This window comes from Hirundo rustica, chromosome Z, assembly GCF_015227805.2.
Source record: "Hirundo rustica isolate bHirRus1 chromosome Z, bHirRus1.pri.v3, whole genome shotgun sequence".
Taxonomy (NCBI): Eukaryota; Metazoa; Chordata; class Aves; order Passeriformes; family Hirundinidae; genus Hirundo; species Hirundo rustica.
In genome coordinates, this window is record NC_053488.1 from 81,527,021 (window position 1) to 81,671,199 (window position 144,179).

Below are 144,179 nucleotides of genomic sequence, written 5' to 3' on the forward strand. Positions count from 1 at the left end.
TAAACTTAGAGGTGTCTCTGGGACAAGCACGGAGTTGGAATGCTAGAATCGTGACCACGGGGAAAAAAATAACTGAGACAACCTGTGTGAAAGTGAATGGGAGAGACTGGACTTGGATTAATCAAACACTGGACCCAGTGCTGGACAAGCTGGGACTGTTGGTGACAATGGCTCAAACAATTAGTGCAGAGCCTGGGGCTGCAGACTGGGTTCCCAGGTAAGGGAAGAGGCTGATAAGACTCGAGATAGGCTGATCTTATCATGCCAAAGTCCTCCCTCACATTCTGGCTCAGCTGCAGAATCTCCCCTCTGAAGCACGGGGCCATTCACAGGTAGGATGAAGGGGCTTCACCTCTGATTGGCCATGATGGATTCAGGTACACTTGAACCTGGCCTAAGAGACAGCTGCAACATCTTAGAAGGTGTAAGGGCTCATGAGCTGTCCTGATCCACCATCACATCACCCAGGCTTCCTGTGGCCCACGCCATCTGTGTCCAGTTTGAAACTCCCTGGCCTGGGGGAGGTTCCTGGGCATTCCTCCCTGAACCTGGGTGAGCAAAACACAGCAGAGGTTGTGTTCCCTGGATTCTTCCCTACACCACTCAATGGATGTAGTCTGCAGCCACCAAGAAGACTAGAGGAAGAGGATCAACAGGACTTCATCAGAATCTACAGAGTGGTGATATTTTATCTACTTAGTCTGTTTCTCTGTCATGTTCTTTCTTTTCCAGCCCACCACCATCCCCCCCACACACACACCCCTTTTTCTTATCTCCCTCTCAACTTCACATTTACTGTTAAATAATAATCCGTATCATTGATTTCAACATATGGTCTTGTTTGCACCTTAATTGGGGCAGAAGCATCTCTCTAATAATTTAAATAGCCAGATCTTAACAATGAAGGACCAGGTAAAATGCCCAGCAGAAGATTTAGCAGCAGGGAAGTCCCACAGAGGAGGGGAGGTATTTTCTCTGTTACTTTTCAAGCCACCCCGAACTCAGAAGATCCAAGAACCCCTTCCCTATGCTGATTCAGCCTGACAGTCATTTCATCCCAGCATCATCTCCTCATCACCAAAATCACACTTGGGGCTCCAGGCAGGTGTTGACACTTGCTCTGTCACATAAATAGCTCAGGTTAAACAATATTGATGGATTTTGAGTATTTTCCATTAGCACAAGCTGCTGCTGGGGAATACTATCATTTTTTCACAGGAGAAAAAAATAAATTTTTGCAGGACAATAATGGTTGTGTACGATTTATTAATATTGCACTGTCATTTATGTGCTTTAGAAACAAAAGCAGCCCGCTGTAATCTCCCACCAGCTGATCATCCCAGGCACAAATCAGGCTCTGCCCCCTGATGCTAAATCTATCCAAAGCACAGTGACTCTGCAGGTATTTGCCATGGAGAATCTCATTTGTGTAGTGAACAATTAAGTCATCATTTTGAATTTCTTCCCTATCTATTCCTCTTTACAAAAGAAAGCAACTCCTGTCATGCCTGCTTGATTAGGAAACTGAAATCATTCAAATTTTACAAAATTTAAATTCTTCACATTTTCAGATGTTTCTGAGACATGGCAAAAGCTGTGCAAAGAATTAATTAGGAGGGGGGAAGAAACAAACAAACAAACCCCAACAAACAAGTCAAAAGGCTGATCTCTCTGGGGTTTGGGGTTTTTTTGGAAATACATGCTTCCATATTTATAGAGGCACAGAATCATCAAGGCTGGAAGAGACCTTCAGAATCATCCAATCCCTCTGTCAGCCCAGCACCACCATAACCACCCCTAATCCATGTCCCCAAGTGCCACATCTGGATACCTCTTCAGACAATGACTCCACCACCTCCCTGGGCAACTTATTCCAATGCCTGATCACTCTCTCAGCAAAACAAACCAAGTTCCTAATATCTAATCTGAACCTCCCCTGGGGAATCTGAACCTCACCTGACTAAAGAGGAACGTCCTCATGGAATTCTGTAGCCCTGGTCCTGCGGGATGTCAGCTCCTGAGCAAGAGACCAAATGCTCACAGCCAACAGATCCAAAGGGGTAAAATGAACTTCAGCTGTGGCCTCTCTGTGTGTCCAGAGGATGGGAAAACCCTGGGACTTCTGAATTAATATCCAGTGGTTGGTCCTTGAAATAATAATGATTTCCTCTTGTTAGCAGGTACTAAATTAAAAGGCAATAATCAGATAAAGAAAGCAACACTGGGGAGATGATTTCTCTCTCTAGATATAAAGAAATCTTCTGTTTCAGGAAAAAAATCTAAAATCTTACAACAAAGCAGAATAAACAAACCTTCCCTCACTTCTGCACACCACACGCAGGTGTAACTTCAGGGCTTTCTGGAGACGGTCATGGTGTCCACCTGCTAATGGGTAACAGCACAACACACTGAGAAGTGAACCTGGCACAACACCAGCAAGTGTTGAATGCGTTTCAGCTCAGGTTCCTAAGCTCCTTGGTAGACCTGCATCTTGGGACCAACCAGAAGCACCATTTGGGGGCAGAGGAGGAGAGGAGGTGGCTGTGCCACCGTTGTGAGCAATCCTTCAGCACGGCGGCCCAAGCACATCCCCAGTGTGCACCATGGGCTGTGAACACCCACCCAAACCATGCTCGGCTTCAGTGGCAGGAGAAAAAAGCTTCTTGTGGCAAATCCTAGGTGGCCATAGTTATTCTGTTGGAGATATGCACTTAGTTAAAGGCTCAGTGAGGAAACAGCCACGTTTGCCACACTGTCCCCTGTACAGCTTGGTCTTGGAAAGCGTTTATGTCTTAAAACCCAAAAATAGTTTCAGCTCAATGATTCCTTTGTACCTTGTGAAGTTAATAACTGCAAGTTAATAAAGACTAACTCAATTTTCCTTCAAACGAGAGCGTCAGGTCTGGTTTTAATCATGACTGCAGTCTAGACCAGGAATATTGTCTAATTAGAACCCGGATTCAGACTGCGCCGGGGTCGTGCTCGCAGGTGAACTTGGAACCACAATTTCCGCTCCTCTCCCTCCCCCAGTTTTTAACCAGCCTGAGATGAAGGTTTCATTGCAAAATTATAAATCCTTCAGCCATCCCATGCCAAAATGAAGCCAATAAGAATGGTTTACAGCTTTCTGATCACAATCTTTTTCATTTGACCATACAGCCATGCACCAGTGAGGGAGCTGCATTTGCCATGTTTTTGATTGTGAGCCAGTGACCAACGCTTGTTTTCACTGAGTTTCCCTGGATCAAACACTCGAAGCCATTTTTTAGAAAGACAGAACTACCCAGAATGGAGAGAAGGAAGGTATGATCTTGGAGGTCTCTTCCAGCCTAGTCATTCTGTCTGTGTATATTCTGTGACCAACCTTTGTTCTCTATTGGACACAGGAAGGGACTTAGTACCTGCAGATGGGGAGAAGGCAGAGGTGCTTAACACCTTCTTTGCCTCAGTCTTTAGTAGGAAGATGGCTTGTCCTCAGGACAACTGCCCTCCTGGGCTGGTAGGTGGTGTCAGGGAACAGAATGGTCCATTATCCCCATTATCCAAGAGGAAGCTGTCAGAGAGCTGCTGAGCCGCTTGGATACTCATAAATCTATGGGCCCAGATGGGATCCATCCCAGGGTGATGAGGGAGCTGGCAGATGAGCTTGTGAAGCTGCTCTCCAGCATTTAACAACAGTCCTGGCTCACTGGCGAGGTTCCAGAGGACTGGAAGCTGGCCAATGTGACACCCATTCACAAAAAGGGTGGGAGGGAGGATCCTGGTAATTGTAGGCCAGTCAGCCTGACCTCAGCACCTGGCAAGGTCATGGAGCAGTTTATACTGACTGTCATGCCACAGAATTTACAGGATGGCCAGGGTGTCAGGCCCAGCCAGCACAAATTTCGGAGAGGTAGGTCATGTTTGAGCAACCTGGTCTCCTTTTATGACCAGGTGACCTGCCTGGTGGATGCAGGAAGGGCTGTGGATGTTGTCTCTTTGGACTTCAGCAAGGCTTTTGGCACTGTCTCCCACAGCACACTCCAGGATAAGCTGGCAGCCCCGTGGCTCGGACGGGAGCTCTCTTTGCTGGGTTGGGAACTGGCTGGATGGCCGGGCCCAGAGAGTGGCGGTGAACGGTGCTGCATCCAGCTGGCAGCCAGTCACCAGTGGTGTCCCTCAGGGGTCTGTGCTGGGCACAGTTCTGTTCAATAACTTTACTGATGACATGGATGAGGGTATCGAATCTCTGATTAGTAAATTGCAGATGACACTAAGCTGGGAGCGTGTGTCGATCTCCTGGAAGGTAGGATGGCCCTGCAGAGAGACCTGGAATGGTTGGATGGATGGCAGAGTCTAACAAGATGAAGTTTAACAATTCCGAGGGCTGAGTCCTGCATTTTGGCCACAATAACCCTCTGCAATGCTATAGGCTGGGGAAGGTGTGGCTGGATAGTGCCCAAGAGGAAAGGGACCAGGGGGTGCTGGTGCCAGTGGCAGGACATGAGCCGGCAGTGTGCCCAGGTGGCCAAGAGGGCCAGTGGCATCCTGGCCTGGATCAGGAATGGTGTGGCCAGCAGGAGCAGGGAGGTCATTCTTCCCCTGTACCTGGCACTGGTGAGGCCACACCTCGAGTGCTGTGTCCAGCTCTGGGCCCCTCAGTTTAGGAAGGACGTTGTGATGCTTGAGCACATCCAGAAGAGGGCAACGAGGCTGGTGAGGGGCTTGGAGCACAAACCCTGTGAGAAACAGCTGAGGGAGCTGGGGTTGTTTAGCCTGGAGAAAAGGAGACTCAGAGGTCACCTTATCACTCTCTACAATTTCCTGAAGGGTGGCTGTGGTCAGCTGGGGGTTGGTCTCTTTCTCCAGGCAGCAACTGACAGAACGACAATGTCTCAGGCTGTGTCATGGGAAACAGAGATTGGATATTAGGAAAAAGTTTTTCACAGAAAGAGTGAAAAAGTACTGGAATGGTCTGCCTGGGGAGGTGGTGGAGTCACCATCCCTGGATGTGTTTAAAGAAGACTGGATGTGGCACTCGATGCCATGGTTTAGTTGAGGTGTTAGGGCATGGGTTGGACTCGATGATCTTGAAGATCTCTTCCAACCCAGTGATTCTCTGTGTATGATTCTGTGTATTAACAACATGGGTGTACATAATTGGTTTATAAAAATGTGTTGCTTTCACCCAGCCCAGCACAACATCTGGAACACACACCTACCTTTAACTTAAGTGGGGTTCAACTAAGTGCAGATTCAAACCCAAAAATCATACAGGTTTTTAGCCCACCACCATTTCTGCTTCATAAAATTACCAGTGATAGAAGAGTCACCTGTTCACTCCTTCACAGAAACAAATGTGTGAAATCATAAATAATTTGCCCACCTTTTTCTTCTTTTAATAGAAGAAAATTCAATTATACATCTGTAATTACATATGTCAGAAAGGAAATTTTTTTGTAACTATGAGCAAATGAAGAAGACCTCGTGTTTTGCTGGGTATTTTTTTCCAAAGCAAATTAGTACTTTACCAATGGTCATCAGACATTCCTAATTTAAAAGAAAGGAAAAGGAAAAGGAAAAAAAAAGGAAAAGGAGCTGTAAGTAGAGCTAGCATTAAATTGAAAGCATGACTAAGAAGAACTCAGAAGAGGTAATGTGTGCTGCTTGACCTGGTTCACTTGTCAGACCTTATCCTTCATCAAAAGTGATTTTCATGCAGGCTTTGCCTAGAATCCTTTCTCCTTTTTTTGGCTGATTTTTTGGGGGGTTCATTTTGGTTTTTTTCTGGGGGGAGGCAAGAGGAAATTGGCTTTTTGGGGGTGTTTCTTTTGGTTTTTTTTGTTGTGGGGGCATTTGCTTGGTTTTGTGGTAGTGGTGTTGGTGTTGTTGTTGAATAAATAAAATGCAGCATTCTTAGCTTGAGAAAAATACTAATTATAACTTTTTTTTTTTTCTTCTTCCCTATACACATACAACAACAGTCTTCATCTCTAAGAGAACATAAAATAAATACTTCTGTTGATGTGGTAGTACCAGAACCCAGAATTGGGAAATATTTATGTTTTTATCAATGCAGTGATGTCACTGGGGGGGGAAAAAAAAATAAAAAAAATAAAAAAATAAAAAAAGGTGAATCTGCTGATAAATCTGCCCAAAATTTTCCCTCATCAGCTGCACAAATAACACAGACAAAATCAAGCAAGCAAACCACACCTGTGGCTGGAACCAGGTAAAGCATTCAGGGTATTCAAGAGTGAAGTGAAAAATATGATACTGAGTTTGCATGTTGAATTATGTATATTTCTGCCAAATATTCTCCTCTCATAGATCCTTCAGGCTTTGAATCTCCTTGTGCAACTCCTTGACACCAAGGTGCAACTGGATTTTGAAACTGGTGCAATTGATGATGAAATATAATGATTTAAGGTCTGAGTTTATGTTTCTGTGAAATTACATCTGTCAATTTAAAATGTCTGAAATTTCTTTGGGCATGGATGTTCCTGAAGAAGGGAGAAAAAGCAGAAATGGGGAAAGGGGAAAAGGAGGAAAGGAAAAGAGGAGAGGGGGGGAAAGAAGAAAAAAAGGAAAAGGGGAAAAGGGCAAAAATTGAGAAATAAAAGGGGGAAAGAGGGAAAAAAAGGAAAAGGAAAAGAAAGGAAAAGGAAAAAAGGAAAAGGGAAAAAAAAAAGAAAAAAAGAAAAAAATTTAAAAAAAGAAAAACAAAAAAGAAAAAGGACTCTTCTAGAGAAAAATAAGAGTGACAATCTTTTCAGTGTAAAGAAGAATCCCTGTTGATTCAGATTTCAGCACCTGTGTGTTGTTCAAAGGTGGGAACCTTCATTCTTCTCCTGCCTTGGCTGCTGTGCTGTGCTTTGTCACCTTCCCTCAGCTCTGACAATAAGTGGTTCCACCTGTGGCCACATCTAATTAATCCTTAAATGCACCACACAAAATTCTCCCCTTGCACTTGTCCCACTCTTTTTCTTCTCATTTTTGGTTTCTATAGCTTAAGGACAGAGGTCTCATTTCTGCCAAGTCTAGCACCACCCTGGTTTAATAAATACTGACACTACCCATTCATTTAGACTTAAAATTATTGCAGACTCTTTAATTCCCCATTAACCTCTGCTTTCCCTGCATTTCTTAATGAACAACGGGCTTATCCAAGCAGATCTCAACCTTTTCCTTGCAAGGACTTACCCTTTGCAGAGATGGGAGCTCTGCACTGGGCATCAGCTTGTGTTTAAATCTCCAGAATTTTGTCTCTTCACATTCTCCTCCGCATCCCCTCCCCTCTGAGTACCTTACAGTTCCCAGTGCTTGAAACTCCAAATGTTCAGCACCAATTTTTTGTCAATGGGACAGTCACATCCAGTCCCAGGCACTGGAAAAATTTATCCACCTCCCACAGGACCTGAACTACACCCCCCAAATAATTATTTGGGCAACCTCATCTGCACAGGCTGTCCTCTGCAGCGGCCAGCTCCTCATGTGCTCTGCTAACCCTGGTTAGATACGGGTGTTCCTGCCCCTTTTACCCTCAAAAGTCTCTCTAGTCCTTATTTTCCACCCCAAATGCCACCAGTTATGCGGATGGTGTGGCTCCCATCACACTCCACCACCATCCACCAGCACGGACCAAAGCCCACATGCGCGACCTGTGGTGCTCAGGAGACTCTGAACGGCTCCACCCCAGAATGCCAAGACTGCCACACGGATTTGCACATTCCACACCAAAGTTTTCAATAAAAGTGTGCAGCCTGAGTGGCGATGGAGCCGAGCAAGCACCAGCTGGGGGTCACTTGCTCAGGTGTGTTTGCCTGTTGCACTGATGAGCACATCAGACCCTCTTCACCATCAAAGCCAGGGAAATGCATCCTCCGGCTTTTTGGGCAAGGGATCCAGGAGACAGGTAAGCCATTAATGCTCTTGCATTAGACAGGGATGAACCCTCATCTGGAACAGCCTTTTCTGCTGAGCCATCTGTGTTCGCAGAGGAGCTGGGGCTGGAAGTGGAGCCGGCCCGATTGCTTGGACAACTGGGGAGGAGCCAGGGCCAGCGCAGAGGATATGGGAAAGGCTTTCTTAGCATATCAAAGCGAGGGAGCGTGATTGATCTCTAAAAATACACCAGCCAGTAAACCCTGAGGAGGAAGAACGGCCTTCAGGCTAAATAACAGCACTGGCACAGCAACAAAAGGGTGTAAACCTCGTGGTGTTGTACAGCTTCCTCCCGGGGGGCAGCGCAGGGGCGGCTCTGATCTCTGCTCCCTGTGACAGGGCCCAGGGAAGGGCTGGAGCTGTGTCAGGGCAGGGTCAGGCTGGAGATCAGGGAAAGGTTCTTCCCCAGAGGGTGCTGGGCACTGCCCAGGCTCCCCAGGGAATGGGCACAGCCCTGAGGCTGCCAGAGCTCCAGAGGTGTTTGGACACTGCTCCCAGGGATGCACAGAGGGGATTGTTGGGGTGTCTGTGCAGGGACAGGGGTGGGACTGGAAGAACTGTGGGTCCCTTCCAGCTCAGGATATTCTCCTTCTATTCTATTTTATTCTATTCCGTTCCATTCCGTTCCACTAAAAAGCTGATGGCTTATACACCAGAACCGACCAAGGCAGTGAGAGGCAGAAATTAGTTACTTTTAAATAAGCATTTGACAAGTGATTCTTAATTAGACCATAATGCTCTAATGATGATGATGGTCTGACCTTGACAGGGTAGTCCATCATTTCCTCTGGTTTTACCTTACTATTGACTCTCACTAACCATGTCATGTTATTTCTAAATCTTTCATTTGTTCAGGACCTGTTCAGACTAAGGCCATATGGATTTACCTGACTGGTAATATGGGATATTATTTTATAATAATTCTCTAAGTTCCTACATATCAGTCAGCAGCCTTACACCCCATATAAAACTGGGAAGGCTGAGAAGCAAATTTTGCAAAGCAAAAGTGTACAAAGTATCATTCTTCTTAAAAAGCAAAAGTAAAAAAAAAAAAAAAAAAGTAATGATTTTGCACCTCAGCTTATTGAACACAGTACCACAAATATCTTTATGATTTAGGAAATCCTTAATTTCTTTTGAATAGCATTTTGTTACCAGAGTATTGCTTGACACAAACTTTCAGTGTTCCAGTCTGAAAAAACGTAATTATTTCTTTTGGAATTTTAAAATTTGCCTGAACCTAAGCTCACTGTTGAATTAATCATAAGTTCACAAAGTCTTTGGGTCAAGAGAAAATTTTAATTGTCAAATAGTTATGCAAAACTTTTTAGTCAATCTAACAGGGCAATGATATACAAGGACTTTTACATGACATAGAGCACTCTAATGAAAAAAAACAAACAAAAAAAGAAAATAGCCCACACATGGCATACATTAAATGGCAGTTTTCTAAATGTCATTGTAAACGGAAAACCAAAAAACAAGATGAGCTTTTACTGCAATTATAGAAATTAGTTATTGTGTCTATAACATACAACATTTTGTGGGTGATCCAGGGTAAAATTTAGAACTGTTAGTGCTTAACTTGGCAGATGACAGGAAGACTGGGGCAGTAATAAACAATGAGGCAAGAACAGGGCATAACCATAAAGACCCCTAATGTTGAATGAAGAATAGGGAAATCTTTGTGGTCCCTTCTAACCCAAACCATTCTGTGATTCTGTGGTGGTTTTATGGGGATTTTGTGGGGATTCTGCATTACCATCAGCCCCACCTGAGGCTCGTGTCCCGTGGCTGGAGGGTCTCTGCTCCCCAGACACCAATTTCCACTGCAGAGAGCCAAACCCTCTCCCCTCAGCACCCACCCTCACCCCATCTCAGCAGCCCCTGAGCTCTCACTGTGTTCCTGGGAGAGGAAAAAGGGACATGACAGGGTGAGAAACATTCCGTGATCTTCGACCAAGCTAGCAGTCTGCTTCTGACAGTACTTGTTTATTTGACCATTCCCAGAATTTTCCCAAAAAATACCTTCAAAAATTTCTATTTATGATGGTAAGAAATTCATAGAAATAAACTTTTTTTTTATTATTTTCATGTTTATTCCTTTTCAGATGAAGCAGACAGCATTGTCCGTAAGACTCCTCCCTTCTAGTATCCCCATTCCATATCTTCTCTTCCTCTTTTCCCACAGCATCCACAGGCACAAAGCAACAGTCTGCGCACAGAAGCGCTGTCATATTGAAGGAACAGCTTTTAACCTCAGAAAACTTTCAAAAAACCTTCAGAAAACCAAAACCATTTTCCCCTGTATGCATCTTTTTAAAGATAAGAGTATAAGAGGTTAAATCACAGAATCCCAGGATATCTAGGGTTGGAGAGTTCCTCTGGAGCTCACCCAGCCCAAGCCCTGCCCAGGCAGGGTCCCCTGTGACAGTGACACAGGAACGTGTCCAGCTGGGGTTGGGATGTCTCCGCACAGGGACACTCCAGGCCCTCCCTGGGCAGCCGTTCCAGGGCTCTGCCCCTCCACACAGAGAAGTTCCTCCTCCTGCTGGGGTGGAACTCGCTGTGGTTTCTTTGATGGCCACTGCTCCTCATCCTGGCCCTGGCACCACTGAACAGAGCCTGGCCCCATCCTCTGGCACCAGGGGACAAACTGCTCTCTGTGGATTTCCAACAGATCATTCAAAGCCCGAAACCCCTGCCCTCAATACAAGGACTGCTGACCTGGCTTTTCAACACGGACCACAGGAAAAGCCCATATTCTGCAAAGGAAGCCTGTTTTAAAGGGGAGAAATGTTGTGAATAACGTGGGAGAAGCTGCAACTTTCTGCCAGGAACACAGAGGTGTGAGGGGTGAGCAACATCCCTGCTGTGTTTTGAGCACACCACAGGTCCTGCTGGCACTCCAGGAATAATTGCATTTGCAAAGTGGAAGCAAAAGACAGTCTGACAGTCATAGGGGTTTAATCATGCAGCAGTTGGGATGTATTTTAGACAAGCTTCTTGTCATGCTGAATTCACATGTCCTGCAGGTTTTAACCAAAAACTCCCCGAATCCAGGTGCTTCAGATATCTGCAGTGAATTTTGACCTGCGCTGCATGAGATACAGGGAAAGTCCTGCCATTCAGGAAAAAGCATCTGCTCCCCATCTATCCACATGCTGTGGAAATAATCTTGCATCCCTCCCTATGGCTGAACAATCCCTTCTGAATGTAGTCCTAAAACAAAAAATAATTTTAAAAGAAGTATTATGAATTACTGAGAATTTGTAGTTTAAAATGATCCGATCGTGCAGCTGCTGGTACTTTTTATCTAATTGAAGAAGATACAGCTGCTTAAACACTGTAATTGGTTAAAAAAAGTCTGCTCCAACATTATGTTTGATCTGATCCAAACAGAAGCTGCCTTGAAGAGCAAAGCTTTCCCTGAATCCACAGAAAAATATAGAAGCCTCTGCAGCTTGTGGCAGGGAGGAAGTTGGATTAAATGGAAATGGCCTTGACACAAAATTTGACCTCACTTCTTTACATCTGCAGCTGAACCTGCTCACCTCTAAAAAAAAGTCTTGCTCCACAGCCCTGGCACATCACTATTTAAACCTGATTTATTTAGATAAAGGTAAAGTTACCTACGTAAAAATGAATATAACTAAAAAATAATGTAACTAAAAATTAAACATGCTCTATAGCAAAACTTTCATTCAGAGGACTGCAGAAACACGGTTACTTTGGTTCTACTAAGCCCATGCAAACAAGTTTGCCCCCACAGACCTAACACTGGCTAATTTAGATTCAAGCAAAGTCCATGAATAAACCAGAAAAATCAATCTTCTGATGTCTAAATTTACCCTGAGATCAGCAAGCGCCAAAATCATCTGGGCAGTGAGGTGTTAATTAGTGACCTCTTGAGAAATTTAAGAAACAGTGATTTGTACCAAAAAGGGAGCAGAAAGAGAACACAAATTAAGCTGTTGCTTTTCAGTGTTACTGTTCTTTCAGCACTGATGCTGCAATGTTTTAATTCCAAGTAAGTTGCTTCCAACAGGAGCTCCAGTTTGTCAAAAGAACAAACAGTTTTTTATTTGCTTTGATGTAGAGGCAGCACAAGACTTCTCAGCTGCCTAAAGGGGTCAAAATAAAAATTCTTTAATAATTTAGATTTTATTTATTTTTTGGTTCCTGTTTCTCTCCGGACTAAATGAAAAATTAAAAGTTATCTGGCAGGTGCCTGCAGTTTGCTGGAGTTCTTGGTTTCTTGATGCAGACAAAGCTAGCACTAAATTTCTGTGCACCTACCTTCTGGAAAGAGCTTCTGTGCACTCAGTTTTCCATAAATCCTGTGTGGAATTGCTGTACTCCACAGTACTTCACAATAATAAAGACATTAAAATGACATTTTGACAAGGGATGCTGCAATTAGTCCACTCTGGAGGGAGATACCTGCTTAATTCTGGGGCGCTCTTCACTCTGCAGAGCTGGGTGGTGGGTGCAGGGTCAGTCATGGAAATCTTAACCAGCCCTTCTCTCCTCAATCTTCCCTGGAGTCCCAGAAAATATCACAGGGGAATATCATTAACACAGAGAGAGGGAAATTTATGCAAAATATGGCAGATGATCCTGATGCAGTACAGTCTGAATTCCAGCTCCTTGTGTCAGCAAGGCTAAGGCTGGTCCACAGCTGCAAAATAAAATTACATTAATTGGACCAGGGATGATCCATCTCCTGCTAAACACATTGCCTGCCTCCCACCAATCAGGAGTGGAATCAGACCTGCAGTTTTCAGAATCCTCCATAAAACATTGCACAGAGCAAAACAGGTTCAGTGTCAGACAGACCTGAAGGAAGGATCCATCTTCACAGTGCTCCTAGATGGAAAATGCAGCAACATCTCCTGGGATCCTTCTGATCACTCTCTGGAGAAATGGTCTGCTCTCAAGGTTTGTCTTCCCATCCTGTCTGTGCTCTCCCTCCTGATCCCACATCCCTAGAGGACACCTGGCTGTCCCTGTCTCCAGACCCAGCACATGCAGGTGACAGAATCATCCATCCTGGCGCCACAACCTGGAGCTGAGGACTCCTGAACGTTCAGCAGCTGTGGTACTCCACGAAGGGTGTCAAGAGTCATTGTCTGGGTTGACAGAGGCTGCCTTTGATATGTCATAAAACTGCTGGTAAAGGAATCCCACAGAGGGTTGTTTCCCGGGCAGTTTGTGAATCGATCTCTGTTAACAAATAATGGTTTTCTCGTGTTGCATCCTGAAGGAATGTGATTCGGCAGATCCTAAGGTTTCTGGGTGGTTACCAAAGCTCAGACAAGGTGCCTCTGCAGACAAGCTGGGCCCCGGGGCAGTGTGTGTTTGCTCAGGATCTGGCAGCAGGGGGAAGGTGCAGGGGTGTGGGTTTGCAGGGACGGTGGAAGAGTCTGTGAGACAACTGCTCACAGGGCTTTTCTTCCAGTAGCAAAGTCCCCATCCCTGCATCCCTGCAGGTGTCCAAGGAATTCCTGGATATGGCACTCAGTGCTCTGGGCTGGGGACAAGGTGGAGATCAGGCACAGCTGATCTGTGGTGGTCTGGGAGGGATTTTCCAACCTCAGGGATTCTGTGAGTCTGTGATTTGCGCAGCTGCCATCTGCCAGAGGGAGCTTTCACCATGGAGCCTCTTGGAACCTGTCACAGGACCCAATCCAGATATTTGCAGTTGTAGAAGTAAAACTCAGAAACAGAATCTCCTTACTCTGGGGCAACGATATCCTCCAGCTGCCTAAGCAAAGCAAGGAGGTCACTGCGCGGAGAACCAAACCCAGGGGCGGGCAGGGGAGAAAAGGCCCCTTCCAGGTGGTGCATCCCCACCTGCAGAGACACAGATCCCCTCTCCTGCTCCACCGGCCCTCAGAGGCTGCTCCCATCCAGGGAAGGGAGGAGAGCACAGTGTTCCTGTGCTGCACATGAGCTCAGTCCACCAGGAGCTGAACTCCAGGGCGGCTGGAGGATCCCAGTTCCTGCAGCTGGAGGATCCCAGTTCCTGCAGGTGAGGCCAGGCAGAGCAGCCCCATTCTTCTGCACCCAGGACTTCCTTGTGCCATCCTGAAGCTCTCATGTGCGTGGCACAAATAAATTCAGCTGACTCATCTGAGAGATGCAACCCTGCAAAGTGACCCCATCTCTTTAGATTGGAGGGTTTATGTGAGAAAATAACACTCGTTTAGCTGTTTTTGCGTCTTTGAATAAAATTCCTTGTGCTCCTGTGTTTCCTGCTCCTGTTCAGATTTCCATGGTAAATAGTTTTGGTGTATTTAAACTTCTCCTCATGTGGTCGGCCCTCCCCAGGTGGTGGGCAGTTTCCACTGCCACACTCCAGACTCTTTCTGCCACACAACAGAGGCACAATCTGCCTCCTTTAATCTCTTCCCCGGGGAAACACAGTCATCTGCCACAAGGTTTTCAGGATGTGCGAAGGGAAAAAAAAATTCCACATCTTTAATTGGGATCAAGTTGGGACTGTAGGAGGGCTGCCTTCTCCCAAGCAGCAGCATTCCCTTTTTAAAAATATTGCCTTCCCCAGACTGGCAAGGCTCATCACAGCCAGCCGCGACCTGACCCTCTCCTGGAAGAGGAAGAAGTGCCCGAGGCTGGTGGCTGCCCCTCTGCTTCACATCACCCGTGTGCAGGGCCACGGGAAATCACATCTGACAGCCACAAGGAGCGAGCAGGGGAAGCACAGACCCCAAGGAATAAATCTGCAGGAGGCGAGTCTTCAGCACTGCTCGGGCTTGTCAAGGATAAAACCGCTCGGAGTTCAAAAGAGGTTGGGAGGAAAACAAGGGGAGGGAAGACAGCAAGAGGAGGAGGGGGGAGGATTCCTCGCTGTCCTGTCAGGTGGTGCCCCAAAGCAGATACTGGTGTGTAACTGGTGAGCAGCCATGGAGAAGGCCGGGCAGGAGTGGTGTGACAAGGGCACAAGCAGACACCAGCAGAGGCAAGGGTGTCACCAGCCCTGTGTGGCAGCAGCGGCACGGGGAGGGGGGACAAGGCCACAGGCAGGATGCTCCCAGGCTAATTAGGGCAGGTGCCAATCTTCATGAGTGATGGCCAGAGGAGACGATCACAGCACGGGAAACCAAGCTGAGACAGCAAAGAGACGGGTGAGATGGGCAGAGAGAGCAAAAATGAAGCTTCCCAGCAAACACGGGGCCAGAGGCTCCCCTTGCTGCTGGAGGGGCCCCTGGAAGGTGCCACATGGCACAGAGTGCTGGGGTCACCACAGCTCCCACCTGATCCCAGACACCCATGACATCCCCACTGGGAGGGAGGACACAGAGCTCTGCTCTGACCCACCCATGCCAACTCCAAAGCCCACTGGAGACATCTCCACTGGCTTTCCCAGCATTTCTGTCAGGTTCCTGTATTTTAAATGTGGCCAGAAGTGGTAGGAATAAATAAGGCAAAGCAGCATTTACAGCATCTAAAATGGTTTACACACATGCTGAGGACCTGAGCCAGGAGACCAAGGAGATAATCACAAACTCTTTGCAAAGATTATCTGTAAGACTGAGTATGTTCTGCTTATGAGAGGTTTCATTCTCCATAATTCACCTTTCAGTTAACACCTGCATTTCCTTCAAAATTCCCAGCTGTTCTTCCTCATCTGTCCTGGAAAAAATGAGATTTTACTAATTCAGAAATCAGACATTATTAGAGTAATTCAAGCCTCTTAAAGGACCGCCAAAAAAACCCCAACAAACTTCTAATAATTGCAACCATTTACTCACTTCAGAGTTTGGAAGGATAAAAGAGAAATTAGTGAGATCCCAGTGTCAAGCCCAGACCCTGCACATCTTGCATATAAAGTAACACTTCCCCCTAAAATTAGTTCTGTAGAACAAGAACAACAAAAAGAAAATATTATAACATGGTCTAGAAATGTCTTCCTAGCAGTTAGCCAAAGGAACAGAACCAAACATATTCAGGTACTACCGGAGAATCATGCTCCAGCTACTTCCACACCAATTGCTACCAGGGATTTATGTAATCCACTAAGCAGATTTGCAGGAGAACTGAAGATCTCCTGATCACTTTAATGACATGGAGAATCTGCTTTGGAGAGGTTTACACTACTATTTCTCCTCTGTTGGTAACCCTCTACTGATGGATTAATATTCCCAATGCTGCAGCAAGATTATATGTGTAATTTTGTGCCTTTTTGATTTTCTCTGTGGTTTTGTGAAATTCCAGGGCTGTATGGCATATCCTGAGGACACAACAATCCCAAGGGACTGTGGCAGACCATGAGTTTTACTGTTACTGTGTTTATGCAAACCATTTCAACCCTTAAAAACTCCCATGTGCCACCACAGGCAACAGCCCTGATACAAAAGGGATTAAAGATTCTTTCTTGTGTTGTACGAGAAGCCAAGTCACCTCAAGCCAATTGAAACAGATCCTAAAAGGAAGAACATTAATACTGAGGATATGCTTATTTGGAACAGGTTTAAGGGTTTCCACCAAATTCATTTTGCTGATTAGGGGCAGGATTTGTCATGACCCCACACTCCATTTTACAGGCTGTGTTTGCAGAGTGGTTGAATGTGGGGTTTTTCAAGAAGTGTAGTTAAAACTGTCCTTTTCTTTGAGGCTTCACATCTGTGTAGTTATGGGTATAACAGGAACAGGGCTTTTCAGTCTCTTGAAGAGTCTTGACTGATATTTTGTGACAGCAAACAGCAGCTAGGAGTGGAACCCCTGCTCATTGTTGATAAGACAAAATGCTGAAAATTCCCTTTTCACTGGAAAGACCAGCTCTAGCTGAAGAAAACAATGGGAAATTATGTCCAGAGCTGAAAACTCTGACTTTTTTGTGTGCGTGATTTTGGTTTGGGAGAGGGGTTTTTTAATGGAGGTTTATGATGGGGGGGTTTTGTTTGTTTTGGGTTTTGGGGGTTTTGTTGTTGTTGTTGATGTTGTTGTTTGGTTTGGGGGTTTTTTGTGGTGGTGTTTGTTTGTTTGTTTGTCTGTTGTGGTTTGTTGTTGTTGTTGTTGTTGTTTTTAATGAGAGAAGACTGATAATTAATTTTTTCCGCTGCAGACATATAGAAATGGCAGAAAAGCTGTAGACTGGCTCCAGGACACCTGAGAGGCTGCTCAATGCTGTAAGGGCCATCATATGGCCAAACTAAAAATGTTGCTTCATTTACTTGGAAGACCTCCTTTTCAGCTTCCATCCCAAGTGAATATTCCTTCATCTTCCCAAGCAGCAGCCCTTACCTATAAACAGGCCAGGAAATTATTTGCAATAACCTCTTGGGTTTTTTGTTCCATGATTCAGGTGGTTTCAGAGTCTTTTTGCTTTTTGCAAAGCTCTGAGCCAGATGCAAGAAAGAGACGGAGTCTTCAGGTTCTGATTTTTCAAGGTTGCACGCTTTGTTTATTGTTTCTTATCTTACAATTTTCTCAGTGCCCAACTGAGATCTGTGCAGCTGCTCGGGCATCTGGTGACTCCTTGACTCCTCCCGGACTGGGCAGTCGTTATCTTTTATACTAATTGCTACGTGTTCTTTATTTATCATTACTTGCCAATACCTATCACTTATACTAAACAGGTCATCTTTGCTTTAACCCAATCTCTTTAAACTACTTTGTGCCACTGTCACTGCTGAAATGGAGTGAGGGAAGAAGAAAGAAGAAGCAGGAGACAACGCCCCAAATCCTCCATCTTGCTCCCATTCACTTCAATACTAAAAACCCAAACCTACTGTTTTCTCACCCTGTGATAAGCTAAACTACTATCTTTCACACTCTTGTGGCTTGCAATCCTTCCCACAGTGCAGGAAGCCTTTCCCATGGACTGAGATCAAATCCAGTGTCTCTCTGAGCTCTGGGCTCTGGGCTGGGGTCCCAGACCCCCCTGCCCAGGTCTCTGACCCTCCAGGGCAGCCAAAGGAATGCCCTGGACTCCAACAATAACCAATTCAGGTACTTAGGCAGCCAACAGAGAGCACGCTGATGTACCAGAACCAAAAGCTCAACCGGAAAATGCATTCAGAGGTAGCTGCAAAACGTTCAGGAAGGCTGTTCCAAAATTTGCAGAACTGAAACTCTTTGTTAGGCTTTAAACTTAATGTGAGTCATGAGTAAATTTACACTGCTGCCTCAGGAGAAACAAGTTGCAATTTCTGATTTATGATAAGTTATCAGCTTGAAGGAAAAAAAAAAGGCAAATATATATATATAAGATTAAGCACTTTCTTCTGATTTCATACAGGTTTTGCCCTGCCCTGCAATCAAATTTTGTATTGATTTACTGTATTGTTACAGCGAACAAATTAAGAGGTGACCTAGGAACCATTAAATCAGGTTCCAGGCTTATCACACATCAGTTAAATGCCATGTCACAAGGCTTACTGGAGATGGAGAACACCTCAGGAGCTGTTCAATAATGATAAAGAACAGATCCACCCTGAAAATGCCTTCTGAGCTCCTGGAGAAAGTTTCTGAAATGAGAGGTTGCACCCTGCTTTTTGGAAATCCTTGATTTAAAAGAAAAACAGCAGAAATAGCAAAGCTGCTGTGGCAGGAATCAGTGTTTTAGGGATGGGAGTTAAATGTCACCATTTCAAAATCTTGAAGGAAAGAAATAAATCTATTTCTTCTGGCTCTCTGGAACTCAGTGTTACTTGCCAGCTAGTGGGCTCATGGTTTGTCTCCCTGCCTTTACAGTGACAATGGCTCTGATTATTCTTTGTGCATTTTTAATTAATACTAAGCCAAAACGCCACCACTTCAGTTCAAACAAGAGTGCTTATTGTGCTGTCTGAAAATCTAGTTTCCTGCCGATGTAAAATTGCCAAATATTGGGATGACGGGCAATTATACAACATTTTAACTACTGCAGATGAAATGTATGAGGAATGAATGTATTCATTTTTTGATTCAGCATTACCACAGTCTGTGAAATTTATCCTGTTTGAGTTAAAGGAAGTGAGACTCCTCCTTTTAGCTCTGAGTGGGAGTGGATGGGACCATGAATTTGAAACACTGAATGGCTTTTGAAAAGATGCTGTAAGGTTTTTGTTTGGGTGAACACATACACATTGCAAAGCCTGGGGTGTCCTCATGCAAGAAATGAAACTGTGCATGTGAAAAAAAAAGCTTGCATTTTATAAATTATTCTGTTAGTGCCACTGCATCTTATTTCTGTAGCACACAAGTCATTTTAACTTGAATTTTCCTGTATCAGGACCATGGCAGTGGAATGTTTCTGTTGTTCCAAAATGTGCATTTGATAAGGATTGTTTGGCTCACATATGACTGGGAAAGTAAGAATACACATTTTTGTGTTTTTCAGCCATGGGTGTTTGTTTGTATACATGGCACCAGGAGACAGAAACTGCAGTTAAGATGATTTTTTTTTTTTCCTTCTGGTGCATTTTCCACCAAAGCATAATTAACTCTTTACAAATATATGGCTCATCCTTCCAGTCCTATGATGAACAATATATTTCCTGCCTAATTCAATTAGTGCATTTATCCTTTCTAAATCCTTCTGTCATCTGAGTAGAATTGTGATGACACAAGAGCTCCCGGGAAGAGGAGGATTACCTGACACTGACAGGCAGATTTGCACCACACAAAGTCACAGCAGAGATAACTACTGTGTGTACTACTTTCCCCAGGACATCCCAGTCATGCCATGTTTAGAAAAGGCTGATAAACTGAAAGAAATTTTTTCTTCTTTTGTTGTTGTTGTTGTTTTGTTTTGTTTTGTTGGTTGTTTTTTGTTTTGTTTTTGGTTTTGTTTTTGCTTTGTTTTATCTGCATTCTCTTTTACTTGCGAAGTTTTCCTTGTAAGTTATCATGTACTAATTACTGTCTCTTGTTCAGGTGGGGCTGGGAAGGGCACACACACAAGTCTTGAAATTCTGCACCAAAAGATCTGGACTGGCACATGCTGGAGATTTGCAGTGCTGAGCATCTCGTACAATAAGCCTGGAGATATGCACCCTGAAAACCAAGGAAAAACAAAGGAAACATAGCTGGGTTGGAAAAGGGTGTGAGGAGTGGGGGAGAGGACCAGAGGGAAATTCCCTTATTCCCAGTCTCAATTTTGTAGAACCTCTCAAAGCAATGGTGTTGATTTGCCCATTTAAACCATGCAAGGAAATGAATTATCAGGTCAGAATTATCCTGGCAGCACCATCAGACACCAGCCAGGAGGAGAAACTCCTCTGTGGGAGGAAGAGGTTCCCTTGTGTCTCAGGAACCAGGGATTTGGGACACACAGCTCAGTCGGGTGAGGATTTCTCGTCAGGGACTCACAGTCAATTTGACAGTCAGGCTGCCACTGAGCAGCGCCAGGTTTTTATTTCCTCTGCCCTAGGCAGGACAGCCTGGCTCTCCAGACCACAAGGAAGGTCTCCTATGTGGCACTGGCACCCTGAGCTCTGTCCAGCATCAGCCTCCTCTGTGTGCAGGACAGGGGACCAGCCCAGGCAATGTTTATTTCTCACCTTCTCATGCCAGCCCCACTCAGGTTCCCAGGCATTCATGCTTTTGTTTGCTCCCTTTGTGGAACAGCCAAAAGTTCGGCAGCAATTGGCAAGTCTTCAAAAGCTTGTGTATTACACCTGGTTATGTGTCAAAGATATTTTTTTCCTCTGAAGTGCCTTCCTATATGAACTAATCTCTTAGGACTCCACGTCTAGTCTGTGTCATCCGTACTAATAAATGGGATATATGTGAACATTTCTCAATGTGTTTAAAAACCACTGCAGTACCATTTGCAAAGGCTACAAACAACTAATTAATTCTGTAATCTAAAATAAAAAGGGATTTGCTTGCAAATCTGGTCTTGACTGATTTACTATCATGCTGGGGTTTCCATTATTTGCAACATAAAAGCACTACAGTGCTAAGAACTACACTGCGTTCTTACTTGCTAGAAATCACGGCCAAATTATAGCTAATTTGGAGTTCCCAAACTTTGCCTCTAACAGAGGAAAGGATGAGTGGGATGGCAGTATCCTAAACCTCCAGAAGCAGCAGGGAAATCATATCATGGTAGCCTTTTCACTGCTGGTAGCTTCCACCTCTCTATTTATATATATTTTCCATCTGGCAATCTCCATTCAGGTAGAAGTCCTGAGAGAGACTGATGGGATTTGGTAGAAAAGAAATTAACCTGGAATTACAAGATATAATGCTCATAATCCATCTCCTGGCACAGAGCTGAGCCGGGGAGTTGAGGATAAGCCTTTGCAAACAGATGTCTGGTGTTTTCCCACCAGATCCTCAGGATAAACCTCCAGCTTAGACACAGGAAAGCACCAGGATGCTGCTGTCCTGCAGCCACTATTTCATCTGTGTAATGGATAAAAAACACACCTTATCTGGCCCTGAAGATTCCAGAGTAGGAAAACTGAGTTTACGGGGGGAAAAGAAGGAGGGGATGTGACTTGGGAAATAAAAGGAAAACATATTCTGAGGAAGAAACTGATGCTGTTTTGTGAGGAAACAGAACAAATATAAAATGAGGGAAAATCTTGCCTTCTGAAAGAATAGGCAAAGAGTTTGGTTTGGGGGTTCTTTAAATCTTTATTTAATTACAAAGTGTCCATTACAGATTCTCTCTTCAAGACCTAGTAAGCTGGATGAAGAGCTGTGCATTTTGGCTTTTTGTTACAGCAATCGAGTCCCACAATATGCATATCTCTTAATATTTTTTTTTTCTTGCCTTCTTTCCCAAGGCATCTTTGAGATTATTATCAGTGAATAACTGGCTAAATAATGTTACCTACTTTTCCTTTCATCAGCTGGTAAAAAAATCTGCACAAACTACATACAACAGTGCCAGCAGAATAAAACACCTCTTGTTTCACTGAGACTGATACACACTGCTAGATATAGATTTTACCAAACTGTTGGTTCCTGAGTTCATAGGACTCATTTCCACTGTTTCTGAGTGGCTCCTTCTCATCTCCCATGTCACTGTCTTTCATCTGTGCAAAATAGGCAGGAGAAGCTTTGCATTCATAGTGCCTGTCAAGAGATTTCAGGTGGATGAGCATGTGCAGAGCATAGGCCAGGACCAGCAGCAGAATCAGGGACATCACCAGCCCCATCAGGATTGCTGGGGAGAAGAAGGATGCACAGTCTCTAGCATAGGCAAAATGTCCTTCTTGAACATTAAAACCTTGAATCTACAGAGAGAACAAAAGGGATCATGTTAAATAAAGTACTGGTGTTTCATTAATTTGCTCCTCATGGCAGTAAGAATTTCTGATTTAACACCTGCACATAGCAAATTTGTGTCTCCCACTGATGGCTGGAACTAATGCTCAGAGGTTATCCAGGTCAGTCTTCTGAAACTGCCAGCTATTCTAATCCCCTCCACACTGCTGTCCAAAGGATCTGCAGCTGTGTTTCAAACAAAACCTTCCACGCTCATTCTTGAGGGCCCAGCAGTATTTAATTGCAGGTGTGGTACCTTTCAGATTAACTGTGCATCTCCAGCATCACTTGCCGAGACTCTTCAGAGTCTCTGCTTCAGACTGCATAAACTTTACCATGACAAGCCAGCAAATATTCTCAAGTGCCTGCTCTAGGACAAGATTTTTCTCACCAGTTCCACATGTGTGGTTATGTGGCAGCAAACCAGCTAAACTACAGGAAGCCGCATCCAGCTATGGAAAACATCAACAAGTTTTACTCATGGCTTCAGTTATAATATGGATTTTAGCACTCTGGCATGCAGGGAATTGACTGCTCCACTAAATCAGTCCATGGACATTTTTCACACGGTGACAAAAGGGGATCAGTTTTTTCCATTCCTTGTTCAGCTCCTCATGCCCTCTGACTCAGGTCTCTAAATGCAAGACACTCTAGTCCTGCCATCTTAGGCTCCCTCATTGTCAAATGCAGAAGAATTGGCACCTTCAGAAGATTATTAATCTCATCCTAAAATAAGGACTTAAGATGGGTTAGGGGAATTATCCAGTGGCTTTAGAGGCAGTCTGGGGTAACTATGATCAGGGCACACGGTTAAAATTCCTAGGCATCAAAAGCAAAGTGAGATGGATCCCATGGTAGCCTGTGTTGTGGTGCTGTTGTTGGTACCGAGTGTGAGAGCTCAGCTCAGAACGATGTAACAACAGTAAATTCACTCGCCACTAGAGGGAACACAAGCAGAAAAAGTACAAAAAGCAGCCCTTAATTTCCTTGGACAGGAAAAAAAACTTAGCTTCTATTTCATGCTCCACGTGATGCCTTAGGATTTTTTAGCTTTTAGGTTTTTCGTATATTTATAACCCTGCAATTCTTTGGCGTATAACTCTAAACTCCATGTCAGCGACTGCTTTCCTGTTTTGGTCAAACAGGACAAACCCCCTCTAGGCCTGGGAATCCAGGACACCTCACTGTCTCAGGCCTGGAGAAATGTAAACAAAAGTGAGTTGGGGGGGTCAAACCTGGGGTAAATGACTTCATTACCTGAAGCTGTAATCGGAACATTAACCCCCAGTATGCAAATGGACCAAACTTACAAAAGTGTGAAAACCTGTGACCCATGGTCCATTTTTGGGTAGGCCCTGGAAGGGCCCTGAATGTGCCTGAAGGCCCTTCAATAAATATAATTTTTTTTTATTTCCTTAATTTTGTCTGGCCTCTGTTTTCAGGTAGTCCCAAAAAGGCATCACATGTAAGGCACAAGTGTAAATTGGAAGGTGACAGTGCTTCCTTGGCACAGAAGACAAACCCTCCCCTCAATCTATCCATGGGATCCATCTGGTTGAAATCCATGGCATCACCTGGAAGTCAATGAAAGTGACCTCCCAGAGCTGGGAGAGGTCGTTTGCAGAGCTGGGGACGAGGAGAGCATCGTATCTCTGCAGGCTGCTGACATGCTCGCAGTGGAAGGAGTAAGTGGCCGGCGCGTGGATCCCCGTGGCGTTGAACGTCGCCTGCACAGAGTGGTTGTACAGCAGCTGCAGCCTGTGCAAGCTGAACCAGTTCTGCACAGACAGCTGGTAGTAGCTGGTGGTTAACAAGAGCCTGGGAATGCCGTGTTGGAGCAGAGATGAGTAAGAAAATGAGTCAGAGGATTGCAGCTGTTAAGCTCATGCACTGAACAACTTCATAAGACTCATCGGCATGAGTAGTTTATATATCAGAATGAGCTCCTTCCATGGAGTCTGGAAAGAGACAGAGGGCAGCAGAGCCCTGGAACGGCTGCCCAGGGAGGGCCTGGAGTGTCCCTGTGCGGAGACATCCCAACCCCAGCTGGACACGTTCCTGTGTCACTGTCACAGGGGACCCTGCCTGGGCAGGGCTTGGGCTGGGTGAGCTGCAGACATCCCTTCCAACCCCAGATATCCTGGGATCCTGTGATTTGAAGTTGTTCGCTGTGGCAGCTGAAGGAGTTTGGTTTCTCCCACAAAGCAAGAATATGAGGGGATTTTGCCTAATTACTTGGAAAAATATGAATGCAACACTGGTATTTTACCTCTACCCAGTGTATGGAAAGTCACTTATCAAGAAATGCTGTTCTATCACCAAGAAGCAAACATAAAGTAGGTCACAGCCTGATGCTCAGTCTGTAGTGAATTAGCAAGGTTTAGCTAAAGTGTCAGACATGGGAAGATTCTACACAAAAGAGACAACCCAAACTTTTCCACGAGTAGAAAAGTCAAAGAAACAATGCCTTAATGAAACAAGGCAGGTGACAAACAGACATGCTGAATGCAAGTGTTTCAGTTATACAGGAGTTTCTCTCACATTATTTTTTCTTAAACAAATTCTCATTAATTCCCCAAGCAACTGCATAACAATGTGTGTTAACATATTATTATCTGTTAAGGATTTTATTATATAAACTTACCTGATAACAAATCCCTTTAGATTGCCAATGTCACCAAACTTCAAGGAAAGCCTAGGTCAAAAAGCAAGTAACATCAGGCTAGGGAAAAAAATCAGAAACCTTCAGAAAAAAAAAAAAGCAGCACAAAAGATTAAGCTCAGTTATACCTGGAATTTTGCACTCAGTCTACCCTTAAAGTCAGTGGGGAAGAAACCTGAAGGGATTAAATCTTCCTCCAGTAAAATATACCCATTCACCTGTTAATTGGAATGAGGCTCAGACTACCCAGGAAGAACAGAAATTCATGTTTAACTTCTAACGCAACTCAATCCCACTGCTTCCCACCTTAGCTAATAATTAGGCTCAGGGGATGTCTGTTCTCCTCCTCAAGCCACAACATCTCTGTCATTAGAAAGTGTAAACAGACACCTTGTTCTCATATTTTTAAATATCAGAGCATGACAGAAAGCAGAGGTAAGAGTTCAGATTTCTACATTCCTTCTTTACAACCTCACAAGTGCCCTGGCTGTGAAGCAGCTCTGCAATGCTCACCTACAGCAGCCTTGGGCACCAGAAGTTCAATGAAGTGAAAGCCCCTATCAGGTTAATGAATGCAATACATAATTAGGCTGAATGTAATTCTTCTCACTTAAAAGTACTATTTTGCCTCTTAAAACCTGCATGGAGATACTCATTGTTCAAGTAAGACAAAAACAAAACATAGTGAAAGCATGCAGGTTCTGAAAGCCCTCCAAAATTAAAGTTGAAGAATACAAAAACAAAACAAAAGAGACAACAACAGAAACAGATTAAAAAACAAACAAAAAACCAATCAATGAAAAAGACAGCTAGGCCCAGAATTTCATAGGTGATCTAGACTTCTTGGGTAACAGTGGTCCCTAAGACAGGACACTCTGAATACAGACCATCCCTTGCTTTATTACAAAGGGAAGTCAGAGACAGTTGATGATTAGACACAGGCAAATGTGCCTTTCAACTAAAAAAAAAAAAAAAGTAGCTTGGATTATTGTATTTGATACCATTCTCTGTGTTTTGAAACCCTTACTTTTGCCTTAGTTTATTTTCTGTTAAGTTAAAATACTTACTAATCAGACAAAAATTATTTTCAAATTGCAGGCCAGAAGAGAGAGAGGAATGTTTGCTATAATTTTTCTATTTTCAACATTAGTTTATTCCATTCTCTACCTCTGCCTGTCAAAAAAGTGCTGGATGATACAATATTCAAACTGCTTTGTTGAATATTGTAAGGCTGGGTTCTTTTTCAATTTCACTTTTAGCTTTCTGGTAACCTCACCAAAAAGTCTGTGCACCTTGTGCTGTACAATCAGAAAGAGGTAGCACCTACTTTTCAATGAAAACATATTTAGATGTACAGATGAAATGCTGCATAGGAGATAAATTAAACTGCTGGGTTTTGTCATGTTATTTTTATTGCTCTGTGTGTCATTACAGATTTAAACTGCCTTTTATGGGGTGGAATTAGTACTGATTTCAATTAGGAATCTACCTCCTGATTTTTAGGCCTCCCAGAGCGGAATCTGGTGTGAGCCATGAGGGGGAGAGAAGCAATCAGATACACGGGAAAGGAAATGAAAAAATACCACCTGCTTTCCTACAACAGCCAAGGCAAGGAGGATTTTGGATGCAGTGGGGTACATGTTTAGCTCTCACTCAGGGTGAGAAGCATAAAATGCAAACTTTAGCTGAATGCTTTTCACTCAGGGTCAGAAACACTAAGCAAAACTGCTAAATGCTGTTGATACAGAAGAAATTAATGACAGGCTGGTATGCAGAGCTCAGGTTTTCAGACATTCTTGTGCCACATGCACAAGAATGTGATGAACCCACTCTCTGTCTCCGGCAGCTCATGGGCCACAGCCTGGGATTTGGGGTGACCATCCAAACACAGACCTGCATCCTGTGCAGCACTGCTGGTGATGCCTTAGGGTTTCAGCTCTTGTATTTTTCATGTATTTTTAATCCTGCAATTCTTTGGTGTATAACTCTAACTCCGTACACAGTGTCAGTGACTGCTTTCTCATTTTGGTCAGACACAACAACTCCTCTCCAGGCCTGGGAATCCAGGACACCTCACTGTCTCAGGCCTGGAGAAATGTAAACAAAAGTGAGTTGGGGGGAACAAACCTGGGGTAAATGACTTCATTACCTGAAGCTGTAACTGGAACATCAAACCCCAATATGCAAATGGACCAAACTTATAAAAGTGTGAAAACCTGTGACCCATGGTCCATTTTTGGGTGTAGCTCCTGGAGGGGCTTTGTCTGCCCAAAATGTACCTGAAGGCCCTACAATAAATGTAACTGCTTTTTATTCTCTTAATTTTGTCTGGCTTTTGTTTTTAGGTAGTCCCATAAAGGCATCACTGGAACACACCCCATGAAGGGATAATCAGTCGAGCACAGCACCTAAGCCCCACATTCAGCACAGGATCCCCTCTCCAACCCCACAAGCAGCTGTGTAAAACAGCTGGAGGTGAAACAGACCAACAGCTTCAGCCCCACAGGCACTAAGAGCAAAGCTGGCCCCAAGGAGGGATTACACCACTCTATGTGTGTCCACAAAATGCTGGGTTTAAACTACATAACCCCTGCTGCCTGCAATGGCAGAACATCATCAGTAAAAGCCTGGGGCTCTGCAAGGGCTGTTCTCCCGATGCCTTGGAGTGGCTACCTAGAACAGAGGCTAGACAAGACTGATAGAATAAAATGGGTATTTATTAAAGGCTTTCAGTAGAGACACCTTGGGCAGTGCAAAGCCTCCCAGAGGCTACACCCAAGGTGGATGATGGTCACGCGTTTTTTAGACAGTTATAAATTTGGTGCATTTACATATCAGGGGTTAATCCTCCAATTACAGCTTCAGTTAATGAAGTTATTCACTCCCAGTTTGCTCTCTCCCAATCCACTTTTGTTTATACTTCTCAGGACCTGAGGCTGTAGGGTATCCTTGGACCACAGGCCCAGTGGGATTGTTTTGTGTGACCAAAATGTGAAGAGAGTTAACTAACACTTTATATGGAGTTTAGAATTATGCACTAATGCAATACAGGATGTGAAAAATATAAAAAGCTAAAATCTTAATGCATCACTCCCAGAGTGGTTATCTGGCCCCAGTTCCACCAGCAGAGTAGAATTCCCCTTACATGGCACTGTCCTCGCTGCAGTTTGAGTCCCCAACGTCCACGGTGGCATGGACACCAAAGGTCCTCTCTGTCAAATCCAGCTGGGTGTGGTTCTCAAACCTGATCATGATCCTCTTGGCCCAGAACAGGATGCAGGGGGTGCCGTTGACGGTGACGTTCAGGGGGCTGTAGTGGTTGTGGGGGAATGGCCTCCAGGGTGCCCCTTTCCACTGTCCTCCCCTGCTCAAGTTGTGCCTGACAACCTGAGGGAGCACACAAGAGATTTCTATCAGAAGATGTGGTTTCAGAAGTTACCACCTCACCAGAATAGATGACCCAGCCCTGGACTGAGGAAGCAGAGGGATACCAGGCTGTATTTCCTTCCCACCACAGGGATAGCACCTCACAGAACTTCCAGCCCCAGCACAGAAGGTGCTCCCCTCAGCTGAAGGCTCTCTAGAACACCTCTAAGAATTGCTTCAGCCCACTGGAAAGGCCTCAGATTGTGCCAAGGACACAGGCCACCATGGTGGAAGCACACTGGGCAGTTGTTCAGGTGAGAGAAATATCTGAGTTTATACCTACTTGCAGGCAGTTTAGCTCACCATGGCTCCAAATCAGGGAAATACCAGCTGCAGAATGGGATGGATCAAGTAGAGATTGCTGCTTTTACAAAATCAGCTGCAGGACTAAAACCCAGGCACTGCAGCTTCCATGTCATCTGCAGACTCCAGGAAACTTCCATCCCTTATAAGCCAAATTTCATAGCAAAAAGACAATTTGGTTGTCAGGCAAGACAATTTGACTTAGTCCTCAGACAGAATTAAAGAATTTACCTGCTGTTCTCAGATTTCACGCTCAGATTTCCAGTCACCATCTCCATCCTATCCAAACAGGATAACACACACAATATCTCCATGACTGTTTTTAACACGTCATATGATTGCAAGTTCACATTAAAACAAGAGAGGTTTTCTCAGTCCCAGTTATACACAGCATCTCACCAGGCTCCAGAAGGGACACAGTTAAGCCCCAAGGTTTTGTCTTGGCTTAAAGAGAGACTGTGTGTGTGTGTGTGTGTGTGTGTGTGTGTGTGCGCGCTGTTTAGATTAGCAAATCATAACTCCCAGCTCAGACACTGAAAGATTCCTTTTGATACTGGACCTTACATATGGCACAAGGATGTTTTAGGATTAAAATTAGTAAACACTGACAGCAAAAAGCTGAAAGCAAGGCAAGATCACGGTCAGGAAATGTGCTGAGTGACTGTATGTGTATTTATATAAATGAAGATGCTGTCTCCCCAGAAGTCCATATGAGAGAGATTTATTCAACAAGTTGCTAATATTGGAATGCATCACTTTTAGTAAGGAAGCCTTTTATGTTCAGTTTTTGACAAGACCTACAGCCTGGTCTCGGGAAAAAAACCTCCCACTAAAAACCTGAAGTTTTGCTTCAGCTCTTCCTTCAGTACCAACTGATATGAGAACAAGACTGGTTACAGCAGTCAAATCCCATTGTAACAAATGTGTATATAAGGATTGTGTCCTTCCAGAAAGATGCTGTGCCCAAACCCATGGCCAGCCAGCAACAGTACCTGAGGCGTCACCTCAGTCCTCAGAAAAGCAGAGCATATTTGTACAAGTGCTAAGGCAGAACTGTATCACAATATTTTAGATGGTTTTGTTGGCTGTTTCTTGTAAGCAAAGTAAAACCAATTTAATTCAGCAATGTAAGTTGGAAGATCTAAGTGTGCTGTGGAAAGGCTTCACAGATCCAGTCCTCCAGACATTACCTGTGCAATTGCCACTTGACTGACATTAAACTTTGGCGTCACATGACCATTGTAACGCTGACCTGCAGAAGGAGTGTTATTTCATTATTAGCATATTATAAACATCCATTTATAAACAGATTTATAAAAACACACATTTATAAAAATGTTCATGTTCTTATGCAAACAATAATTATCTCTGCACAAAATGCGTATGTCAGAATTACTGATTTGCCTTGGAAAATACTTGACTTGCAGCAAATACTGCCTACACTGCATGTACTTTCTAATTTACCTTTCTTGTGTACCAAAGTCCCTCTTGTTTTCATTTCACCTTGTCACCCTCACTAGGAGGAATTCCAGTGCCCCAAAATTACAGGATTCAGTGTATATCTGTATTGATTCATCTCAAATGCAACACAAGATGCTTTTTTGTTCATACAGAAATACATCAAAGGGTATGTGCTGAATTGCCTGGCAGAAGTGTGATAAATGTGCCAGGAACCTTCTCCCTGCACTGCCAGAGACAGGAAGCTGTGACAAATGCCCTAACATCCCAACTCTTCTTTGCCAGGAGTGTGAAGTTTCACACACACAGATGGGCACTCTCACAGCTCTGTCCTTCAAACACTTAAGTCTCTTTTCATTTGGTTAAAAAAAAGGTGAAGGCTTTTTCCTTCCACATCCTCACCGCATCTCTGAGTTGGACAGCAAATTATTATTTTAACAGGCAAATCCTCTAAAGGGTATTTTTAAAGGGCTGTGCTTTAACAAAACATGTGACAGAAGAGTCTCCAATGCCATGTGTAGCAACATCTGGGAGTGAAATCTTCTACAGCCACACTAACAGAACCAGCAGCCAGGGATTCAGCCCGCTGAAAGCCTTACCATTTCTCTGGAGAGAATCTTGATCTGAAAATTCATGTGAACTAGGAGAGAGGAGAAGAGTATTTATTGTGCAGCATCTGAATTCAAAGTCTGCAGCAAGTTTAGTGGGCAAAGGTCCTGTTGCTGCTTAACTCCACAAAACATTCCAAGGGCAACTCAAGTCCTTGGCTGGTGAAGGCCACAGGAACAGGGGAAATTATCCTAAAGCTGCTGTACCCTGACAAAAAATGTCTCATTTTCAGAGATCACGCAGCTGGACCAGCCCTGATAGGCACTCCCATGTCCTTACCACGCTGACAAAAGGCATCATTACCCCTCTAGTCCCATCCCATGGGATGTCAGTTTTGGGTTGGGGACAGAGCCAGTTCCAGTGTACAAGCAGGGGAACCAAGGAGGGCTCAGCACCATGCTCATTTCCCAGGGAAGATCAGAAGCAACACGTTGGATTTAGAGCAAAAACAGGGGCTTGGAATGTCTTAGGCACAGATTTACACGACAAAGACAGCTCTTGGATGATTCTAGGCAAAAACAAATCCCAAGTCACCGCAAGACAGGGCTCGGGTGAAGCACATTTCAAGTGACAATTACCAGGCTCATGCAGTTTGCAGCATCTGATTTTCTTCTTAGAAATCAGTCTTTAGCTGGTGTCAGCACAATCAGCTTTCCTGAGCTAGAGACTCAAGCCCAGTGGATTCACAAACACCTAAAGATCAAAGTCCAAGGAACCAGGACTCACTCAGGACCAGGCTCCTCTGCCTGAGTCCATGAACACTTTCCACATTAGAGCAGCTTCCTTGGGACCCGCATCCCCCTTCAGCGGATTGATTTGCTCCTGTGATGGCCCATCTTCTTCCCTTGCCCCGTTTCTTACCATCTTTCCAAACTACGACAGCAGAAAAATTTGTGGGAATATTTACACAGAAGCTGGCATATAAATATTAGGAATTAGAGCAGTTTTCAATGTTTATGTGCAAATTTCACCCTAGGCTGTTGGAAATACAAAGTCTGGGCTTGGCGCTCCTGGGGAGTGCTTGGACAGCAGGGTGAACCCTCCCCTGGTGGGTTATGGGCAGGGGGATCTGTGTGACCCCCTGGCACACACAGGAGTGATCCCAACCTAATTTCCATCACAGCACCCTCAAGGGCAGATAAATATGAGTCCAAGCAGCAGTGGGGCAGCCTAGAGCCCACCCTGCTTGCTGCCAGGATGAAAGAACTTTATAAAGATCTTACATTCAGAAAAGTTCAACTCTGTTCAAAATTTATCTGGCAATTTTATTTACATATGGAGAGGCTAACTTTGTCCTCAGTTGCAGATCTGAAACCCCAGTGGCTTCAAGAAGCACTTTCAGAGTGGGTCCTTTCCCCCACTGCTTTTTGAGTGCCAGGGTTAGGGCTGGCCTGGGGCCTCCAGGGAGCTTGAGGCTGCCCATGCTAACAGCAAACAGCCTTCAGAGATGGGTGGAAATATTCAGATTTTGACACACAGGTAGCAAAAGACAGGGCTACAATGGACCGAAACTTATTTTCTCACTTAAACAAAACACTCTCTCAGGCTCTTTTACAGTTAGGAACGTGGGTCTTGTAATTTGATGCAGCTTTTTTTTATCTTTCCCAGTCTTTCTTCATGACAGAAGCCTTCAGGCTGAAAAAGGCAGTTAGTTTTTTCATTGTGATAGCTACAAAACCAGGGCAAGCCAAAAAGACATGAATGTACATTATTTAGTTATTCTGACTTTAGTTGTACTTAGCTGCAGATAGAGAGAGAGAGAGAGAGAGAGAGAGAGAGAGAGAGATAGATAGATAGATAGACAGATAGATAGATATGCTTAGTTATACTTTTAGCTCCTCTCCATATGCATAATTAAGCACACAAAGCCATTTATTCCAGCTCGGAAATCACCATGTTGTGGTAGCTGGACTAAAATATTGGGGTTGGAAGAAGAATTGTGTAAAACTGTGCAATTCATTCCATTCTCTGACAGGTGTTTTTGCTGTTTATGGAAGAGGAAAGGTTAATCCTGTTTTTGTGACTGCCCATTAAGAAATATGAATTCTGGCTCCTCCACACCCCATATAGGCGCAGCCACCCTGGGAGAGATGTCACATCTCTGCTTTCAGCATGAAGACACTCAAACAGAGATGAATGTGCACAGCTGATGAAATATACATGTTTTCATGAGGACTGCAGAGCAGAGAGTGACCCAGGAGCCACCATGGCACCGCGAACACACTCAGCCCCATGCCAGGCACATGAGGGAGGGCCTGCAGCCAGGCCCTCCTGCTAATTACTCTGTTAATTAGCAGTGCTGGCTGCCTGCTCTCCTCCTGGAGAAAACATGGAGTGCCATTAGGAAGGGAAATCCATCACCCCACATCAGCACAGCACAGCCAGGCTATCGCTGGTGCATGGGGATGATCCCGTCCCAGTTTTGGTGTAGGCACAAGTAGACATTGGTGTTATTAGCCCTGTCACCTGCCGCTGACACTCAGTCCTGAGGGGTCACCAGGGTGTCATCCGTCGGCTGTCCACAGCCACCCTGATGCCAAAACAGCAGCTTTTCTATCCAAAAGGTGAGATGGGGGAATCCACAAGGAACCAGCGCCCTGTCATCCTCAGCTGGAGCGTGTCCCATGGAAACAAAAGTATTGAAATCGAGAAAAGTGAAAATAGCTACACACTAAAAAATATGTATTCACTTTTTATTATAAAAATGGTAATTACATGTGTAGAAGAAAAGAAACTAGCCAACACTAGAGCCCTCTCCACAGCAAATAATTTCTAGCACATTGAGTTCGACACCCTTTTATCAGCCTCTCTTACCCTGAAATTTCAAATGCATTTGATCACAAGTGGTGTTATGTTTTCATAAGCCATATTTTTTCCTTACCAGCTGGCAAACAGCTCTCCCAGATCCACTCAGGCACGTATGTCATACGTTGAATTTACCAAATCAAGCATGTTAGGAATCCACACAAAATTGGATTAGCCCTAATACAAAGCACTAGAAGGACTAATCACTATGTAAAACCCAATTAAATAAGATTATAAGTATAAAGATGTGTAAATTTCCTCTTATCGGATGAAATTATCCATTATATAAGATAACTGAGTCTGATTTGTCTGCAAAAGTTGATAAACACTCCAGCTCTGGAGGACTTCCATATAAACAGCGTTTTCTCCACTCAAGTAACCACATGAATAACCTTGGCACTCAGCAGGGGTTGAGTGGGGAGGCCACAGGCAGTTTTTACGCTATGTCCACATTTCTACTCTTCATATTGCTGCTCTGATAAACTGCACCAGATGGGAAAATGCACTCTACATCTACAGAAACAGTACTTCTGTATTTCCAATAGTTCAGAGTCATCTCCCTAAGACTGATAATCTCCAGCTGCAGAATTCCTCACTGGCTGGTGAACTGGTTACAGCTAATTTAGAAGACAGCCAACGGGAAAATAAAATGTGACTTCTCAAATGCACTGAAAATAAAATTATGAAAGGTGAGGAGCACCTGGGGGCAATGCACTGTTTGTAGTCCTAAGGACACTTGACATAAGGAATTTCAGTGAAGTTAATAATGCTATAAATGTGTAAGCTTGGAGAGACCGGATTCAAGGAAAGAGCTGGTGCATTCTCAGAAACATCCTGACAAAAAACACCACTGACTTTGAAATGCCTCTATGTAAGCTCTATCACTAAGAAATATCTACAAACCCCACAACACTTCTCATTTTTTAAATGTGTAATTTGACACAGGGCAACAGATTTCCATAAATATTTTACAAAGCACTGATTACTGGGGCTGATTTGCAATTTCATGGGTGACCAACAAGGTCTGGATCAGAACAAGATTCCTTGTACAAGGACTCAAGCTTCCCTTTTAATACAAAAGGAGAAACTGAGCTCATTGAATTTCTAGCAAATTAACACTGTGCAGGCACAATCCCACTCCCAATGAAGCAAAATTCCAATTTGATTCACTGGCATCAAGATCACAACTTAATCTGTTAATATTTATTGCAATCAAGTTCAGGTAATGCTCCACTGCTCACTCTCTGTCAGATTTTTTTTTTTTTAATTAAATTATACTAAGAAGAGCAGTAAGAAATCTGAGAACTGGCAGAGGAGAGCAGCAAGTAAGCTATTTAATGAAAACATATTGTATTTATCAGTAACTGACTACCAGATCTCTTAATACAAGCTTAGGCAAATCACCACATGTCATTCTTGCCTCAAATGCACAGATTTTACTGACAGCTGCGACCTTCATCAGCATGTTCGTTCTGTGTGTTTTTGGTAACTTTGGGCATCATTCGACTCATACAGCTCAGGCTTTCCTAATGCTTGGCTCTACAAAGTCCCCTCTTCCCCCTGCTATGATCTGGGCTCACTGTTTGTGTTTCATTAGAGAGTGAAACAGCACTACTAAAAATAAACCTAAATCTACAGTAATTTTGTAAGTTTAATACTCACTTGCAATATTGGATTCACACTTCAAATATTTTACACAAGCAGAATATTTTCGTGCCTGTGTTTCTTGGAGTAGTTTTCACACCCTTGCTGTTATACTATTTATAACTCCCTTTTCCCAGGGACCAGGGAAAGTCAGTGTGGGAGTCATTAAAACGTAATGAAACGTAGGGCAGATGCACAGAGAACACCCGATTTTAAACAACCTTCACAAAATTGTTTCAAAGATGCATCAACGCACCGCCTGCCTCAAAATTATTCATTTCTGCGTTAGCCCGGGGTATTTTCAAACCTGAAAAGGAAACCACAGCCACTTCCTCGCATTCTGAACGCGGCACGAACGACAGCGTTTAAAACCTGCGCTCACCCAGCTCCACCACGGTTTCGGGGTACCGACCTGTTCCCCCCGGGGCTTTTCTCCTCGGACCCGCCGAGCCCGGCGCAGGCGAGCAGCAGCAGGAGCCGCAGGGCAGCGCTCCCATCCATGGGCAGGCGAGGAGCCCCTGCACACCCGGCACATCAGCGCCGAGCTCCGGGGGCAGGACCGCAGCGAGGGCGGCGGCTGCGGGCGGAGCCGCCGCTCCATCACGGCTCCATCCCCACCCCGTCCCGGCTCTATCCCGGCTCCATCCCCATCCCGTCCCGGCTCCGTCCCGGCTCCATCCCGGCTCCATCCCCACCCCGTCCCCGCTCCATCCCGGCCCCATCCCCACCCCATCCCGGCTCCATCCCGCCTCCATCCCCACCCCGTCCCCGCTCCATCCCGGCCCCATCCCCGCTCCATCCCGGCTCCATCCCCGCCCCATCCCGGCTCCATCCCGGCTCCATCCCCGCTCCATCCCGGCCTCATCCCGGCTCCATCCCCGCCCCATCCCGGCCCCATCCCGGCTCCATCCCGGCTCCATCCCCACCCCGTCCCGGCTCCATCCCGCCTCCATCCCCACCCCGTCCCCGCTCCATCCCGGCCCCATCCCCGCTCCATCCCGGCTCCATCCCCGCCCCATCCCCGCTCCATCCCGGCTCCATCCCCGCCCCATCCCCGCCCCATCCCGGCTCCATCCCGGCTCCATCCCGCTCCGTCCCCGCTCCATCCCCACTAACACCGCCCTACGTGTGGCACTCGCACCTCCGAGATACCTCCTGAAGCGATGATCACTCGGTCTGGGGAAACTGTACCCGCGTGAGAGCTGCTTGCTAAGGGGTAAAAAGGAATAGGATCAGAGGGGCTCTAAAATCACATCGAGGTTCACTTCTCATCTGTACTTAACCCTAGCCTTAAAGGGAGGTGAGGGTGATGTTTACAAGTAGTTCTGGAATTTCTCCCTCTGTTCACAGAAAGAATTGCATGTATTCTGAAGTCCCATAATATCTTATGTCATCTATATATTATATAGATATATATATATAAAATATATTATATAGATGAGATTAGATAGATAGATAGATAGATAGATAGATAGATAGATAGATAGATAGATAGATGTTAAATATCTCGACTTAAACTGATGTGAAAGTAAAACATTTGGAGCCAAATATTTGGAAGAAGTTTCCTTCAGCACTAATTCAGTTTGTGTGCATACAGCTTTCGGATCAGTTGTTCTGGTACTTTGAATTCTAAAATTACTGAGTGGTTTGGGTTGGAAGGGACCTGAAAGCCCATTCAGCCCCACCCCCTGCCATGACAGGAACATTTTCCACTGTCCCAGGCTGCTCCAAGCCCCAGTGTCCAACCTGGCCTTGGACACTGCCAGGGATCCAGGGGCAGCCACAGCTTCTCTGGGCACCCTGTGCCAGGGCCTGCCCACCCTCACAGAGAGAAATTCCCTGTGTCCCATCTCTCCCTGCTCTCTGGCACTGGGAAGCTCTAGGCGAGGCCACAGCTGTGAAATGCCCACAGAATTGCAGTGTTTGTGTTTCTCGGCTGCCAGATCAAGACACCGAAGCCCCCTTACATCACAGTTACTACAGGGGGTTGGACCTGGGTCATCCTCAAGAGATTTGTGGGCCAGACACACTGGTACTCCTACGAATCACAGAGTCATAAAATGGTTTGGGCTAGAAGGGACCTGAGATCATCTAGTTCCAAAACCCTTAAATATCAGGCAGGACACGGCCATACACCAATCTGCAGGCATCAGACACCCAGTTCTGTCCTGCTACCTACTGATGGCACCATCAGTGAAGCTTCACTTTGCTGATTAGGAGCTCCTGTCTGTTGTATTCCAGATATTGGAGAAAGACTGGGGCTTTAGCACTGTAATCATTAAAAAGGATTTGCCATCCTAATTCATTTCTCCTTCTGAGATGCAGGGGGTATCTGCTCATCTGAGAAATCCCCCAACAGCTTGTCCTCAGTCAAGTGGCTTCTATCCAATTTAAGGAGGAGTAAAGATATTTATGTGAGAATCCCAGATTGAAAAATGAGATGAGGGAACACAGGATTAAGCAAAACCCACTTGAAGATAACCCCTAAATTTTCTAAGAAGCACCAGCAATGCATAATGCTAAAGTTAGAACAATTACACCAGAACGGACACATAGTTAAAAAAAAAAAATTAAGCAGCCCTGGGAAGGGTCAGAACACTTTTCTGGGCATCACACACTTTTCTAAACACTGTGAGGTCACTAATGTCACAGTTCAATGCCTCAGCACTGCTGCTCCTAAATAAATGGAGGGGAAGGCACAGAGAGGCTTTCTGGTGGTGCTTTGAGATTTGATCCACATGCATCCATTTCCCAAGCATTCCTCATCTACTTGGGAGTAAAATCTAAGAAACAAAAACTCTGAAATACAAACCAGTAGTGCCCAAAAGAAGAAAATGTGTCCTTTGAGGGCAGAGAAAGGGAAAGAAAGTAGCATAAACAACACATGCAGGCCACAGGTAAAGTCAGCACAGGCTGAACCCCAGATGATGCCATTGACAACTGAATGCACCTTTAGCTGCACTTCCACTACAACAAATGGAAATGTGTTTCCATTTATCCGTTTATCAAGACCTGCTTTCTTGGACCACCATTTCACAGAAAAAATATTGCCAACTTGATCCAAAAAAATGGGAGGTTTGCAGACAACCCAGAAAACACCTGACACCAAACTGCCAGCATAGGTTAAACCAGAACAAATCAGTGAAAACATCCTGACTATCTCACTATATATTAATGCTAGGGATACTGATAAGAAATCACTAATCAGCAATCAACTGAAATATTAATGAAGCAAAGAGGAAGAACAAAAGCCTTTCCTTGCTCCTTGACTCTTGCTGATAATAATTCAACATTTCTTAAAAATGCTGCTTTTTTATGAGCTTCAAGCACAAATAAATGCACATGGTACCTGAAAAGAAATTAGATCCTCATTCTGGTGAAGAATGATGACAAAAATCAGCCCCTCTGAATTACTGGGCTTTGTAAGAAATTCTGAATGGACCCTTGCATGCAGCAGTCCTGATAAGGGTGTGGTTAGGGGAGCTCTTGTGATTCCTTTTTTGAATTGCTGTTGTACTTTTGTCTGGTTTATGTTGAAATCAACCAGAAAAAGTTTAGTCCTTGAATTTCTGTGGCACTAAAGGCCACAAATTAACCACCTGTAGGGTAAAGTCAGTGGGAAGTCAGCAGAATCCCATAATCACTGAGGCTGGAAAAGCCCTCTCAGCCCATCAAATCCAAGTTGTGCCTGATCCCCACCTTGTCCCTAGCCCAGAGCACTGAGTGCCACATCCAGCCCCTCCTTGAACACCTCCAGGGATGGGGAGTCCAAACCTCCCTGGGCAGCCCCTGCCAATTCCTGACCACCCTGTCCACAGAGAAATTCCTCCTGGTGTCCAACCTGAGCCTCCCCTGGCACAGCCTGAGGCTGGTCCTGTTATTTGCAGCCAGTAAGATGGGCCATGCTAGACTGAAAGTGTCCAGTATTCCAAATAAAAGGGTTAAAACTTCGTATTCGAAATAAAAGGGTTAAAACTTCCATTCATCATCTTTTCCCCTGCTCCCATTTTGAGATGAGGTGTTGGTTGTGGTTACTCTTGATGCAGAGCTCCTCCTCTGATGATCAGGTAGCAAGGTGCCACTTGTCTGTTCTCCGTCTCCTACCGAGGCAGCCCAGACATTCCCACCCCGAGGAAGGAGGCACTACATCTCTTATTGTACTTTAAACAATGCTCTTTTTTTTTTTTTTTTTTTTTTTTTTTTTTTTTTTTTTTTTTTTTAAATCTACCTCACATGAAAGGTAGTCATATTCAGTTCAAGTCAGTGTGAAGGCTCACAGCTCTGTCAGAGAGTGACAGGTTAGACGTGGCACCCTGCCCATCCCCAGTGTGTCACCACTGTCCAGCCACCCCCTGTCACACAGAGTGACCAGATGGACACTCATGGAGACCCTGGGATGGCAGCTGTGCTGCAGCAGTTGTGCACAGGCTGGATTTGCATGCCACAAAGATGGGCAATTTATCCCCGTGGCTGCGTCTCCCCAGGCACACACAGCACAAATCATTTCCGGCTGTTTGCAGTCACCTCCCAGTGCCATATCAGGTCACCACGAAGCTTCCTAAATCATCAAAGTGTGAGGTGTCAGCCACTTTACAGGTATCAGCACTGAACACATCACCTTACTAATCTAATATATCACTGTTGCTCTGATTCACAGTGTAATGATAATGGTATGGAAGCATGGACAGAAAACTAGCCCCAAATATACAAAAATCTTGTCTCAGTTCCAACACAAACCTATCTCTGGGAAACTAACCAGGCAAAAAAGCCCTTCTGCATCCTTCTGGAATAAGATGCAAAAATTAATTCTTTACAACTCTTTTCTGCTTCCCTGTGAGGGTGGGCAGGCCCTGGCACAGGGTGCCCAGAGAAGCTGTGACTGCCCCTGGATCCCTGGCAGTGTCCAAGGCCAGGCTGGACACTGGGGCTTGGAGCAGGCTGGGACAGTGGAAGGTGTCCCTGCCCATGGCAGGGGGTGACTGGATGGGCTTTAGGGTTCCATTCAACCCAAAATAGTTTGGGATTCCAGGATTATCTTTTTGGGTCCCACATCCCCAAAGGATCCTACCTCTGAGAAATCCCCATGCAGACTCCAGGCCTTCCTCCACCTTCAGGGAAGGGTTGGCAGGGAAACTATGCAAAAAAAACCCCACAAAAATCCCAGTGTGTGTCACAACCCAGCTGGCCCTGGCTGTGCAGCGCCACAGGATGCCAGGCATCAGAGATCAGATTATACCAGGAGTTTCAGGATAAGTGGTGGGATTTTGGGTGGATTTGTCTGCTTGGCCAACCAAGATTTAATTTTAGAAGCGCTTATCTGGTAGCACTCTCCAAAGAGAACAGCTGCCCACAGAGCCTTGAGGGCTGTGCCCAGGAGGGGGGCTGTGCAAAAATGACGGAGTCTCAGACTCTCCGCAGGTCCTAGAATCACAGCATGGTTTGGGTTGGACACTGATGGTCATTTGCTCCAACCCCCTGCCATGGGGTATCTTCCAGGGACACACCTTGAGGCCACCTGTGCCTGCACACCTGTCACTCATTAGCCTTAATTGACTTTATTCTTATTTGTTGTCTCAATTAAATCAGACATATGTTTTTAACTATTATTACTGACTCTATTTCAGTTATTAAACTATTCTTATCTGAATTCCCCTCCAGGAGAGAGACAGGAATGAGGTAGATGCTGTGTGGTGTTTAGCTGCAATCTGGGATTAAAACATGACATATTGGATTAAAACAAACAAACAAACAAACAAAAAACAACCTATTTTTGAAGAATGTGGTGAAAAGAAGAAAATCTGTCTTAACAGAAGCATCCCAAAGTCCTGGTGTAGCATAAAAAGAAAGCACAAACACCATGGTAGCTTCATGGCAAACCATCTTTCCCATATCTTGATCTCTTAATGAATATTTGTCCAATAAATGCCAGTTTGTTTTGGTATATTTATGTTATATTCACCAATTGTCTTCCTGACTAGGAAGACAATTCGTGAATTTTAAGTATTCCTAATATTCCTAACTTTGTAAAGCAAAGCTGCAGCATTTTCACAAAGACAAAAGAATTTTGAAATTACTAAATGACAGCTTCATTCCAACGTTGGAACTGCATCTTCAATAGCTGTCTTTTATAACAGTCATGTTTTCTCCTGAAAGTGTTGATGGGGTTTAAGGTTTTGTTTGGGATTGCTTGGTATTTCTTTAGCAGGAGGAGGTTGCATTTTTTTAATATTTAAACATTTTTATTAGTTATTCTATAAAGATTGAATGTAAAACCAGCCCTACGTAAACTCACAAAATTTTCGACTGTATTTTCCACTTAAGCCATGAGTACAGGCTGTGTTAAAAAAAAATGTGTTTATATCTAATTACTGCTTCTTCAAAGTCACTCCCAAAAGGGAACACAACACTCATGATTTGGATGGATGCAGTTTGGCAGTGTGGACTGAAGCAGCTTTCAAATATGAGAAGTACAAGCTTGTCTCTGTTACAGGGCTTTGCTCTGGGCAGATCTGCTTGGGGGCGGTGCAGAAATTAAAAGTCACAATGCCCCTGGATCCCTGGCAGTGTCCAAGGCCAGGTTGGATATTGGGCCTTGAAGCAGCCTGGGAGAGTGGAAGGTGTCCCAGCCCATGGCAGGGGCGGCACTGGATGAGATTCAAGGTCCCTCCCAATTCAAACCATCCCATGATTCCATGAAAAGCTGCAAGTAAGAATCACAGAGCCACTGAGGTTGGAAAAGATCCATAAAACCAGTCAGTCCAACCATTTCCCTGTATGGCCAAGGCCACTCCCACCCATGTTCCCAACATGGCCTATGTATCCCCCCAGGGATGGGGACCCTATCCCTGTCCTGGGTACCTGTTCCAGGACTGGACAGCCCTTTCCAGGAGGGAGTTACCCTGATATCCAACCTGAACCTCTCCTGGTGCAACTTTAGGCCATTTTCTCTCATCCTGTTGCTTCTTCCCTGGGGGAAGAGCCAAATCCCAGCTCAGTACAGGCTCTTTCCAGGCAGAAGTCCTGTTTCAAGTCCCACCAGGCTCTGGGCATGGTCCCCACCCAGCCCAAAATAGCCCACAGGATTTGAACCCACAGTCTCTGGGACTTCAACCCTCCACTCCAGGGATGCCAAAAAGGCCTCCGTGGAAATAAGGGCCCACACAAAAAAACCCCACAAAACCTGCGGTTTTACCTGTCAGTAATAATAATCGAGTGATTTTTCTATTTCTATTGCTGGTTCTGCACACCAGCAATAACCGGGAGTTCCTCTGGGTGGGCTGGCAGTGGGGTTTGGTGGCAAAGGTCACCAGGCACAGCCACGCCAGACATCACCTCGTCCCTGTGGCCAGGTGAGGGTGAAAAGGATGGGTCACCTCTGTGCATGTGTAGTAAGAGCTGTGACATTGATTACCGCGTGTAAAAGGCTTTTTGGAAAGAGGCGCAAAGTTTGTGGAATGTAAGTACACCCTCGTGTAACAAACTGTATATAATCTACGAAAGTGAGCACCTCGGGGTGACAAGGAAGAGAGACACACCCACGGCACAGTAAAAAATCCATGTCGGTTTGCTATGTCTAGCTCTGGTTCCAAAATTTTCTTTCCCAATTTTCTGTGAGGACAGAAGGAACCCGACTCCCCGAGGACACGAACGCGCGGCACCGGGACTCGAACCCCATCCCTACCGAGCAGGGGTCCTCGCTGCAGCGCCCTGCCGGGACTAAACCAGAGAGGCCTCTCTGCTCGCCGGGCCGCCCCTCGCGGTGCCTGTCGGTATTTGGGTCAGGCGCTACGCGGGCAGCCCGCGAGGGTCCTGGCGGGCGCGGCTATAGGCGGCGGGCGCGGTCGATCCTCCCTCCTTTCTCGCTCGGCAGCCGCGCGGAGAAGATGGGTGAGCGCCGCGCCGGGCCGGGGCCGGGAGTGGGGCCAGGGCTGGAGCTGCGCGGTCTAAGGCGGCGCCCGCGGCGCTCCGCAGGCGCTCCGCAGGCGCTGCCCGCCCGCTTGCAGCCGGCTCGATGCGGTGCGGGCAGCGCTGCAGGCCGTGAGGCCGCGTCCGCCATTACCCGCCGCATGCCCGCCATGGCCTCACGCCGCCTTCCCCTCATGGCTCTTTCCCTTTCTCACGCCGGCCCTGTCTCGCCCTGCAGGGAAGTGCCGAGGCCTCCGCACCGCTCGGAAGCTGCGCAGCCACCGCCGGGACCAGAAGTGGCACGACAAGCAGTACAAGAAGGCGCATCTGGGCACGGCGCTGAAGGCCAACCCCTTCGGGGGCGCTTCCCACGCCAAGGGCATCGTCCTGGAGAAAGTGTGGGTGCTCCTCCCGGTTGGAATGGGCGTCCCAGGGATGCAGCTCCCACTAGGGATGGGGAAAAATAGGAATTCGGGGTGATTTTTTCCCTCTCCTAGGAATTGGAGGGGGAAAAAAAAGGGCTGAAAATAAAGACTTTGGGCAAACGTTAGTTTAACAAAAGTAAGAGGTTTGGCACAAATTATAGCAAAATGAGAAACGTGTGGGTTTTTTTCAAAAATTAGGGGAAACGGGATTTTGGGCAAGAACTAAATAAATTTAAGAAGAAATAGGGAACTTCAGTTAATAATAAGGGAAATGGAAGGTTTTTGGGGTTTTTTTTTCATAGGGAATAATCAGGGTTTCGGGCTCAAATGGAAAGAAAATTGTGTTTGTCATACATTCAACCTATTTCTGCCTTTTATCCCCCTCTTTAAAAATTTATCAATTTCATTGGAATGCTGCCAAGGCACTAGTTTGGGGGCACTTCCTGTGATTTCAGTTGTTTCGGGGTTGTTTTAGAATTCTGCTGAATCCGTCTGGAGGTCATTTTAAGTTTGTTTGGCTTAGGAAGTAATATTTTATGGGATTCATACATAAATCTAGATTAATACATATTATGTCATACGAATTCAGTATTAATTCAGTACTTCTAAATAGCTCACTAAATAGCTCACAGGTGCTGAAATACAGATACAATTTCCACTGAATACAAGGTACAAAATTTAATTCTGTGTTAATTAATGCCTGTTCTGGTCCACCACACTGATCTCTTTGCTGGTTGGTTTCCCTTGCAGGGGGGTAGAAGCCAAGCAGCCCAACTCTGCTATCAGGAAGTGTGTCAGGGTCCAGCTCATTAAGAATGGCAAAAAAATCACAGCTTTTGTCCCCAACGATGGCTGCTTGAACTTCATCGAGGTAATTGCCAAGAAGCCTAAAATGTTGTACAGAAAAGTGCAAATAACAGATTTATTGCATTAGTGCTGAACAAATCTGTTAGTGGGTTGGGTTTTGTGGATTTTGGTCACACACCCCCTGTGCTCCCAGCCTGTGCTGGGGCAGGGCGGTGCAGCTCCCATGGGAGGTGCTCAGTGCTGGATTTGGTGCTCACACCCTGTCCCTGTCACAGGAGAACGACGAGGTGCTGGTGGCCGGGTTTGGGCGCAAGGGCCATGCCGTAGGGGACATCCCGGGTGTGCGCTTCAAGGTGGTCAAGGTGGCCAACGTGTCCCTGCTGGCCCTCTACAAGGGCAAGAAGGAGAGACCCAGGTCGTAAATCCTCACCAGTCTGACAAGAACGCCAATAAAATCTTTGGTTTAAAAGGAGTTCTGTGCTTCTTATTCTGGGGGTGCTGAAGGAGGAGATGACAAAAATCTTCCCATAGAAACTGAAATTAAATTTCTCCCAAAGTCTGGCCAAAAAGAAACCCTAAACCCTAATACTCCTTTGGAACTACTAAGCAGGAATCAAAATACCCCCTCAGGGAATGAGAAATGGCATGAGTTTTAATGCATAATTGTGAAAAAGATCTTTCCTCACATCAAAAATGGTCACTGGAAATGCTGGGAATGGTGTTAGTGGCAGCACTTCTGGTCTCACCTGTGAGCACAGGTTAGGGCCCTGAAGAGGTGATTAAACGATTACCCATTACTGTGTTGAGTACAAATTAACTCTGGTTATTTTGGGGTAGGCCACCCAACTTGAAGACACCTGTTGAACACCGGCCCTGTGTGCTGACTTGGGTGTCTGAATTTTTACCTACTTAGGCAGACAAAAATGCATAGTTAGGAGTTAATGCAGTAAAACCTCAAAATATGTGGCTGAAGTCAGAATGAACAATTCTGTTATAACTGCAGGTGGTCTTTGTGGTGACAGCCTCTGATTCAAACAATTCATTTATTTATGTAGGAATTCATGTGAGAATTCAACAATCTATGTGTATATGGGGAAGGAAGCAAAGAATACGTAGAGGATCTCTCCTGCGGTTATGCTCGAACTCCTTTTGGCAAAGGCAGAAGTGCTCATGCTTCTGACTCTCAATTCCAGAGGAGGAGCATTCAGCGGGCACTGGAGCAGCTCCCGCGGCTGGGCGCCGTCGTGAGGCCGAGTCGCCACCAGATGTCGCGTCAGGAGCGGGGAGGGGGACAGCTGACGGAAATGCTCCAGCAAAGAACTTGAGAGTGTTCGGAAAAAGGGAACAGGGCAAATGAGGGCTTCAGAGAGGCAGGAGAGCAGCCCCAGGCTGGGGCTGAGCAAATGGAGCAGCCCTGGGGTGCTGTAGGGCAGAGCTGGGACCCCAAACCAGAACCCCCCCTGTGCTGGGCTGAGCCCCAGCGTGGGCAGCAGGGGAGGAGGGATTCTGCCCCTCTGCCCCTCAGCTGAGACCCCACCTGCAGAGCTGCCCCAGCCCTGGGCCCAGCACAGGAAGGAGCTGGAGCTGCTGCAGCCAGGCCAGGGGAGGCTCCAGGATGGGCAGAGGGATGGAGCAGCTCTGCTGGGAGGAAAGGCTGCGAGAGCTGGCATTGTTCAGCCTGGACAGGAGAAGCTTTGGGGTGACCTCAGTGTGGCCTTGCAGTGCCTGAAGGGGCTGCAGGAAAGATGGAGAGAGACAACTGCCAAGGGCTGGAGGGACAGGACACGGGGAATGGCTTCCCAGTGCCAGAGGGCAGGGATGGATAGGATATGGGCAAGGAATTGTTCCCTGTGAGGGTGGGCAGGCCCTGGCACAGGGTGCCCAGAGAAGCTGTGGCTGCCCCTGGATCCCTGGCAGTGTCCAAGGCCAGGCTGGACACTGGGGCTTGGAGCAGCCTGGGACAGTGGAAGGTGTCCCTGCCCATGGCAGGGGTGTTACTGGATGGGCTCTTCGTACCTTCCCAGTCCAGCTGCCCTGTGATTGTGCCAGTGCCCAGGAATAGTTTGTGTTACCTGCACACTGCAAGAAGAACTCAGCCAAACATCACTAGAGGGGTTTTAAGCCTAATAAAGATGTGTTATATAACCCCAAATCCTACAAAACAGGAGAATCCACAGCTGGCCATGTTTTCCACTTCATCACCAAAATTATTAATATTTTCACTTATTAAAGCAGTTGGCCAACCATCTGACACCAGCAATACCTGACTGAATAACACTGCTACGAGAGAAGATGCTGTTTTGTAACACAATTGAGGAAGGTGTTAAGAGGGTGCTCTGTAATTCCATTCTATGTTCAAACACAGCAATGAAATTCCCTCTTGCATTAAGGTGAATTTGTCTCCAGGAGGTGACAGCTACAACAAGCTCACAAGTGGGGAACTGAAAGCTTCTTCCTGGTGCAGAGTTTTTTAAGATTTTAATGAAATCCCAGACATAACCTGTGTGACACCTTCCTAATCCTCAGCACTCAATACAGGGTTACTTTTGCAGCTCTCAGCTTCAGGCTCTTTTTTTTTCATTCTAGGTAGTAAGAATTTATTGCTAAAAAATGCACTAAATTCCCTGAAACACTCCTAAAAGCCTACATGTTACTAAAAATAGGTATAAATGCCCATACACATGCTGTTTTCTAGAAGAGAGTATTTTTGAGGAAATAATTGTAACTTCACCATTCAGAGGGAAGAGCAATCGTCATTCCTTTGTGCTGGAACTGAATTTATATGTGTGCAATATAAATACAGATGTCTAAACAGATTCATGAAACCATCATCAAAGGAAAGCTGGGGGGGGGGAAGTTACTGATATAGTTTCGCTGAAATTCATGGAGTTGCAGCAAGAATTGATACTGATTACTTGACTGTATTTAGCTGTAATTAAGGAGTTCCACATTTCCTGCATGGAAAGGAATGTTCCTGTTAGTAACCAAAGCCAGGCAACCTCAAATCTCCTGGCAGGGGATTAAATTCTTACCTGGTCATGCTGACACAAATGAGGGATTATATATGTGGCTACCAACTGCATTCCACAGAACAATACATTTTTTGGCTTAGGTGAACACATAAAATTAATTCCTCTTGATGATTCTGGTAACTGAAGCCAGGTATGAGACTGTTCTCTCTTACAAGAAGTCACCAGAAGTAAAGTCCCTCCCTTGATGTGTCTTCCCAGATTAGCAAAGATGAACAACTGAGCAAATTTACAAATCTAAACAAAAGATTTTCTCCTTGGTAGGATGCAAGAGTTCAGAAAATGCACGTAGACAAAACCCAAGCTCAGGTCTAAGGATCTTCAACAGTTTCACTAAATAATGAATCACAACATAAAATAAAATCACAAAACAGTGCCACAATTCACTTGATGTAAAATATATATGTATATATATATATATAAAATTTTCGTACATAAAAATTTGGTTAAGATATCCTAAGTCATTAAAGGCATAAATGTAAACAGGAAATTGGATGCCTACCTCCCACCCAGCCATTAAAAAGAAGCTATCCAAACAGGCTTATTTATTTCCTTGGTCCCAAATATTTTTGCTAGCCTGTATTTGTTTCTATATCTAACCTCCATGTATTTGTACTAACGAGCTGAATTTTGGCTTTCCAGGTAAATTTCAGGAAAACTTTGATACTGATGAGACTGATGTGGTGTCATGTCCTTGTCTGAGCCCGGTACAATGTGTAATGCCCTGGTCAAATAATCCTCTTTTTTCTTTGCAAATGGTAAATTAAGGTAGAAAGCAATGGGCATTGAGACCTTTTCCATGTAAAATAAAAATATTTATTTTCCTTTACATATAAATTCCACATTTTGAAGGCTGAGTGCTTCTACGCTTCTGTTCCAGGGTATCACAAGTGAAGATCACAGAGCAGGGGTGAACATTTAACAGCTCTTAAACCTGCTGTTACCTCTTCTTGTTGGTTCTTCCTCCAGTCTAAGTCTCATTTAAATTTAAAAATGGGCTGTGGATGCAATTATCAAGCACATGTTACCAAAAGTGTTAAAAAATCAGTGTAGCTGCAGGCCATATTTTGTAAATCTTTTACAAAAATGGCTTTGCAGGTTGTTATGACGCATAACAAAATAAATGATGAGCTTTCATTATTAATTCCAAATGGCTGGCAAACAAATTCTTCACCAATGGAATTTGAAGGACCGCACTCTGTATTCCATATCCAGCAATGACAAGTAATGGAAGTTAAAAAACAATCTGAAAAACCAGAATCTGGATGCATTTCACACTCCTTGCTCTGATGTGGCACACGCTAGACTCCATGTGCAAGTGACAATTGCGGAATGTACAAAGTAAAATTTGTGTTTCAATGTCAGCTGCTCAGACTCTGTTTTACACTGCAAATAAAATGGGATTGGGACACAAGCCAGATGAGTGTTAGGGGAGTTCCTCATAATCTGGTTCTCAGTGGCAGCATCACCAGGCAATTCCCCAAAAACCAACAGCTGTCAGGGGAGGCTGCTGAAGCAGTGCAGGGTAGGGAGCAAACCTGTGAACAACCACAACTACAACGAGAAACACTAATTGGAAACAACAGCAGTTCCCAGGGGGCACGGAGAGCTTCCCTGGCAGGCAGCAGAGCACGACAGAGCCAGATGTTCCCACACGGCTGCTCCAGGCACCTGAGCTCCAGAGCTGGACATGTTCACTCAATGCAAGCTCCAAGCGCTCTCTCTGTGGTAATCCTGACCCTGTTTGCTCCCTGAGGTGTGATGTGTATGGGAAATTCCCAGGATGAGCATGGTGGAGAAGGTGCCTCCCAGGTGAAGCAGTCTCAGCCCATACCCTGACTGCCACAAGCTACACCACATCCCACGAGCATTTTTCTGTGTTTACACTGCGTTTTCTGCCCCACAAATGGTGCGGATTTTCTAGAGGTAAGGTCAGCAGATGCAGCAACAAGGCTCTAGCTCGTGCATCTGTGTGCAGCCTCACCAAGGGCACAGGCACAGGAGGCAGGAGATGAGTGACTTCAGGGGAGACCAGTCCTAAGGAAGGTCAGGTCTGGGTGCTGGGGAGGTGTCCTCATAGATGCAGCCAATTCCCACCATATCAGTGGCGAGTTCTGGCCAGAGAAAGAGCCATGAGCAATCATTTCCACTCTGGCGTGGCTGACCAGCCAGGAAGGATCCTTCAACTTCATCCCTAGGGAAGTCTGCAGCAGCTTTATTGCAATCTAACCACTCCCAGTCCTTCAGCTCAGGGCTCTGGAGAGGCGACAGCAAACACAAAAAAGGAGTTAAATTAAAATCCTTGCAGCAGTTATACCAGACCCCCAACCCTGTGCTGGGGGAATCAGTATAAAACACTTCTCCTGAGAGAGACCCAGGACATCAGGGACCCTCTGGACTCATGAAAGGTCAGCAATGGGCCAAGCACCTCTCTGCACAAATTTTCACTGAAAAGCAACTAAGGCAACAAGGCAGGCAAGAAAGCAAAACAGTGAAAGGTGAGTCCTAAATTAACTAAACCAAGAGCTTCAAAGGAGGAGGTAATGGTTCTGCTGATTATCCATCTGATCTTTGGAACAGGAGGATGAGAGAGGAAAGGATGATTTCCTTTTCTCTTACCTTTCAGCCAAATCAGCATCTGTGCTCTGCTCAGGTGCCAGTTTTGCATAACTCAAAGGCAGATTCAGGCCCACAACTGGGCCTACAGTACTGAGCCATAGTATTATGTAATTTGTATGTCTAGGGGGAAAAAAACACACAAAAAAGGACCATAAATATATCATCCCAGCTTTTTCTGAATTGCAGACAGACTCAACAGTCACAAAATTACTTCAGATGGGGCTATTCTTTCATTTCTCCTATCACAAATGTATTTTAACTTTCAGGCCTGAAGTGGACAATACAGAAATCTTATGCTGCTTGGACCAAGGAAGCAGCTTTGGCCATTTCCACTCTTCAGCTGATTGACTTTACCAGCATTGCATAAAGCCTTGCAAGGCCCAGCAGTGCCCCTCACCTGTGGTGTTCCTGTGAGCCAGCCAGCACAGCAGAGATGAATTCATTGGTTCGACAGGGGTGCAAGACAAAGAAGGGCTGCCCAAGGATGGGGTGCTCCTGAGAGGGAACAGAATTTGCTTTGTCATGGAAGGGAAAAACAGAAAACTCATCACTTGCATTTGGAAAAGACAAGGCAGGGTGCAATCAGCCCATGATGCAACTTTTCTCACTTCAGAAACTTAGCTCGTATTGCTCTTCCTATCACAGTCATGACATTAATACATATTGTATATATTATGCATCAAAAATATACACTCTCTTCTGTTGAAGGTGAAATACAATCAGCATCCATGCTACGCCACTATTTTAGTTAAAATGTAATTGTTTGCAAAAGTAACTCAAGTTACTTTATCAGCATTAACTGGATAAGGAGAGGCAAGGTTACTGTGTAAACCAGTCTGATCAAATGTAACACGTAAAACCTACTCCCCTCAGGAAAAACAGTCTTCGAGGATCCCAAGCCCGGGTATTTTCCTCGGCTGGTTTTGGGAAATACACATGGTTCCATTTGGGGAGGCAGCAATGAGGGAGAAGGAAGTGCTCTCAAGGTGGCTTTAACTTCCACTTGGTTCTGATGCTGAAAATGTTCTCACTAGGATCAATCTCTTCATGTCATGAGAACTCTAAAAACTCGCAGAAGCCTCAGAATATACAAAAAAAGGGGTGTTCAGAAAGCTTTGTTTCACACTGCAAACAGATAACTTGCATAAGAATGCTACCATCTGCTGTCAAAAGTGAATTGATGCAGTTTTTGAGAAAGAGTAATATTTTGAATTAAAACCCCATTTTAATTATCTGCTCAAATTAACTTAGACCTTCAAATAATTCCAGAAAATACATGGATTGTGCCAATGGTATACCTTAAGACAGCCAAAAAAAAAGTACATAATTAATAATATTTCCAAAACTATTATGTAAAGAGAAAAAGAAAAGAAAAAAAAAAAAAAAAGTAAATTGTGCAAAAAATTTCAGCGAGCTCCCTTACACAGGAGATGAGTGTAAGAGGCAGCATAAACTCCCAGAAAGAAGAGAGAAGTAATCTGGGCTTAAGTGAATTAGCTCTTTGAACAGGGCATGAAGACAATTCCCAAAGCTGAATATTCAGCCTGAAGTTATTCCCAATCATCCTGACCCCCAATATTTGATTTTGCTCTGCACTTCTTGCTTCAGCAAACCACCAGCGAGTGACACAGGGAGGCCAGACTTGATTTTTAAAAATAGTTTATTACCTTTGCATTCTACATCTTTCTTCTTTTAGTCCTTCCTCTTCTTACAACTTGACAATACAGTGACACTGAAAACATTCCCAAACACAGGAATTCCATGCTACTCGAAAGACAGGAGCATGTCACACACTGACAGGAAAGCTACGAAAGCACAAGAGACCAAAAGAAATCCTGGGCCAAGAGCCATTAAGGAGCGGCCTTTAAAAAGCAAAAAGGCTGAGGTGGGTACGAGAAGCTTGTGGAGCATCAGGGAAAACACTCTGAGAGCATCAGCTCTGATCCAGTCAAATGCCACATTCCAAATCCTGTACACAGTGGCATCCTCTGAGGCTCTGATGTACACTCAAGGTTAAACCACTGACAGAGCAGCTCTGAGGAAGAAGCATGGGGATGCTGCCAGTAAAAATGCAAGAGTTATCAAGGCCCTGGATGATTTCAGACTTGGTAACGGGCTGCAGAGCCTCCCACTGCTAGGCCCCCAGCCTGCCAAGGAGCCAGCCTACCCTGAGAGAGGGTGGGGTGTCTGCAGTGGGATGAACTCGAAGTCCTTCTCAAACACTGTCAGAAAGGTGAAAATGAATGAAAGTTTGTGCTGCATCAGCTTCATTAGCATCAGTTCACTGCCTGCTGCACTTACTGGCAGAATGATGACACTCCACATGCACTGAAAAGTATCCTGAGGAAAATATTAGGGCAGCAATTCTACCCTTCATCGAGGCTGGTCCAGTGCCAGTTACACCAAAAATATAAAGTCCTACTGAGACTTCACAAAGAAAAAAGCCCCAAACAGTACAAACAATATATAAGAATCATTCCACTTCTTGTTTACAATTAATATTTTTCCAGTCAGTCATGTACCAGGGCAGTGTGAGAGTTTCAGGTCAATTCCCACAAGCACTCACTGGCATACTGCAAGAACCCATCTGCAGGTTGCCCACAACTCTTCTGGACAGTAATACACCAATCCACAGTTTATTTGAAATCAACAGCATTGCTTTCTTGGATCTATGAGGCTGAGTTACAGCAGTGCCTGTTCAGCACCACACACTGGAAGCCATCACACATCTGCATATCCCTCTGAGTCTGACCCAGCTGGGATGGGGAAGGAATATTTTCACAGTTAGGCACCAGGTCTGCTGTATTTGGAAGCTCAAAATGTTGCTTCATTTATTTTCTGTAGAAAGACCTCTCTTCTAGGTGATGCAGGAAAGCTGTGTGAGGGATGTTCTGTGCCCGCTGCTGTAGCTGCTGCCTCAACTCCTCCCATTAAAAAAAACCTGGGAGAGAGAGATGGATGAAAGACACAAATGTTCCATGGGGTAGATTGAAAATGAATCAGAGTCCTGGAATGTTGGGTTGGGAGAGACCTTAAAGCCCATCCAGTACCACCCCTGCCATGGGCAGGGACACCTTCCACTGTCCCAGGCTGCTCCAAGCCCCAGTGTCCAGCCTGGCCTTGGACACTGCCAGGGATCCAGGGGCAGCCACAGCTTCTCTGGGCACCCTGTGCCAGGGCCTGCCCACCCTGCCAGGGAACAATTCCTTCTCAACATCCCATCCATCCCTGCCCTCTGGCACTGGGAAGCTGTTAGCCCTTGTCCTGAACCTGGTTTGTTCAGGAATGCCAGCCCAGGCTGGGTTTGAGTGAGCACTGGCAGCACAGCTCTCTATTCATTGTCTGTGTAGGTACAGCCCTCCACATACAGATGTTGAGCAGGGAAATGTCACAACACTGATCTGAGCAGTAGCAAAGACTGGGCAGTTCCCAAGCACAAGTATAATTAAGACTAAACTTCAGTCAGATTGGATTAAGTCATTTTATCAAGCAGTCTCCAAGTCTGATTTAAACCAAAAATAAACATTACTTCAGATAACGGGTAATTGTCTGTAGGTTTCTGTACTGTGCTCTCCTGCTCTCCTCCACAGCCAACAAGAATTTTGTTGTCAGTACATCTCTTGTAACAGCACCATTTATTTTCTCTGTCATAACTGGAGCTCTTCCAGAGGTAATGGCTTCTATTTTCTCCAGTGCTACATTAAACTGCCTCCAAGCATCCATCACAACATTTATGGTCTCTCCATTGATGATAGTGCAGGGGATTTGTGCCTGAAACTATCTCTTCCCCGACCTGGTTTGCATGATGTTGCTTTGCAAAAATAAATTCACATAGGGGTGTCAAAAATTTCATGCAGGATCCTACCTGCAAACACCACAGCCAGTGCCAATTGATTCCAGACATTTTCCCAGTAGTGTTCAAAACCCGTCACCAGGTCAGAAAAAGAAGGCAGAATTAATAAAACATGCTCCCCATAATCTCTTCCATTTAGGTAAAGGAAACAGTAATGCAATTACTAAAGAGGATACAAGTTTTCCCCTTCCTCCCAATTTCTGACCACATATACTGAAACAAATGGCTGGGTTTACGTAAAAATTCTTCAATCAAGATTATACCACAAGTAATTTATGTTCTTGAATTCATGGTCTATCTTCTTTTCATTCTTTATTTTCACACACATCAATAATTGTTAATATAATCCAGCTTGACACATTCAGAAAGAAGGCAGGAAGATTTCTGTCTACAGACTGACCCTGAGTCCCACAGCCACAACAGAAACGGCATACATGGAACTTCAAATGCGTGGAACTTAAGGTCAAAGGGATTTTATTCTAATAATGGAATTACTACAATGGAAACTCTATTACTATAGAATTACTAGGAGCAAGCATAACAGTTAAGGAACTGTAATGACACAGGGAACTTTTATAATCCTGATAGAAGGTGTAAATCACAGTAATAAAGCTGTTGGTAGCACAGTAATCATACAGGTCTTCTCCATTCTACTGACTTAGGATTATGCTGGATTTTGGGAAGGAATTGTTCCCTGTGAGGGTGGGCAGGCCCTGGCACAGGGTGCCCAGAGAAGCTGTGGCTGCCCCTGGTTCCCTGGCAGTGTCCAAGACCAGGCTGGACACTGGGGCTTGGAGCAGCCTGGGACAGTGGAAGGTGTCCCTGCACATAACAGGGGACGGAATGGGATGAGTTTTCAGGTCCCTTCCAACCCAAACCAGTCTGGGATTCTGTGAACTGGGACAGATAATTTTTGGTCACTGACTTCAATTCGCAACCAGAGGCCAAGTCATCCTACTGGCATAACTAAGGCAAGTTTCCCCAGCTTTGCAACAAAACACAGAAACCCCACCAAAGCCAGAGGCTGAAGATGGAACAACCTCCCCTGACTGCGACACGTGCTGAGGAATGACCGGGTCAGTCCCATTGCCAAAGTTCTCCTGCATTTCTCAGACAATCAAAGAAGGTCTGCATTGGCATCATGCAAGGGAAAGCATGAAGGGACCCTGATGAGACAAAGAAGTGCAAACTAGCCCCAAAAAGCAGATTCCTGTGGTTACTGAGCCTGTCTTTGTCAGAGGAGGCTGCGGAGTGGTTTGATTTACACTCCAGCTCTTTGAAGGCAAGCAGTTGCAGTTGCCCCCATGATTTAATGTCCGCATTCCCCATGTGCTCCCAAAGAACCACAATCAACTTCAGCAATGGTTTTTTTATTAACACTTTTACTACTTCCAACATCACATAGCCAGTTCAGCTGGATCCTGTCCTTCTTTCATCAAATACAAGTCCGAGCTGAAAAGGCAATTAAATGGCTATGTTTTCCTGAGGAAAGCAGAGATGCTTTGGCAGATCCTACAACACAGAAATACAAGGACAAGTAACACAGCCAGAATTTCTCTGAGATGAACCACGCCTACCACTTTGCATCTGCTGTTTCAAATCCATCATGGATCCTGACAAAGGTGCCTTCCAAACCAAACCATTCTGTGATACTGTAATTCATATTTTATGCCCCAATTCTGACTGATTCTAGAGTATTTACAGCTTTGAAGAGGTGGCGATTATTTTTTACATTCTATAATTTTATTATTTTATTAAAGGTATTAAATAGCTAACACAAGATCCTTGAAAGTCAGGAGAGCTAATTCAGAACAAGCAAAACAGTAATCAAGAATAGCCAACACTGCTGATGTATAATTATGTATTTTATACACATATATAAAAAATAAGGTTTGAATTATTAATTTCAAGAACAGGAGGAATCAAAGCAGTAGGTGACACTCAGGCCTGTTTCTATAGCTTAACAAGCTTCTTTTAAGGTTTTAAAGCTTCTCACAAGTACGTAACTTATGCATTTAGGATATTTCAAGAAAACTTTATACTTAAAAATTGGCAGGTCCATAGTTACATTGTCAAGAAATGGCATCTCAGCCATTTTCCTAAGAAATAAACAGATGATTCTTCTTCCATGCTTGCCAAAAGTAGATTAATTCAGTTGTCACCATTTTAGTTATATAGCATATAGTCTTAATTAATTACTATTTAAAATCTGTTCTTAAGTTATGAGATTCATCTAAGGTGCAAAACTGAATGATCCAACAAGCTGTGGAAGTATGGAAAAGACACTGGAAACAGATTTCCTACCCTGATTAAAAAATTATAAAGGGAAAAAAAAAACCAAAAAAACCCCCCACAAACCCATGCTGGCATGTGACAAAAGTGACCTGAAAGGGTTCATCCTATAATCCTAGGAATGCCCCAGCAGTGGTGCCTGCCTCCCCCAGCAGCGTCTGGGACAGCAGGAACCTAGGCTCCCTCTGTTGTTCACTCCCCCTGCACTGCTCCAGCAGACCTGCACCATGGGCACTGGAGGACACACTTCTGCCAGGTAATTTTGCATCCTCTTATGGACAAGTGGCCTCATGAATTTGTCTAAATGCTTTTGAACTGCTGACACCATCTGCTGTCACCACTAGAGAGCACAGGTGCTTAGGTATAAACTGCTTTCTGTTAGCACAGATAGATAACTTCCATTTCAGCAGGACTTTTCTTCTTCTTCTTTTTCTTTTTTTTTTTTTTTTTTTTTTTTTTTTTAATTAATAAAGTAAGAAAAAAAAATATGGTTTACAATGCCTTGTGGCCACTCCAGTGGCCTTTCAAATGAATCTGAGTGCGCCATATATGATCCTCACTTCTTTCATACTGTGCAGTCAATGCTGTTGTGTCATTTAGGATTTTTCCATAAGGGGGAAATGTTCAGTAGGCAAATTCAATCTAGTAGCAAATGGCCAGCAGTCATGGTGGGGGGAAGACAGAACAGAACCCACCTCAGCTTACAAGGAGAAATGCCAGACCAGGAAGGGAACATGTTCTTAAAACTTACTCCACAAATCTCTGCTTGGGAAGCTCTCTAGAAACAGAACCACTGCTAGATAAATTATGTGTAAATGCAACGCACATCACTAAAACAGATTTTACACAAAAGTAGGAAATAATCAAGAGCATCAATACTATTACATTTTAATTTACTTGATTCATTACAAATCTGTATGGAAAATGTTACTGAATCTTCATTTCAGAATAATTCAAGTAACAATAGTACCAGGACTTGAAAGTCTGTCCTGAATTATGCCCAAGAAACTAGCAGGGAACTTCCTACTGCTTTTACCTCTGCATGTAAATTATTACAGAATCCTGAAATTACTTTGGTTGGAAGGGACCTGAAAGCCCATCCAATAGCACCCCTTCCATGGCCAGGGACACCTTCCACTGTTCCAGGCTGCTCCAAGCCCCAGTGTCCAGCCTGGCCTTGGACACTGCCAGGGATCCAGGGGCAGCCACAGCTTCTCTGGGCACCCTGTGCCAGGGCCTGCCCACCCTCCCAGGGAACAATTCCTTCCCCATATCCCATCCATCCCTGCCCCCTGGCACTGGGAAGCCATTCCCCGTGTCCTGTCCCTCCAGCCCTTGTCCATTGTCTCTCTCCATCTTTCCTGCAGCCCCTTCAGGCACCGCAAGGCCACACTGAGGTCACCCCAAAGCTTCCCCTGTCCGGGCTGAACAATGCCAGCTCTCGCAGCCTTTCCTCCCAGCAGAGCTGCTCCATCCCTCTGCTCATCCTGGAGCCTCCTCTGGCCTGGCTGCAGCAGCTCCAGCTCCTTCCTGTGCTGGGCCCCAGGGCTGGGGCAGCTCTGCAGGTGGGGTCTCAGCTGAGGGGCAGAATCCCCCCTCCCCTGCTGCCCACGCTGCGGCTCAGCCCAGCACAGGGGGGGTTCTGGTTTGGGGTCCCAGCTCTGCCCCACAGCACCCCCAGGGCTCCTCCAGGGCTGCTCCATCTGCTCAGCCCCTGAGTGTGACCACCCAGCCCCATCCCTCACCCACGCAGGGGTTCAACCAAACCCATGGCTCTCCAACTCAGAGACAAGGATGTCACGTCAGTGTCAAATGCCTTGCCCAAGTCCTGGTAGATGCCATCAGTTGCACATCAGTCAGGTGCTTATCAGTAAGCTTCTTCTTTTACTCTACATTTAGTATTAGTTCATTATTTGGTCTTCTCCCTGTATGAAATTAGTTGGACTAGATAATTGTCCAAGAAGTCTTATGGGGAAAAGCATGACTGAACTATAGAGCAGCTGAACATCATTAACCAGCGGCTAGTTTTAAAATAAAACCTCCCTGGTAGCTTGTACAATACTACAGCTTGGTTTAAACCCCATGAGTTCAACACAATGTAGAATATTTTAGTGGTAAATAAATACCCACCCAGCTGTGCCATCCTTGTATCTTCTCCCTGTCAAATAATGTTCCAGTCTGTACTGGTAAGACTCCTTTTTCTCAGGAAGTTGTATTAATAATATTCCAAAAATATTAGCAGGGGATCCATAGCAACTGTTGATGCAACTCAAATTCGTTAAGAGCGATCCTAGCAACCTTCTGTTAAGAATTCTGTATACAGCCTCCCCCACTTAGCAAAATCTCACAATATGGTAAGAAAGATCTGTATGTCTAAGAATAGCTACCTTACCACATTTTTCAAAATGACTGAGCTGTAATGATTTAAATCCTCCCTATCACATTTTCAGCAAGATGTGCCTCTACAACACTATATCAATGTGTTCTGTTCTGAGTTTTGACTCTTTCTCCTTTTTTAAATCGCACTATTAACATCCCTGACATTTTAGAAATAATGTTTATTGATTTTTCCGTTAACATTGCTATAAATTAAGTGATGTAATGGACAGGCTTATTGAGGTACTATAAAGAACATGTCCTCCAGATTCCTAATTCCTGGTTGAAAAATACTCTAGATTAACTCAGAAATGGGTGCAGTTCTGTGCTGTGATATCCGTGGTTTGGGTTTGCTTGAATATTTCTGATATGGCAGAAAGGACATATTCAAACTACCCAAGTATCAAATGACAGAAGAAAAACACCTTGTTTAGATGAAACTGAGAAACGAATGGTTGAGAAAAACCAGATGCAAAATTCCTGATCACTCACTATTCAGAAACATAGGATACAGTCATTATCAGAATGGTTTGAATTACTTTATCTGCAGCAACAGTAAATAGCTAAACCAGGAAAATACTCATTTATTGCTGGCAACTCCAGAACCAAGGTGTCACATATGAAATGTGCTGTCTCCCATGGCTGGGAGCACTTTGGTAGCAGAAGTAATTGAATCTGAACAGCATTAGTTAAAAAGGAGGGAAGCCATGTATGGACACATGTACTCCACAGCTTCCAGAATCCTTCGGAATCCTGACTCACAGATTAATTTTCAAGACTATTTCTGCAGGATCTTCAAGTCACCAAGTTTTGTTCTTGTTTTATGGGGTAGTTTTTCAATCCCTGAGCCTCCTGTAATAATGCAATTCGATTTCTATCCTTGGATGTTTGATTTAACATTCCATCATCACTAAGCATTGATTAAGCCTTAGCACATATACTTGATTGTGCTTACGACTTTGTTTCCTCAGGGGAAGGTCAGGCTTTATGACAACATCACTCTGCTAAAACCAAAATTGTTGGTGATGCTACCAACTGTGATCAGCCTCATTCATATGCTTACAAAATTCTTGTGCTAGTTTGCTTCCACATAGAAAAAAATTAATGGAAGGCATGGATTAGCACAAGTAACAAGAATCAAAAATGGACTTAGGCACCTGTGTTCATAGAATTAATTACATTAATACGCAGCTTCATCATAGTCTTAGAAACACATTTCTCAGAGTGTTGTCTCTCCCTCTGTTGAAGTCCTTCTGCTTTGCCTACAGTTTTATAAATATCCATCAGGGCAAAAAAATTATGAAGAATCAATAGTGTCTTTACTCTTTTTTTTTTTTTTTAATCCTTTATTCTGCTATTATTAAATTTCAGAAAGTGCCTGAGACATCAATGGGTCTCAGTTTACCTCCTAATAGATGACTGTATCCATCAATCCAGCATCACTCCACTCTGTGGAAAATACCTGGATGCAAAGGCTACACGAGTGTCCTGGATCTTGACGAAGACACTTCAAAACAGATGTGGAGCCCACAGGCACAGCAGGATGAAACTTCACACCTGACCACGCCTATCCCACACCCATCCTAACAAAAAAAGCCTTTCAGTTTTGCATTTCCAGCTCCACAGAGAGGACCCAACCAAGGCCCCACAGCCTGAAGTTCTGGCTATAATCACAGAATCATTCTCTGCTGCTTCATATCTCCCACTCATCTTCAGAGAGGTTTCCAAAATGCCAAAATGATAAAAGGTCAAATGCAGCCTCTACAGATTAATTCAGTATTAGTTATCCATTTTTTTTTCTTTAAATTCCTGGTTCTTACACCATGTACTACCATGTGACAAAGTATGTTCACCTTCATATTTGGGAAGATTTTTCCCCATTTATCTAATTTCTATTCTCCACTCTCTCTCACTTTTTTTTTTTTTTTTTTTTTTTTTTCTCTCTCAATTTACCTCACCATTTAGCATTTGACCACAGCACTTTTGGGCTGCTGCCTTCTTAACCGGGACATTTTGCCTGCTATTTATTACATTTATTATACACGGAAGGCCCAATAAGTATGAGCTGTTTAGGCAGTGCCACTATGTATTTGTGTATAACTAATGTCTTACAAATAACTAATATAAATATTATACATCATACATATAATATATGTTTATATGGTATTTAAATTACTCATATAAATAAATAACTAAAAAGCACCCACCAAGTTATAATTCAAGAGATGGGGCTGCAATAGCTGTAACTCCACTTCTGAATCCTCCTAAAAAGAAGCTGAAAATCACAGTTGGCAACATTTCTGGAAAGCAACAGTAATCCATAAATACTCCTTAATTTTCCTGTCATTGCAGAATTAAGCCACTTCCAGCTCACACAGATCTTACCAGGTGTGCGAAATTGATGTCATTATAAGTCATCAGGAAATACCCACAGAGACCTGTAGCAACATTTGGAAGTTTTGTTAAACAGCTGTGTGTTCTAATTGATTTGTATTATTTAAAACAGCTAAAGCAAGTTATTGCCGGATGTAGAGAAGGGATGACTGAAGACCCCAGGGAGATTTAACTCACAAGAAAGCCAATCACAGGAACTTCATTTGAGCATTTTAAGATTATTACTAGAGGAAGTGCAATTAAATCATCACCATTTATCAATTATCATTATAAAATACTATGCAACCTTATCATGTTAATTTATTTATGAGAAGGTGACTAGTTGACTTCTGCTTTCTGCAGTAATCTAGTCAGGAAAAATATGTCAAGATGCTTTCTCTGGAAATGAGCATAAATTTTCACTGTGATCAAAAAGTAACTATAAAAGTCCAAATTTTACCTAAAATTTGCAAATGTCAAATATATCCACTCTTTACAGCTTGTATCAGTTCCCAAGTTGTATTTTATTATAGATGTATTCCACCACAGAGGGTATACACCATAATGCAGCTGTATCAGAAATGTGCACAGGCCAGCAACACTCATTTCATGAAAATGAAATCTAGGGGGGAAAAGTGCCAAAAAGTCAGTAAGCCTTTCTTTTCCTGGTCTGCCAATCACAATTGCAGATCAGCCCTAGCTAAAAGTTAAGTAACATGTATGGACCTTTGGCAAGCTCAATTTTTCTTCCCTGTGGTGGGAGTGCTCGTAGCATCTAAAATTTGTATCTCTTTTGGATTAAAAACTAAACCTTTTTATTCTGCTGCTCATGTGTGCTGAGTGCTCAAGCCTCATTTGGTGAGTTTGCCCAGTGACTTGCATTATAGGATCTGTGTCCCTGCAGGCAAAGCCTAACCCACATAACAAAATGGGTCAGCAGAGAAGCAGCAAGGCAAGACAAAACTCTGTATTTCAGTTCAGAACCCCAGTTCATTTGACAGAGAAAAGTAGATTTTTTTCTTGTAGACCTGACTCTTGCTTTGATCTGATGCTTGCATGCTAGTTGTCATTATCTTCCATAATCTCCTTATTTAACAGAAAGTCACATTTTGCAGCTGTTAACTCTGCTAATTTCTCCAAAATGTTCTTCCTGTGTTTGTCACTGCACTCAAAATTAGCTGTACCACCTCTGGAGAGTGTCCCAGAATGAGATTCATCACTCCACATATTTTGCCACCCAAAAATCCTGGTTTTGCATGTATGTACCCCCACACACCTCCAGTTATTAGATGCAGGACAGTTTTTACTTTACTGTCCCTTAAGACACAAAAATAATCCCCGTGTGGGAGCAACCTTGTTTTCCTTTTGGCTTTCACAACTCTGATTTCACACATTCTAAACGTCCCGTTTATGCTTTATTCCCAGTAGTGTTGCATTACTACATTAAGTTATTAGAACCCAGTTTCCTCATCTTCATTCACAGACAAGCCAGGTAATTAATGCTTCATGTGAAAAGTGTGTATTATAAGAACCTGCCAGCTCACAACTAGAATTCAGATACACACAGCAATCACCAGAACACCCATGGCTTGGTAGGTTCTCAGGAAACTGTTATAAGATAAATATTAGTCTGTGGCTGAAAACACAGAAATGCTACTCGTGTTCCCATGGCCAAGCACCATCTACAAACAGGTATCCTGTAATTAAACTGTGCTATTTGAATTAAGGGAGTACCTGTAGGACCCGGTGGATGTTACATCCTTGTCATGCTGCTGTGGCAAGAGACCTGAGTGCCTGGAAACAGCTAAAATAAGGAAAAGAAAAAAAAAACAAAAAAAAAAAAAACAAAAAAACCAAAAACCACACCAGGAAGGGAAGGGGAGGGAGAGAGAACACATTGGTATCTTGGTCTGATGGGAAAAGAACTCACACCTGGAGAGTCTCAATTCTTTGTTGGATTTGTTCATAAGACCTGGAGAAAAGGGAAGACACCAAAGCAACCAGCTCAGCTCTGAGCTATGTGGCACTATTAGACAGCACCAACATATTTATGGATAGGAAACCAATTTTCCGTTGTTTAATCCTGAAGATTGCATGTCTGTTAAAAACTGAAAACTACACATAGTCTTTTTTAGTACTTTGATTACCAGACAACCCACAAAATGTTACACTGATGTGTTTTCTTTACATAAATAAGTCTGCTTTTGTATTTACCCAAATTCACAATTACTCAGAAAGTGACGGAATTTTTGAGGACTGGCTTTGGAAAAGTATTCCAAATGCGAGATACTGTTAAAACAAGCCTTAAATGGCGAACACTTAGATATCCTTTAAAATCCAGGACTGAAACTATTGCTGATAAATGCTTCAGCACAACAGGATATAGACATACACTTTCCCCCCCCCGCCCCTTGTATCCAAGAGAAGAATAATGCGACTGACGATCCAGGCATATATTGCATTCCCCAATTTCCTGAAGGACCAGAGGATTCTCACCTGCTGTGTAATAGTGTCCCAGGGCCCCTCCTGCAGACGATCCTGGTAGGATGCGTGAACACTTCCCCATATTTCATCCAGAGTTAAAGGCCTTCCATCTGGGGGAAGAAACAACCACCTTCAGCCAAAGCTCTTAAGTATGCTGTATTTTTAATACAGAACAGCAAAATTAAAACTGAAAACTGTTCAAATCCTGACTGAAGGTGCACACAGAACAACCCTAAGTTCCCTGATCAGTTTTCTTGTCACCTGAGAGTGAAGAAGAAAATCATGCTGATTGTTAAGGTGTGAAGTGTAACTAGTTTTGTAAAACAAAGTTTTGATAAGGTGGATTTAAGACCACAAAATAGCATCATGAAGAGTCACCTACTGTAAACATAGGCAACTCATAGTGAGAGAGTGGAGAAAATCTAAGGAAAAAAGTTCTGCAGATAAAAGTTTACTGCATTTTGGTTGAGTCCACAATGTCTTCTTGAGCTGCATTTATACAGCATTGTTGCATCAGGTTTTTAGTTGTGATGCTACAATTATGCCAAGAAATTAGTGTCAACCACTTAAAAAATAAGCACGTCTATTTTTAAAGAATTTTTGTTTACGGCAACCAGAATATTTCAATAGACTTTCAATAAGTAGCCTCATTTTGACATTTATCATGTGTCAGAAACCATCATCCTCTGATAATCAGTTTTATTCTACTGACATTTGTATGTTTGTAAAATGAAAAAGATTTATTCACACAATTAACATCTGAATGCCATGTTTAGGCACAAGTTCAAACCAGCTGCCTACAGCCTCTGATTTTATTTCTGCACATATTTACAAAAAAGCACAAAGTTCTGAACTTATATAAGCACCATATAGCAGAATCATGTAGCAAATAAAGTGTCTGAGGTGGTAACAGTATATTAATCATCTTTTCCATGCTATCCTCATGAAGGTGAGACTTGGTAGACCATCACATCCACTGTCTTCTGATGATAGGTACCAGATCTGTGCTGGAAGCAGTCTAACATTCACAAAGAAATTTGCTGCAACAGCCTAAATTTATTTTAGACGGATGTATTTACACTCAGATCACCTGTATGCAGGTGATACGAAATGCCATGCATACCTGCAATTTTGTTCTCAACAGAGGAAGTCCAAGTGTAAAATCTACAATAACACACGTTCTAGTGCAACACCAGATTTGCCAGTCTAGACTTTGCTCTGTACACCTTTCTCTGAGAATTTTTATAACACTGAGTAGATTCATGTTCACGTGGAATGGATTACTCTGACTCTCTTAATCCCACTTTCAGAAATGATCAGAAGTTATTGAAACATTAACCATGTTAGAGTTAAAAACAAATTTTATCTTTACCACATGGTGACTTCATTCTATTCACAAGCTCCCAGGCTTGCTCTAAACAGATCTGTATTCTTTGGGCACTCTTACCCCCTTTTTCCAGCACTCTCACATGTTTAGCAGCCCTGTTACACATTCTTGCAACCCACTGAGATCTCAAACATCCAGCTGGTCTGACAGAGCAGTCAGTAATTGTTGCTGCTGGCAACAAGGGCCCACTGTGGCACCTGCTAAGCCAAGCAGCCTCTTGCCTTCATGCCTCTTTTTTTCCCTGGGATGGAGCTGACCTGGGAAGTTCAGCCAGAACAAGAAGGAAACAGCAGAAACAAGCCAAGAGAAGGGGCAGGAGAGGAAGGTGAAGGCTCCAAATTCACCCACCCACAAGGACACAGCCTGCTGTGTGTCTTAAGGCTTATCCCAAGTCCAGCTGGCATAGTTTTATCACTTAAACTGTTTAGACTGCAACAAACTTTTCTGAGAAAAACTGCTTGACTGCCCAGCTGGGGTTAACTCAATCATGTCACCACAAATAAGAAATAGTTAAAAAGGCAGAATACTGAGTGCCTTCTCACAGCAGCAAGGTGAGGCTGTCAGACCACACAGGGGCTGCAGTTCTCAGATGGACCTCAATTTCTGTAAAGAGCAGAAATTCTTTAGGCAGACAAAATCCCATTATTTTTTTCAGAGAAAATTTTCAGACTTCCCAAATTACTGTAATCTATTTTCTTCATCTTTAGTGAGGGCTTTTAGTAATTTCAGAGATTCCCAATTAAAAGCTTTTAACCATTTCTAAGATTTTCAGTAAAAGGTTATTTGACAATTTGGGTGAAACAGCGCACAAATTGTTTGGAGGCTTCATTCTGATGTATATTATAAGGAAACAAGAAACCATTAAATAAACCATTGCCAAAAGAGAAAAAAAAACCACTCATACAGCTTAAGAGAATATATGATCATAGAAATTAATCAATTTTGGTTATGTCCAAAGCCACAATAAAACCATTTCTTACAGGATATGGTCTTTAGAGCAGCTGTGTTTCTGAGAAAGGACACAGTGGTTACATGTTTTTGAGCTCAGGAAGTAAATCTGTATTCTGGAAAGCATTTCAGCCAGGCCCAGTGTGGTTGTGAATACAGAAAATCATGCCTTCAGGGTTGGAGGAAGTTTCCCTATCTCAGAAGCTCCCTCCCTCTAACCACTGATTAGCATGTTTTTTATTGACAGGGATTTAGCTGTCAGTGAACTGAGAGAGTATTTTGTGCAGGTCAGCCTGAAAACCTCATTCCTTTTCTCTGCTCTAGAGGAGTGAGGGTGCAGTCCTTGTTGACTCCCATTAGTCCCGCTCTTTCTTTTCAGTGTTTCAGCCAGCTTTCATGCCACTTCCTCTGCCTTTGCAGGAAACAGAAGTGTGAGATGAGCCATTATTATCTCCACACACAGGGTGATTCCTGAATGGTGCCTGTGCTCACCTGTGCTGCTGATACCTCACTGTGGGTTTTCTCATGTATGGCAAGAGGGTTTTGAATGCCTGGCTTCAGATAGGAATGGTTCAGGAAAAGACTGAAGCTCCTTGACATCTTAAAGACTAGGAAAAGAGGAAAATACTCTGCTGATTAAAGAAAGCTTACTGGACCTAGCTCAGCCCATCTGGCTGATGCCAGCATTGAAGGGGAAGGATAATTGCCTATACCATCTGTCTCCAAGAGGGCTAATTGCTGACATCAGATATCAGCAGGGGTTCATGCATTTCTTCAACTACCTATTTGGTAGTCTCATAAGCCAGGGAAAGAAAGAATGGCTCAGTATGGCAGGGACAGGGCTGATTTTGGAGAAATTAGCTTCTATCCTGAGCTCCTGACACTTGACTGTGACTTCAGCAGGCCTGAAATTCAGAATATATGCCACGTGGAAAGTATGATGAGGCAGTGAAAAATGTTTCTTATATATACACACTGCCTAAAAGTATCTTCTTGTACCCTATAATGTTCCCAAACACCTTCCCAGACACTCTCATCATCTCTCAGCTTAATCACTATTTTCAACTGAAGTATTTGTCGTTGCACAGAACAAGATCTTCCCTGTAAAACCATCCCCTGAGACTACAAAATAGTTTAGATATCCCTCAAAATATTTTAGTTCTGTTGCAATCAAAATTTCAAACCTTACCTTACACCACCTTACGTAGCAAACTTCATCTCACAAACAACAAAAAAAGGTCTAAAGTTGAGTTCAAGAAAGTAAGTTATTTCATCCAATTTAGACAGCAGCATGGACAAGGATACAATGCAACTTTTTCCCTTCTGCAAGAAGTAGTGATCTCTAATGCTTGAACATTACAAAGAGGAGTGAAAACTGGATGTCTTCACTGGCACAAGCCCCTGAGGATGCCAACCAACCTGGAGACCATAGGAAAATCCCCCCAGCAACACTACGGGGAGCCTTTTTCCTAGAAGGGACTGAGAGACCAGGTAAATGGAAGCTGGACTCACATGCAATGGGAGAAAGGCAAGATTTCATTGATTTCATCATTCTAGAGAAGTTTGTAAAGTGTCTGCTGGAGTGCAGATTTGGACAGGCTGGTATCAGCTGCTGTTATACAAAGAGAGGAAGTGAATATTGCAAAAGCCCTAAGCCAGATTGAACAGAAGAATTATTGTTTCCCAGGTGTGATGGGCATTGCAGACACTGCCAAGGAGGAAGCAAAGCTCTGAATTCAGCTCTGTGCCCTGTGCCGGGGAAGGCAAGATGGGGCAGGGCTGTGGAACCACTGGAATGATTACAACTCGCCTCTACCTCCTGCAGCCAGCTCTTTTTAGCACAGGGATTGGTATGGACAGGATCCCAGGGGAACCAGAACAGCCCACAGAAGACTTGTGAGGAACCCCTCCTGCTACCAAGTCTACAAATAATAGTAGGAATTTAGACTAGGAAATTGAGATAAGTCTTGAGGAGATTGTTCCTTGATTAGTGCAGGTGAGGAAAGCAGTGAGTATTGCTGGTTGTCTGACAAAGTGAGGAGTCCATCATATGGACTATTACCTCAAAAGAAAAAAACTCAGGGCATTTCCCAGAGTTCTCCTCACAGCAGGTTTGGGACAAGGCAAAGGATACTCTGCTCAGGTATCTCAAGTGACTGTGAGCATTTGCCAGCTGTACATTTCAAAAAATCCCACCTTGGGACCTTCAGACAGCACAGCACAGGCAGAACAACAATGTGCAGGGAAGACAGAATTCCTCATTTTCAAAAGCTGTCCATAATTAAAATCAGAGAATACCAGCTGGTAACACTGTAGGAGACACACTTACTGCCAGCATTTTGTATCCTGCTCCCTTCAAGAGTCAGATATTGTTATAATTTAAAAGACAGTGTAAAATGCTGAAGAGAACCCAGGTGACCTTCAGAAGCACCTAAAAAAAGCCCTTGTTTTCCATTGCAAAAGGTTCCCAAGAAGTGTTTTAAAAGATAATTGTACTTGTAGGAACAATTACAGTTCTGTACTGCAAGGGGAGCTGTTGGCACATAATACCATGATTGTGCATTAGATCATCCACTGGCTCCTGTAATATCCACTTCCAGCTATAAGGAGTCATGTTTCAACACCTCAGATTCCCTGGTGCTGACAAGCTAAACAACTTGTTTTGTCTCTGTGAGCTCTTCTCTGGTGATTAACTGCTTATGGTGAATACTAATTATATGGAAGTACAGTAGAGTAGAGATACTGTCCTACTTCCTCTACCTGCAGCATCTCCATCCTCTTCTATAGAGACACTGCACTATAAATTCAGCAAAAATCCAGAAGATGACATTTTTCAGGACCACAAATAGGCTAACCCATCTCTCACAGTGAAAACTACCTTTATCTTCCTGTCTGCAGAGTAAGTTCAAAGGCACAACACTGCACGTTTGTAAATGCCTGTGATAATGCTGGAAATAAATTTGCAACAGGATGTGTGCAAATGAGTTTTCTTGGTGGTAAAAGCAGAGCAATGTCCCGCAGTTCCCCATGTCCCACTCTGAAAATTTACCCCAAATTATCCATTCCTGAAACTGCACCTCAGACTAAAATCTTTCCACCAGGGAGCCTACAAGAATTTGTTCTTCAATTTTGAATCTGAAGTACTTTTTGAAACGCTAACACTGCAAAATTAGAAACCATTAAACAATATAAGGCAGAGAGTGATTAAATCTACCAAACACATTCAAAGCAGCTTAAGCTACTTTTTAATTAAAAAGGAAAAGATATCACTGGCAACATTCAGACATCTTTATCTAGATAAACTTATTATTCAAAACACAAAAGATGCTGATCATAGAATGGTTTAGGTTGGAAAAGAGCTCTAAAATGATTGAGTCCAGGCCTTAGTCCAACACGGCCATGCTCAACAAAATGCTGTCCTCAAGTTCCACAAGCTGGTCCTGCTGGCCACACCACTGCAGACACAAGCCAGGGTGCCATTGGAGCACAAGTACACAGGCTTGGGCCAGCGGGGAACAGAGCACAGCCAGTGCTGCAGGGTGATCACTCTGATCGCCTGCTGATCAAATGAATGACACCAACAGTTGGTTTCGTGGGAGGATGAGTGTTCCTCCTTCCTCCCCTGACAGGATGGGGGCTGAAATCACAGTGTCTACAGCCACAGAGCACTGGGTAACAAGATGTATATAACAGGGAGGAGACAGGATCAGACTGTTTCAAGAGCCAACTTCAACACCAAAAAAAATCATTATCAAAATTTTATTTTCCTTTATGCAGAAAATTTAAACAGAAAACAGCATACATTTTAACAGACACATAAAGCCCCAGCCTTGTGGCTCAAGTGCTGTGGTTAAGTCCACTGATTGCCAGGCCCTGTTTAAACCTACAGCACTAAGTTTTTGTACTCGTTTCAAGAAAAGAACAAGAAAAATGACCGGCAGTTTCAGTCAACTACAGGCAAGACGCCAGGAGCCAAAGATCAGCCTCCCTCAGGCTGAGATGATATCATCTCCTCCACGGTCCTGGAGCTCTGAGTCCAGAGCATTGAAAAATTCACTGGTGAGCAGCCTCATCTCTTTATTTCTCATTACATCTCTTCCTCGACTTAATACAAAATTTTCAACATCTACTGCACCCAACACATTGAGTCTATGCTGGCCTTACCCAAAAAGCATGCTCTGAAATACAGCACAGGCACTTGGTAGCTGCTGGAGTACAGGACGTGGTATTCATAACGAACCACTTCTTCTGCGCAGCAAACCCCAGCGGCCTGAGAGTCATCCAAGGGCTCCTGAAACGAAATATGTGACCACAGCAACACATCAACCTCTGCGTTTGTACCCAGGGAAATTGTCATGAATTCAGTAAATGCACAGAAGAGAAACAATGGCAACCGCCCCTTTAACAGCACTACTCACGCAAATTCCCAATGGAATTTTTCAATGCTAGCAAGAAAATCAGAGAAGTCCGAAACCTACAAAGACATCTTACACACTTCCTTCCACAAACTGTGAACTACTTGCAAGCCTTTCCAGATTTGAGATTTTCTAAGCTGCACCAAGGCTTTCTCTAAAATCTTCATGGCACAGTAACTGGCACTATAAGAGGACTACAGCTGTACCTCTCCTCATTACATTCAGTATAGACCATTTTAGAAGTGTATCCTTAAATAATCCGGTTTTGCTTGCCAAAAGACAAATCAAATGCATCCACCAAAAATCCTCTGATCTACTTTCTTTAAAGGCTTTTTGCCAGAACTTGCTTTTGCTAATAATATAAAATATATCATATAATGTAATTATAATAATAACATAAAATGCAATAATAAAATGGAGAGGGTTTTTTTTCCCTGTTTGGGTATATTCCAGGTGTAAAGTACTAAAGTTTATGGTAGATTTGAAACAAATCAAAGTGGATGAAACTAACTGCATTGAGATACACCCCAGCTGCAGCATGAATTTCACAACATTTCAAATTAATATTCCAACAGCGCTAAGCACCCAGTTGTTTGGACTTTTCTAAAAGCTGTCATAACTCAATGTCTCTGAAAATGGAACCATTAAATTAATAATGTCATTGAGATTAAACATAAGAACAAACTTTCCAAGAAGACACTGTGGGTGTGGACTTGTTCAGTGCTCAAACCCCCAAATTTACATGCATGAACTAAGCAACCATAATGCCCCACAGGTTGGGTGTGCATTTCATGACTTGACAATTGCCAAGCAACCCTGAATATTGGCTTATGGTATCTGTCCAAGCAAAACAGAAAAATACTGAGCAGAAAAGAAGAAACAGCATCCTCTGAACACTGTGTGCATACAACACACCAGAAATTCAAAGCTACTTTGCATTTTCATCTCACATCCTTAATCAAGTCAGCAATGGATGAACCAATATATGAAGAAATACAAAAACTGATAAACTTCAACAGTAATGACACCCAAGATATTTTCAGGATTTTTTTCCTGATGTGACTTTCTAGTGTATTAGACACCCAGATGCTGCTGAGGCAGAGGGACAGAGGTTCACAAATGAATGCCTAGACCTTGGGAAGCTGCAGATCAAGGAACTGCCCATACATTTTTGGACATGAAGTGAGAAGATCACAGATGGCCATGGAGCAGAGGTTTCCTGGTATATCCTAGCTGTCTGCAGGAAAATGGGGTTTTTGCCTAAAGCACTGAATGGGAATGTTTGAAAACATGCTCTCTGGGTTAACCTAGTTTTAAGAACTGTATGTGAAGAGATCCCAGAGCCAACCTGCCAGAAGGACAGTGATGATTGCTCTTTCTGATGTCATAGGCCAGATAAAGACAGGTATGATATGCCCAGTTCCCATATACATGAGGGACAAACCAAGAAGGGGAGTTCTTTTCCTTCTTACATAAGTCATACCCAGTGGTTATATGTAAAATACAGGCTAAAAAAAAATCAAGAAAAAAGTAGATTTCTTCTCTGTATAATGCTGAAACTTCTTTAAAATTGATTAATGCTTCAGTAAAAACAGCAAAAGAGACCATCAGCAGCCTGTGAGAAAAGAAAACAGAAAACCAAACTCAGCTACAGACTGGTTTTCATGTGTGTAGGGGTGGGGAAGAGAAAGTCTGTGCTCAGAACTGAGCCTATATGGTGCTTCTCAGACATTAATGTTTCATCAGATACCACTGGCCTTGCCTCCTGCTTAGTCACCAGCTTACCCTGCCCTAAAAGATACTTCTGGAAATGGCAAGACTACCAGTTCCTGTGTTAAATACCACTGTTCTAGGAAAAAGACTGTCTCCATACAATGCATTCTGTATTTAATGGTAAAATGACTAATTTGTGACTATTTTAGACCTGCACACAAAAACAAATAACTGAATCCTTCTCAGGGCTATTCTAATCCCCCTTCTTCTCAGTAAACAGCAATTTCACGTTTTTTAATTTAAAAAGACACACCACTGATGTGCAATCGTGCTCTTTACAGTCTCTGCAAGTACAGCCCACAGTATTTTTGCAGGGAAAGTACATTTTGTAGCCTACAAGTTTTGATGGTATCTCTGTAGCTGATGAGATGAACTTTGCTGATGAGGTGAATAAAATGAATACAGTAATTTTAGGTGATCTCTGAAACATCTAAAAATCTACAAATGGCTGACTAGAACCAAGGAGTCTCAGCCAGTTTTATATCAACCCACAGAACTTCATCTTTACTCTTTAACCAGCTACTGATAAAACCATAAATACAAAACACAAGTGTAACTTACTTTAAAAAAGCAAAATCGACACTTTATTGTTTATATATGTCATGATAGCCTATTTTAACTCTTTCTTTGAATAATTGTTCTAGTTTCCTTTTCCTAATTATATTGTTGTTCTGACTCTTCTTGAGCTAATGCTGAATCCTAGTTACTATACTAGACAACACTGAAATCAACTCTAAATTTGGACGGTTTTGTAACTGCTGCAAAACATTCACATGTGTACAGACACCACAAAAGACAAAACACAAACATCAGCCTTAAAAAATGTCATATACAACACTAACCAAAAAAGGTATTTTAACCAAACTGCAATCATTAAAAATGATACGAGGAAACTTGTTCCTCAAATTTTTTGTTTCCGATTTTCAAATTTACTTGCATGCCTGCCATGTTTCAAGTTAAAAATGTGAATCCAGGACTGACTGGCTGTTTCCTAAACAAATTGGGAAGCTGTCACCAGGAAGCATCTGCTCCTTTATTGCTCTCAGGTAAAATCACTCCTGTGCCATCATAACGGACTATTGAGCAGATGTTTAAAAGCAATGTCTGTATTAGAAAGAAGATAAACAGCAACTACCTAATTAATTACATTAGTTCCATCATAAATGAATTACTACTGATTTTAGTTGATATAAAATTGTCCTCAACCTTTAAGTATCCCCAAAACAAATTAAGTCATTTGTTCCCTTTAAAATGCTAAATTATTTAAATCAATAAATAAGAAAAACTGCCAGGTGTCATTCTGAAGGCAAAATAACATATTTGTACTATTTGTATTCCGCTTGATGAGGAAAGCAAGTTTAAAACCTGTGGTAACAAGTTAATTTGACAGCAGGAGAGAGTTAATTGCGGTTTTGGGTAGTTCAGTGGCACCAGGGCAGCAGGGAGGTATGGGTGAAGGTAACTTTGGAGGGAGACCATGAAGGAAAAGCAAGACAGACAGGGTAAACTAGGAAGGTGACAGAATTACTTAAAAAAAAAAAGTTTCCCTATGGACACCAAACATTTTCCTATCTCCATCTCACCTGCAGAGGTCCACTGAGTCAGACTTTCTTGCTCAGCCTAAATTCCCTTTGAAATTAAGAAGCAAACCCCCTTTTGGGGGAAAAGATAAGAGAAGTGATGCAAATAAACATTTCTCCTGGATGTACAGACACTGTTGCCTTTTGCCAGTTCCTATGTCCCTCATCTCCTTTCTTGCTGCCTTGGCCTCTTGTTTACCCCTGCCTTTTCCAGGCTCTTGGGAGATGCTCCTGCAGGAACACAGCAGGACTGGGAAGAGGTAACACAGGCACAGGTACCAATAATGCTTCTTTGAGTATGAGGAGGAGAAAAAGGAGATGTATCCCAGATTCGTAAGTAAATTTGCCTTTATTGCTTGGAATGCATTTAAGTCTAATTTCATTTCAGCCTCTAAAGTTGAAAATGTATTGCTCTTCCTCTCTCTTCAGAGATGCAGAGCTGCCACTGAAACACAAGAACCTTCAGAAGCAGCTCCTTCAACACTTTCCCCCTGGCAAACAGGCAGATTTGAGTATGGGAAATAATGGTGGCACAGCGTTCATCAGGAAGAATTAAAGCATAAACTGATGAGCAGGGCGTAGCCATGTGGTGAGATTATATTCTGTTCTCATCCCAGGTGTTCTCCCAAGCATTCAGACCGTGCCCCACATTCTCGCTGCAGCCCCTGCAGGTCCAGTCTCTGCAGGACATTTTCCTGCAGGTTTTGGTTCCTCCTCTGCAGGATCTCAACTCACCTCCCCAACCTGGCACAGCCCTGACACCTCTACACCTTATGCTGCCTTTGCCACCGTCACTGACCACGCAGCGTGAGGTCACAGTGGTCAGCGAGGTGACCCTGCCTGGGGAGGGGGAGACTGAGTGCATTTACTGAATGTCACTGTTTTTCATCACTACTAAATATTCACACTGTGCTCTAATTTACAGGCTCTAAACAAAAGTAGCTCTACCACAGCCTGTAAAAATGCAGACATCTCCCTAAAGAATTTCAGTGCAATATGAATGCTGTACAAAACCCTTTATCACCAGTTGCACCAGTTTTATGTATATTGATAAACTGCTCTCATGTCAAAAACACATAATCCAACCACTTTCAGTGCTTTCTAGTGCTGACATCACTAGTGACAGATGAGGAAAACACAAGGATAACAGAAGTGGTCTGAAGCATAATAAAGTTATCTTACGGATTTATTTTCTGTGTGCAGCTACAAAATCCTCCGTGCTGTCCTGGACTTCTTACAATTTAGTCATCCAAGTGAAGAACCTGGTTAAATACTCAATAACAGAGAAAGAAAGTGTCTCTTAAATAGTTTGGTGATGCCTGAACTATCGGGTGCAAAGAGCTTTCTTTTGCAAGACACAGCTGCCCTTAAAAGCCACTATGTCACCAGTGGAGTCAAAGTAAACAGGTCCCTGAAACATGTCATTTTCCAAAGGGAAATCTGACTGAACTGAGCACCTTGGCCACGACACTATGAAAGCAACCAGTCATTTTCAAAATAACTATGTCCCCAGAAACATTTGCTCAACGCCCCCAGTCCTCATGGTATGTCATGTCATACCAAAACACCAAACCCAAGACTTCCATCCCAAAGAGACATGGCATATAAAACTTCAGTAGTTCCTCATGCATGAACAATCATTTCTAACAGCTGGAAATTAGATTTGTCTTTTGATTACTTTAAAACCACTATCACAAGTGAAAGCAAAGCCTTTTCAAGCAAAAGAAGCAACAGACCGTGAAAACAGAACAGTTGTGAATTTTGTCTTCACATAAAGGTGGGGAATTGTTACAAAATCATTCCTCATTCTTGAGTTGTCACATATAAAATGCAGAATTTGGTGGCTTTTCTCCTCCCACAGAAGAAACATTTTTTCTTTTTTTAATGTAGAGAGTACAAGGCTGTCTGCACAGGGCTGGAATAGAGGCATGGTGCGTTAGGAAACCTCTTCTGGTGGGAATGACAGGAATCTGGGAAATAAGGCAAAGAAATCCAAGGAGACAGAGGGACATAGCTCATCTGCCGAGGGAAGATGGACCAACCCAAACTACCTCTAACTCCTGAAAGGAAGTGCCCCATGAAGCTTTGGACAAAGACCTTACAGAGGATCAGAGCAGCCCCACCTGGAAGCACGTCCACAGCCTCCTACCAATGTTCTATGCCAATGTTATTCCTCAGACTGAGGAATGTATAGCAGTTTTCTTTCCATGGACGTATGGTGGGATAAGGAGAAGTTGGAGATAATGGTGCCTGTACCCACTCATTTTTGCCACCTGCCTTTCAGTAACAATCACAAAATCTCAGGACCACTGAGTCTGGAAAATTCCTCTCAGACACTGAGTCCAAGCCGTGCCCTAGTCCCACCATGTCCCCAGCCCAGAGCTTCGAGTACCACCTCCAGGGATGGGCATTCCAAACCTCCCTGGGCAGTTCCAAGGCCTGACCACCCTTTCCACAGAGAAATTCTGGTTGGTGTCCAACCTGAGCCTCTCCTGGCCCAGCCTGAGGTCATTCCCTCTCCTCCTGTCCCAGCCTGAGGCCATTCCCTCTCCTCCTGTCCCTGTTTCCTGGGAGCAGAGCACGACCCCTCCGGCTGTGCCCTCCTGTCAGGGACTTGTGCAGAGCCAGAAGGTCCCTCCTGAGCCTCCTTTTGAAGGATTTTCCCATCATTTTTGTCACTATCTTCCATTTGCACAAATTGGAGTAAGCTACTACTTTCAGGTTAAGTACTATTCCACAAGATTATTGTTTCTTTAGAGCTGAAGTGTTTCCAGGACTGGGCCCTGTGCTTTACAACACACAAAAAAAAAGAAAAAAAAATCATTGCTACACAAGAAGACAACAGTAGCAGTTCAGCTGTATTTTAGGTCAGCTTTATTTTGTTAGAACAAGAATTATTATTCCTACTTTGTGAATCACAGCAGCAACCCAGTTTTGGCCACACTTAATTCAACAGAGAGACTGACAGCAAATGCCTACAAACCTTTACTTTTTAGAAGACAAACTCAAATCCTCATTAATTTCTCAGATGAGAAACTGTATGAAAACGATGCCAAGACTGACAGACAGTGTTTAACAGTAATTCTGGTGAAAAAGTTACAGACAGAAATGCTCAAATTATCACAAAATCTGGTACTGTAAAAACAAGAAATTTGAAATTAATGTTGCAATTAGAAGTGGCTGCACTCGTGCCCACCCAGGACACTCCAAGGGAACAGATGTGAGACTGAGACAGTGACTTATTGCAAGAAATAGAATAGTTGAATGCTGCCCACTTGAAAATGGAAATGGCATCTGATTAAGTTAATATCTGACAAAATGATACATCTTGAAAGTTATCTGAGATGCTAACCTAAGCTTGGCCATAGACTGTATTAGATAAGCACAACCATTACAAACAATAATCATAAACAATGTGGCTTAATTACAACTGGCTTATTTGGAGTGAGAGATTCAATCCTATTAACTATGTGTTAAGGCTAAAGCACATGTGTTATTCTCTTATTAAGAAAACAGGAAGATGATGCTAAATTATAATGACCTATTTCACGTAAACTTTAAAATAGCCTGAATTCAAAACTTTTAGCTATCACTAAAAATAATAATGAAATTACTCAAAATAGCTGTGAATAGTTGATCTTACTCCTAAAATCTCCAAAACAAAACATGAATTTGTTCCTACACTAAGACAAAAAATGATAGCACGTTAGGATCCACAGATAGTCTGGAAATACCCAAGTATAATAATTAGATTTTTAAATGGAACAGGGGCAGATCCTACCAAGTCAAGTTTGTTCAGCTTTTGCCCACTCTGAAAAGCTGTTTATTGTATGCATAAATGATACAGTACAGATGAACTTACCTTCAACTCTGTAACAAAGGAAATGCAAAGCTCTGAACTCAGACTGGGGCAGGTCAAAAGCCCTTAAGCTCATTTTCAAACAAAATACTCTGTAAGAATATTCTAAATAGGTACAAACACAAAGTTATCAAATCTCACTGATCACAAACACACCAAATGTATATTGGAGACATTCACAGTGGCTGGAGAGAAGTACTGAATTATCTCTTTTATTAGTCTGATCTCAAATGAAAACTGCCATGGAGTGTTCAATTTTCAGAAATGTGGTACATAATAAGTCTTGATGCAAACTTAACCACTTGGAATTTGCTTTACAATTCTTTAAAGCCAAGTAGAAAATCTGCATTAATTATTGACGATGTTTTTGTCTGGAATGACTCTTCTAACAGTCTCCAAACTGTGTTTTGTTTGACAAGAAAGCCTGGTACAGAATTAAGAATACCCAAATATTTCCAGTGCTGAATATGGTGGAAAACATGGGGTCAACAAACACAATGACCAGACAACACCACTGTGGCAGAAGGGTTAAAAAAACCAAGAAATGGTACAGATGTACATAACTGCATTTGGCCAAGCTCATGGATTCTTACAAAAATCTTACACATCTGAAAAATCAGGATAATGGCTGAATTGTTATATAATTTAATCTCATTTCAAGGAATTATTCTTGTAATTTAATTGCTCAGAACTAGGTGGAGGGACCCCAAGAATCTGTCCTGTGTACAACTGTTCAATGACCATATCAAATTTTCCCTTCAAACTTTATAAACAACCTACATAAAATACTTAAAGCAATTAGCAAGTTGTTCCAAAAAATGTCCAAATTCATTATCCCACAGGATGGGAAACAAGAAGAAAGGAAAGAGCCATTAATTGTGCACATGTGCAGAGAAAGAACCAGAACATGGCTCTGGCTGTTGGGACATTTTATCTGCTCTCATTTCCCTCAAAAGCTGCTCTATAATTTATTCCTTCAATTTGATTAAGGTATCTCAGGGGTTATTTCATATATTTATCCCTGTTTGCAACTAACCAAAATCATAGCTAAGACAATGAAGACTTGGTTAAATTCCTCTTGCTTCTCAAAACTGAGATCATCCAAGTGTCCTGAAGGCATTCAATTCCAAAACAGGAAGCCAGAGAGGAGAGCACTCAGCAATTCTAACCATGTGCAGATCTCTTGGAAAGTATTTTCCTAAACATTTGCTGAAAGAACCTTTTATTGTACTGCATGCTGCTGCTTGTACCCCAAACAGGGTCCCACAAAGACAGTTACTACTAAAATTATCTCTGATTATGTAAAGAAATCAGTCTGGAGATCCGCTTCCCTAAATGTTAAACTACAGACAAATGCGAAACCAGGGAATCTGGGAAAGAAAAAGCAACTAAAAAAGTTAATATATTTTTAACATTTTTAACATTAATATATTAACATCCCATGCAGAGGCTCCATTCATAAGACAGAGGCTACAAATGGTAGCGTTGCACCACAATCAAGGACAAGTTCATTGATATTTTTCTTATCTTCAGTTTATAAGTTTCTGCAACTCAGTTGCAACCCCTGAAGAAATAATTTCAGAATAAAGGTCTGGTGTCCATATGATATTTCAAACAGTACTGCTGAGGTCCCAATTCCATCATGTTTCAGGTAAAAGAAGAGTTTCTGACTTAGCTGAGTCTGGAAGTAACATATGAGTGGATCAGGAATTAATGACTGCAGAAACCAACTCCCAGGGTCTTTCATAAGCTGAATTTGAGAGGACTCCACCCAATCTACAGAAAAAAAGGCTAATGATGCCTTTTTAGATCAATTTTCCTGTTTTCACAAACATCTACACTCCTTTGCACAGCATGAATGCAGGTATGTGGAATTCTTTTTTACATAAGATTTCTTTCCCAGAAGACTCTGCTTTGGATTTTGTAGAATCATGAAATTATTTAGGCTGGCAAAGACCTCTAAGACCATCAAGTCCAAATGCTGATAGGCATCCACACAAAACTGACCTCTCTCAATAAAAAGACAGCACAGTCATTCATATTTATAGGATCCTGATATAGTTAGAGTTTTAAACCAGGAAAAGTGTTGTGAGAGATTTGCCTGTTACCCAAACAGAAAATAAAAGCAGAGATGAAGAAATAGTAAAATTATTTATTTATTTATTTATTTATTTATTTATTTATTTATTTATTTAAATCCAAAACTGCAGGGAATTACGCTGCTAGTATTTTTGGATGCAATATTGGTATTCCTCCACTTAAATTTCCTGATTTAATAAACAAAAAAAATTTTATGTGGATTAACAAAGTTCTAAGATGATTACAGGATAAAAGCTTGCATAAAATAAATCTGACTCAAAGATTACAATTACATACAAGTAAAAATACACTTAGAAAGATGCATACGTGATATAAAATTTATTTGACTGTTGGGTCTTGCTCAATCTCTCAAAAACAACCAACTGCAAGACACAAGTCAGGTGGGAATCTCATCTGCCACCAGACTGGCAGAGATTATTGAAATTTTAATGTCTTGAATGGAAAATCAAGAGTGTGCTCTGCTTTCAAGGATCAGACAGGAATTTACAAGTTCAAGAAGCAGTGGTCAGGATTTTGTAACAGATCTTTGTATGGTAGAGTGGACAGGGAAATGTGTTCTGGCCTGAATGTCCAGGTGACCACAGAACCACAGAACAGGCATTTCATTAGTCCTCCTGAACTCAGCATCTGTTCAGAAACTGCCCATGATAAGCTTTCTAAAGCTATGTTTAGATTTTTTTAAAATATTTGAGAAATAAGGGAGATCATGAGTTAAAGCAGAAAAATTTAAGTGGAGAAGGACTGGAATTTGGAAGAGGCTTAAATTTATTTAAATCAGAGATATAAAAACTTCCTAAAATTTACACACTGAATTACTGTAAACAAAATATAGGCTAAAACTGAAGATCTGAGTGAATAATCACCTCACAAATTATATCAAGAGTACGAAAAGAAAACCCCTACATAGAACAAAAAAGAGACATGGCAACAACAAACAAACAAACAAAACTATTTCCTGAAGACTAAATTTAAAGGAGAAAGTAACGACTGCCAAAATTCAAGTGGTACTTACAAATGGCAAAAGGGATTAGAACCATGTTTGAAGAAAAGAATAATTAATCATACAGAGCTATGTAGAAACTGGATTAAAACTTAACATTGGCTTGTCAAAGAGAGAGCAAGCCAAAGGAACCTGATATCTTCCCCTGATAACTGAATTAGTGGACAAGGAAATGAACGAGATTCAATCTGGCTGGCTGAAGTAAAATATTTGATACCAGGCCAAATGGGAAGCAGTTCTTTAAAGTGAAGAAGATAGGGATTATGTTCAAAATGTAATACACAAGAAAGTGGAAAAGGGGAGAGAATAATGTGAAAAGGTAAAAAGAGAATTATTGACCAGGAGACAGTCAACTAACAAAGCACCTGTACAGCTGGACTGTAAAGTAATCTTAGTTACAATATTCTTCCACAACCTGAGCACAAAAGCAGGAGATTGTTGACAAATTCTGCTGATGATACAAAGCTGGGCAGCACAGTCAATAGAGCAGGAGATGGAAACCATGGCAGGAAATGGAGTTTATAACACCAGCACTGCCACACTGAGATTGCCCACAAGCTGATCTCAGCTCTGCTCTCCCCTTGTCACACGAGTATTGACAGGGCCAACAAATCACAAGACAAATGCTCCTCATTCCCCGCTGCCACCAGGGATCCCACACACACTCCACAGACCTCATTGCCTCAGCCGTGATTTACACTGAGAGCAGAGAACCAGAAATGCTGAGATTCGACCAAATGCTGCCATTTTCACTCCATGACAAAACGCAGTATTTTAACATTTGTCTTTTTTCTTTAATCAATACAGAAGTTAAATATAAGCAGTTTTCACAGGACAAAAACCTAGATGGTAAATATTAAAATAGAAAATGTCAGAATTTCCAAATTAAAGTGTGTCATACAAAACTGAACTGGCTCACTCAGAATAAGCCGGACATTCAGTTTGATAATCCTGGTGGTGTGCATTAGGGCACTAGTGGGAAAATATTTTAAAAATACAGTTCTGTTGGGCAATGCAGTAGATTATTAAACTTGCTGAAAGAAAACTTTCAGAAAAGTTAAAAACCTTGTCACATTTTCAGCAGGATTAATCTGATCTTAGATTAACTACTTCATTTGTCTAATTAGAAAACTAAGTTCCTGAAAAAATCTGAGTTTGTAGAAAACAGATTTTCTACTCAGAAATTCTCTTGACGCCTTCACCTGTAACGCAGTATCCACACAGCACAAAGCAAAAGTGAATGCTCATTAAAACTGCAATCATAACTCTGAAAAAAGAAAAAAATAAAGCCACTTCACAGTCAACGAATATCCATTTATTTCATATCTGTACATTAAAACATGTAAAATTAAACTAGATAGAAATTTAACCCCATTTTTCTTGTTTATATTATCAACCAATTTTAGGATGGAAGAGGAATGCAGACTACTACACTAAATACTGATTATACATAGTTTTGATGTGACATAAAGTTTGTTCTAACTTTCAAAGATAGTTGACCATCTGTAACATAAATATCAAACAGCTCTGTCCTGAGGTTTTTTAATCCCAAAAACAGTCTCTAGTGCTATGATTTTTTTATCAGCTGCACCATATCTGCTTATCCTACAGCTCCACCCTTAAAAAAAGGCAAATTTTTCAGCAATAAATGAAAGAAGACCAAAATACAACAGGAAAGGCAAAATCCTAAATAGACTTTTTTTGTTGTTTAACACAGGAATAGTTGAAAGGAAAGTAAACATTGCAATGCAGTGATGGATTAATTCAAAGTAAAGTTCTTGCCTTAATGGTTTCATTGAATATTTTAAGAAGGTTTTCCAATACAAAGCGACAACACAGAGCTCTCTGAATATTCTGTATTAAGATTACTTTTACAAAGTTGTTTTGTTCTGTTTGCTTCTACCCCCCACGAGCAAGAGCTACTCTGTGAAGAGACAAAAAAGTGAAAAGCTTTGATCAAATATATATATCAAATTTACCACAGAACAGAGAGTATAATTTAGTTATCCTGATCCCTTATACTCAGCCATAATGCTGAGTGTTTCCAAACATTTGAAAAAAAAAGAAAAACATACACACACAAAAAAACTCTACCACCCCAATTAGTCACTTTACAGCTTACAACTATGTCTGTAAGAATTAATAATATTGGCATGCTAGTAAGTAACTTCCAGTGTAAAACCCAGGATGCCAGAGAAGAAACAGTAAATGCAAGATTTGTTTGTATCTTTAACTTGAAAATATAATTTAAACACTAGGAAGGTTAACACTTTTCAAAATTTTGTCTTCTCTTCAAAAAAGCATTAATCACAGAAATAGGTGCCAAAAGCATACTTAAAACACATCTGAACATATTCTTTTACCACATTTTCTGCTGTAGAAGAAAATACCAATTCTTTATATAGTTTTTGGAGGGTAGATGAACACAGGAACAAAAAAGAAACACGAATTTTAAACAAAAATTAAAAATACATATATTTCCTTAAAATTATGAAGGATGATGAGTGTGTAACACAGGGCTAAAAACAGCTTTCCAAAACTGACTGACCAGCTAGGATGTATCTGCTTTGCTCCATCTTGCCATAGTTCAACAGAACTTCTCTGTCTTTCATCCCTTTAATATTAGGTACTCTCAAAATAACTACTTCTTTTTGTTCTTAACCACACAGGCAGTAAAGGAATTGTTGCTACTGAAGATATTAAGTAATAAACACAGAACCAAGCCAAAACTGGAATAGGCAAAGGGAAAAATCGGATGCTAGCTAGAAATATGTAACTTTGCTAACCTAAAATAGAAAAGAAATAGTGATATTGAATTCTTAGTTATGGAGATAAGCCTCAAGAAAAAGCATATGCCATGTTGAGAAGTGAAAAAAAGTTATTACAGATTTTAATTTGGTTTTAACGTGTAAGGTTAGAATCTGTTGAGTTGTCAATGTTTAGGACTGCTTATTGAATGCTCATTCTATTTTATATTTACACTTCCCTCTACTAAGTCTTTGTCTTTGATACTTTACACAATAACTTTAGTTCCGTGAACTCATTCCTTTGAATAAAAGCAGTGCAATCACATCTTTACCTGTGCAGAAGAGCAAACAATAATGCTGTCTGCTCTGAGCCCTGTCATTTCCATGAAGAAACATGACAGTGTTCATATCATTGCTATTGACTGCCAATCACAACTGGGAACTGTCTGAGTCACTCAGACAAAATTACCCTAAAAAGAGCATATTATTATTAAATTTTATCACATAAAATTATAATTCTGTCATCAGGGTTAGCTTCTTTTTTTTACTATAAACCTCAACTAAGGCACACTGTACAGATGCTGCCAGGGTGTTTCCTACCACTTCAGAGACTCCAGGTGCTCATGGACCCCTCCAATTGGCAGGACTCCTGCAGAGCTCCAGAAAATCCCAAACTTATCTCCAGTTCTACATCCCTGCTGCTTTCCTGTTACACATCCTCCTTGGAGAAGACTGTCTGTCAGTTCTGATTCTTTTCAACACCAAATGATTGACAAATGAAAACAAATTCCACCCAGGAAAGGAAAACACTATGTTCTTGGTAACAAAGCTGGAAACAAGATTACCAAGAAAAGGTAAAAATCTAAAGCTATGAATAATCTAAAATTATGTGTCATTAAAAATGACATTTTTAAAGACCAAAGTGCTCCTCTGCTTCAAGATAAAGTTTGGCTACAAAGGTGAAATAAATTACTAACCTTACAACATTCTCCTTCTTTAATCCATCAGAACATAAAAGAAGAAACTCCTACCTGAACTTCACATGAAAACAGAACTTGGGAGACAGCTTTTTAAAAGAATAAAATCTGAGGGATTTTGAGGATCACACATTCTCAAAATCAGATCCCAGGCTTTCAGGACCCCTTATCTAGGCCAAAAGTGAAACTTCCTCTCACAGAGCTATGTGAAGATGAGGGTCCTGTTTCACACAGGGAAAATATTCATTCCTGTGCAATCTCTGCTTTGATTTCCTTGGTCTCCAAGCAGCCTTGCAGAATCTGATTTTACACATAAGCAAAGGCATTAACTCTAAATGTGTGTCTTGCACCACAGCCACAGATAACACAAATGAACAATGATCAATGAAACAGAAGGCTAAGGGACCTCCTGGGTGATGAAGTCCAGTATCTCAATACCATAGGTATCAAACATCATAGAATGCCTTTTTCTAGATTTATATCTGCAAACTAAGTGACTTCAGGATACTATTGCTCCTTTTGGAAAGCTGCTTCAGCATCTCACTTCTCTGGTTCTAGTGCATGTTTATCCAAGTTCAGTTTATAACTACAGATTCTCATGCCAATAATTTAGTTTAAAGGAGCTTTTTTTCATTCCTTGGCATTTCAAACCTTTTTTTGCCCAATGTATTAACAGAGATAAATCACATTTCCTTTCAGGCTTCCTTTTTTAAATGCTAAACTAGAATTCTTCTGGTCTTTTCTCTTTTCCCAAACAACATAAAAAATCCATTACATTTTAATTCTTTATTTTTTGTGTCAGTGGGAGTAGCTATAATTAAACATAAAACATGACAGACAAGTCCTCAACATCCTTATTTAACACCAATTCTATCAGACAGCAACAGCCAGACAGAACCTAAAACTGTCTTTATTTCATTCATGCCCATGAGCAGTTCACAGTAATCCTCTGATCAACTAAAACATCCATTTATTTCTCGTCCTCAGTCATTTCCAACTAATGAGCCACAAGGTTCTGAAGCAGCATTACCTTACCCATACTCCCCGAATACATGACCTTATACTTTGCACCACTAAATTTCATCCTGATTCCGGTGTGCCAGTCCTTGAACTCCTGTGGCTCTCTCCATGGGAATTTCTTACCTTCTGTTGTACTGACAATGGCTTCAGATATTCTGCCATCAGCTAATTTCATTAACCCTCTCCAACTTCCTGTCCTGCAATTACAACTTAAAGTATGAGATTTGTCTGAGAGTGAATTTTTGTGGTATTATCACACAGCTTTCCTTTCCTGTGGGCCATTGATAAAAGTTTTACTAAACTCTGCATGGATTGGGAGCACTGAATTGTATTTGTCCAGTCACTCAGTTATTTTGCCAGATCATAGATAATGGTTCAATACATCTACTACCTTCTGTAACATCATCTTGCATTCCATCCTATTTCCATATTCAACCTTTACTTAAATCTTCTTTAAGAATTTATTTGAAAACTTTGAATACCACTGATGCCAGACTAATAAATATATAGCTTCTTGCCTTTTGAAATACAAAAAAAAAAAAACCCACAAAAACCAAAACCCAACAGATTTCTGGCACCTAGAAATTCTAGGGGAGAAGTTATCTCTTACTTTCTTCTTCATGATCTCCTCTGAAAAATTGTTTCCTCCTTGACTGAAGCATCTACTATATACAGTAGTTAGTCATCAGACCCATCCTCACCAGACATCTTGCCTTGTCTAAAATAATCTTTTACTGGAAATAGGAATTTATTTGCATATACCTGGTGAACAGAGCAAAATATAATTTTGTCTGCAATCTTTTCCCTGGGTTTTTTTCTCTTTCTTTAATATTGCTATATACAGGGTTACATAACCGTCTGGTATTTGTCTCAGCATCTTTTCAGACCTATTTTCCATATATAAAGCAGGTTATCTTCCTGAAAAATCTTGAATCTAAGAAGCCTAAGCTATACTTTTGTGCCATTCCTAAATGTTTAGGTTTTTTCCCTAATGATCTTGGTATAATAGCTGCTTTTCGGATTATCCTGCACATTAGATTGAAGAATGGTGAAGTATGCTTCAGTCAAAAGCATTAAACCTCTTCCAGAAATTAAAATTTGCCCTTTGGAAATTATGAAACATAAACACTCAAGTTGTCCATCTTTTTATTTTAAACAGAATCAATTAATGAAATATCCTTTTGAGCCTGTTTTCTCAGGCCAGCTGTTCTGTAATTCTTACTACATGCTAAAACCAAGTCTGAAGGAGTTTCAGGTTTTGCTCATTAAGAAACACAACTGCTGATAGAAATCCATCACCTGTTATATACCGAAGACTCTTACCATTTTTAGAAATAATAACCAGAGTAGTAATTAAATTTAATAATGCCATAGTTATCAACAAGCCACTTGCAATAGACAAGTGGGGGGAAATAATTCTACAAGTCTGAGTTCAAATTCAATTAGTGACATCCTCAAAATTTGTTTCAACTGTTCTTTTAAACTAAAAAGTTGTAAATCCTCTCAAACTCACTGATAGTCCTGCAACAAGTACTTTAAGTTTTTAAGTTATTTTAAGTATTTAAGTTATTTTTTGAGAGAAGTGTTGAAGAAACTTTCTGTATTTTTCTTATTATTCAAGAACTAATATTTTACTTCAGGACCAACTGAATACAGCTGTATCTGCTCTACAGAGAAAAGATTTTTTTTTAATAACTAGGTTTGGGTTTTTTTTTAATTCTGGCAGGGGAAAATTTAAGTAAAATACAATTCAAAAAATGGACAGCGGGGGGAAAAAAAAAAAAAAAGCAAAAAAAAAGGAGAAAAAAAAAAAAAAAAAAAAAAAAAAAAAAAAAAAAAAAAGCAGGGAAAATCCACCCTTCTGCTCTCCTGCTGCTGAAAATTAAACTATTTGCAATCTCGTTTCTGGTATTATGAAACTACAAAAAAAAAGTCAGTAAAGTACTAGAATGGGCTCATCCCCTTCCTTACCAAAGGATTGCATCAGCTCACTTCCCTCCGACTCTTCACATTTATTTTATTCATCCATTCACCCCCTCCCTTTATGTCTAGAAATTATTAATAAGTTCAGCTCAAAGTGTCAAGTGTTCAGTTCTTAATAATTTTATTTTAAAAACTTTGAGGCACTTGATTCTGATTTGATTTGCTAAAGCACTTTGTTTTATTACTCATGCATGGCCATTAAATGTTCTTCAATCACAAAAGAAAACTGATTATGCTTTTTAATTAGATATTATTTACATCTTTGAGGAGGGCTGTCCTTCATGAAGGGCTTCACACACATAAGGGAACAGCTCGTCACAGTCAGATTCCCAGACTTTACTGTAAAAAGAGATGAAGGAACACCTGCTACAGCTGTTTACACATGGTAACAAACAACAGGTAAAAGTAAATTCTCAGAAACAGTTTAAAATACCAATGGACAATAACATGAAATAACATGAGGACACCTTCCAGAAAACTGCGTGTACCAGAAGAGAGATTACATTTGAAGGTAATGAAGTACATTAACTGACAAATATCACCAACCACCCCACTCGTTATTTTTCTATTTATTTTTTTTTTACCAAGATTTTTGTCACAGTATCATCTCAGCAGTTTTCAGAAACACTTTTTTTTAAAAAAAAGGATATTAAAGTCAAGTTATTTTTAGAAGTATTTCTAGAGATGGGTTTCACACAAAATTCTATCATGAGACCCTACTGTGGCAGCTCTTTCCAAGCAGAGACAAAGAACGTCAGTAGAGCTGGTAGATGAGGTAAAAAAACTGGCACAGGAAATGAAGTCCAATACCACAAATCTGATTAACAGTGGAGAAAAAAATACCTTGCCAAAGTATTCCCACTGTTAATAGGCATTCAAATCTGCCATTCACAGGGACAAATGTTGTATCAACCTATAGTTAAGCTGGGCTTCCCCAAAGAATGGCAACGTTTTAATGTCCATGTACTTTGCATACTATGCCAAGAACACAAGGGTGCCTTTAATCACATTCCATCAAATGCACCGTCTTCCTAAAGCATTTAAGGAAAGTGGGGGTAAAAATCCAATAGCAAGAAAGCAGTCTCTTTTTTTATGCAAGCATAATTCTTTAACCAATTCATATTTATTTCTTTGTATTGCCTCAAATTCAGATGACAAAATATTTTGAAATTGCTTATCAAGTTGCTCACTAAACACTGCAAGCCAGAATTACCTGGAATTACTTTGAAATGTTTAGTCTGGCTGATTTTACTATCCTTCAGATCTGCACAAAGTCTTGGGCCCAAGGAAGGAGAGGGCTCTCTCCCCAGCTGGGACATTAACAAAGGCCTTTGTCCTGTGGATTCTCTGGCACACAGTAAGTTACCTCAGGAAGAGAACTTACATGGCCTGTCCTCCACTCAGCCACTTACCTCTATAAAACTTGTAGGAGCTTAATTATCTTTAAAAACCTTTGCTCAAACATGGTTAGCATCACTCCACAGAAAGAAGAATTTCTGAGAAGGGGCAAGGGCAGAGACTGAAGCACACATCACGGAAAAACAGATCAAAAACAGGTTTTCTAACACAATCCAGAGGAAAGTGCTACCCATGGTGTAGCAGACCTTTTTCAGTCTCATCTTTCCAATGTTTAACATTTTCCTCAGAATTCAAATTTGTGCATTTATGGTTTACACAAAAACTACATCTGATGTTAAACAACAAATGTTTCTATCCTAAAATACAGGACAAAACCTGGGGAACATGGAATTTAAGCATCTAGCAATGGGATATATTTTAAAAATTAGAAACACATTAAATAGTCTGCCATTTTAATCTGTATTTAAATGGACAGTAGTAATAATAGCAGCAGTAATATTTTTTTTTCTGAGCGCTAAATATTTCTAGCTTATACCAGACCATGGGATCAAAATTTTGATTCAATATTCCCTTCAAATTTTAACTACACTTCAGCATCTTAAACACTGGAATAATTAAACATACATTAAACATGTATTAGAACACATGCTGTGACTGCTGAAAGACAAGAATCCTGCAAAGATGTTTAAATATATTCCATGCTTTCTACTTGGTTTCAGGATTTCATATCGGAAGCTTTTCCTGGCTCTTGCGCTCTTTCTTGCAAACCTGTGCAACTACTCAAGACATTCAACTTTGCCTTAGCTTCTAAATCTTAGACAACACCTTCAAACTAAGAGATTCTCATTTGGATTGGCATTGCTCTCTTTAAGTGCCTATGTGGCCTGATTTTCCCAAGCATCTAGAGCTCAGAAGCTTCTGCTGAAGAGAGGCAAAGGACCCACTGCTTCCAAGGTCCAGGTCAGCTCAGACACCTGCCTCAGCTTCCACAACCGCTGGAAATTGTATGGTCCAGACAACAACATTTAATTCTTCTGATACAACTCCCTTCCAAAAAAGATCAGTATTACCTACCAACACCCCAAAAGTATGGATTTTGTTAGAAACTTTATTTCCTACAGATTTCACTGAATATATAGGAAGGAAAACAAAAGTTTTACAAGCACTAAAAGAAGTTGGAAGATGGAATTTAATTTGCTTAAACTTAACTTAATTCAGATTAATTAAATCATATTCAGGGATAAAGTTCCAAGTTATTTGGTGAAGAAATAACTGGTTTTGAAGGTCACCATGACCATATACCATGTCTGCATTGCTGATGCCTGAACTCAAGCAGGTAAGATCTTTATTTACAGATACTAAAGCAAAAAAAGCACAAAAAACTAGCAAACAACCTCAAGAGTACACTTTGGTGACAAACAGAATCTTAAGTGATCTCCAGAGCATTTCCAAAGGAACTGAGTCAAAAGCAGGCACAACCACTGGCTCCCACATACCTGCCTATGAGAGCTAAGCTTTCATCCTAAAAGCCCTGAGGCCCTCAAGAACAGATCTGGTGACTGGCACTTCAGACACTGTACCTGCAGCACGTGGAAGTACAGCAGTGCCAGATGCCACACACAGCTACCACAGTCACATCAGTACAGACAGTACCAAATCCTCCCAGAAAAAAAAAAGAAAAAGCTGAAAAAGACAAAGGCACATTGTACAGCACCTGAAAACTTGCATATACTGAAATGTATGTTTCCAAGGTTATCTAAACACACCCCAATAATGCTTACAATTTCTGAAATCAACACAAGATTTTTAAAAATGTACATCATTACATAAGCATTCAACTAAAAGGGGCAGAATCCTGGGAATTCCTGTAATACTTTCAGGAAAACTATTAAAAATTAATGTACCTGCTCAATACTGCGGGACTGAAGAAACTAATTTAAATTCTGGGATAGGATCACATATGACAGGAGATGGCTAACCTGCCTTGCTACAAACACCTCACCAAATTCTATTGCTATATGAAAATAGTGACTTCAGATGTTCAGGGATGATGAAAAGTTGGGCATTTTAAGTGGTTTGTGCTCAGAAATTATACAAGAACTCCTTTATCTCATGGTCTGGCAGTAAGAAATGCGTCTTCACTTGCTTTAGTTCCTTAAACCATTCCTCCCTCTCAGAGTGGCACCTTCCACTCAGACACTGTCTCACCTTCCTGAAAATTAACCAGTTCAGATGCAACAAAGAAAATAACCACCAAGATCCTAAGGAAAGAAGGAAAACCAAGGCTGTAATGTTAGCTAATAGAAGCCAGGAAATTTAAAGCGGAAATTGAAATTTCAGCCTGAGATAGACATTTTGGCATAGATATTGCATGATTTTCCTTTGAGTATTGTCAGTCAAGATCCTTGCTCCTGGGACTACACCTTCACAGTACATTCCAAATATATACAACATGCGGAGAAGCTTTGAGAGTTGATGGTATTTGCATTTGGACTGACATCTCCTTGTAATATGTTTGACACTGAGCACTTCTGTAACAAAGAACTGAGCCGCTTTCAACCCAAGTCTTTTCCAAAGAATAACGGGCAACTACACAAGAATGAATAAGTGAACAGTTTGCTACAGCAGTGAATGCCTCCGAAAACAGCAAGTTCGCAGGCACCAGATGGAAGAGAACATTATTGCAATTCCTGCATCCCATCGTGTAACAGCCAACAGAGCCGTTAACGCTTTCGGGTGATTTCTAAGCTTTTTTATGTGCTTTCCTTTGAAGGTGGAGGGGTTTTTTGTGCCCTATCAGTCTGCAAGCTAGGTTCAGCTGACTGGGAAAGTAATTTTACTGGCAAGCTACCAAATAGGGAAAACCACAAAATACAGATGGAAACACTAATGATCATATTACAAAAATCACTAGATGGACACAAAGTGTATGTTAAGAAGAATGACCTACAGCACAAGTCTTTTGTCTCTCAGCTTTCTCTCTCCCACGCTATACACGTCTGCCTTTCCACAACTTCACTGATCACTTATCCCAGAAAAACGTCCATCTCATGATCACTACTAGTTCTTACACTTTATTGTTTTCCTCTTCAAGCAGCAAACGTAAATCTTATTTAATGTACGAGATACAATCTTCCTCAGAATTCAGAGCAAAATGGTGGTAAGAGATGTTTGAGTCAATTCAAATAACTCATTTTCATTGCTACCACCACAGATCATCATGAGAAAGCCACCCATTAAGCAAAATACTCCCAGTTATGTCCATTTATGCCAAGAAGTGTATTTTCCATTCCCAAGCATTAATTTCCCCTGTGCTCAGGATATGCTCTCAGTATCTTGCACTCAGTAGAAGCGAGTGTCTCATTTAAAAAGTCAGTGAGAATATCCAAGTGCTGCCTGAACTAGTCCCTGGCAAATCAGGGCAGAAAGATTACACAACATTAACAAACCTAATTCAAGTGAAAAAAAACCTGCTTTGTATTAAATATATATTGTCTTGCTCATTCAGGAAAACACCTGTCTCATACAAGCTGACAGAACCAAATTAATTTCTGCCATATACAAGAACAGAAATTTTGAAATTGGGGCATTCATAATCACAAAATTTTAACACTCTGCATTGCCAGCATCATGTTGAGTACCAGTGAAGTACAAAAAAGTTCTTATGTTATATACACACTTTATATATAGACATGTTTTTAAAGTATATATATTAAGTCAACTCCTACAAGGTAAAAAAGCAGTGTCTCCTCTTTGCGGTCTATATGGGGAAAAGTATGATATTTTTATGATTCATGAAAAATGATTTGTAACTCTAGAACACATTTTCCTGCACCACAAGTTCCTAAGTTTCAGTGAACTTCAATGCTCTTTAGTTATATCTAGAAAGGACCTGACCTCAAAATCACACACGGACTACACAATGTAAGTCTATAGTATTCTTGAGAAACACCACATTCTGACCTCAAGAAAAAAGCTAAATTGCTTTATTTACAATATTAGCACAAACCCAGCAGTGGCTGCTTCTTAATTAATAAGGTTAACAAAAGATTTATGGTAAAGAAAACCTTATCATGCAGGGGGTGAAAAGGAAGTATGAGACTGCATCTTTTTCCAGAGCAGAAAATCACAGCCGTTATTTATAACAAAGGGGAGAAAAGCATTTTTTCATGTATCTTGAGAGTTCAGAGACAATGAGAGTGAGATGGTGTTGGGAAGGAAACAAAACTCACAGTTGGACCTCACAGCTAAAAGGACAATAACCATGAATTTTCCACAAAGCAGCAACATATGGAAGTTTGGCCATTTAGCCTGGTTCTCAGGAAGCCACTCTGAGGCCCTAAATCTGCAATATTCACTCTGAGCCAACACGACCTGTGCGCTGCAGGCAAGCAACCCAAACACACTGAAAGATAATCACATGACACTGCTAAAAACATAGGCACTTGGCCAAAATAAAGGCATTGTTCCAATACAGATGAGCATCAGCATCCCCAGAAAATTAGAGCATAACATTGAACCAGTACAACTTAAGTTAAGAGAAACAAAAGCAGACATATATGCAAGGCTGGAAACGTGAAGTGTTTTGAGGTTCACCATTAAAAGTAAAATGTTAACAACTGACAAGATTGTGATTTTGTTTCTATTGTGGTAAAACAGTACTGACAAACAGTACAGTGTCGTGTCTCTCACTTGAGAATTAATGCCATTAAATATTTGAAAATGTGTATTTATCTACAAAATTTACCTACACCAGGCAAGGTCAGGTTGTTAAAAACACACTGGAGATTTATTTTCAGGAACGCATTAATCTTTCTGTGATACTTAACATCATATCTCAATGCATGTGCTTGGAGAAAAGTTGTTCTGCAACGTGTATCTCAGTGATTAAACAACTCTGAACAACTATGACCGATATGAAACACGTTCTACTCCATCCTAATGTATGTCTTGATATCAAAACGCATAAAAGTTGGGGAATTTAGATCCCCCCAAACTCTTCATTCCCATTATCCCCAGGAACACAGCACTGCTTAGGAAATGTCATAGTGGCGCTGTGTTACAACATACATTAGTTTCAATATATTAAATAAAAGGAAGCCAAAGTGAGGCCATACGTGCCGAGGTAAGCACTGTTGATACGGCCATCCGTGCAGTACCTCCTCCATTCATGGCAGCTCATTTTGAACATTTTTTGGAGGAGAGAAAAACAGGGAGAGAGGGAGGTTGAACAATACAACAAAGGAAAAATGTCTTTTTTCAAAATTGTCTCTCCTATCAAGACCACAGCAGTAATATTTTTTAAATTGGAAACAGAAAAACAGATCTTAATTTCTCACAAGCCTTTCCATTGATAAAACTGCAGAAGCAGGGATCTCTTGATGTTTTGCCCGGCTATCAAGGCATGCCAAGCATCAAAACATTTGATGGAAGAGTCATAAAGACTTGTAAAAAATCATATTAATCCAGCCAGTTGAGAGGGGAAGCACACAGTCCATGTAGGTGAGTGACTATGTGACCTACATATCTCTGAAACTCCTGCTGTATATGCAATTACACACAGTTCTAAGGTAAATTAACACAGTTCACTGTGTGAAGACAACCACAGTCTGCTCTGGCACAAGTTTTAAAAACTATTTGTTACAACCTCATAATAATGACTTACTGTACAAAAAACACCCCACCAGAATGTACATTTATGACATTAAATCAAACTAAAATTACTTAATTAAATTTTAACTTGAAGAATTTAGAAAGTGTAAATATTTTACTCTGATTTTGATCTTGTCTAGATGCTCTAAAAGTACCATACAGATTTTTCAAAACACCTTTCTAGACATCATGAGAAAATGCACTAAATGGAAACAAAACAACAATTCACATTTTCAATATCTAAAAAATGGGATCACCAGGACAAAAGGATGAGCTTATAAAATAGTTTTGTCACTGGCATTACTACTCTCTCAAAGTTCTGGGAAAAATCGCCTTCACTTCCCACAGCCTTAGTGTATGCTCCACAGGAAATGAAGGTTTATTTACTGCAGAAGAAAGACATTCTGCTGGAATGACATCATGCCTTCAACCAGGGTAACTCCAACTAAACTGTCACATTGAGTTACCCAACCTGAATTAGGGCATCTTTTCCTGTGTCTGATGTAGCATTTATTTGCTAATATTAAGTGACAGCTCTGAATACCAAGATGGCAGATAAAAAGTTGAAATCACTCCATGCTAACATCTAAACAGAAAAAGAATCACTTTTGAAGGTCATACAAAGTGCTCCTTCAGCTCTCCTAAAAGCATCATAATTAGTTTATATAGCTGTTTTTGATATATTTCCTAAGATCCATGGAAAGTTATTAGTTGGTAAAACAGAATAGCAATCAAAGAATGTGCAAGATAGGGAATTCTGATTAGGGTTCCACCACCCTCAATGACAGTCAAGCCAACAGCATCAAAGCTGTTGGAAACTAAATGTAACTACTGCTAACAAGATTTGCCAGCATTCCAGTGTGACACACAGATGATGCACAAAGGTCTCTGTGTTGGGGACAGAACCTTCCCATGTCTCCAGAACTCCACAGGAGCAGAAGCATTTAAACCTCCTCCTTGAAGACTTAGGCATTCCCTCACAAGAGCCTCAAAGCAGGACTGGGACTCAGGTGGTTTCTGTTTGAGGTGTTCCTCTTCTTCCGAGGGCTCTCCAGCTCAAGGAAGGGGTGTAGCTGTCGACACCAAAGTTTCTTCCAGCCTTGATATTTCTAAACAATGCCGTTATTTTGCCAAGCCTTTCCATGTAGACAACAGTTAATAAAATCCACACTGGAATATTTTCCTGTGGTTTAATAATAAAGGCTAATTCCCCTTTCAGATTAATAGATTTTTAAGCAAAATCACAAGGACCTTCACTGCATTTTGCAATATGCTTTAGAACGCTTCAGCATAAGCAGTTTCTTGATTTATTTTTTACAGGTCTCCATTTGGGTTTCATTTCTGCAATGTGGCATGTGAAAACGGTGCTGGTACATGAGCAACTTCACTGCTCTTGAGGCCGACACATTTACTACAAACTGATGGTTTAGGTATGCAATACTTGATTTTCTCCCTCTCTACTAAGGTACTTCCATTATTTCCTGCAGTGAATGCTGGATTCTATTAAATGTATTTACATTTTTCTCCTTAAGCACTGTTTGCTGGGTTTTCACTTAACCATCCAACAAATACTGTGGTTATGCAAACATTTACACTGCATTCATCTTATTTATTTTTGCACACACACACACACACACACACACACACACACACACACACACACACACAAAAAAAAAAAAAAAAAAAAAAAAGGAGCTGTTCCTAATTGTAAAAATATTATATTTGTTTAGAGAAAAAAATATTAATAATTGCTAAAAATTGTCATTTTCTATTGGCTACAAACTTAAAAGCACAGCTGAACAGCAAATTATGGAATTACGATGTTTAAGAAGGATGTCAGACTCATTTCCACATCCCCCATCAGGTAGGTCCTCACCAACTCTCATGAACAGCTGCCAACAAAGGTGGAGCCCACAATACAGCAAATGCATAACTTCATCAGCGTGTTTGCTGGGGCTCAGTGCTCATTTTCCAAAAGCAGTATCAGGTATGAACAGACCTTCAGCATTCCCAACCTGCCCACTCCCTTATAAAGTGGCAGTGGCTCCAGCTCTAGGAATGGTTCCATGCTGACTCACTTCTGCAATACCCAGAGGAGCTGAGACACACCACACACTGAGAATTATTACTCCAAGTTATTGCTTCCCTTAGGCTATTTGAATAACAAACAAAAAGAATGCATAAAGTGAATCCAGATTTTCCCATTTTACTCATTTAGAGTATAAGCTTTGTGAGGCAGGAGAACTACCCTCACTTTGAATCTTGCACAGTATTTTTCACCTTATCAACAATTCATGCAATAATGTATGTAACTGTTCTGTTCTTGCAAGAAAAGGAGTCCCATGTGTACTGATAAAGACCCTGACAGATGTCCTGGGAGGACAGATTTGATTTGGATCAAGAAAAAATACATACTGAAGATTGTTGTTGAATTAGCCAGAACACTTTATGGTGGTTACACAAGATTTATGCTGTCTGTGGAAAAGTACAGATGACACTCAGCTGGCATAAAGTCAGAACAACTCAGAAAGACAACAACTGATTCAATAAAAATTTAACCAGAACAAAATGGCAACTTAAAAGTTTTCAAATGGTGCCTGTGTGTTCCTGTCTGTCCCTTGCTTTGCATCTCAGGCTATTTTTAATCTTTTGGAAGAGATTCTAAAAGGTTTATGACTCTTCAGCTCATATCCAAGGGACTGAATCTGATCTCACTGGTCAGAAGGGCGTCTTCCACCAACCTGGCCTAAAGTTTATCATCAGTCACAATGTCATTAGTACTTTCTGTTTACCAAATCAGAATGTTCAAATAAACATCTTGATTAAACTAAAACCACAGAAAACAGAGGATGGCGTCCCAGAAGAACAGTGTGAATCCTCCTCTAGGATGATGGTAAAATGGAAACACAGGGTCTGTCTAAGACAGGATCATCAGGCACTTCATTAAGATAAACAGCTTGATAATTGAGATACTGCCAAGAATAAAGAGACAAACTTCCTTAAACTGTCTTTAAGTTGCTATTTTACAAAACACAATCTTTAACTAAGTATAAGCTTCACCGTCAAAGCAAAATCTCAGCTCCAGTGAAGTCACCAGCACAAATTCCCAGCACTTTAAGGAGCCCAGAGCCACCTTTCATTGAATGCGGCTCACACGACAGCATGCAGGCACCTACAGGCATGAAGCTTAACCTTGATCACCCCTGAGGAAGAACACACACTCTTAGATTCATCATCTCTTAGAGGAGACACCTAAAATAGGTCAACTGACTTATACTCAAAAATGCATTTTTACCTCTTCGGGCAGAAACAAAGATTTAAGTGACAAGCTCTATATTGCAGGTATCTAAAATAAGCAGAAAGAAACCCACATAGAATTTTATTCTTGGTTTTCAAATGAAAACACAACTAGTATAAAAGGAAACAGCATATAATACAGGCTGCTCTGTGGAAAAGACCAGAATACAAAGTTATTCATCACTTCTTCATCAGGAAGGTTCCTGATATTTAGATACCAATCAATGAGATGGAAAGTTGGAAATACTAACTATCCATGCTAATCAATGAGGTGAAACAAGCTCCAAGTAAATTGGTCAGGTTTCCAGTAGATCCCATAAGATTAGCACACTTTTGATACTGTGATAACTGATAACTGATTTTCTATTTGAATAAAGTTACTTCAGGCTATTTTCGTACTTTCTTTATCATATCATTATGTTTCAGTGTCTCTTCACAGAATAAAAATTAGTAGAACAATAGTAATTTTGCCTCTCTGCAGTTTTAACATCCTAACTGTACCCCAATACAACAGGATATATTTATGATTTATTCTACATCAACTTCATTCAACTTCAAAAATCTGTATTCTGATTTCTCTCCAAATTTTCACCTTGTCTGCCAAAACTAATGTTCTGTTTCTAACCTTTGAACTGGATTTCCAGGATGAGGGGAGGAAAAACCTTCTGGCCTCTTATGCCCTGGCATATTCCACAGCACAGGTTTTTGGGGTTTTTTTGTCAACGCTGATTGTTCCTAACAATAAATGTTGGTTACACGGTTCCTTTCTTACTGTTCCTGGTTAATTATATTAGTACATGTATATGCATCATATCTACCACACCTTGGAGGAGATCAGATTAGACAGATGGACATATTCCAAAAAGATAAAAATAACAGAGATACAATACAGAAAAATCAAGATCGTAACAGTAATTCTGGAACTGAAAATTGTGAAACATGTAACTATCAGTTAATGGCCTTTCTTTACAAAATAAATTTATTTTCTTATTTAGAGCTTCTTTAAGCTCCAAATATATAAAAATAAAATTTATTAATTGAAAAAAAAGTAAATATTGAATGCCTATAGCCAGAAGAAACCTTTCTCATTTCCCCCACAACCACAAGTTTTGCTTTTCATCAGAATATATCTCGATAACTTGTTCAAACAGATTGCAGTAATTCTGTAACACCATGTGATTTATGGGTACAACATATATTAAAACTAAAAAAATTTTAAAAACCCAACCTAACACCTATTTAAATAACAGGTTGTTATTAGAGTGGAACTAGTCTCTAGCACTCAATATCTGTGAAAAAGAACATGCATCTTACACAGGAACTAGTGTGCCTATGAAAACGGAACCTCTCTACATTCACCATTTTCATCATTCTTAGTGTTAAACAAACAGCTTTACTCTACATATCCACAGCAAATTTCATTTTCCTATTTGATAGATTAAATAACAGTCTGGTTACCCTTCAGCTCAATGAAGAATGTAAATTTGACATCATCTCTATTAGGCGCTGAATATTTTGGAGAAGAAATTAATTCTTTTTCTTATGGTCTTAAAACCTCCATAATTTTCTGAGACCTTTCACTTGCTTCACTCTTCATCTTTACTGCTCCTACACAACAGGGACAAAGGTTCCTTCTCAAAGCGGTCCTTCCAACCTGCACATTACTGCGGTTCAAAATAAAGAAATCTTTCAAAACGTCTCAAGGACTACTCACTTCAGTATCTTGATAAATCAAACAGCTTGGCCTGGCATCTTATTTCAGTGTATTATTTATTATAATGTTTTGGTGTATATAACATTTCAGTATGTTAGATACTCTGAAGTCTTCTTTGTTTTATGACGTTTTCTATAATTGACACCTTCTTTCCAGAAGAAGAACTCAATAGCTTTTTACATATGCTCTTTTAAAATGCACTCTATAACCAATACTTGATTCGTTATTGGAAAAAAAAAAAAATCACAATCGTCAAAAGCAATTTTCAATATAAACAGTAATTTGTTGTTTCAAGTCAGGACTGAAGTATACAAACTGTTGCCAGTGACAATTAAATAACAATCCCCGAAGCATTGATACCTGCCCTCTTTTTACAAAATGCTGGAATACAATTTAAAGAAAAACTTGAAAAATGCCTTAGCTATTCGTTAAATGACTTGGATATCTATCCCTCTTTAAAATGCAGCTGAAACCTGTGAGTGAGCTCAAAAATCATCAGAAATTACTGTATCACAGACTAACAGCACAATTGTTTTAAGTGCCATTTCCTTCAGAAACCAGGCCAAAAGAATACTCATTTCAGACCAGAAATGACTTAAATGTACCAGAGTCTCAGTTGGGGTGGGGCGGGGGGGAAGCAATCAAAGTGCTGATGAAAAAAGGAAAGGAACTGCAGAAAAAGGTAAATGCAAAGTATACCACATCCACCTATTCAACAGCTTATAGCATACAGAATACATTGCTTTCAGTTTATTATAATCCAAGACATATTTTCTTATTTATGATAATAACATAATAAGGGAGGGAATCCCTGTCATTTATATCCTGATTAATAATCCTCAATAATCTGGAGGTCTAAGGCAGACCCAAGCAAGCAAATAATTATTCAGATCAGTCCAATCAGAGTTTAATGAACAGTTTTAATTTTCTGGAAGAAAGATGTTTAGTCTCCTTCAGGAACATCTCACTACCCACCACCAGTTTCAAAAAATGGCTCAGCCTTTAGTAGAAAAGTAGCCACTGAGTATAAAAATCTTATTCAATAAATATAACTTCAAATGAGTATTAACCTCAGAGTTTCCTTTCTTCTTTTAACTAGCATTTACCTCTAAGATAAATATTTCTTGATAATTAATCTCTTTCCAAACACACACACACACAAAAAATTCCTTAATGTTAGTGAATCAAAATTATAAGAAATATTACCCTGTGAGGAGAACACCTACATAGAGGATACTGGAATCTTTTACAATTCCTCCCAGTTTTCATCACCAATACAGCTGTACACCTCAATGAGGTGTATTAATTAGTTTTCCTATAACTAAATAAAAGCCACTGGTAGCTTCAGATCTGAAGTCTTGCTGGAAAGACTTACTAGCATAGTGTTTTTTAATTTTATTACTTATTTTATAAACAAGTAAATTCAAAGATCTGTACTTACTTCTACATGTGCAAATAACATTTGTTCAGTGTTATTGTTTTTCTCCTTGAGGTCTGGTGGGATGTGTCTATTTCTTACTTGGAAGTGTGTCTTACTAAGATAACCATCACCAAGGTCCTGCGTTCAGAAAAAGAGAAAGAAAAAAGACATTTTCTGTAACCAAAATGATAAATGCCTTCACTGTTCTAGAAAATAAACAGAGCATGGTATTTAGGCACAGGCTCCAAGTCTTTTTATAGGCACCGATGACTGCAGTGCTCCTCAGCACCTTCTCACAGATAGTTTACACCAGTTCTTGGTGTTGAAGGAAGTCAAAGACCCAAACAGCAAAAATAAAGTTTAATACAGCTATTAATGGAATAAGACAACTGCACCCTGGGGATCAGGGTAAATGCCAAAGAACGGGAAGGCAGTGCACCAAGGTGATGAAGAGATGAGGAGCTATTGACGATTTTGACCTATTTCAATGCATTGACCAGGATTAACTTCCCAGCTCTTGCAAGGTTGGTTTGGTTTTGCTCTGTTTCCCCCTCTAACCTTACAAAGTTCTGGAAACAAAACAAAACCACTTCAGAATTTATGTATGTAGAGTCACAACTCGTTTCCTTCTCTCGATCACCTCTGAGTTCAAACGTAAGAGAAAACAGGCGAAGCTGTGCCTTCTCCCAGTTGCTATTTTATCATTCTGCTTCCCAGGCCATGCAGCCCACAGTTGTTAAGCACCCTTGCACAATCCCAGAGTGGCAGAAGAGTTTAGGAGATTTCCTGCATTACTCGCCTGTCTACCTGCATATTTTATTTTCCTAATTAGAAACAAGAGGAGAGAAAATGTTTAGTAACAGATACATTCTGAAAGGGAGAAAGTATGTACAGTACACAAAGAACAGTAGTTGCATGTCAAGGACTTATTTCTCAGAGGAAACAAATAAATTGGGGGTTTATTAGCTGTTTCATTACATTTTATTTAAGACAAACAGAGTGCATATGCACAACATCTGATGAAAAAGGATTCTATTCAAAACAGTCTCGCTACAAAATTCATTAACACAGCATTTAATTACTATACAAGACTACAAATTTAACTATGATTTAACTCTTCAGTTAATTGGTCATTGCTGACACGGTTTATGTCATTTATTTTGACTTTTAAACCATCACAGGTTTTATACTGACACACTAGTTCTCTCTTCCCAAACACATTGTAGATTATATGTACCTCCAAACTCTACTATAAGCTACTTGTTTACTTTGTTCTGATCAAGTTTCACACATTAAAAAAGGGATAATGCTCTCTACATGTATTTTTTCCATTGATTTTTAAGCATGAATAACACTATAGGCAATTACATTGCTCACTTCTCCTACTGTATGCCTTATTTTCTCAATAAATCTCGTTAGAAGCATGAACCTATCAAACTTTGCTGCATGTCCTGGCTGCAGAGCCAAGTGCAGCCTGTGCAGGGAGGAACCCAGGGCTCACCAGAGAATGGTGAAAGAAAAACTAAGCCTAAATTTGTGATAGAAAATCCACTTCTTTCACTCTCAACACTCTATCACGTGTCTCCTTGCTCCTCTCAAGTGTCCCCTTGTGGAGATTCCCAACAGAGACAGCAGAGGGAAAGATCCCTGCTCAGGTATTTGTCCCATGAAGAGCAGCAAAGAAGTGTTGCAGCCACCCACAGAGGTGAAATGCTCACGGCATAGCTCGCTGTGCCAGAGCAGGGTTGGACAGAGCCTCTGCCTCCCTGAACCAGTTTTTCCCTCCCAATAAAGTGCAGTCAACCTCACTGCCTCTGCATACTGTGAGTGCCACAAAAAAAAGTGGATGGATGGATGGATGGATGGATGGATGGATGGATGGATGGATGGATGGATGGATGGATGGATGGAGACCTGGAGCCAGCAGTCTCTCTGTTTGGTAGCAGTGTGTCAGAGTAGGGAGGAAGGAGGAGCATCCCTCCTGCTGCACTCTACAGTGTACTCTGTACACTTCTATACCCCTATAAATCAAAGCTGTAGCCAGAACCTTGATCTCACTAATGTGCAAAGGGAGTCCCCTCCTACTGCAGCTGTATCAAAAACCACAGGGAACTAATGCAGCTTTTAGTATGATTACCTGGATTAAACTCACTAAATATGAAACAAACATAAAGCAGAGAGCAAACAGGGCCTCGTTTGCTTCAGTTAAATCTCGACCTCCACAGCAAGATTTAACCATTCATCCGTAACGGCAGCACCCAAGTTCAGCTCCACCAGCTCCTGCAGTAGAGGTGCTCTTAGCTTTTATACAGCTTTCTTCCAGTGGAAAAAAAAGTCAAACCAAGAAAACACATTATAAAAATAACATAATTTGGAACATTTCACTTACAGCTATAAATACAGGGTTCTGCTTGGGCCATGTGAGCTTATGCACCAAGAGCCAGCTCCACAAGAACAATGAGTATTTCATCATCTAAATTTAATCTCCACAGAAAACACGGGAACACAGGAACACAGTTCTACCAGCCTGGTTCACTTGTGTGGTCTCACTGCTATCAATGGGTCTATTCACGTGAGTCAGGAATGAGGAATGGGATCCAAGTGTGTTACATCAGCAAAATTAAAAGTGCCCCAAACTACCCACAACACATACACTGGTTTAAAAAAAAAAAGACAATGAAACATCTTGTTGAGGAAAAGCTTTCTTCCCTGACTCCACACTATAAATGGATGGTCTCCATGGCCAGGTTTTTATCACACACTGAAATCACAGAGTCGCCAACTTGGCCCATTAAAAGAAGAAAACAACCCTCTTAGAATTTTTTTATATGAGAACAAAAATCTATCTCATTTCTGCTGCTTCCAGCAAAGCTTCTTATTTCACAGAAAGTTTAGACTTTGACCCATGTATTAAATTCCCCATAGAGGCTCAGAGTATCTTTCTTTGTTGAATAAATCCTCACAAATATAGCCTTGGACCGAAATCTAAAGTTTCAAATGGTTTCCTGTAAGAAAGGGTGCATTGTAATACTTGGCTAATATTTGCCCTCTTTTAAAAACTCCTAAACAGAACAAATCTAAGTTCAAGATCCTCCATCCTACTGAAGTTCTGATTGTCTGTGTTGAAAGGGTTACAAATATTAATGTACAACTACATATGTAAAAATGATGGCACACATTGGAACAAGCATGATTTCTCTCAAAAAAAACTCATGAAAACATGGGAAACTACTAAAGCCATTAAACTGTTTTTAAAAAAAAAAAAAAAAAAAAAAAAAAAAAAAGAGCTAGAACGGGAAATTTTCTACAATAGAAAGAATATACAAAAAAGAAAACATGAAAACCTACATGCTGGAGAAAGCCAGCATGTATCAACACATCTTCCCATACTGTAACAATACATTTTTATATACTGTATCAACATATATTTATACACCGTAATACATATACTGACTAATTTGTGTACCTATACACATACTAGTTTGACATTATCCTGAGCAAAATAACAAAAATCATATAGAATTCAGTAAATGAAAAAAATATGTATAGTAAAAGCAATTTTTTAAAGAAAACAGAATTTTTCAATGTAATTTCAGAAGGTATGTTTGGTTGATAAACTTGTAAGTTGGAACTATACATGCTCAGAATTACCTAATATATCTGTGGATTCCACAAGTGGAAATTTAAAAAAATAAAATAATCCCATATTAATCTTCCACATGCTATAGGATGTTAATTCACAGATCTCAAATGTAACTTAAAAAGTGGGGAAACCATCATAAAAGAAGTGATTCTAATGGGGTCCTTTGGGACTAGACTTAGCCCTGTGCTATTTAAAATTTTGATTAATGACCTAGAAACAATATGTAATTATTATTCTAGAGGTTTGAAAGTTAGAGAAGCATCAAATAATGATAATTGATCATTAATACTGGCAGATATTTCTGGTTGCTGCATGCAGCTGACAGGTATTGTAATGAAAATACTGAGCCAAGCATCTAGGACAAAGGCTATGTGCTAATTCAGCCTAAAGGGTTAAAGTGAACCATGGCTATAAAACCACAGGCAGTTGCCCAGAGTAGGAGGGATTGAATTTCACAATGACACCACATTCATTGTCTGGTCCTGCCCACAGCTGAAAAAGGGTTTTGACAGACTGGCCGGGATTCAGAGATCCACAGCCCTATTCAAAACATGCACTAGCCTAAACCCTCACGTCAACACACCTATGCACAGTTATGGTCTTGGACCAGCTGTGTAAAAATCTTGTTTCCTATGTTGCTAAAGGATGTTCCAGCTTGTGGTAGTTGTCAACAGCTCAAAAAGTCCACCAAGAGTTTCTAAACATCAACATTCTGATTGTTTTACCTTGCTAGTTCTCCACTCCCAACCATCTCCTATCTGCTGCGAATGTTTAACAAAGTCTTCACAGTGCTGCTTGAATCTTTTCTCCTCCAAAAAGAAGTCTTCTTCACCTGCCATGCTACAGGATACCTGCAGAGCAAACTGAAGGTCAGTGCTGGCAGATAAAAACACCAAGAAATTCAACTATTTTATAGCAAGTGAATAGTAAAATAACAAACCATAGGGGAAAAAATACTGCTTTAAATAAAACAAAGACTTTTCTTGAATTCCATCAAGGAATCATGGAACTGCAGAATACCTGAGGCTGGAAGAGACTTTTGGAGACCTTTGGTCCATTCCTCCTGCTCACAGTAGTGTCAACTGCAGCAGGTTGCTCAGGATTGTTTCCATTTGGGTTTTGACCATCTCCAAAGATGGAGATGCCACAGCCTCTCTAGGGAACCTGTTTCAGTGCTCAATTACCATGGCAGGGAATATTTTTTCTTCTGTTTAACTGGAAGCATTTAGCTATCAGTTTGTGCTTGTTGCCTCTTGTGTTGTCTTGACTGAAGAAAGTCTGGCTGCATCTTCTTTATTCCCTTCCACCACATATTTATGGACATTTAGAAGATCCCACTGACCTTTCTCTTCTCCAGGCTGATTCATCCCAGCTCTCTGAGCTTTACGTCATACACCAAACATCCCCACTCATCTTTGGGGCTCTTTGCTGGACTGATTCCAGTGGTGGTGCCTTCCCTGTACTGGGCAGCCTGGAGCTGCACTTTTAACATATATTTCCCTAATAGCACAGTGCTGCTCTCTGTGGCCCCAAAAAGAGGGCTTCAAAACCGTCCCTGTCCCTCAAAGGGCTTCCGCACAGGGTTTTGAAGATAAAATTTTTCTAAGAGAATTTGGTCATTTTTACTTGCCCCCTCCTTTACCTTTGCCCATCCCAATGAGGCTGTGTCATAAACGGAGTTGGTTTAATATGTTTGTGGATATCAGTCAGCACTGCAGCACCACAGAAAAATCACTGAATCACAGAACAGTTTGGATGGAAGGAACCATAAAACTCATCTTGTTCCATGGGCAGGGACACCTTCCACTGTCCCAGGCTGCTCCAAGCCCCAATGTCCAATCTGGCCTTGGACACTGCTAGGGATCCAGGGGCAGCCACAGCTTCACTAGGCCCTGTGCCAGGGCCTGCCCACTCTCCCAGGAAAGGATTTCTCCCATTATCTGCCCTAAATCTACTCTTTCAGTTTAAAATCATGCCCCTTGTCCTGTCAGTGGCTATCACAACAATAACCTGTAACTATTACAACTGGATCACACCTCTCCTTAAAAAGAAATACAAGTGACACAGCACCTCATGCAATGTTCATTATTTTTCAGTATCTGACCTTCAGTCACATCATCATGCTGTCTGCCCATGACAAAAATTATTTATTAGCACCTGAAACACATTACTCTAAACAGCAGCTAACCCAAGACTGCTGCTCTGTGCCTCTTGGATGCCAGGAAAGGGGAAAAGCAGGAAACAGTGCAAGTGTTCCTGCAATCCCCCAAGTGCCCCAGTCCTGATGACAGGCTGCAAACTGCCTTCATTGAAAAACGTGAGGAGTGCACAGTTCCCTCACAGGTTTGAAGCAGAGCTGTGTGCTTCAGGAAATCGGCAGCTGTGAAGAATCACCAAATCCTAGCACCCCTGGATTGGAAGGGATCTCTGGAGTTCACCCAGCCCAAGCGCCTGCCCAGGCAGGGTCCCCTGTGACAGTGACACAGGAACGTGTCCAGCTGGGGTTGGGATGTCTCCGCACAGGGACACTCCAGGCCCTCCCTGGGCAGCCGTTCCAGGGCTCTGCCCCTCCACACAGAGAAGTTCCTCCTCCTGCTGGGGTGGAACTCGCTGTGGTTTATTTGATGGCCACTGCTCCTCATCCTGGCCCTGGCACCACTGAACAGAGCCTGGCCCCATCCTCTGGCACCCCTTGGAGATGTTGGTATGGATTGATGGGATCCCCTCTCAGTGTTCCCCTCTCCAGACTCTGAGAAAGAGGCCCGAGCCGACCCGCACGGACCCGTCCCGCCCGGACACAGGCCTGGCCGGCTGCTGGATGCCAAGCAAGCCCTGCACAGGCTCCTCGGTCTTCCCGACCCGGGCAGACAGGGTCGGGGAGAGCGGGAGGGACCAGCCCCTCTCACCGCCCCTCACGTACCGTGCGCTCCTCCCTCCTTTTCCTTTTTCCTCCTCTTTTTCCTCCTTCTCCTCCTCCTCCTCCTCCCGCCGATCAGGGCGCGTGCCCACCCCGCCGCGCATGCGCGGCCGTGCCGCTCCGGGCGCGCGATGGGGAGGGAGCGGGGGCGGGGCGGAGCGGGGCGCGGGGGAGGGAATGGGGGACTGAGGGGATGGGGGGGAGAGGGAATGAAGGAGTGAGGGAATGAGGGCCTGAGAGGGATGAGGACATCAAGGAAAGAAGGAGTGAGGGAATGAGAGGGATGAGGGAATGAAGGAGGGGTATGTGGGGATGAGAGGGACGAGGGAATGGCGAGATGCAGGGAATCAAAGGGATGAAGGCAATAAGGGATAAGAGGGGATAAAGGGAAGAAGAGGGAAGGAAATGAGGGGCTCTAGGGGATGGAGGCTGAGGGGCTGCAGGGTTGAGGGGGACAAGCAGGGTGTGGTCCGGGGGGGTGAGGGTGGCAGAGAAGAGGGGCAGCGGTGCTGGAGGGGATGAGAGGCTGAAGGGGCAGCGGGGGATGAGGGATGAGGGGCTGCGAGCCATGAGGGAGTGACGGGGCGGAGGTGCCTGCGGGGTGTGAGGGTCCTGAGGTGGATGAGGGACCCTGAGGGCTGCAGCCGCCCACCCCAGCCCGCTGAGAGGTCGGGGTTCCCAGCCAGCCCTGGAGGAACCCTCCTTGCATCTATCGCTGCCATCCGCCTTCTCCTGCCCTCCACGAGGTTTACCCTAGCTCAGCCCAGGTTCTTTCCCACCAAACGCTCGGCAACAGCAGGCCTAGTCATCTTCCTCTCCCTGCTGTATAAATATGTAATTTTACTTTTTGAGGAGGAGGTGGTATGGAGTTAACATGGCCAGGGTGTCACCTGGGCACTGTCCTTCCTAGGCCATTTCCAGGAGGTGCCAGCATGTATTCCAGAGTTCCTTCCATTACAGCTGCGCTGTTTCTGTAATTGCCTGTAGGTCTGAGAATTTGGGAGGAGCACTGAAGCTGTTCTGCTATGCAAATGCCGGGGGAATTATTTTTAAATTAGAGTCTATTAAACCATACATTTTTCCGTGGTAAAGTCTTGTCTGGCAGACCAAGGTAGTTTGTGCAGAATGCACTACAACAGGATAGACGTAAAATCTTTTGTTTTACCTTTTTAGCTATAAACTGGCATTTTAAATAATTCCAGGATTGTTGTGTTTATAGTAAACCAGAGCTACTGCACCACTCTAGAGACCACCTTACTTGGGAGGAGAGCTTCTGTATGCAAACAATGTGTTGAGATGTGACATTTTCCCGACTGTACACTTCCTAATTTCCTTGTAATTTGCTGTGTGTGGACAGCTCAGGAGGGCCAAAGCTTTTTTTTTTTTTTTTTCTTTTTTTTGGCTGAAATATTCCTGAGGCCAAGCACTTCTCTTTGTTCTTAAAATTTGTTAGCAGCTGAGTCTTTCAAATAAATACCAGAGTTCACATGTAAAGATGATTTTCACCACTTGTGATCAATTAAATGTTCCATCTAATTTTGCAGTTTTCAAAATTAGGTGTATACGTAATCAAAATTTTACTTCATTAAGTTATTCTGGAGAATTATTAATTGCATTATGTACTTTGAACAGATTATGGTGCCTTCATAGATTGGTATTTTCACTGCACACATAATTTTTAAATCAGCTGCATTGTTTGGGTGATGCCATTATAGCTACAGACTGAGATTCTATAGTGTTTATTTAGTCATCAGAATTAATTATATAATTCTTTAGTGTGGGGTGGGGTTTTTGGTTTGTTTGTTTGTTTGTTTGTTTGGGGTTTTTTGTTTGTTGGTTGGTTTTGGGTTTTTTTGGTTTGTTTTTTTTTTTTTTTTTAATTCGGTGAGTAAAACACTGTGTTGTCACCTAGCCTTGAGTTTTGGGGGAGGATTTTTGCAGTATGGAATATTCTCTCTAGGCCATTTTTGTTAACAGTAAATGCATGTGGTAATGAAAAAAAATCATGTAATGTTTATTTCCTTGGAAGCTACAGCTCCTGGTTTCTAATTTTAGCTTTGTTACTGTCTCTCTGGATTATCTTAGGGAAGAAACATTGGGTTTGAGACATGGCTCATATAAAAAGTGTCTGATAGAGCCCTGATTTTGCATCGAAGTTGGCAAAGGTGTTGCCATGGCTGAAAAAATAAGGCTGAGTAGAGTGAAATTCTGTTTTTGCAGCACCTGGTATCAGCTTGGTCATCTCCAGTCCCGTTGCCAGGGCACTGCAGTAGATTGCAGTGTGTGCCTCTTTATCAAGGGAAATGCATCTTCTGCAGCTCTGAACTTACTGGACAAGTCCAAAAGTGAGGGGTTCTCTCCTCTTTCTTCCTCCCTTTGCCTGAAAAATGCCTCAGGTTTCCATCTCATCTCTGCCATGCAAGAGCATTAATAGCCCTGTTCCTTGTGTCACTGCTTAGATGTCTATATACTTAAATGCATTAAAAGGTCATTACACTATTTAATTTTCTTCTAAATATATTATTATTCATTTAGAATATATATATTTTTCATATATTATCATTGATGATGAGGAGGAATGACCAAAATCATTGATACAAATACCAAATATCAAAACAAAAAAAAAAAAAAAAAATTCAGAGTAAATTACAGTTGTAGGAATTTTGTTGATTGGGTATTTTAGAACCAAATAAAGATTGTGGAGAATAATCCTTTATCAGATAGACTGAATGACCTCTGAAAGGTCTTTTTCATCTCTTCATCCTGCTCTTTTGTCCCAGGAAAAGCAGCCCAAACCCCTTGATCAGTCGTGCAGTTCATGCAGCACTCCACTCTCCAAAGGAGAAAAGGTGACATTACAGCTCTCAGACTCAGCATTTAAAAACACCATGTACATTTCATTCCATGAATCTTCCTCAGTGTGCTTCATCTCCTGACAGAGTAATTCTTCACAGTAATTCTAATGCCACTTCTTACGCTTTGTTCTTTGATTACTCTTAATTTCTGACACTGAGTGATGTTGCTAGGACAAAAAGAGATAATTTGTTATTGCTAGTGCCTGGCTGTACCCGTGTTGCAAAGTTTTATTAAAAAAGAATATTGCCAGGTGGGCCAAATCAGTAATAATGGCGTAGCCAAAGCAAAATGTTTCTGAGAATGTCCTGTGAGGCTGCTGGGCAGCATGCTCAAAACCACTTCGCTTGTTGTCTTGGGTTATGTAAGCAAAAAAAGTGTATTCTATTTCATCTGTTGAAAGCTGTTGGGGAGATGTTTTTTCCTTAACTCTTGTGACTCCAGGGGGGAGGGAGGAGGATGCCTTCTGATAATGGCCCCGCCATTAAATCCAGGTGGGGCAGTGTTTCTTATCTCTTTCACCACCATCAGGGCCCACCAATGCCATGACACATTCCATCATCCCGTTGTGAGATGCTCCACACAGTCTGGGAGAAGCCAACTGTTTCCAGCTAGATAAAAACTGGGACTGAAGCACACAAGGGATCCAGGTTTTCCACTGGATTCCCAGAGGAAGACTGGGCCCACCTCATCACCACTGGACTTTCTACAGGACCACCTCTACTCCACAGAACCACATCTGTTACTCCAGGAGGATTTATCTGGACTGCTTCCAACACCCTGACCATCAGGGCGTCAGGTTGTATCCCTGACTCTGTCAGGGCTTTTTCCAGGACCTTTGCTTGCTTGCTTGCTTGGTTTTTTGTACTATATATTTTTTTTTTTTTCCCCCTAGTAAAGCACTGTTACTCCTATTCCCGTATCTTTGCCTGAAAGCCCATAACTGCAAAATTATAATAGTTTGGAGGGAAGGGGGTTTACATTCTCCATTCCAAGGGAAATTCTAGCTTTCCCTGGCAGACAACTGTCTTTAAAACCAAGACACTTGTGCTATAAAAGCAAAGGTTTTGTTGGGGTTTTTTTGGTTTCTGTACTAATATGTAATAACAACTAAAATTACGATATTCTTCATTTTTCTGCTGTGTTAATTCAGAAGACTTAGTAGTCAAAATTCTGTCCCCTAAAAGAACTTGGTAAGTGGACAGTTACTCTTTCAAAATTATTAAAAAAAACTGTTTTCCAGTAATCATTGTACTAAATCATTGTAATACCATTCTTCTTTTGTGAGGTACATGAGTAGTGTTACTTTTCCTTTTGCTGGCAGAAATGAAGAAATGGACTGTCCTGTTGAAGACTGTGTTAACTGCTGGGCTGGTGAATGGAGATGAATTTTATCAATTCATATTCTGTGCCGTCAACTGTTTGAGTTCTTGGGCCCTGTGACTGTGCTGAAAGTTCAAAAGGAAATAAACTGAGAAGTACACAAACAGCATTCATTTTTCATGAAGGTTTTTATTCCACTTCAGTGGCAAACATTTTCCAATCAGCACTGAAGAAAGTACAGTCACACTGCAGCAGTCGTTGTCACCTTCTGTTTTAGCAATTTTCCCTACCATTTTCATTTTACATAAAAGTTGAATAAATCTTCCAGAGTTCAGATTCCTTTTTTTATTTGTTTTGTATTCTCTTCCAGTTATTGTTATTCATGTTCCTTTCTTGGGTCTTTGGTTTTTTTGGTTGGTTTTTTGTTTGGTTGGTTTTGGTTTTTTGGTTTTTGCTCAGTATATATCAAACTCAACTTGAGACAGGCTATCTAGAAACTACTGATGCCATTCATACAAAAAATAGCAATGGTTGGAGGTCTCAAAAGAGTTGCTCCTGGGCAGGGAAATTGAATTTGGGGAGTGTTGCAGCTAATGAAGACTGCTTGGTGCAGAAAGATTTTTTTAATTACCTCACAAGTTCTTGGTCAAAACAGCATTAAAATATCTGTGGACAGTAGAGCAAAGGTCATTATTACATGAAGTTACACTGAGAGAATACACTTAGAACTATAGCAGATAAATATAATTCCAATAAATAAGCAAGTTAGTCTTTCTCTCTTGTTTTATTAAACCAGCAAACTACAGTATCAGTGTCAAGTTCACTAAAAAGTCAGAAACAAGTTCAAACTGCAGTGTGTGAAATATTTTTGTAGGTACATCAGAACTAGGATTAATTTGATGTAAATAACATAAATGAAGACTATTGCTAAGCTCCAGAGTAAGTTACTTTTCTGGTACAGGTCTAAAGAATTCTTCTACCTCAGGAGGCTGATCCAGTCGAAGATTGAGAAGGAAGTTCTTCACAGGTGAAAGGGATTTTTTTCTTTTTTAGTGTAAAATGAAGTAGTTCAACAACAGAAACTATCCAGAAGCCAAGCAGGAAGTAACAGAAGTTAAAAAGTATTTCTGCACAGTTTTTTAATAGTATTTAGGTATCGTGTATGCAGTACATGTTGTGTCCCAGCAGGTTGGACTTAACACATGTTCTTGATGCCACAGCACTGCATGCACACAACACCTTGCACAACAGGGAGGTATGTTTGACTCCACGATTTCTGAGGATTGCCACAGGCATTGTTCCAAGAGTTAGACTTGGTTTCATTTTTCTTTCTTCCCTATTTTTCCCCTTGCCTGTGACACCAAAGCGACAAGCCCTGGAGCTTAAGCTCATGGTCCAACTGAGGCCCTTCCCAGTAAGGCTGTTACCCACGGAGTGTTATCACTCCCTGTTACTTTAGTAACAGCTAATTTCTCTTATTAAAAACCATGAAATCCTTCTCTGGCTGCTCAGATCCCAGGAGGAAATGCCAGTTACATACCTAGCAGTGGAGCAGCACAACTGCAGAGAGCTTTTGGCACACTGGAGACATGCCAGAGCTGTGAAAATACCTCCTCATGGCAGCTGGGTGAAAACTGTGGGGTGGGGGTATCATGGGTCTGGGGAGGGGTACAAGGGGGTTGGGGGGAGGTTTGGGCTTGTCTGAGGGGGCTGTAGGGGAATTATCATGGGTTTAAGGGAGGTCTGGGATGTTAGAGAGGTCTGGGGGAGCTGTTAGGAGGGTCATCTTGGATTTGGGGAGGGCTGGGGGCTGTGGAGTTTTTGGGGTAGCTGTAGGAGATTTTTATGGGTTTATGGGGGTCTGAGGAGAGGCACAAGGGCATTGAGGCTGCTCTGGTGTTTTCTGGGGTAGCTTTGGGGCACTGTGGGGAGTCTCTTGGGGCTGTAGAGGGATTATGGGAGGTCTGGGAAGGCTATAGGAGGAAATAATGGGGTTTATCTTGGATTTTTGGTGGTCTAGGAGGGTCTAGGGGGGGCTATTGAGGAGTTATGGGGCCTTGGGGGTTCTGGTAGGTCTGTAGAGGGTTTTCTTAGGGTTTTGGAAGTGCAGAGGAGTTGAGGGGCTCTGGGGTGTTGTAGAGTTGAAAGGTCTCTAGAGAGGTCTGGGGTTGTTATAGGGGGCTGTGGGGGCTATGGGGGTTCTAGAGGGACAAGAATGTTAATGGGGAGGTAAAATGGGTTGGGGGGCTCCAGGGGGGTTGGAAGGCATTCTGGGAAGTTATCATGGATTGGAGGATTCTGTGGGGGCTCAGGGGGAGTCTGTGGGGCCAAAAGGGCTTATCATGAATTTGGGGCAGCTCTGGAGTCTCAAGGGGCTTATAGGGCAGTTGTCATGGATTTGGGGTGATTTGGGGGGGCTATAGGGAGGATTGTCCCTAGGGTGAGGTGGTCCTTGGGAGTTATGAGGGAGTTATGATATGACTCTGGGCTTCTGTACCCTAGAAAACATCCAATGGGCTGTGGACATGGATCTACAATAATGAAATTAAACTGCTTTGTGCTGTCAGAGGGCATGCCTGTAACGCTAGTGTGAGTTTACAAATAGCAGATTGGAGCTGCTTCTGTAAGAAACATATAAGCTTACTTGGAAAAAAAATGATATTAAATATCTATTATTAGATATTAGATATACCTGGTGATGGTCTCTCTGTGAGCATTTCAAAGCCACTTGTTAAAATGGGAGTTAAATGGGTGCAGAAACAAACTAACCTAAAACAAAGGATTATGCAGTTCTCCTTCAGGCCTCCTCTCCCCGAGGAATTCCTAATGTTTTACTACTCTCTAGCATTCCTAATACAACAGTTATGGCACTGGAGAAAATCCCTGTGTTTTAATGCTCTCAGCAACGTGAGATCATGCCCTCTAACTATGCATTTTTAATATACCTCTTTCTCCCATTTGTTAATGATAAGATTTTTCTTTATATCACGGAAAATATCTGCTGCCTAAAATGAAGAGGTTAGCATGTGCTAAAATATCACCTCTGTGCTTAATTTCACCAAATACTCTGTTAAATAATGTAAGTTTGTTTATAACACTCATGCTTTTGTTTGTCATTATACAGACAAGGCCAAGGACCTTTTTTCCTTCCTTCCTATGAATTACAGAATCCAGGAATTTACCAGAACCTTCACAAGTCATAGCAGTGGTTAAATTAGAGGTATTATCAAATCCAGTTTTGTTTGGTGGGGTTTTTTCCCCCATAACATCTGTACATTTATTCAGATAAAGTTTGAAACCCTGCAGCATGCTGCATAATCACTGCATGTATCAAGCAAGATGATCCTTTGAATGTTGCTGGACTGCTTTCCTGACCCTGAAACTGCTGACAATTTCCATTGCAGAGTGTGTGCAAAAAGAGAGGATTTGTTGGGGTCCAAGCCTTCAAACCACGTCAGCAGAATTTCAGCACCAGATTCTAGCAATTTCAGTACTCTTGTCCTCCCCACCCAGTAACTTACCTCAGAATTTCTTACTTTTTCTCCATGATTCCCAAATGCACTCACCCACTTGACCAAATTTACCCTGGCACAAGGGTTCACTGAAGTATTTACCGACAGCACAGTTATACCAGACGGGAAGATTTCAGGCAGGGCAGGGGGTAGAGGTTATCCAAACCACCTCTATTCCCCAGCCCCAGCCACTGTGCAGCACTTTCACCAGGTAAATAATACAGCAGGCGTCAAAGGAAGTCAGGAAGAGAAGCGTCTGAGAGCGATCTGTCACCGAAATTTGAATGATTTATTTAATAACACTGTGAAATAGCACACTTTAGCTTCAGTAGCTCATCAGCGGCAGCTCCCCTGATCTGTGCACGGCACTGACAGCTCCTTAACATAACAATGGGATCCACGGGCCAAACTCACCGCCGGTGCAGCTCTGCTGGAGACAGGGAGGCTATGTCAGAATTCATTTAGTCCAGCAATCACTCTGCATTATCAGGGCTAGTGGTGGGGCTGCAACACCTGAGGAATGCCAAAGCCGGGTAAGTCCTGTGCAGGACTCAGACTAAATCACAATGAAGAGACAGATTTCTCAGGAATTTTCATAGAAACAGCTAAATTCGAGAAACAAAGCCAAAATAAGCTGTAAAATTAAACTGTGGATCCCTGGTGTACAGTGTGTACATTTGTACGTGATTTGTGGAGGCCAGAGAGGTGCTTTTTCTGCATATAAGAATAGTGGAATGCGCCCCCGAGCACCAATTCAAAGGAGACCCACCCAGCAGCAGCCATCCGGAGCACTGCCATTTTTCCCAGCCATGATTTCTTCATCTGCCATCCCAACAGTTTACCCAAATCCAGGTCAGTTTCTGCTTAATCCCTCTTATCCCAACTCTTGGTTACTTTTTCTGTCCCCTCACCTGCTCACAGTCAAACAATGTGGCTTTGTGGATAGGCATATTTTGTTCACGTAAAAATACACATCCATGTATGTTTGCAACAACACCTACAAATGCTGTCCATCTGGTAAGCCTGTTTTAGGAAAATGTTTACACTCTGAGGTGCATAAAAGCACCTTGGGAGATGACAGCTCATTGTGGGTTTCCAGAAGCTGTGGAACAGCTGCTCTATCCTGTTTTACCAACTGGGGAATTGCTGGGAGCTAATAGTGAGGCGGGTGTCACCCATTTTCAGCTCTCACCTTCTTCCATCTCTGCCCTTGCTCTCGCTATTGCCTTTGGCAGGTCCCTGGCTCCTTGCTGCTATTTTCACCTACCTGAGGAATGAGGATGAGGAGGATAATGGAAGAGGTGTTTTGAAGATTAATTCAATAGTACTTAAGGCCCTTTCAGACTCTCAAGTGTGAGCATGGGTGTATAGAAAATCAAAGTATAATTATTATGAAAATGTACAGCATTGTTCAGAGTAAAAGGGAAGGGAAGGTAAGATGATGAGATAATCAGACCACTGGAACTGAAGGATTTTGAGACATGATATTAAGTAAGTAAAAAGAAGCATTTTTAATTGAGCTTAGGGAGGGCATTCCTAGAAAGTAATTTTTTTTTTTTTTTCATGTTAACCTTTGAGGCTGGGCAAGCCTCTGAGGCCATCAAGTACAACCTTTAACCCAGCACCACATGTTCACCACTAAACCATGTTCCCAGGTACCACAATGTTGGTGTCTGGAAGATATGTGGCAGTATGGTTGGAAATGGGAAGCTGTAAAATGGTGCTTTAAGGGCTCAAGCTTGTAACCATATTCACCATATCAGTAAATACAACATCAACGAGTCTACATTTACGTCCCTACTGTTTTGTTATTACTGGTTATATTATCAGATAGGGGCTTACAAGCAATAATTTAAGTTTATTATAATTGTGAGTCTAAAGAACCATGTCATCAAAAAGCACTTGAAGATTTACCATGTTTGCATTTATTAGAGATGAAAGGTCCAAACTGACCCACATTACCCTCAATACCCTTGGTTGCTCCTGAGGAGCCAATGTTACTTCTGCAGTCAGTATTCCTTTTCAGAGGACATGAAATGGAGTACCTCCAGCTAAATCCAGAAAAAGCTAAAGGGGTGGCATTTATAAATCTCACATTGCCACAAATCACATCAACTATAACTGCTCTGTATGTCATGTAAAGTCAGACACAAATGAGATACAACACTCAGTGTGGAACTCATGTTATCCTGCATTTCATTTCTCAAACTTTGTCATCTTCTTTGGATTCCACAGTATCATGAACATTCCAGTAAGCAGCTCTCTTGTTGGGGTTTCTATTTATAGAATTCTCTCTCTTCACTGGATGCCCTTCCATGTTACTTCCAAAGAGGCAGTAATTAGGGGTTTAAAGCAGAGTTTATATATCTTTAATAATATATATCTTCAGAATTTATACTCAATATTCTTGCAAAAGACAATAATTTTTATAACTCTTTGCTATACTGTGAAAGAGGGTGCATTTCTAAACGTTCCTCTTTCACATTTTCTCCTATTTTTCCTCTTACGTATTTGGGGGCTAACAGCCACCATCTCCACAAATTCCAGATTTCACACATGCACATATTTAGCCATAAGGCAATTCTGAACTTTCAAAATTAAGCATACAGCTATTCCCTCTAGGATACAAGATTTCTTTTGCATTCTAAATAATTTCTGTCTTCATAGAAGAACTACTCAGTTCTGTGCAGACCAGACTTTGGCACTGAATTGGAGAGACAGGTTTGAAGGAGGGACTCTTGGATGGATAAGGACCTGCCTGGATGGCTGCATTCAAAAAGTTACAGGAAATCACCCAGCATCCAAGTGAGAACCAGTAACCAGTGACATAATAAATTAATGTCAGCACCTAAAAGGGAGCTGGAGAGAGAATTTGGGCAAGGGCTGGAGGGACAGGACACGGGGAATGGCTTCCCAGTGCCAGAGGGCAGGGATGGATGGGATATGGGGAAGGAATTGTTCCCTGGCAGGGTGGGCAGGCCCTGGCACAGGGTGCCCAGAGAAGCTGTGGCTGCCCCTGGATCCCTGGCAGTGTCCAAGGCCAGGCTGGACACTGGGGCTTGGAGCAGCCTGGGACAGTGGAAGGGGTCCCTGGCCATGGCAAGGGTGGCACTGGTTGGGCTTTGAGGTCCCTCCAACCCAAGCCAACCTCTGATTCCATGATTCTACAACTCAAAAGGAAAAAAAAATCAAAGCCAAGAAATATTCAGCAACTTTAATCCTGAGCATGCTGCCGGTGCAGCCCTTAGTGCAGCTCTCAGTATTGCGGCTGGTGCTGTTGGAAACACCAGCAGTGGCACTACGGAGAAATATTTCTTCCTTCCCATCTTGTGTCGGGCATTTACTCAGCCACCAGTTAATAAACTCGGTGCTGAAGTTCTGCAACACCTCACACCCACTGTGCTCCTCACCAGCTCCTGGCTGCCTTTGCTGTGGTGTCCCTGCTCATGAGAGGTCCGTTAAGCTTAGAAAGGAAAATAGCAACTCAGAAGGGGTTTGAATAGCAGAGCAGAGTGTTTCTTTCCTCTGACTATTCAAGTTATTTTTTCATTGTGGAAACCTTACTCCAAAATTACGTTTTCAGTGTGTGGGAATCAGACAGATAGCAATTTTGAGAATGTCTTGAGGGAGCAAGGTGATTTGAGTGATGAGACTCATAAGCCTTGTAATTACCGTAATTATGAGACCATACCTCTACAGGTAAGAACTCATAAGTAAAAACATTAGCATGACCATTTAAGAAGCTCAGTAATTCATTCCAGGGCATGTGGTTACAGTGCAATGCTTAACATAAACTTCATGACTCTGCTGGCACTTGGCCCTGCCTCTGGAGCATGTATCCATCCTGCAAGCGTGGGTCCTTTTGTCCTGTGCTATTTGTGTGCAGTCTTTTAAATACAAGTCTGCAGCATCAGCAGTTACGGCTGGCCAGACCTTACTCAGTGTTTTAGACATTGTTTGAGCTGCATCTTTATAAAGAAGTAGTGGAAACACTGGAGTGTTCTGGCTCAGACAGATTTCAGTCTGAGAAATTCATGTTCTAAAGGAACCCTGGAAACAGGATTTTCTGTCCTAGATGTGCTTTACTCCAATTCTGACGTGCAGCCTAATGGCATGGATGAGAAAGAAAAACCTGGCAGTGTGAAGGAATGTCTCATTCCTGGCCATTCTGTGCTCTTTTTTGTTTGTTTGTTTGTTTGCCTGTTTACTCAGTACTTCAGTGCCAGGTTTTATCTTCCGTCAGTGTGAACAACGTCACAAACCCTCCCAGTGAGAGAAGGTTGGTAGGAAGAAGAAAAGTCTCTCCTTGAGCAGACATGCCGAGGCAGAGAGTGCAAAAAACACAGGGTCATTACACAGGATATTGTTAATATTCTTCAAAGTTTGTATCCATGAGCTATAGCATGAACTGCCAGCCACAAAGTGATGGTATCATATGGAAACTGCAGACGATCCTTTTGATCACAGTGTATACAATATTTCTTGAAGGTGTGTGCAGGACAAGTTTGTACGAATCAGAGCTTGTTTGGGTTTTTATTTATACTCATTTCTCTGAGTTTTGTTTCATTGGGGAATGCCTGCATTGTTCACCACTTGCATTTTTGATGCTAACAAGCCTAATTCATCACCCAGAGGTTTTTTCCATTTCAGTGTGACAATTTTGTTTGGACTTTGAGCCATTCTAGTCACACAAAGTTACTACCCCATGCTAAAATCACTTTTAGTTTCAATAAGAGTCAATTTATTATTTATTTAAAACTTTATTGATGAGGAATCAGTATAATACTTGCAATCCAATTAAAACGTGCTTGGAAAATTAAAACAAGCTGCAGTTTTCAATTAAAAAAAAAAAAAAATCACTACATCTGTCCTCCCACAATCCACACCATACAAAGCAAAACCAGCCTTGTAACCTTTGCATTATCTCTGTCTTTGTATTTGTGATGTTCTTGCATTAGAAGGTTGCAATAGCTACTTTTCAGATCAGGTAAGAATTTGGGGGTTGAGATAAATATGTTTTTAAGCATTTTCTCTCTTCTGGGTTTCTTTATTTTTTGTCTGTTTGTTTGTTTGTTTGTTGTGCGGAGGTTTGGGCCTTTTTTTTTTTCTTTTGTTTAGAGGGTTTGTTTGTATTGTTGTAGTTTTGTTTTTGTTTGGGGGGTTGTTTGTTTTGGGGTTGGTTTGTTTGGGGGGGTTCATGGGGTTTTTTGTGGAGTTTGGTTGGTTGGAGTTTGGTTGGTTGGTTGGGTTGGGTTTTTTACTTTTTTTTTTGTTTATGTGTAATGTAATAACTGACAAAATTTTGTATTCCTTATCACTCCCAGATATGTTCACAGGACATTAAAAAAAAAAAAAAAATCCTGAAAATAATTGTTTTGAGAACCGGCTGAAAATACTTTTTGGTTTTATTTTGACTAAACTTTTCTGTGGAATCTTCACTCTGATTTTGGTTCTCCTATTAAGGGGAAATACCCTTTAGAATTTTAGAGGAAATGTTAAGGGATTAAAATTATATTTGTTATTTCTTTGTTGCCATAAAACGGAAAATTTCCAGGATTTTAGGTGATGTTCCCTCCAGAAAAGGGGTCCTCTGAAGAGCAGCATTTGTATTAGCAAAACTGTCAGCATTTCATACATACTGTACATAAAATAATGCATTCAATACTATTACATTTGTGGAGTCTAGTACGCAAAAGTGTCAAAACAGAGAATTTAGCTTTAATTCGTTCATCTTACACATCAGCATTCCGGTGTGGTAATTAGTGGTTCATCTGTATTGTGTTTGCCCACCTTTTTGAGGGCTCAGATTAGATGAAATTCTTTTAATGAGTAGCCGTGGTTTTTTTGGTTTTTTGGGTTTTTTTTTTAATCCTCTTTTACTCAGTCTCTAATCTGTTGTTGCTGGTCTTCTTTAAACCCTGGTTGGAAAATAGAATTATTAAATTTCTTTCAGGGGTGTCAAAGAAAGCTTCACACTCAGCCAGAGGAACTTTCACTGGTGCCAGGACGCGGGCTCTCTCACAGGGATGGAGGGAGCATTTCCAGTGTCACTTTGGGAGTGGCTTTGTCCTCCCCGGCCTCTCTGGTTTGCTCCTCGTGATTCCAGTAAACCAAAGGCTTTAGCTGCAGGATCTAACATCAGCAGAGATTCGCTTTTCTGGTGCTGGCAGGAAAAAAAAAAAAAAAAAAAAGGCTTCTTGCAGTGGTGGAATGTGGGTCCCTCAGGAATCCCCCGTCTTATTGCTCTCCTCCTCCACGTGCAAGGGAAAACTTCCTAACTTAACATGAGGATTTTATCTGGCAGGAAAAGGACCAGAACTTCTAAGTATTCCCTTAAAAAATAACAACAACAACAACAACAAAATCTTAAATGAACTGATTTATTCTTTTCTTTCTTTCTTTCTTTCTTTCTTTCTTTCTTTCTTTCTTTCTTTCTTTCTTTCTTTTTTCTTTCTTTTCTTTCTTTTCTTTCTTTTCTTTCTTTCTTTCTTTCTTTCTTTCTTTCTTTCTTTCTTTCTTTCTTTCTTTCTTTCTTTCTTTCTTTCTTTCTCTCTTTCTCTCTTTCTCTCTTTCTCTCTTTCTCTCTTTCTCTCTTTCTCTCTTTCTTTCTTTCTTTCTTCAGACAAAAGGAAAAAGTTGCCCAAACATTTTCTTGCTCCAAATTCCTCTCACACCCTGTTTTAAAAAACAGCAGCATGAGCTCTGCTCCGGTTTCACTCCTTCCCCCTCAACTCCCAGGAACAGTCAGTGTTCATTATACCCTGCTCAGTTAATTTCTTTAGAGGGAACACAGCTGCCAAGTACAGCCAAGTAACCTGCTGCTCTGACGCTGGCTACAGGCTCCCATGCTCCCATTATTCCAGTTTACAGAGGTACATTTTTAGAACCTTTTCAAAGATTAATGCGAGCCTGGTGATGTGACACCCAAAAGTACTGGTATAAAGACTTAGAACTGTAACATGCAGCAACCATTTCGCCCAAAAACAGAAAACGTGAAGGACACACGGAACAGTATCTGGGCATTGGAAACTGTTGGAGCATTTTTATAAGAAACTCACAAAAATAAACTTGTTATTTTTGCCAGGCTCCCCATTCTTCTCTTATCAAACTCAACCCTGTGACTACAGATTTCATCTTTCCCATCAGCAGGTAAAAAGCTCTTAATTTTGGTGCACTTTCTACATAAGGACTGTCAGCTCCAGGACTGTGCAGTCACTATTGGTCCACTCTGCTTTGCTCTGTGCCACTAATGGGATATAAATACAAACTTCAGTCTACCACCGAGATCCTTTGCTGGCCATAAGCACATTTTGGAGAGTCACTGAAATGTTAAATCCACATTTCACATGCCTGTGTATTGTTTTTGCACATACTGAAGAATTAACCCACATGCTAAATGGGTGTTTGGGCTATTATTTAAGTAATTTCCTGATATTGTACATTTTGCCACAAGAAGGGAAGATTTAAGATTTTGTCCACAGGGATAACTGAAATACTGTGTCATGGCTCATGACAAGAAGATTGGTAGCCACTGTACCAATAAATAAACTGCTGCCCAAACCCAAAATAGTTTAAAAAGATAGTAAGTATAAACTATAGGGGTAAAAAAATTCAGCAGTTGTTCCTTCTAGTCTAAGAAATTTCTCTAATAATTGGACAATACAATACGACCTTTTGCAGAAAAAGAAGTACACACTGAGTATTTATTGTAGTTTAATCCATTAGGCACTAACTGCTTATCCAGACCTCATTAATCTAGTTTTTAGCACCTTCATTTTCAAACCTAAATCTATGTTTTAGCTAACCATAAAACCAGCACACCATCTCTTCACCATGCCTTCATTAGCACTCGGCTGCCAAGCATGTAAAAACATGACAGAGACACCATAGACCAGATTCCAACTGCAGGCAAGGTATTCTCGAGTTAAAACTGACATCAGCACCAATGTGAAATTGCTCCTGCACAGAATATCACAGAGATGGTTATCAACTGCACTGGGGAAGAACAAAACTTACCATGAAAATTTCAGGAAAATGTGAATTTTGTCTGCATTGGCCATGAAAGAGTTTGCTTTCCCAGCTGCTTACTCTTCTCCTATTTTGTTATTATTATTATTTCTGTTTATTTGTACTAACATAATAGTTTTAGAAAACTAATCCTGTACCCATGAGATCTCTGGGACTTCATCACCAGCTTCTGTGGAAGCAGTTGAAGGGTCCTACAAAGATGCCTCTTGCTTGCGGACTTTGATTATTACAGTTTTGCCCAGATACCACCCTCTTCAAGAGTGGTAAATGCTGCATCTGGATTAAGAATGTGCACAAGATGCACTCAGAATGCAGCTAAAATAACAGTAATCTTTGTGTAAGATATGGAACAGAGTGTAGTTCTGACTAGATTTAGGAAAACACTACTGCTGCACCAGATTTGTCTTTAGTCTCAGTAGAACATGTTCTCTACACCTGCCTTATTATTAAACTCACTTGAAACAATCCTGCAGGACATATTATGCATGTAATATTTGGTATTATAGCCATATATAATATATTTTACGTGTGACACATATTTATAGATAATGTGTATTACTTGGTTGTGTATCTGGAAATTTGTCATCTAATATCATATAGTGGCTGATGTCTCACCTGCATTCACGGCTGGCAAAGAAGCAAACATTCAGCAAATTATTACAAGAATTCCAACTAAAAAATAGAAAAGAGAAAGAAAAACAGAAAAAAAGAAACGCAACTTAGGCACTAGCACAGTATTTTCCAGAAAGTTTATAAGATTTTTCTTGAAAGGGCAGTGAGAGATTCCGGCTTTTTGTTCAGGCAGCTTGACATTCCAAGACACATCAGTGAGCTTTCACTGGTATGGTCATGATTTTTATTAAAACCCCCCCAAACAGAATTTATTCACCAGCTGCAATCAAATTCAGTTTAGAGGAACTAAAAATATGTCTGATCACCTCAAAATAAGGAGGTTTGTATGGACCTAAGGAGTCACAGGCAGGTACTCCCTCTCTACCAATATGGAAAGGATAATCTCTGCTAGTTAAGATAAACATCCTTCGATCAATCTGTAACATATGTGCTCAAGATCTTTATTTTTCTTATGGTTAGCATACAATACACAACTATTTCATTCACCAAATTGGTCAGGATCTCCTGCTGCTCACAGCAAGTGAGGCTGATCATGCTGCTCAGTCCCTGGAGCTCCGGCTGCCCTGGGTGCCAGCCCTCAGAGCACTTCTCCTCCTCCTCCTCACACCCTGTCCCCCACCGCACCCACACCCACGGGCACGTTCACTCCAGCATCCATCTCCTCAGAGTTGCTTTTCGCTGCTCAGGGACGCTGAGAGGACGGAGCGGCCGCCGCAGCCGCGCCAAGCCGCGGGAGACGGGCGCGGAGGGATGCTCGGCTCGGGCTGGGAGCAGGCAGGGATTTCTGCCTGCCTCCAGAACCCAGCCGAACGCACAGCGGGACCCGAGCGAGGGGCGGGAGGCATCGCCTGCGGTTTCCAGCGCTCCGGCTCTGCCTTGCTCCCCTTCCTCCCTCGGCCGTGACCCCGGGCTGCGTCCGGCCGTGGCTTGAGGGTCCCGCTGCTTTCCAGCGGCCCGGGCTGAGCGTGGGGAACGTGCGTGCTGAGCCCTGCAAAGAGTTAAAGCTCCTTCCACAAAGCCTCCCGAGGGCTCGGAGGGCACGCAGGACACGAAGCCAACAGAAAAACACTTAAACCACTACTCCCCGAAACCTCCCAAACCCCCCGGATTGTGTGGAAGCAACTTCAAGGCGCGAGCGAGGAGCATCGGGCGCAGCTCCGGCCTGCCCAGCGCCGCAGGTGTGGGCACACCTGCCCGCCCACCATGTGCCTCCCTGCTCCTGCCGCCCTCAGCCCCGCCCGGCTCCCAGGGGACAAGGACCATCATTTTTGGCACCTTTCCTCGTTCCGAGGTTGGCCCCACCGCTGGCACGGATGCCTCCGGTGAAACCCCACCCGCCACTGTGCCCTCACCCCGAGAGACACAGCCCGAGGCGAGGCGAGTGGCAGTCCCTTTCCACACGTGTATTAAACCCCCCTCCAAAAATAAAAATTAAAATAAAATAATTTTTTTTAAAAAAAGTAACGCAGATGGAACCAAACCCCCACAACAACTAACGGGCGGAGCGGCGCCGGGAGCCGGCACCTCCGCGGGTACCGCGCATCCCCACCGCGGCACCCCCGCCCGGGACCCCGGGGAGCAGCGGGGCTCTCGGGGCGCGGGGGGCAGCGCCGGCGGAGCCGCAGCCGGCGGCAGCGCCTGTGTCAGCACAACTTGAGCGGGAGGAGAAGCCGCGCCAGGCGCCGGGCGGCGGCGGGAGGCGGCGCGAGGACGGAACAGCAAATGCTATTCAGCCCCAGCAGTTTCAAGCCGCCCATGCTGGGGAATTGCCGGAGCTGCGGGCGCCCAGCGCCGGCTCCGCGCGGCAGCGCCGGTGCGGGACCGCGGGGGCGCGCGCGGCGGCGGAGGTGCGGGAGCGCGGGGGCGCGCGCGGGACCGCGTCCCCGCGGGAGGGGCGGGGGGGGGGGAACGGGTTTGGGGGGGGGGCACTTCCCACTGAATCCCACCCCGAAAACTTCTCCCGCCTTCGCCTGCCGGTGTGTGCGTGCGGGTGTGTGCCCATGGCTGGGCTCTCCGAATCTGACAATTTTTTTTTTTTTTTTTTTTTAAGCAATAAAAAAATAAACAAGAGCAGAACCCAAGCGCGCCCCGTTCGGGGGCAGGGCTGACAGCCGGGGTCAAGAAACAGCTGCTGGAGTTAATGTTTCTTCCTCCCACTCCGGCTGATGGCGGTGCCCGGCCAAGGCGAAGTGGGAGCGGGAGCGATGCTCGGGCTCGGCGCGGGCGATGCAGGAAGGGCCGCGGGCAGCGATCTCCCGAAAGTGGGGTCCGTGTCCCTCTCGCCCCCTTCGGCGGCCGGGCGGGCGCGGGGACGGCGCCGCGGCGTCTCCGGGGATGGCTCGCTCTGTGTGTCCTGCCCGGGCTCGGAGGGTCCCCGCGGGCTCTGCCCGGGACCCCGCTCCAGTGACCCGGCCCCAGCCCTGCCGCCCCCCCCAGAGCCGGGAGCCCGGCCCAGCCCCTTCCCGCTGAGCTGGGTCCAGTCCCGGTAGGCCAGCAGAGCATGGGAGGCTGTGCTGGCCCTCCTCGAACACACGGCACTCTTTGGATTCCGAAAATGCTTCCCTGGGTACATGCTCGGAGGCATGTTTCTGTCTTAATGAATGCCTGATTCCCAGTATTCCCTCTGATACAGCTGCTTGTCTCCTTCCCAGGATGGAAGGACCTCCCTGGGAGCACCCGTTTTTAAGGAAGCTGGGAGGTATTTCATTTTGGGGGGAAGCAAAAACACGAGTCACTCCTGCTTTTCCCACCACAAAAAAAGGCTGCCCCTCAGCTCACGTTTGGTGCACATGGGATCATCCCTGCCATCAGCAGAGCCACCTTTGTCAGGAACTGCAATATCTCAATATCCATCACCACCTGGGGACTGTTGTGACATGTTCCACCATGTCATGACGTGGCTTCATCGTGTGCAGGTGCTGCATGGACAGCTTAGTGCCTTTGGGATATTTCTGCCTCTGCCATTGCTGCAGAGAATCCATCTATTCATAAATAAAATAAATGCAGCATGAGCACTATTGACATCCTGCAAGTGTGGCTTGCGAGAGGCTCATTAAAAGCAGAGCTGTCCAGTAAGCCCTGCTGCCTCCTGGCTAGCTAGCCTATTCCATTCCTTGCTAAATTCCCTGTTCAGGATGGTTCACTATTCCAGTCTGTTGCTTTACATTACTCAGTGGACTCTACTCTGTCTCCTGCCTTTTCCAGGTTGGTCCACTCTGCTCCTTCAGCTGTATTCTCCACACGGCTCTCTGCCCAACTCTACTACTTCCTTCTAATTAATGCCTGATTCTTTGCCATCTAAAAAAGATAGCACTTTGATTAGACACACACACATATATGAACATTAACTCTTCTCTTTCTGAAGAGTAAGTGACTTGAAATCCAGATGCTGAAGGATCAGAATTCCCAAGGAGTTCAGTGAGATGAGGGTTTCATATGTGGTACCCAGAGTTAATACCTCTAACCCAGATTCATCAAACAGATTACTGTAATTCAGATTCCCTGTTAAATTCTGTAGTTCTGATGAAACACCTATATGCATATTTTGTTTAGGGTTTTTCTGAGCCAAACCCTTGCTACTGCAACCTATAAAAGACTGAATTATGTTTATCTTTCCAAGTTTTTCTACAACCTCAGGAGAATTAACATGCTTGGTCTTGCTGTTTAGAGACTTGCTTCGGGTTGCAGCTCATGACAAACAGCTCCTTGTCTTTTTCAGACATCTTTTTTCCACTCAAGTAGCTTCAAGCATTTGGCACCTTGTGTCCAAAGTTTTCTTATGCACAAATAATATGGAACTTGGAAAAATTGCATGGAGTTTAGATATGGAATCAGAAACTCCAAGGATCTCTCCAAGATTTCCAAAGGTCATGAAGGTCATGAGAAGAAATCACCCACTTCAAAGCATAGGACCCTTTTCAGGTCTTTATTCTTAGAGGTAGGTTGGTTGGTTGGTTGGTTGGTTGGTTGGTTGGTTGGTTGGTTTCTTTCTTTCTTTCTTTCTTTCTTTCTTTCTTTCTTTCTTTCTTTCTTTCTTTCCTTCCTTCCTTCCTTCCTTCTAAGCCTCTAAAAGTTAATTCTAACTAAAAATCAATGTTTCAAAGGTACTGTTTCCAAAAAATACCAAATGTTCTTCTTGGTGTACTGGCAGGGCATTTTGGGCAGTGTGTCTACATAAGGATCACTCTGCCCTGACTTGCCATGCCAATGCTGATTTCATGGTTTGTTGCAGAATAAAAAAATATTGACAGCTTCTGCTCCCACTGTTTCATACAAAAGGAGAGTGGAACATCAGTATTTACAAACTCACCACCAATGAAAGAAAACATTTTATCAGACCACATGACTTCAGATGAGAGAACACCTTGCCACAGTATATAACTGAGGTCAAGCAGTTTCCAAGCTACAAAAGAAAGCAGAGGGTTTTTTTATGAGCGGCAAGAACATACAAAATCTGAGCAGATAAACTAAAGCAAACATGTACAGAGGGAGATATAAAACCTTAGGTTCCAAATCTTCCCTCAATCTTAGAACAAACAAGTCAGATATGGACTGATACTGGGCAGATCACTGCACATCTTTACTGAGGGCTCCTTGAACTTTTACTGGAAACATCTGATTCCAGCACCTACCAAAACAGATTAAACACCAGAGAGAACAGAAGATCCAATCCCTGAATGATACACCTGTTTCCCTTGTACTGAGGAGAATTTGCAAATTAATGAATTGTTCCAAACTGTGGGGTCACTTTCTTCAGCTGTGGAATGCTCACAGCTGGAGGCACACTTTTTCAATTACATTTGTGGGTGCATTTGTTGTTGGTCATTTGTTGGTGCCTTGGGTTTCTCAGGCTGGGAGACTAAGTTAACCCACTGTACAGCCACCAAAACGTTCACTCGTGCAGCAGACCCCTGTCTTACAAAACTGGCTCTCACTTTGCTGGCCGGGAGGGATCATTTTGCTGTTTTGTGACAGCAGCAGTCTGGCTCTCTGTGGGACACTTTGCCAAGCCAGGACACCTGCGGATAAGATATGGACAAGCGTCTGTGGGCCGAGTTGGGCTGTGAATTTGCTACAGTTTCTGGGTTTCCACCAACTCAGAACCGGCCCTGGTGTCTTATGTGTCATGGTGTCACCCCAGACAGCAGCCAAGCCCCTCATTCCCCCACCAGTGGGACTGGGGAGAGAACTGGGTGGATAAAACATAGAGAACTTGTGGGTTGAGATAAAGACAGTTCAATAGTTCAAAAGCCATGCACACAAGCAAAGCTAGACAAGGAATTCATTCCCTGCTTCCCCTTCAGCACCTCCTGAAGAGCAGGGCCCCTTCACCTGTAACAGTGACTTGGGAAGACAAACAAAACACCACCACTGCCAACATTCCCCTTCCTCCCTCTCCCCTCCACTTTCCACCCCGAGCACGATGCCGGATGGTCTGGAGCATCCCTTGGCTCGGTTTTGGTCGCCCGTCCTGGCCGTGTCCCCTCCAACCTCCCACGCTCCTCCAGCCCCTCCCAGCGTGGCCACACGAGGGGCAGAAAAAGGCCTCAGCTCCGGGAGAGCTCAGCAGTAACAAAAACATCCCTGAATTACCAACCCCATGTTCAGCACAAATCCGAACACGGCCCCGCAGCAGCCTCCCACTGGGGAGGCAATTCCCAGCTGAAGCCAGCACACTGTGGGAGGTTTGTCTCCCACGGGCCTCGGTCCTGTGGCTTCACCCAGCGTCTTGGACTTTAATTAATCCTCAGCGTGGGCTGGCGGTGGCACAGGAGTCACGGCTGGGCTCCGGCTGCTTCGCCGCCCCGCTCCCCGGGGCTGTTCCCAGGAAGGGACGGGGACAAGGAGCAGAGGAGCTGCTCTGGGTGAACGAACCGAGACATTTCCACAGCGGCTGCGGAGCCCCCGCGCTGCTCGACACCACGCCGAGCGCTCCTCCAGCGCTCGGAGCATCCCTGCTCATCGCCAGCCCTTGTTGCCGAGCCGCCCACCGCGCAGCGCTGGCACAGCTGTGCCGCGCCCGTGGGCGGCCAGGGTGGGGAGGAACAGCTGGAGGGGTGGGAGAGCTGCTTGTGCTGCTCGGGAGAGACCCCCAGGGCACCCCGAGACACCCACCCAGCCCTTACGTGCTGGAGGTTTGGTGGCTGCAGCGTCCCGAGTGCCGCCGCATGGCCGCTGTGGCTTGGTCGTGGCGACTGCCAGGTACTGGTTTTCATCAGGAAAGAGAAATTAACGGGGACTATTGAAAAGCAGCAGCAGCAATTAGGCATGTGTTCATCCCAGAGAGTTTGGAAACCGTGCTTCAGCCTGAGCAGAGAGAGAGCAAATTCCTTCACAGGTCTATGACGTGCTTCTGTTTCTATTAAGTGACGGTAATTGTCGGTGGCACTAAAATAGATTATTCTGATATTTTTTCACGTGATTTTGTGACAGGAAGAGTTCTGCATTCTAAACAACGTCTTCTGCTAATGTTAAAAACTCCACTGCTCTCCAGCTAGTAATGTTCTGGGAAAACTAAAAAACAACAGAAAATAACAACCTGTCTTCCAAAGCATCAGAAAATTTCCTGAGGAAGTTTCAAATCCAATCCCTGTCATTTACTGGGGGAGGAAAAAAAAAAAAAAAAATTAATTAATGAAAGTTTCTCTTAATATTCGATCCAGAGAAAGTTCTTAAGGGGCTTTCAGAAGACAAAGATACTCATGCAGCTGATGATTCAATGGAATCAAAATATGCCTTTTTTTCCCCCCCTTTCTTTACAAACATCTGGTAGAAAATGTGCTTTCACAAGATTCTGAAAGACTCTCCTAAATCCCGCCAAATTTTCCCTAATAGCTCCTCTAAGTATCTCCGGAGCTTCAGTATAACCCAGGGAATTTTAATATTATTAAATAGCAGAAAATTTCACATTTTGCATAACTTCCTCAAAACTGGGCTTTATTTTAAAAAGCGTTTAGAAAACCACCTTTCAATTTAGCCCCTAGTTTAGTTTTTTCAGTAGAGTTCTTGATGACTTCTGCTAACATCACATTATTTTGTAGGAGCCTTTGTGAATATTTCCTTTTGCAAATACCAGGGAAAAAAAAATAAAGGAAAAAGACAATGTCCCTCTTCAAAAATGTAGAAAAAAAGGCAGTGCCAGAATTCAGGATTTTTCACATGCCTGGCAGTGGTTGTGGCGGGTGAGAACAGTGGCGCTGGGGAAGATCTGCTCAAAGGGCTACAAGTGGAATATCTGGGGATAATTATGAAATCTATAAATATCAAAAATCATGATGTTAGTGGATGAAGCCACCTACTCAAGATCTTACAATTTTGTGCAGCAAAAAGTGGGGCAATTAACAGAAACGGCTGAAAATCTTGGTGCAAAGTCTTGGATTGAAACTGCAAGTTAATAAGCATAGCAGGCACTTGTTCAAGTAATTTACATGACTGGAATATTAATTTGTGAGGGTATAACTTTCCCTGGAAGGGTGGGGAGGGCAGCAGAGAGTGTTTTCTTAAATATCAAGATGATACAAGGACTGTCCCATGGCCCAGGTGGGAAAGAAGATGGATGAGTTATAAGTGGGTGGGTGAAATTAAGAGGAAAAAAAATCGCAGCTTTTGTGCACTGCTGAAGTGAATGATGTTTTTGTAAATGGATAGTAGTGTGTGAAAACACTGGAACCCGGGGAAATGCAGAAGCTTAACTGCTCCAGAGGTGAGGTAGGAAACAGGAGAAAAATCAGCTTGGAGTTTGAAGTAAAACACAACAAATGGTCATCAAGAAGTCATTTTTCAATAAATACACAGAAATGGAAAGATTTTCTGGGGAACAGGTCTGAGATATCCAGTAGATTTGACAGCTTTAAAAAACTATATTAAAGGCAGAATCATAAACTCTGCCAATGCAGAAGCAGACTAGAAGCGAATGTAGCTAAATCAGGCGTGTTTCAATGGCTTAAAACACAAGAAGAGAGTACAGGAAGTTGGAAACTAGGTCAAAATACCCAAAAAAAAAAAAAAAAAAAAAAAAAAAAAAAAAAAAAAAAACACCAACACAAAAAAAGTCCAGGACAAAAAAAAAGTTAAATTCAACTAGGCATTTCAAAGGCATTGCAGTATGAAGAGGAAAATCAAGGGAGAATGTTGTGGACCAATTAATTAAAATATTTATAGTCTTCTAGAAAACAACAAAGAGACAAGCAGCAGCCAAGAGGAATTTGTCAAGAGCAGACCACGTCAAAACAAACTAATTTTGTTCCATGACAGAGTCACTGGCATCAGGAACAGGAGGAAGCCGTGGACATGGTACAACTTGGGCTTCTGTGGGTTTGTGTCACTGTGTCACAGAGCTCTTGTGTGCAAGGTAGGGAAACATGAAATTACTAATCAGCTTACTGAAAATGTGTTTGGAGAGCACAGGTGTCACATTATCAAAGTAGAAACAGATTATCAAATGGGATTTCACACTGGGGGTTCTTCTCTAATCCAAAAGTGTACAGCAGTTTTTAGCAATGGCCTAGTTAATAGAATACAAGAAATTTCTCTCCTCTGAAGTCAACAACAAGTGGAAGTCATGTTCAAGGGCAGGGTGATAATTCAGAATTTTGTTGAAAATTAGAAAAACTCTGAAAATCAGGTTGAAGTTCAATTAGTAAACCCAAAATTACACCCCAAGGAAGTACACAGGTTAGGGACAGACTTTGTGCTGGAGCTGTGGAAACCCAGAGTGAAAAAAACTTCAAAACCATCAGAGTGCTGTAAGAGGTGGACACTATTCAGGGATACAGAGGATAAGGTATAGAGAAGCACAGCACAGGACTTCAAACACCAAAAAGTGTCTTTCACTGTGTCATTCTGCTTTGGGTTAAACTAATACAGTCACAAAGTGCTGTAGTAACTGGATAACCCCCTCCAACAGACCAGCAAGTGCTGCAAGTTAAAAACTGAGGAGGTGTGTAGTTATTTTTCCCCACACACAGATCTTGAGGTTTCAATAAATTTACCTGAAAAACCACAGGAACTTTATTTAATCTGGTTTTATTAGCCTCAGATGAGTGCTGCAGATCTGTACATCTCATCGACTGTGGTACATGTAGTGATGAATAAAAATGAATGAGCCCCTTCCTCCCTCCCACCAGCAGCTCAACCAGTGAGCTACAGAAACTTTACTGGGAGACAGAAACTTTCATATCAGCATCTGCCAGTGGCAGAATATAAAACATATGGATAGGCTGGAGGGCTGGACGAGGTGCTGAAAAAGATACGCAGATGCGATGGATTCACACAAGGGCAAAAGCATGTTTGTTGTTGGAAAAATGTGGTTTTTAATATTTGGCATTCGTGGTACTTTACTGAGTTTTGGCATTAAAATGCATTTAATAACTGGTGTCTACCAAGCAACATACGAGTGAGATAATTTGCGCAGAGGCACTTCCCACCAATATTTAATCTTGTTGCCTTTCTGGAGCCAGGTAGCAGCTAAAGTTGATAATCCTGCAAGTTTTGTCAGTCAGGAGAGAACAGACGCAGGGGCTGTCAGCTCCCGCGTGATCCAGTTTATTTACCAAGGGTATAAACAACATGTGTGGGGAAAAAACAAAAAATACTCTTTTCTCACTTGTTTCAAGTATGTGATGCTGTGCCTGGCACTCCCTTGCTTACAGCTCCCCTGACTTACTGCCCATGGCAGGAAAACAGAAATCAGGGATTTCTAATGCCACCTCCACCATTCCTGGGCTACAAGAACATCCAGCATGGCCTTGTTCCATAACCCTGCCCCCCACAGCAGCCCGCATTGTTAAAATTACCTTACTGCTCAACCACAGTCGATGATTTTTACAGCTTTTTTACGTTTGCACCATGCAGAAGGTGCCTCTTGAGCCGGTGGGGTTCAGCTGTGCTGCGGTGAGCAGGAGCACCACGTGCCGCCCGTGTGGAGAAGCCTCTCACAACCATTCACAGCAGTTTTGGGAAAATCTCTGGGAACTGTGCATCTCCAGAATTCACAGGCAGCACTTGCCACGAGCCAGGCCCAGACCCCTCTGAAGGGTGAGGAAATGTCCCCTCCAAGGTCCATGGACTCTGGATCAGCACCAGGGCTGCTCCTGAGACCTTCCCCTGGCAGTGCTCCCGTTGGAGCTGATGAGATTATTCCCCAGCACAATAGAGCTCACTGTCAGGAAGATTTTAATGATATTCAACCTACGTTTTCCATGTCTTCTGATCACCCCATTATCCCTACTTACTGCTCGTTATCTCTTTTTTCCAGGGACCCAATCCTAACCCCCTTCCCCAAGCCAGCCTTGCCTTGGCTGGGATGAAGGAAGCAGGATCTCACTGTCGCCGTCACTATTCAGAGGCTGCTGCTACGCCCCCCGTGATGTCATCATTCAGGTAAAAAAACACATCTCTCTGTTTTTATTTCTGGCTGCAAAGACCAGAGAGCCGAACCTATGGCCATGCTGGAGGAAAATGAAAAGATCTCCTAGTACAATTCTAAGACATAAAGCAATATGAATTTTTAAATAACATTTGATCCTCTAAAAACATTTTATCATCTTTCCAACTGACGTACGTCTTCACAGCTATATAAAAACCTGCAGCAAAATTATTGGAAGTAGTTCTCTTTGATTAAGAACTCAACATTTGTGGTTTAGAACAGCTTTATAATTTGCTGTGGACAAGAGAGATAACGTGGTACCTCTTCCTCAACAATCATTTATTATGTATCATTTGGCCTTTCTGGATAGTTGGATTGAAATTTGTCCTAAATTACCAGAAGTTAAATCCTTTTTTTATACATGCTAAAAAATTATATTTGCTATAGAATTATATTGAAGCTTGGGTTTTATTTAGAATCACGACATATCTCCCATGGAGTTGGGACAAGAGTCCTGTTTTTATCTCTGATTTCACAGCACTGGACATGGAGCGATGAGGATTTTGAGGCAGTACAGTAACATTATATATTGAATTTATTTAGTTTATAGTATTTATAGTAATAAAAGAATACCAGGTAAAAGGAAGAATATGTGGACAATGCACAGTACGTGTAGGATAATCCAAAATATTTTCCCATCCCCAATGTCAAGTGCTTGCCCTCTCTGTTCTGAAGAAATGGCGTTAATTCCTCCAGCATGAACACATTGGCCTCTCTAGTGAGGACATGATTTTTCCAGTTAGGGCTGTCCCAGATGGCAAGCCGCTTTTTTCCCCTCTGAATGCTAGATATCACCATTTTTTGGGACTCCTCAATGATCAATCATTGCAGGTTTACCTGTGCATTCCCCTTGCTATCAGTTACACTCACTTCTCAGCACCTGCCCAGGCATCACATACATCAAGATTAAAAATGCAAGACGTTATTGCTGCTCCGTGTCCATCCCCTGGTTTGCCCTGCCCTCACTGACGTTACGCTGGCTCGTGGCAAATGGAGCTCTGGCTCTCCAGTGACTTCAGAGCTTCTCCTTTCATGAGAGAGACCAAAAACACTCTGATGTTTGTGCAGCTATGGAATTGCCGCTCTGAAATTCAGTGTACTTGACAGCCTATGAGCCCAACCAACCTGTTTCAACACAGCATTCCCTTAGTGGGATCAGACTTGGGCTTGTTTTTGAGTGAAACCCCGCAAAATTCAGTGTGGATGTCAGTCCTCCTTGTGCTGTTCTCACGGGATCACTGTTGCAGTCCCCTGTTTCAGAGATCAATCCTGTACTGCCCTTTGGCTGCATCTTTTCCACCCTAGTCCCTGGTTATTTCACCTGATCTTTCTTTGACTGACAGTGCAGCTTTTCCAATAAAACAAATTAGACAAATAATCAGCAATTAAGGAGCAGGGCTTGTCCCGGAGTCCAGCACAGAACCAAGAAAGAGAATGAGGATGAAAATCCCTGCCTTGGGCTGAAATGTCCCATGTGAGGAGGGCAGAGGTGGCTTGTTCAGCTGGGCTACTGAATAATCTCTAAAATAATTAATTAATTAATCATTAATTACAGCCACTGAAACCAGACTGTCATGTTAACCATTGGGTGACTATCTACTATTTATTCCAACCACAGTCTTTTATGATATATGTTAAAAAGAAGTCTGGTTAGATTCAGGTATGTTTGAAAAACTGCCTGTTTTGCAGTCAGTGTGACATGAGTACTGTTCTTACCTGATGTTGCATGGTTCCACAGAATAAATGCTGGGCTGCCAGAACCTCCTCTTGCCATTAGCTTTCTTTTCCTCATTAATAACTGACCTGGAGCAGCAAGAGCCACACCTGATTTCAAGCAATCAAACCAATCCCCTTCCTCAGGCTTTGGGGCTGAGCAGAGTGGGCAGAAACATTTCTGCTGGAAACTATCTACAACTCCACAAACAACAGCTTTTTGCTTTTTTTAACCTTTAATTTCTTTCATTTCGCCCTCTCAGTCATTCCAACCCAAACACAATAACCTACTCCATGTGTACCACAAAACACTGGTAATATCCTGGACCTGGAAAATTATCCAAAAATCCATGGAAAGATAAGCATAATGGAACACAGATGATTAACATTTACATTTAGCATGACAGATCCCAGCACCAGCATCTCCTCTATATTCTTCCCCATTCAGTCTGGTTTTGTGCATCTCATGTTGGGTTATATCTGATGGAAGAGCAAAGCTACAGTGAAGAAACAATGCACAAAGAATGTTTGCAATGTAATATGAAAATGGTGTACAGAATTTTAATACACTGTAATTTACTGCAGTGATTTTTTTTTTTTTTTTTTTCTGTGAAAAGATAATTCGGTATGAAAATCGTGCGGTACTTAAATAATGTAATTTTGATAATGACAGTAAAATACAATTTCTGTAAGGCAAGTGAATCATAAAATTTTTCTCATTCAAATGAAGTCTGTAATATGTCTGAATGCTGTCACTATTATACATTTTAAAAATAACTCTGCCATGAACTATTATCCAATATTATTATATTTCAAATACATAACAAAAGCTAGTGAAGTCACAATACAAACATGTTGAAATGCCATGTTGCATTTATTGGGGAAGTAATGAATCCTGCAGGTGTGAGTCAAACTTCTGCCAGACAATTTTATTACTTTTTTTTTTTTTCTTTAAGAGTTGAACCTTAGCAACTCCCTCCCCACGTTCTGAGTGGGGAACACTGAAACTGAGTTTGGTTTCGACCTTCAGAAGATAAGCATGAATTCCTACGGATACTCGAGGTTCTTGTGTTGTGTCAGGCTTCGCAAACAGGGCGGTTTGATCTGCTCGGGGTCTGCCCAGAGCGAAATGGCGCTGTTGGTAAAAATGTACTTTATTGGTGGTGCTCCTCCTCAGACCTTTCCACCGCAGCTTGTGCAGGAGGCGCCGCTCCTGAGAGATCCCAGGGGAATTTGGGCACACGGAGTGGTCAGAACGGAAAAAGGTATCCCAGCAATTTCTGCAAGTCAGCTCAGCTAGGGTTTTAACATCTAGCATCCCTGCTCTCCTTTCCACTCCGGGCTGCCTCCCCCTCGCCCTCGCCGGAGACCCGCGCGGTGCTTCCCGGGGAAGGAGGCTCGGGAGAGGCTTCGGTGTGTGCGAGCTGCGGGGCTGCTGTCCCCGCCAAGGGCCAGAGCCAGGGCTCCAGGTGAGGGGGCTCCTGTGACAGCCAAGGAGGTCTCGGGTGGGTGACGCCTTGGTTGCGCCCACGTTGATGCGCTCCCACCTCCCACCCCTGCACGGCCCCCCTCTGCCCTGCCCCGGGCACCCCATCCCCGGCCCAAGGCTGCCGGAGACCCTGGGCATCCGCTGCTGTTTCCTCGAGTGCCTGCTGGAAATGGGATATATAAAAATGTTCCCTTCTGCCGCTCTATTTCGCTCCCAGCGTTACGTTTGATATCCTGAAAATTCTACTCCTTACCAAAAATACGTCGTCCTGGAAGCAAATTGAGGAGGTCGTTGTCAGCCTGCCCGTAATGCCTTTGCAGTTGTGTGAGGTGTGAAATTCGCTCGACTGTTCTCGCTGGAAGGTTTGGAAAGGTGGGAGATGGAAAAAAAAAATGGGTTTACTTCTGCCAAGAGAGCACGGAGAAGCAAAGATGATGGATCTCATCTCTGGGACAAAGATGAAGGAGTTGTGTTTCCAAAAGACATACGCAGGAGGAAAGGGAAAGGAACTAGGACAAATATTTTCTTTATTTTCTCATTCTATATGTGATGCAGACAGTAATGGTTTGCTGCACCAAGAACTAAAACAAATTGTTAAATTGAGCTAAACTAGATTTTGAAGTAAGAAAAAACCTGCAGAATGTCCCTCGTACAGACTTCATAAAACAGGTGTTTCCCTAACTCTTGACAGAAACCAGACACAACTTTTTTTGTGGTGGACAAACTGCCCTTTTTAGTTGTGAGTTGGGGGGGTTGTTTGTTTGTTTGGGGTTTTTTGGGGGGTGGTTTTTTGTTGGGTTTTTTTTTTGTTTGTTTGGGGTTTTTTTTAAGTGGAGTTAAGATAATTTTACTCTCTATTTGAAAATTACGGTCCATTCATAAAGGAAGGCATTAAATGTCACTGAGGTGTGGGATCCACGATGAAACACCCGCCCTGGCGTTTTCTGACCTCTCAGTCATTTCCTGAGCGTGGCACTAGGAGGCAATCTGCCATTGGAGGTATCCTCCCTCAAACACCAGAGCCCGGGGAAATCGAGATTTCTGGCACCAAATTTCTGGCACCAGATTTTTGTGCGCCCTCCCATCCATCTCTTCATCGTCTTCCATAAACCGCTATAAAATGGCAGATTGGTGGTGATGAAAAACACCTTCCTGGCGCTCCAGCCATACATTTACCCAATAATTCCAATTTCTGATATGCCCAACACAGGAGTGAGGTGAGGTTTGGGCCATAGGGCTCCCATAGCCAACCTGCCCGGGCAGACACAAGATGTGTCTCCAGGTACAGCCAGGAACAAACCAGCTCAGGTAACCTGGGCAAGGAATGCTTGTGCACCTCTCTCTCCTGTGGGTATCTCTGAGGGAGAAAGCAGCCAAAAATGGGCTGGTGTTGAAAACTGATAGTTTGGGTCAAGGTACAAGGGGCAAGACCCATGCTTGACTTTGGGTTCTTCTGCTGTTGTTTGGGAGCAAATGTACTTTTGTATACCTTTATATACTTTTATATACTTTTATATAATTTTATTAATTCTGTAAAGACCAGTATTTGGAAGTTCTGAAAAATTGAGGCAGAGCTAGAAATGTGCTTCTAAAAACGCTCCCCGAAGTGTTTACTAAGACAGAAAGTTGAATTTGACTTGGCTGCACTTGTGTTCCTTTTGTTTACTTTGTGTGAATATTTCAGCTAATAGGTTTACTGTTGGGATTGTTTACAGAAACTGCACAATTTAAGCAAATAATCCAAAAATTTCACATATGTTTTAGACTGTCAGACGCAAATGTTCTCACTAGAACCCTAATTACAAGCCTTGCTGTTTTTTATGTATGTTTTATTATGCAATCATGACATCAGGAAGGGTGTCTATGCACACCTGGGTTTATGTTTAGTTAGGAGCTACCTGCTCCTGGTTAAACAACAACTGCTCAGAGGGCACCAGAAGTCACCCCCATCACTCTCTGCAGTTCTAGATATTAAGCATTTTGAGCAATGCGAAAACATTCAGATCCCCAGATCTCTCCATTCCTTGGGATGCTGCTCTTTGCATAAGCAGCTCCCAAGGTCTGTATTCCAGCCACTGGGAAGTGTTGTGATATTGTTGGGCAGGTCAAACAATGCAGGAAAATAGATATTGCACCTTTTTCAAATAAACCTGAGAAATTTGGACTCGTATTGTGGCAGAGGAAAAACCTGTTATAATTTCATTGTTAGTCTACTTAGTGCAATCCTCTATGTGCAAATTCTCTCTTGCAGCCCTGAAATCTTATCCAGAATTTTGTCTTTCAGAGCCACTCCCCTCACATTTTGAAAAAAAATAATAATAATCCTGTCTGTCTATAACATAAACACAATTACCAGTGGTGGTATATGGAATTAAAGAGCCTCAATTAAATCATAGATTTGCTGCTGTGCAGGTTGAAGATGTGAGCCTGGCTCAGCAGACAGTGGGTTTTTTCCACGGTCCACAGATTGTCATTCCATGTCTTGTGTCAGCACTACAGCATTAGGCAACCTCGCCACTTGCATCAGCTCACATTAATATTATTTTTAAGACAAAATGGTCCTTGTTATGATGCTGCCACTCGTCAGCAGAAACTACTGTGCTGCAGAACGTTAATATTATAGTTAATATATGATAACATTACCATTTGTTTTAATAATTTCCAATGGAAACAACTACTGTTTCAGTGAGTCATTTTATTTTCTTGCATTTCCTGGCAAGTGCTGCAGGACTGTTTAAGGAACAGAATAACAAGTTGGCTGCAGCTCAGAGGAGAGGCTGCTTCCATGGCTGTGCTAGTTGGAGAATTCCACTGAAACCAGTGGTCTGCACCGGGTGTACAGGATGGGCTGCCTTTTTCAGCTTCTAAACTGTGCCCTCTTACACTGAAGCACTTATTAAACACATTAATTGAAACTTCAAATTCAACCCAAAACTCTCAGTGAATACATGCATTTCCAGATGATTCCACATTATGTAATATTTGAAATATTGAAGCTTACTTTAAAAAGGGAAGTAATGGAAAATGTAATCATGTTGGTGTATCTTGGGAAATATATCAGATTTTGTTAATAGTTTGAAGAAAATTGTAAACTGAAGTATACAAAAGTAGTTCTAATTACTACCCTAATAAGGAGATATCAGAAAAAATATTCAAACTTTTGTAAGCAATTTTTGCCCAGTTTAATGTATTTGTTATTGGCCACTGTGATTTGTAAATGTAAACATCTACACTATTAACTCCTTTCGGAAGGAATCAAAAAAATCTGACTCAAATTTGATAGTTGTTGTTACTCCCTTCAGATCTTAATAAGAAATGAAACCTTTTCTCTTTCAGCTTTGCTTTGGCTCGTCTGGTCTGTATTTCCACCTAAAACAGAGAAATTCTCCAGCCATTTAAAACCCACCCAACCCTATCGACCTCAACCATACTCTTACCCTGATTTACAGCCTCATTAGGATTTTAATGATGTAAATGGAAGTAGAGTTTGCTCCTAAATCTTCCCTCTGACCTGAACAGAGTGTTCACTTCTGGGTGCAGGGTGTGAGAGTTCTGTGCCTCAGAGAGAGCTCTGAGCTGGGGCTGCCAGGGCAGGGAGGGTTTTTGGTGGTGCTGGGCTCCCTCCTCGCCCCAGATAAGCAGCCACGCATTCCCGTGCATGTTGTAAAACCTTTAACAGCCCCACACATGCATGCACAAGTGTGGCACTGTTTTTACAATATAGACAACAATTCCTACTCACATATCTTTCTGATGAGGGAATCGAGTCATCAGTCTAAATATATTTGGGGTTACTGGAGTTGCAAGGCTGCAGGAGGAGCAGGCGCTGCCCGGCTCTTGGTACCTGGCGAACAACAACAGCTCCAGTCCTAAAAACCTCTAAATGGGCAGCAAATGAGAAACGAGAGGTTTTATCTATCTATTTGTTGATTTATTTATAAGTCTTGCTTAAAGCCTCGTCCACAGCTCACAAAGGAAAAACTCTCATTAACGTCAGCAGCCCGAATCAGCTCCTGAAAGAAAACACCACGTATCGCTTTCAGTATCTTCCATAATTTTAAACCAGAAAACCTTTATGGCTTCTAACACCCTGTATATTAAACAGTGCTATGAAGGATTTAATATTTATATTATACAAATCCCACTGTGTTTTTATGTGTTTAAAGGTGCCATAAGCAGCACGTTTACTCAGCCTTGATGGTCGTTGGTGCACGGATGTAACTCCTCAAACCCATGTCACCCAAAATCATTCACCTCCCACCTTCAAAACTGCACTAGAAAAAAATCCATTTGCCACAACTTGCCCCAGAAGTTCATTTCCACATAGTCTTAAAAAAAAAAAAAAAAAAAAAAAGGATGGGGGAATCACAATGACCCTGGGCAGTCGGTTTGGCATGTTGAGCTTGGAGCTTACCCAGCCATAACGATTCCAATGCCAATAAAATATCAAGTGTCACAGTTCTTATATACCATTAATGGAGAATGATACATACTTTTACATATATATAAAAGAATGGCATATATTAAGACACCATGGTTGGGGGGTACCAGATGAGGGACGCAGATCCACAAGATCATTACTCCAAGATCAGACTGTGTTCCATACGGACAAGTTTGAATAATCCTGCACAAGAGGAAGGAGTTAATCATTTCTTGTTTCCATTAAATTAGGGCTGCTTAGGTTTTGAGTTTATTTTAAAACACATTGAAGCTTGATGACTTTTAGTCATAGGTGAAGTGCCACAGAGTCAAGAAGCAGAAGGATTTTTAAAGATCTTACATAACTCCAGTGATATTTTTAAGCATATTAATTGGCAGGTGCTTCACGCAAACATGGAGGTGACTTTCTGAAAATACAGATCTGCCCCTCGAGTACAGGAATTTTACCTGGTGGCTTCCATCAACAACTGAATTAACCACCTGTAAAAATGCAGAAGGTGGCACTCATTTTTAGAAAGAAGTAATCAAGAGGAAATTTTGCTCCCCAAACCAAAATGAAGCTGTGACTAGATCAGGGATCAGGAAAGGAGCAGAACTGAAATGAGGCAGTTTTCAAACACACAGTGTACAAGTACCCAGCAAGCCTGTGGGTGGTGGGCAGCCCCATCCCTCACAGCTGGGAAAGATGTGGGGGGGGAAAAAAAAAATTAAAAAAAAAAAAAAAATCCAAGTGTTTAGCAGCAGTGCCGAGAGTAGCTGGTTTTTATTAATTTTCACTCTTTTTATGGGCAGAGCCACCCTCAACACCCAGCACAGAGAAACAAACAGCCCCGTGGGAGGAGCCGGGTGCTGCCCACCTTACCTTGAGGCTGACAGGCAGGGCTTTGCACTGTCCCTGTTTATGCCTTAAAACGCAGAAACCTGAAAAACCCCTCCCCGTTGGTCTTGTTTGTTTGTTTGTTTGTTTGTTTGTTTGTTGTTACGGTGGTGGGGTTTTTTGGGTTTGGGGGGTGGTATTTTGTTGTTGTTGTTGTTGTTTCCTCTTTTTTCTTTTTTTACTTTTTTTTTCTTTTTTTTTTTTTTTCTGGATATCTTAATTCTGCTGATGCAAAGCACGAGTGAAATTACAGGTGCCCGTCTGCGGAGCAGGATGCTGATAAACAACTCGCCACTTCGCAGTGGCTGGTCACATCTGGAGCCTTTTGGGATGCAAAAAGTACTGGAGGATTATTGCAAAACTTAGAGGCACTTACGTTGCCATAACTTTTGTTTTTAACCTAAATTTGTGGATTTTCCTCTCCCCCCACCCTCTCTGTTCGAGGATTTTTTGGGGTTATATTATACTTATGCAGCTACCCCAGCTCAGTCAGCAGCGAGGCAGAGTCAGACCTACAGCTCTTGTCAGGAAACTTTTCCAGTTTGACCTTAGACTGAGACAGGCTGGTATAAAACCATGGAACAGTGGATTCTGTGCCATTAATTCCAGCATATTTTGAAACTCCACAACCCACAGTCCCCAGCTCTGGCTAAGTTAGCATGCAGTGTTCAACACCACTGCGCCGTCTCGAGAAAATAAAAACCCACCAAAAAAAACCCCATGGTAAATTTGAATTTTTCCACCTTTGCATAATCATAATACTTCCATAACACAGAAAACCAACACACATAGAGAGATGGGTGGATGGATCCATGGTGAAAGCTGTGTGGATGGTGACAGCAAGAGTCACTCTGGCATTTTCTTCCTTGTGTATTCCCGCATGGAATGAATGGATATAACACCAGATTTGATGCAGTCTTCTACCATTTTCAAAGCACTCAGTTACCCTCTCTTGAAAACCCCTGCTGCAATTCCAGGGTCTGTGGTGAATTAACACCTACCCATGATATTATTTACCACTCCTGTTTTGTCAGCATGTGAGGGGAAACACAAAAAGGGCTCGGGGAAGGTTTCGCTCCTCGCACGCATTTTGAAATCCCTGCAAAATTTCCATCAGGTCACTGTAGTAATAATTATGCATGTATGCAGTTAATGTTCCCTGACTGCCTCTGATCCTCCGTGCCTGTTCCCTCCCTGTGCTCTCCTGTGGAGATCACACGGGCAGGATGGAACACACAGGCCGGTCAGAACTACACGCCCTGGAAAATCTCTCAGCCCCTGCTCCTGGAGGAAATATTCCAACCAAATCAAAATAAAAAAGAAAAACCTACAACCCTAAATGCTAATCTGCACATTTATTTTCAACCTCCCCCCACCACCACCCAGCCCCCCCAATAACATTTAGTACATGTTGTGATAGAAATATCTGAAATGGCTTTGATGTATTTTTTGTGATTATCCACAATTTCCTGTTATGTAAGGTATCTCTCAGGAGACTTCAGACTCAAGAATAGGTTGCACTGGGAATTATCACTAAGATCTGGCCCAGTCTGGTTTTTTAGCTCACTGAGCATTGCTGTTGTGCACAGCACTGTATTTTTCCTATGCCATTTAGTCTGTTTATATAAAATATTCACTCTGAAACCGAGAATGCTCAAAATTTATCCCCTTGTGGCACATGTGATCTTTCATGAGATTCCTGTTAAATATAGGAGGGTTTGGTTGGGGTTTGTTTGGGTGGGGCTTTTTGTTCTGGTTTGGTTTTTTCCTTCAGAGAAGGTATGGTCAAGTTGGGTCTGGCTTTCGCCCCTCTCCTGTTTGAAGGTCAGCAATCATTAAGGACAGATTTCTATCATCCCCTTCAGATGCTAA

General features: G+C 42.5%; 2 protein-coding genes across 3 annotated transcripts; one reads left to right on the plus strand and one right to left on the minus strand.

Annotated features, from left to right (window-relative positions):
- Positions 1 to 21,539: 21,539 nt before the first annotated feature.
- On the minus strand, positions 21,540 to 69,848 carry LOC120765096 (V-type proton ATPase subunit S1-like protein). Of its 2 annotated transcripts, XM_040089393.2 has the most exons (12): positions 69,722 to 69,848; positions 63,235 to 63,332; positions 62,671 to 62,710; positions 62,473 to 62,532; positions 36,201 to 36,268; positions 35,472 to 35,577; positions 30,601 to 30,641; positions 29,734 to 29,795; positions 27,960 to 28,201; positions 24,797 to 24,847; positions 23,727 to 23,970; positions 21,540 to 22,121 (listed from the first exon to the last, which is right to left on the minus strand). In XM_040089393.2, the coding sequence occupies exons 2-12, from the start codon at positions 63,302 to 63,304 to the stop codon at positions 21,819 to 21,821; spliced, it is 1,287 nt and encodes a 428-aa protein (XP_039945327.1). In that variant the 5' UTR covers positions 63,305 to 63,332; positions 69,722 to 69,848; the 3' UTR covers positions 21,540 to 21,818. The 2 variants fall into 2 exon arrangements, with proteins under 2 accessions (XP_039945327.1, XP_039945328.1); XM_040089394.2 differs by lacking the exons at positions 62,473 to 62,532; positions 62,671 to 62,710; positions 63,235 to 63,332; positions 69,722 to 69,848 and adding an exon at positions 60,573 to 60,640.
- Positions 42,875 to 44,665, plus strand: RPS23 (ribosomal protein S23). The gene is made up of 4 exons (XM_040089401.2): positions 42,875 to 42,946; positions 43,203 to 43,362; positions 44,140 to 44,260; positions 44,472 to 44,665. Exons 1-4 carry the CDS (start codon positions 42,943 to 42,945, stop codon positions 44,616 to 44,618), a joined length of 432 nt encoding a protein of 143 aa, XP_039945335.1. The 5' UTR covers positions 42,875 to 42,942; the 3' UTR covers positions 44,619 to 44,665.
- Positions 69,849 to 144,179: the final 74,331 nt, after the last annotated feature.

Coding starts and splice junctions, on each gene's coding strand:
- RPS23 (XM_040089401.2), top strand. Junction 43,363..44,139: donor GGCATCGTCCTGGAGAAAGT/GTGGGTGCTCCT, acceptor TTTCCCTTGCAG/GGGGGTAGAAGCCAAGCAGC. Junction 44,261..44,471: donor GCTGCTTGAACTTCATCGAG/GTAATTGCCAAG, acceptor TCCCTGTCACAG/GAGAACGACGAGGTGCTGGT.
- LOC120765096 (XM_040089393.2), bottom strand. CDS start 63,304: ATGGGGAAGTGTTCACGCATCCTACCAGGATCGTCTGCAGGAGGGGCC. Junction 30,642..35,471: donor AAAAGCCCCGGGGGGAACAG/GTCGGTACCCCG, acceptor CCTCTCTCCTAG/TTCACATGAATTTTCAGATC. Junction 23,971..24,796: donor CTAAAGGGATTTGTTATCAG/GTAAGTTTATAT, acceptor CGGCATTCCCAG/GCTCTTGTTAACCACCAGCT.